This window comes from Esox lucius, chromosome 12, assembly GCF_011004845.1.
Source record: "Esox lucius isolate fEsoLuc1 chromosome 12, fEsoLuc1.pri, whole genome shotgun sequence".
Lineage (NCBI taxonomy): Eukaryota > Metazoa > Chordata > Actinopteri > Esociformes > Esocidae > Esox > Esox lucius.
The window spans coordinates 37,126,957-37,271,135 of NC_047580.1; the positions used below are offsets into that span (position 1 = coordinate 37,126,957).

Consider the following 144,179-nt stretch of genomic DNA (forward strand, 5'->3'; position numbering starts at 1 on the left):
AAACTACAGACTGACATTCAGCTGATGTCCAGGGCTCATGGACAGTTTTGGAACTTACTCACAGGGGAAAGGGTTAACCCTAACACTAACCCTAACCTCAACCCACCAACGTGCTCACCTTGCAACCAGACAGGGAAACAGAAAAGCGGTAAAAGTGGTAAAAAGAAAAAGTAGCCTACTGTAAATGTTTTCATAATTTATAATCGATTTGGAATTAGAAACATTTGCTTCACTTATTTTAATGTAAGTACTTTTTGAGTACCAACATGAGAAAATGTCAGACTTTCAAGGAATTCCGGTACTTACATTTCAGAGTGCCAAATTCAGGCACTTTAAGCACCTTGTATGAACCCTGGTGTGTGTGTGTTTTTATGTATGTGTGTGAAATGTATACCAAAAATAACTATCCACCTGAATGTACTAACTATAATAATTCTGTATTGGACCCCTTGCTTGATGACTAAAAATAAATGTTTGTCGTGTGAGTGTACAGTGCCTTCAGAAAGTAATCAGACACCAACGCCATCATTGCCAATACCATGCCTACGGTGAAGCATGCTGAAGCAGGGTGAAGCATTGAAGCGGGGTGAAGCATGGTGAAGCAGGGAGAAGCAAGGTTCACTGTAGGTATGGTACAAACACATGCACACGAACCCCCAAACACACTAAAACACAATTCCACACACGCACACACACTTACACTTCCAGCCTTACATACTGTGTGTGTGTTTGTGGTAAGATATTGGGAATCAGTGAGCTCAAAAGAGCCTGGAGACTTAGACCAGAGAACTACATCAATCTACTCTGCTCCAGAAAACACACAACTCAAGGCCGTGTCTGTGTATCTTTTAGATGGATGGAGGAGATTTGGAGTATTATGGCCTGTAAGGCTGGTCTAGTGCTCTAATTTCTCTAAGATGGAGAGAGACCGGGAGAGAAATGGAGAGTAAAAAGGGATGAGAGAAATGCCTAGGGACAGAAACAGAGTGAGAAAGGAGGATGAAGAAAGAAATTAATGGAAGAAAGAGGGAGATGAAAAATTAAGAGATGAAGATGAACAACATATTATAGGTAATAAGTCACAGTTTACAGCCTTGCATTAGAGTTACAGGAGGAATCATTTAGTAGAGAGATATGAAGACATCTGGTCAGGAGAGATGAGGACATCTGGTGAGGAGAAAGATGAAGACGTCTAGTGAGGAGAACAATGAGGACATCTGGTAAGGAGATATGAAGACATCTGGTGAGGAGAGATGAAGATATCTGGTGAAGAGGGAGATGAAGACATCTGGTGAGGAGTGATGAGGACATCTGGTGAGGAGAAAGATGAAGACGTCTAGTGAGGAGAACAATGAGAACATCTGGTAAGGAGATATGAAGACATCTGGTGAGGAGAGATGAAGACATCTGGTGAGGAGAGATGAAGACATGTGGTGAGGAGAGATGAAGACATCTGGTGAGGAGAGATGAAGACATCTGGTGAAGATGGAGATGAAGACATCTGGTGAGGAGAGATGAAGACATCTGGTGAAGAGGGAGATGAAGACATCTGGTGAGGAGTGATGAAGACATCTGGTGAAGAGGGAGATGAAGACATCTGGTGAGGAGTGATGAGGACATCTGGTGAGGAGAAAGATGAAGACGTCTAGTGAGGAGAACAATGAGGACATCTGGTAAGGAGATATGAAGACATCTGGTGAAGAGGGAGATGAAGACATCTGGTGAAGAGGGAGATGAAGACATCTGGTGAGGAGAGATGAAGACATCTGGTGAGGAGAAAGGTGAGGGAGGAGAAACGAGGTGGTACTGATTGTCTGTGTTTTTCTGTTCCTGTTGTGTGTGTGTGTTGTCTGTGTGTTCCTGTGGTTTGTGTCTGTGGTGTGTGTTTGTGATAACTCACCTGTATCTAAAGGGAGCCACACTGGCTCTAAGTGGGGCCTCTTGGTGGAAGTGTTCGAGGACAGGCGCAACCATAGTGAAGGATTGCGTTACAGTGGTAACTAAAGTCTGTGGTAAGAGATTCAGGTAGGAAGAGTCGGGACGAAGGTTCTCAGGTGTGCCCATCTCTTCATCTGATTGGCTGAAACCATTGTGATGTCTGGAGGTGGGGTAAAGAGTCATGCAGGGGAAATGTTGGAGGTTCTTGTGATTGTGCACCAGGCCTTGTACTGGAAGGGAGAAGTTAATCTCTCTCTTCCCCAGGAAAGGCCTCTCTCCTTGGAGAAAGCTGTTTGACTTGTGCCTGGTGTTCCACAGTTGGTTTATGTTTGCTTTATTGGTGCTGTTTCCATTGCAGTTCGGAGGGGGGGTGTCTGTAAATGTTTATGGGAATGTTATTTGTGTGGATATGTTTGTGTGAGTGTGTGTAGGAATGATTAGGTATGTTGGGGTGAGTGTGTGACTCTCTTCAAGTCCAGGAAATCTGTAGATTCAGGAGGCTGTCTGTGTTTGATGGCGGATTTGCCGAAGGTCAAGCTGGAGTCCTGGGGAACAGGTGGAGCTGTAACCTGCTGGGGCAGCTGCTTCCTCAGACAGCATCCCCAAAAAAGACCTGAGGTCCAACAAGGACAGAGACAGCTAAAGAGTGTGGGAGATGGCACTGATTTGTACTCACCACAAAGTGAGGTAGCATGTGATCTCACCTCAACACCATTGAGACCACTGCACTTTTTTTCCCCCTTTCCAACAAAGTCGAAAAGGAAGGTTTTGAGGTGAGAGCACACCTCAACAGGGGGATACAGGTAGAGAAAGAGGGGGAGAGAGAAAAGAGAGAGAGAGAGGGATGGGGAGAGAGAAAGGGAGGGAGAGTGAGAGAGAGAGAGGGAGGGAGGGAGAGAGAGAGGGATGGGGAGAGGGAAAGGGAGGGAGAGAGAGAGGAATGGGGAGAGAGGGATATAAATAAGGACTGGGAAGAAGACGGAGGGAGCGTGGAAGCTGTATATCAGTTCAACAACTCCAGATGAACCATATAGTGTTTCTTCCTGAATGACTGTTTCATCCCCTGTCCTGTCTTGTGATAGGTTCAGAGCTCCATTGACCTCAGCCAAACAGGAAACTCTGAAAAACTCTAACAATGACTTCGGAAAATCACAGATCTTTGTCTCAGCCAGTCACGTTCAAAGTCACATTCTGACTCAGACATCCTCAATTCCAACAGAAACCAACAAAACAGAAACCAACAGACACCACAGGAAATCAAAGGAAACTAACAGAAACCAAAAGGATTTAGCAGAAAACAACAGATACCAAAATGAAAAAATAGAAACCAAAATGTTTGCCTGATATCAGATAAAGAGGTCCTATGAATGAGCCAGAATATACTACAAGGGGCTCAAAAATGTATTACAAAAATATACTACAAGGGGCTGAACAATATACTACAAAAGTATACTACAAGGGGCTCAAAAACCATGAACCAATGCAAAGAGGAACAGTAGTCGCAATATGAAGCTAACCAACAGGGACAACAGACACTTAACAGGATAGTTTCTCAACTGCCCAAAAAGTACAGCCTAGGATTTACCACAGAATTGAATCAGCACCTCTTTGACCCAGTCTGGAAAAAAACTGTACATTCTGGTATGAGCAGCCATTTTGTGGGGGTCATTGGTTCCAATTATTTCTCTGAATGATTGTATAATGGCCAAGGAATATGAGGTCATTTAACAGGACCAGGTCATCCCTACGGTTCAAACCCTGTTCCCTCATGATGTTCCAGTATTCCAGGATGGTAAAGCCCCCCCCCATACACACTAATAAAAAGATTGAAAGGTGGTTATACATTATGAATGCCAGGATGATGTCAAAGACTTCCATGCCCCCCACTAATCATCTTTCATGGCTTTCCGAGTCACCTTCCAAGGCCCCCACAGTCACCTTCGTGGCCCCCCCAGTCATCTTCCATTGCCTTCCCCGTCACCTCCCATGGTCCCTTGGTCAACTTCCATGGCCCCCCAATCACCACATCTGAACAGCATTGAACCTTAATGGAGAGTTCAGGAGATTTCAACCCCATAAATTGAGGCTTTACTTTTTGAAGAATGGTGCAAAATCTCATTACACACAGTTCAGGACCTGAATGACAGTGGTACACGAAGCACTGGAGTTGTTCTGAAGGCAAAGGGAGGCCCTACTCCATATTAGGTCTTTGATATTAACATACTGTCAGGTGTTTATGTTATTTTACCCAATGTATTTGTCTGCTGTAATCAACGAGCCATACAGACTCTATTGACATATAGACACCAACAGTAAAACAGACTATATTGACATATAGACCAACAGGAAAACCAGAAAAAGAACCAGGGGAGCCTAGTTCAGCCGGCCCGCAATTAGAAGGGATGATTGTTGTTGCTCTCACAGGCTTTGAACCTGGATCGCCAATTTGAGAGCCTGTGTCTTCAACCACTACGACACAGAGCTATGTGTGTGCAGGTGTTGGTATAGCATCTCGGCATTAGATCATTTTATCATACATTAACATCACGCCAAGTTTGTGGATGCTCAGTCTCGCTATCAATTGAACATGCCAAGTTCAGTCTCAGTTCAGCAATTTCTAACGGGACTGAAGATAAACTTTACACTGCCAAAGTTTTTTCATTTCATGGCACAACAACATCATTTTTTTTCCTTTCATTCGTGAATCACATTGATACAATAACTATCAATATAGGTAACGATAACTGACTTTTTCATTGTGGAAACCCCAACTTTTTTAAACCCCGACTTTTCTACATTAGCCCAAAAAGCATACACAGATGCATACTTCGCAAAAGTGGCAAATCACTGGCCCTCACTGGATTCTAACCTTGTTCTCCCACATGGGAGGCTATATTTAACCACTGCACGACAGAACCTGACATTTATCAACCCCTGGAACATTCCTGAACTATTTTAGCTTTGTGGCAGGATGTGTTATCCTGCTGAAAGAGTCCAATGCCATCAGGGAATATCGTTGCCATGAAAAAGCGTGGACATGGTCTGCAACAACAGTTAGGTTGTCAAAGTAACATCCACATAAATGGAACCCAAGGTTTCACAGCAGAACATTGCCCAAAGCATCACACTGCCTCTGCTGGCTTGCCTTCTTCCCATAGTGCATCCTGGTATCATGTGTTCTCCAGGTCAGTGACACACACGCACCCGGCCATCCACGTGATTTAAAAGGAAATGTGATTCATCAGACCAGGCCACCTTCTTCCATTGCTCTGTGGTCCAGTTCTCATGCTCATGTGCCCATTGTACGCTTTCGGGAGTGGACAGGGGTCAGCATGGACACCCTGACTACTCTGTGGCTACGCAGCCCCATACGCAAAAAGCTGTGATGCACTGTGTGTTCTGACACCTTTCTGTCAGTACCAGCATTAACTTTTTCAACAATTTGAGCTACAGTAGCTCATCTGTTGGGTCGGACCACACAGGCCAGCCTTCGCTCCCCATGTGCATCAATGATCCTTGGCCGCCCAAGACCCTGTTGCCAGTTCACCACTTTTCCTTCCTTGGACCACTTTTGACAGGTAATGACCACTGCTGACGGGAACACCCCACAAGGGCTGCAGTTTTGGAGATGCTCTGACCCAGTCATCTAGCCATCACAATTTGGCCCTTCCCAAAGGTGCTCAGATCCTTACACTAGCCCATTTTTCCTTCATCTAAAACATCAACTTTGAGGACAGAATGTTCACTTGCTGCCTAATATATCCCACCCACTGACAGGTGCCATGATAACGAGATTATCAATGTTATTCACTTCACCTGTCAGTGGTCATAATGTTATGGCTGATGGGTGTATCAGTGTTATTAATTTCACCTGTCAGTGGTCATAATGTTATGGCTGATGGGTGTATCAGTGTTATTCACTTCACCTGTCAGTGGTCATAATGTTATGGCTGATGGGTGTATCAGTGTTATTCACTTTACCTGTCAGTGGTCAGAATGTTATGGCTGATGGGTGTTTCAGTGTTATTCACTTCACCTGTCAGTGGTCATAATGTTATGGCTGATCGGTGTATAAACCAACAGTAAAACTGTTGATTGTTCTTGAATTGCAGCCCCTATTTGGCCTTCTGTATTATTTGTATTTGTATGGATGTCAAAATGATTCTCTGTTATATCAAATACGTTTTCTCTTTCATTAAAACCATTTGAGTAACTTGGTAACCTAGTGCCAGAAAATCAATCAGGAAGATAAAACTGTTTTAACACTGCAGTTAATTCCATCTGCAAAATCAAAACAGAGATGATGACAACAATGCCAAGCTGGTTGGAGAAATCAACAGGAGAATATTACAGCCAATCACAACACTAAAGGGTATTACAGCCAATCAAAATACTATAGGGGTATTATAGCCAATCAACACCGAAGGGTATTACAGCCAATCACAACATTAGAGGGTCATTAATAATGTGACTCTAGCACCTTTTGATTGAGATCTGAAATGCTCAGCCTATATGACTAGAATGATATGAAATATTCATTTCTCAGAATGTATGCAGTATCTAAACTGGAAAAAATCTCATACAAAACACACCCTCTCACAGAAATTCACCCTCTCACAGAAATTCACCCTCTCGCAGAAATTCACCCTCTCACAGAAACTCACCCTCTCACAGAAACTCACCCTCTCACAGATACTCACCCTCTCACAGAAACTCACCCTCTCACAGATACTCACCCTCTCACAGAAACTCACCCTCTCACAGATACTCACCCTCTCACAGAAACTCACCCTCTCACAGAAACTCACCCTCTCCTGTCATCAGGACATGATCGACATTGTGTTTGTTTGGTTCGGTCTGGCTCCACAGTGTGTCTCTTTCAGGCACACTGGCAAGTGTGTGTGTTTGTGTGTGTGTGTGTTTGTGTGTGTGTGTTTGTGTGTGTTTGTGTGTGTGTGTTTGTGTTTGTCTATAACGTCATTCTGCTGCCGCAGTACGATTGCAGACCCTGCCTTCCCCTCTTCGTCCTCTCTCTACCCTTCTACTAAATGTCTCTCTTCACCCCTCCTCTTCCTCTCCATACCCTGTTTCAAATGGTCACTCTTCACCCCTCCTCTTCCTCTCTCTATCCTGTTAGTAATGGTCTCCCTTTCACCCCTCCTCTTCCTCTCTCTATCCTGTTAGTAATGGTCTCCCTTCACCCCTCCTCTTCCTCTCTCTATCCTGTTAGTAATGGTCTCCCTTCACCCCTCCTCTTCCTCTCTCTATCCTGTTAGTAATGGTCTCCCTTCACCCCTCCTCTTCCTCTCTCTATCCTGTTAGTAATGGTCTCTCTTCACTCCTCCTCTTCCTCTCTCTATCCTGTTAGTAATGGTCTCTCTTCACCCCTCCTCGTCCTCTTTCTATCTTGTTAGTAATGGTCTCTCTTCACCCCTTCTATCTTTCTCTTTTCCCTCAATCTTTCCAATGCACTGGTTGGCTGCTGTTTTCCTTCTTCCTCTCCCATTCTTTATCGCTTCATTGCTCTCCCTCCTTTCTCTCTCTCTTTCTCTCTCTCAGGGTGATATTTGAAGCCAATCAAATCATTGACATTGGGCCATTAGCCAGACAGAAAATAAATCTATCCAGGTGTTTTCTCCTCTGCAAGGCTGTTATCAATTAGTGTGATTACTAAATATTAGTTCCTTCATTGACAGACAAAATAATTGTCAAGTGTACATTGCTATGATTGTTGCCGAAACAAACACAGTTCAGCAGAGTTATTCAGGAAATGAGAACTCCTAGTATGACCTCATTGATCACATCCACTCATTACTGTGTCTGAGGCTCTACAGATCTCTTACCTTCATCAGAAAACCATGGTGTCATAACCCCAGGGATAGGATCCCTTATCCCCCATATCCATATATATATATATAAACCATGGTGTAATAGCCCCAGGGATAAGATCCCTTATCCCCTATATCCATATATATATATATAAACCATGGTGTCATAACCCCAGGGATAAGATCCCTTATCCCCTATATCCATATATATATATATATAAACCATGCTGTAATAGCCCCAGGGATAAGATCCCTTATCCCTTATATCTCTTTATACAGTGGGGAGAACAAGTATTTGATACACTGCCGATTTTGCAGGTTTTCCTACTTACATAGCATGTAAAGGTCTGTAATTTTTATCATAGGTACACTTCAACTGTGAGAAACAGAATCTAAAACAAAAATCCAGAAAATCACATTGTATGATATTTTAATTTAAGTATTTGATTACCTACCAACCAATAAGAATTCCAGCTCTCACAAAACTGTCAGTTTTTCTTTAAGAAGCCCTTCTGTTCTCCACTCATTACCTGTATTAACTGCACCTGTTTGAACTCGTTACCTGTATAAAAGACACCTGTCCACACACTCAATCAAACAGACTTCAACCTCTCCACAATGGCCAAGACCAGAGAGCTGTGTAAAGACATCAGGGATAAAATTATAGACCTACACAAGGCTGGGATGGGCTACAGGACAATAGGCAAGCAGCATGGTGAGAAGGCAACGACTGTTGGCACAATCATTAGAAAATGGAAGAAGTTCAAGATGACGGTCAATCTCCCTCAGTCTGGGGATCCATGCAAGATCTCACCTAGAGAATGGGAGAAGGTCATGTGGTCTGATGAGACAAAAATAGAGATTTTTAGTCTAAACTCCACTCCTGGAGTGGCCTAGACAGTCTCCAGACCTGAACCCAATAGAAAATCTTTGAGGGTGCTGAAAGTACGTATTGCCCAGCGACAGCCCCGAAACCTGAAAGATCTAGAGAAGGTCTGTATGGAGAATTGGGCCAAAATCTCTGCTGCAGTGTGTGCAAACCTGGTCAAGAACTACAGGAAAAGTATGATCTCTGTAATTGCAAACAAAAGGTTTCTGTACCAAATATTAAGTTCTGCTTTTCTGATGTATCAAATACTTATGTCATGCAATAAAATGCATAATAATTACTTAAAAATACAATGTGATTTTCTGGATTTTTTAATTTTATTCTGTCACTCACAGTTGAAGAGTACCTATGATAAAAATTACAGACTTCTACATGCATTGTAATTGAGAAAACCTGCAAAATCGGCAGTGTATCAAATACTTTTTCTACCCACTGTATATACATATATATTTATAAACCATGGTGTCATAACCCCAGGGATAAGATCCCTTATCCCCTATATCCCTAAATATATATATGTATATATAAACCATGGTGTTATAACCCCAGGAATAAGATCCCTTATCCCCTATATCCCTAAATATATATATGTATATATAAACCATGGTGTTATAACCCCAGGAATAAGATCCCTTATCCCCTATATCCCTATTCATACACATATATATATATTTAAACCATGGTGTCATAACCCCAGGGATAAGATCCCTCATCAGTAGTAAATGTAGGGTATATTGTGTCACTTTGGTGATTTTTGACCCTGGTGGGCAGGGTTTCCAGATTGATTTGACAGGTGGGCAGGACATCCAGTTTGCAGGGTGGGACTTTCAGTGTGACGTATGGACTTCAAGTATGACGTGTGTTAGTGCTGGACTTCTGGAATGACGTATGCATATCCGGTGACTTTGTAATTTATGATTACATTGATGTGTCCATGTTTGATGTTTTACAACGACTGATGACTGATGAGTGTTATGACAGGTGCGATATGTTTGATGTTTAACAAATGGGTCTTAGGGTTCCGGAATGTTAAATTCCCAGGCAATAAATAAGTGTTATATCAGCGGCAAGATGTTTGGTGTTTAACAAATGGGTGCCAGGGTTCAGCAATACTATAACCCCCCAGCATTTTATGTTCCAATAAGTGCTACAACAGATGTCCAAAAACCAGTGGGTGTTAACCTTCCATGTTTTACAAGGTACGTGTAGCATGGTGTTTTTCCACAAGCACAGAATTACATGTGGGAAACATGCTTTTTGTGTAAGATGTAAGAAGGGGGTCAGGACTTACCATTTTGGAGAGTTTCAGCCCATTTTTTATTTTAACAAGAGATGGGCCTTAAGATCAGATCTGCCCATAGTAAAGGTCCTTTTATAACCAATAATACAAACTGTAGTATACGCAGGTGGAAAAACATCACATGTTTAACACAAGTTTCGTTGTTGATCAGAACAATACAGAAAAAAAACTATGCTATTACTTTGAAGGAATATTCATGGCCTGGGTCGACCACACATTATGACTAGGTTGATTGTGTCGTGGTTGGGTTTAAAATATTATAAAAAATAAAAACAATGATTTTGGTAAATGTTTATGTATGAGCAACAGTGATTTTTGTAATAAAAATGGTCAGCATTTACTTTTAAGTTGCATTATATGGCAAAACGTTACAAAGTTACCCAGAAGGTAGCTTATAAATATGCATGAACTACGGCAAATCGTTGACAGGTCAAGATAAGTTATTTCAGTTAATCAAAACATTTGTAAAGGCGTCTTATGAAATTGTATAATGGGGATCAACGTGGGATTGTTTTCTTCACATTGGTAGAAATATTTAACAGGCAACGATGTTTACAAACTGTAGTATTTATTAAAATTAAATGATGTGATGTCATGGCTGAGCTGCGATAACTAACGATAACAGCATTTCTACAGGACAAGAACAATATATTTGTTTTTCAAACGTCAACAACCAACAATCAATCAATCAAATGCATTTATAAAGCCCTTTTTACATCAGCAGATGTCACACAGTGTTTTTACAAAACCCCAAGAAGCAAACAAGAGTAGTGTTGAATTTCAGTGGCTAGGAAAAACTTCCTAAGAATGCCAACATTTTGGAAGAAACCTAGAGAGGACCCAGGCTCAGAGGGGTGACCAGTCCCTCTTCTGGCTGTGCCAGATGAATATATTAAGATTACAATTGCAATTATTAATTAATGCATATGGGCTGAGTCTAGAGTATATTAAAACTTAGTCCAGGTTGGAAGCATGACCAGATGGACAAGAAAAGGGACAACACAGGGGAGGAGGAGGTGTCAGCACAGTAGCAGCTGAAATCGTCAGGCATCGTCTCGATCTGCAACACAACCAGGTGGACTCTGGACAGGGACAGCAACGGGTCCCCCAAGCCAGGGACTCCACAGGTGTGGGCCAAGACCTCATGCCCTACTAAGTTCAAAACGGGAGGGGACTGGGAAAATTCTGAAAATGCATTCCTCATATCAAGGAGAACTTAGTGGAGAAGGAGAACTGACCCTACTCCCCCAGCACAATAATACAGCAGCGTAAGACCTTGGGACTGAGACAGAGGGGGGGTCCGGTGACTCTGTGTCCCTATCTGGGGGAGGCCCCAGACAGGGCCCAACAGGCAGGAAATCAATCCACCCACATTGCCAAGCATCAACCAAAGGGACACCCACCAACCGCAACCACCCTGAATGAGGGCCGTGTATTGCCAGCAGAGTACAGCCCAATTGCACAAGTGCGCAACAGAGAGACAACAACAAGCCAGTGACTCTTCCCCCGATAGGCATTGGAGGGAGGACATCCCAGTGGCGATGAGAGCCCACCTGGCAAGACAGCAGGGGTGGACATTATCAAGCCTTTCTGGTCACCTTCATGCCCCTGGGCCAGGCTACACCTAATCATAGACCATGCAGTAGAGATGAATCTTTAGTAGACACTTGAAAGTTTGCATATTAATCAAAGGAGAGGTCAGGGTCAAGGGTAACACTGAGGTTTCTTACAGTTTTTTGGGATACGACCATGCAGCCGTCGAGGTTCACAGTGAGTTCTGCTAACAAAGCTCTTTGTTTCTTGGGTCCTAAAACAAGCATTTCTGTTTTTCTTGAGTTTAAAAGCAAGAAGTTCTCTGTGATCCACTTCCTAATATCTGAAACGTATGCTTCCAAAGTTGCTAATTTTGGAGCTGAAACCCTAATACATGCATTCATAACCTCCCATCTTAACTACTGCAACTCCCTACTCACTGGCATCAAATCTACATCCCTCAATAAGCTCCAAATGGTTCAAAACTCTGCAGCCAGACTACTGACTTGCACCAAGTCCTGGCAGCATATCACCCCTATCCTCTGTGAGTTACACTGGCTTCCAATCTCCCAACACATTGACTACAAGATCCTCCTACTGACATATAAAGCCTTAAACAATACCGCCCCTGCCTACCTCTCCGACCTTCTTCTTCCATATCAACCTACACACTCACTCCGTTCCAGTACTGCAGGCAACCTTATAATCCCCAAGTCCATGCTCAAAGGCTTTGGTGACAGGGCATTCTCAAAGGTTGCTCCTCATCTCTGGAACTCTCTCCCCAAAACCATCCTTGACTCTGAGACGATCCCCATCTTCCAGCAACGCCTCAAGACTCATCTGTTCAAAATCACCTACCCATAGCCATGCCAAATTCCACACTCTCAATCTTTATTGTTTTCTCATAGTATTTATTTTGTTTCTGTTTGTTTTCTGTTCCATGTCACTATTGTACAGCGTCTTTGGGTCCCTGAAAAGCGCTATATAAATATAATGTATTATAATTATTAACATTTAACATTTAAAAATTGCAATTGTGGGGTGCTTTATAGAAAATGTGGTGCATGCTATTTTGGAAGGTGGTGTCACCATCTGCTAGTTTACATAACAAAATAAACTAGAATTATTTTACATGCCTTCAAAAAACTTAATCAATCAATGAATCAATTCAATGTATTTATAAAGCCCTTTTTACATCTGCAGTTACAAAGTGCTTTTAAAAAACACCCAGCTTAAAACCCCAAGGAGCAAGCAACAACAATGTTGAAGCACAGTGGCAATGAAAAACACCCTAAAAGGGGCTGATATTTTTGAAGAAACCTATTGAAGAACAAGGATCAGAGGAGTGACCGGTCCTCTTCTGGCTGTGCCATAATGTAAATTAGCCAATAGACACCTCCCTCTGTCCAGTTGGAATAAGCTGTTCCAGAAGCACTCTAGACCCCCAGATAAAACTGTACCAGGCAATGTAACATTTGTTCCTTTTGCATGTAGTCACAATATTGCCTTATTTTGCTGAGTCAAAATTGAAGCCCAAGATATCAAAACCCATTTACAGGGGAGATTATTGCATTGGTGTGTGCTGCCACCTGCTGGCGTGACTCCACTCCTTCTAACTTGTATCTCTTCCACCCTCTTCTCTTTTCACTTTCACTGTCCCTTTTCATTCTGATGGGCTTGAATTATTAAAAGAATATATTTAAAGAAATAAACTATACATCCAGAAGTATGTGGACACCCCTACTAATTATTGAGTTCTGGTGTTTCAGCCACACCCTTTTCTCACAGGTGCATAAAATTCAGCACATAGCCACAAACTCTACATAGACAAACATTGGCAGTACAATGGATCCTACTGATGAGCTCAGTGACTTTAAATGTGGCTCTGTCATAGGATGCCATTATTGTCACAAGTCAGTTTGTGTACTTTCTGCCCTGCTAGATCTGCCCCGGTCAACTGGAAGTGCTAAAAATTGTGAAGTGGAAGCATATAGGACCAACAACAGTCCATTCAGTGGTAGACCACAAAAACTCATATATTGTCTGCCAAGTAAAAATCACTTATCATCTGTTGCTTCAAAAGAAATGTCATGCTGATAAATTATAGTACCTAATGGAGGCATATAGAGAGAAAACAGGATTGGCCCCAGGATGGAACCCTGCGGAATGGGTACAAATTCCCACAGATACACTCTAAAATCTTGTGGAAAGTGTTCCCAGAAGAGTGACAGCTGTTTTAGCTGCAAAGCGGGGCAAACTCCATAGTAATGGGCATGGTTTTGTAATGGGATGTCCAACAAGTTTGTATGGGTGTGAGGATCCGGTGTCCACATACTTTTGGCCATGTAGTGTATTTTTTTTATTTGTTAACATTTTCTAAAACCTGTTATTGGTTCAGTATAGAGTATTGTGTGTTGATTGATGAATAAAAAAAACTATTGAATGCATTTTCAAATAAGCCAGCACGTAACAGTGACGGGTCTGAATAGGTTCCGAATGTACTGCATCTGTGTGAAAGCATTTAAATCTAATCAATGAACACTTTCCTCCCAAGTATTTAGTCAAAAGACAATGAACCAATGACATCACATACACCCGCACACAAGGACTCAGGCTTCATACGTGGGTATTAATATCCAGGTTGGATCTAGGTTGTATGCAGGTTGTATGCAGGTTGTATGCTGTACAGCAGTTAGACAGTGAAATGTCTGTGTAGATCTAAACATAACCAGATCTCTGGGTGAATTACAACCATAAAGCACATCTAGGACACTAAAACAGTGTTGTGCATGAAGATTCTCTTTGTTCTTATTTTACAGCATTGACTCATCTCATCTCGCTTTTCTACTATCTGCTAGAATGAAAATGACACTCTAGCCTCTGTATACTTAAGATGTGTGTTAATGTAAATACTGAATGTTCCAGTGCAGGAGGAAAAGTGAAAGACTGATGAGTTACATAATCAAAACGAGCACATAAACACTCTGATCGTATATAGCTGATATGGCTGAGAGTAAAGTCCAGTATTCTTCTGTCTTCAACTGAAGGTGTGGTCTTAAAGAGAGCTGTAGAACAAATACAAGCACTCACATAGACACACACACACACACACCTGTAAAACAAACAGTGATTCAGTCCTGGTGAAAGAATAAAGTACTGTAGTATTGTTCAGTATTTTATACATCAAATACCTTCTTCGTATTAATCTGTAGGTTTGGCCTTTTCACCTAACATTACCCTGCACTAACCTTAATTTAACACTAACTTTAATTTAGCACTAACCTTAATTTAACACTAACCTTAATTTAACACTAACCTTAATTTAACTCTAACCTTAATTTAGCACTAACCTTAATTTAACACTAGCCTTAATTCAACACTAACCTTAATTTAGCACTAACCTTAATTTAACACTAACCGTAATTTAACCCTAACCTTAATTTCACACAAACCTTAATTTAGCACTAACCTTAATTTAACACTAACCTTAATTTAACACTAACCTTAATTTAACTCTAACCTTAATTTAGCACTAACCTTAATTTAACACTAGCCTTAATTCAACACTAACCTTAATTTAGCACTAACCTTAATTTAACACTAACCTTAATTTAACCCTAACCTTAATTTAACACTAACCTTAATTTAGCACTAACCTTAATTTAACCTTAACCTTAATTTAGCACTAACATTAATTTAGCACTAACCCTGAACTATAACTACATTGACATGCAGGAATCCTAGCAGATGGACTATAATGCAAACAATATGACTAGCTGACTAACTTTAGTCCTAGCAGTTAGACAAACAATAGGACTAGCTGACTAACTTCGGTCTTACCAGTTAGACAGTGAAATATATTGAACCTTGTTTATCAGACTACAGCAATAATACCAGATAAACCTTCATAGCAGACAAGGTAAATTAGACAGGATACAACCTCACCTCACCTCTCAAACTACAACTATGATACCTGATAGGCCTAATGACTATACATGGACAAGAAGATCTTTGCTGTCCTTTTCTCTATCTCTGTTCCTCCCCCTCGTTCTCAGTTCTCTTTCAGTCACTCCCTCCCTCTCTCCTGAGGTGGTTTGTTAGGTCATGTGATCTAGCAGAGTAAAGGTCCCAATGACTGATTCTGCTCTTACCGCCATTCAGCCAGTAGACTCAGAGACGATACTTGACACCACCACCCCGTCAGCCTCCACTGCCTGGACCCCCACGGCCACCATGTCCATCAGTCGGAAGAACTGGTCTGCTCTGTCTCGGTAGGAATCGTCTTTGTTACTGCTATCTGCTTTAACTCTGTCAGGGTTGTAATGATAACTGAGTCAACAAAAGCTGGGCTGTCTGAGCTGCACAGACACATTAATGCTGTGGACATAAATAAATAATAGTTCAAAGAGAACTTTGTTATATTTTATGTTTTTTTGAGGTTTGTGTCAATCGAACATAAAATAAAAGCTGAGAGAAGAAAGTAACCAACACAATGCCAATATTTATTTTAACCAAAAAAGTGGTTGAGTTAAGGTTGACCTGGTTGAGTCAGGTTTGATCTGGTTGAGTTAATGTTGATCTAGTTGAGTTAATGTTGACTTGATTGAGTGAAGGTTGACCCGGTTGAGTTAAGGATGACCTTGTTGAGTTAGGGTTGACCTTGTGAGTTAATGTTGATCTGGTTGAGTTAATGTTGACCCGGTTGAGTTGAGGTTAGGTTCAACCTGGTTGAGTTAATGTTGACCTAGTTGTGTTAAGGTTGACCTGGATGAGTTAGGGTTGACCTGGTTGAGTTAAGGTTGACCTCGTTGAATTAAGATTAGGGTCAACCTGGCTGATTTAGGGTTGACCTGGTTGAGTTAAGGTTAACCTGATTGAGGTAGAATTGAACGGGTTGAGGTAGAGTTGAACTGGTTGAGTTAGGGTTGACCTGGTTGAGTAAGATTGACCTGGTTGAGCTAAGGTTGACCTGGTTGAGTAAGGGTGGACCTGTTTGAGTTAGGGTTGACATGGTTGTGTTAGGGTTAACCTGTTTGAGTTAGGGTTGACATGGTTGTGTTAGGGTTGACCTGTTTGAGTTAGGGTTGCCCTGGTTGAGCTAAGGTTGACCTGGTTGTGTTAGGGTTGACCTGGTTGAGCTAAGATTGACCTGGTTGAGTTAAGGTTGACATGGTTGTGTTAGGGTTGAACTGGTTGAGTTAGGGTTGACCTGGTTGAGTAAGATTGACCTGGTTGAGTTAGGGTTGCCCTGGTTGAGTAAGATTGACCTGGTTGAGCTAAGGTTGACCTGGATGAGTAAGGGTGGACCTGTTTGAGTTAGGGTTGCCCTGGTTGAGCTAAGATTGACATGGTTGTGTTAGGATTGACCTGGTTGAGCTAAGATTGACCTGGTTGAGTTAGGGTTAGCGTCAGCCACCATTTGATATGTGGTGTGTGTTTTTACATGGTTTTGTGAGATACACAACTTTTTTTAATGTTGTGAGTATTCTGACACAGTTTTGGTGTGATGCACCAGATGTTTTCAAGTGGTGTGTATTGTGACATGGTTTGGTAAGATACACCAGTTGTTTTAATGTGATGTGTTTTTTTTATGGTTTTGGTGAGATGCGCAAATTGATTTTATGTGGTGTGTGTTTTGACATGGTTTTAGTTAGATGCACAAGTTCTGTTCATATGGGGTGTGTTTTGACATTGTTTTGGTAAGATGCACCAGTTGTTTTCATTCACTGTGTGTTTTAACTTGGTTTTATTAAGATGCATCACTTTTATCAGCCGTTATTCTGTCCTGGTTCTGACCTAATTTGGCTGTGACTAAGTTCTAGTAACATAATTAGTGTCAAGCCATTGTCCACTGCTATGGTGCCAGTGGATAGATGAGATTGGTTCAAAAAGTGATCAGCTGCTCACAACACCAATTAAACTCTATTTCTGTGATGCTCAGTTGATACTCATTACAGCTGATACCAGTTAAACTGTGTGTCTTTGTGATACTCAGTTGATACTCATTACAGTTGATACCAGTTAAACTGTGTGTCTGTGATGTGCAGTTGATACTCATTACAGTTGATACCAGTTAAACTGTGTGTCTTTGTGATGCTCAGTTGATACTCATTACAGTTGATACCATTTAAACTGTGTGTCTGTGATGAGCAGTTGATACTCATTACAGTTGATACCAGTTAAACTATGTGTCTGTGATGTGCAGTTGATACTCATTACAGTTGATACCAGTTAAACTGTGTGTCTGTGATGCTCAGTTGATGATCCTTACTGCTGATGACTGTTAAAGTCAAGTTTGTTGTTATGTCCAGTGGACATTTATTACTTAAACTCTATGTCTCTGTTTTATCCAGTTGATAATCATTACAGTTAAACTATATGACTCTGTTTTATCCAGCTGATAATCATTACAGTTAAACTATATGACTCTGTTTTATCCAGCTGATAATCATTACAGTTAAACTATATGTCTCTGTTTTATCCAGCTGATAATCATTACAGTTAAACTATATGTCTCTGTTTTATCCAGCTGATAATCATTACAGTTAAACTATATGACTCTGTTTTATCCAGCTGATAATCATTACAGTTAAACTATATGACTCTGTTTTATCCAGCTGATAATCATTACAGTTAAACTATATGTCTCTGTATTATCCAGCTGATAATCATTACAGTTAAACTATATGTCTCTGTTTTATCCAGCTGATAATCATTACAGTTAAACTATGTCTCTGTTTTAACCAGTTGATAATCATTACAGTTAAACTATGTCTCTGTTTTATCCAGTTAAAAATCATTACAGTTAAACTATGTCTCTGTTTTATCCAGCTGATAATCATTACAGTTAAACTATGTCTCTGTTTTATCCAGCTGATAATCATTACAGTTAAACTCTGTCTCTGTTTTATCCAGCTGATAATCATTACAGTTAAACTCTATGTCTCTGTGATGCCCAGTTGATGAATGTTACTGTTGATAACAATTAAATTCAATGGTACCGTTATATCCAGTTGATGGTCATTAATGTTTATACCTGTTGAACTCAGTGTCTCTGTTGATTACCCCTGACTACTTGTAACTACCGGAAACACTGTGATAAACCTGTAAGCAGCTGATATAACTCTGATTCAGATCAATTATAATATTGTAATCAGATGTTATCTGTGTGTATAAGATGTTTTAATCATGTAATAAGATGCTATCCCTAATTTTGTTAGCAGCTGTTATAATCCTGTAATAAGGTTTTAATACCATTATCAGTTTTTATAACTATGTAATCAGATTTCTTAAGCCAGTAATTCCACCCACTTTGAATGTTATCATTGGATTGAATGGGCGTTATCAGTGGTTATCAGCCTCATAGATATGGGTCAGAAGGGGCCTGCTACGCCTACTGGTAGGCTCAGAAGGCTGTTATCATCCATTCGCATGGTTAATCCCAGATAAATACACGAGAAGACTCCAGATCCAATCCCAGACGAATCCAGGTCGCCACTAACCAGAAGTCTACAGGTAAGACCATTAAAATGGGAGCCTTTAAACTGTGATAATTTTGTCAATACTAAATTATCTAAATAATTAACCATGCGAATGGATGATAACAGCCTTCTGAGCCTACCAGTAGGCGTAGCAGGCCCCTTCTGACCCATATCTATGAGGCTGATAACCACTGATAACGCCCATTCAATCCAATGATAACATTCGAACCGCCTGGTAATTCTGTAAACCCTTGTTATACCCAGTTATTCAGTGGTTATAATAATGTTTTCCTCTTTTATAAGGGGAGTCACCCAATAATCTGTGTGTGTGTGTGTGTGTATTTATGGTGAATGTGTGCATGTGTGTGTGTGTTTATGGTGAATGTGTGTGTGTGTGTGCATATGGTGAATGTGTGCATGTGTGTGTGTATGTGCATGCTTGTCTGTCTATGTGTGTGTGTGTGTGTGTGTGTCTGTGCATGCATGTCTGTTTATGTGTGTGTGTGTGTAATTATGGTGAATGTGTGTGTGTGTTTATGGTAAATGTGTGCATATGTGTGTGTGTGCATATGGTGAATGTGTGCGTGTGTGTGTATGTGCATGCTTGTCTGTTTATGTTTGTGTGTGTGTATGTGCATGCTTGTCTGTTTATATGTGTGTGTGCATGTGTGTGCATGTGTGTGTATGTGCATGCTTGTCTGTTTATGTTTGTGTGTGTGTATGTGCATGCTTGTCTGTTTATGTGTGTGTGTGCATGTGTGTGCATGTGTGTGTATGTGCATGCTTGTCTGTTTATGTGTGTGTGCGTGTGTGTGTATGTGCATGCTTGTCTGTTTATGTGTGTGTGTGTGTCTGTGTGTGTGCAGCCTGGCTCGCCAGTGGACAGTAGAAGATGAGGAGGAAATAGAGAGGGAGAGGAGGCGGAAGGAAAGGAGCTACAGCAGCTCTGATCCTGACAATGACCTTCCAGGTGGAAATGACCCCGGAAACCCACTCTCCAGTGACAGCACTCAAAGCATCACCAGGTGAAAAACCGTCACAGCCACAAATAGGCATATAGGGAGAAAAGATCATCAGAGTGTGCGTGTGCGTGTTCGTGCATGCGGTGTGTCCGTGCTTGTGTGTGTGTGTGTGTGTGTGTGTGTGTGTGTGTGTGTGTGTGTGTGTGTGTGTGTGCGTGTGCGTGTGCGTGCACGCTCAGAATCAGGATCTCATTTAGGAACATCAACCATCTGTACCCTTTTAGACCAGAGGATTCTGCTCCAGCATCGTTCAGGGAAAGTTCCCCTGATCTCTATAAAAGTAGCAAATTGATGAGCAACAGGTTGCTTTTATTCTGGTTTTTAAGGTACAGTAGGGAAGCAAGGAACATTTCATTTTGATCAAATATCTTGATGGTATTAATAAACTGAAATAATGTATGTTAAAAGAGAGTGGTCTGCACCTAGGCAGCAGATGGGGAGGCTAACCAAGTTAAATATAAAAAAATAATTTGATAATTTGATTAGCAGATCTTGTCGCCTAGTGATAAAACAAACCATCACTATCACAATTTAAACTACAACTATTTATGTTGTAGCTCTCAGTAGCTCACTTTACCAGGACGGTAACCTTGACAACAGCACAAAGCTTGGGAGGACTCATGTAGCTCATTTGGTACAGTAGGCTGGTTACTGAAGACCAAATCACAGTGGAAAGCAGCTGTTAAGGTAACACCTGCAGGAGGAGCTTTGGAACAGCGGGGACTGGTGTGGGAGGGGTCTGGGAGCCATGTGATACCTCAGTGGAGGGCTGGGGTCAGTGCGTCACACCCTACCCCTGCAGCGGGCAAACAAAGTCTAAAACTAGACAACATGGGAGGAACAAGAATAGTAGTGAGTTCGTATATAGACAGATATATATTTTTTAGAGTGCATCAATTCTTGACTAACGCCAAATCACAACTGTCAGGGAGGATTTCATTTATTTCTGTTGCAATGAGAGAACTGCTGGTGCCTTCCCTGTGATCGCTGTAATGCCCTCACACCTGTGATCGCTGTAATGCCCTCACACCTGTGATCGCTGTTATGCCCTCACACCTGTGATCGCTGTAATGCCCTCACACTTGTGATCGCTGTAATGCCCTCACACCTGTGATCGCTGTAATGCCCTCACACCTGTATTACTGTCAGACTAACATTTTAGTTGTCAATCTCATGGGCAGGTTAAGATCAACCATTACCTTCACAATTTTCTGTGTGTGTGAAGTGTTACGTGTGTCTGTTTGTTTTGCAGTGCAGAGCAGCTGGACTTTGTGGAGATGCTCCGTGTTCGAGACGAGAGGAGGAGGATCAGACACGTAGAGACTCTCCGACGACAGAAAAATGATGAAGAGGGGAGGGAGGAAGGAGAAGAGGGGGAAGAGGAGGGGAGAGTGGAATTACTGGGAGATCTGGAGGAAGGGAGAAAGACACTACCAACACACACTCCCATCCTAATCTCATCCTCCTTCTCGCCAACAGCAATGCTGACACCCCAAAACCCTGCAGACAGACAGGTGAGGGCGCTGACGACAAAATACACATTTACACAGCTCTGGAAAAATGAAGAGACCACTACACCTTTTTCTTTCCTTTCCAAAAAAGTTTTGAGTCAGGAAAAGAAGGCTTAAAATTAAGAGACCACTGCAAATTGAACACTGTTCCTCACTCAAAACTTTCCCTTTCAACTTTTTTGGAAAGGAAAGAAAAAGGTTCAGTGGTCTATTACTTTTGTCCAGAGCTAACAAACAAAGGTTTAGTTCTCGGCAATCCTAAAGTAATATCCCTCTCTGTGTAGTTCTACTATAATATCCCTCTCTGTGTTGTTCTACTATAATATCCATCTCTATGTAGTTCTACTATAATATCCATCTCTATGTAGTTCTACTATAATATCCCTCACTGTGTAATTCTACTATAATATCCCTCTCTATGTAGTTCTACTATAATATCCCTCTCTGTGTAGTTCTACTATAATATCCCTCTCTGTGTTGTTCTACTTTAATATCTCTTTCTGTGTAGTTCTACTATAATGTCTCTATGTAGTTCTACTGTAATGTCTCTGTGTAGTTCTACTATAATATCCCTCTCTGTGTAGTTCTACTATAATATCCCTCTCTGTGTTGATCTACTTTAATATCCCTTTCTGTCTAGTTCTACTATAATGTCTCTATGTAGTTCTACTATAATTTATCTGTGTAGTTCTACTATAATATCCCCATCTGTGTAGTTCTACTATAATGTCTCTGTGTAGTTCTACTATAATATCCATCTCTATGTAGTTCTACTATAATATCCTTCTCTGTGTAGTTATACTCTAATATCCCCATATGTGTAGTTCTACTATAATATCCTTCTCTGTGTAGTTCTACTATAATATTCATCTCGATGTAGTTCTACTATAATGTCTGTGTGTAGTTCTACTATAATATCCTTCTCTGTGTAGTTCTACTTTAATATCCCCAGCTGTGTAGTTCTACTATAATGTCTCTATGTAGTTCTACTATAATGTCTCTGTGTAGTTCTACTATAATGTCTATGTGTAGTTCTACTACAATGTCTCTGTGTGGTTCTACTATAATATCTCTGTGTAGTTCTACTATAATATCCATCTCTATGTAGTTCTACTATAATGTTTCTATGTAGTTCTACTACAGTGTCTCTGTGTAGTTCTACTACAATGTATCTGTGTAGTTCTACTACAATGTCTCTGTGTAGTTCTACTACAATGTCTCTGTGTAGTTCTACTATAATGTCTCTGTGTAGTTCTACTATAATATCCATCTCTATGTAGTTCTACTATAATGTCTCTATGTAGTTCTATTATAATGTCTGTGTGGTTCTACTATAATGTCTCTGTGTAGTTCTACTATAATGTCTGTGTAGTTCTACTATAATGTCTCTGTGTAGTTCTACTATAATGTCTGTGTAGTTCTACTATAATGTCTCTGTGTAGTTCTACTACAATGTCTTTGTGTAGTTCTAAAGTTCTACTATAATATCCCCATCTGTGTAGTTCTACTATAATGTCTCTGTGTAGTTCTACTATAATATCCATCTCTATGTAGTTCTACTATAATGTCTCTATGTAGTTCTATTATAATGTCTGTGTGGTTCTACTATAATGTCTCTGTGTAGTTCTACTATAATGTCTGTGTAGTTCTACTATAATGTCTCTGTGTAGTTCTACTATAATGTCTGTGTAGTTCTACTATAATGTCTCTGTAGTTCTACTATAATGTCTGTGTGTAGTTCTACTATAATATCTCTGTGTAGTTCTACTATAATGTCTCTGTGTAGTTCTACCATAATGTCTCTGTGTAGTTCTACTATAATGTCTCTGTGTAGTTCTACTATAATATCCTTCTCTGTGTAGTTCTACTTTAATATCCCCAGCTGTGTAGTTCTACTATAATGTCTCTATGTAGTTCTACTATAATGTCTCTGTGTAGTTCTACTATAATGTCTATGTGTAGTTCTACTACAATGTCTCTGTGTGGTTCTACTATAATATCTCTGTGTAGTTCTACTATAATATCCATCTCTATGTAGTTCTACTATAATGTTTCTATGTAGTTCTACTACAGTGTCTCTGTGTAGTTCTACTACAATGTATCTGTGTAGTTCTACTACAATGTCTCTGTGTAGTTCTACTACAATGTCTCTGTGTAGTTCTACTATAATGTCTCTGTGTAGTTCTACTATAATATCCATCTCTATGTAGTTCTACTATAATGTCTCTATGTAGTTCTACTACAATGTCTTTGTGTAGTTCTACTATAATATCTCTGTGTAGTTCTACTATAATGTCTGTCTATAGTTCTACTATAATGTCTGTGTGTAGTTCTACTATAATGTTTCTATGTAGTTCTACTATAATGTCTCTGTGTAGTTCTACTATAATATCCATCTCTATGTAGTTCTACTATAATGTTTCTATGTAGTTCTACTACAGTGTCTCTGTGTAGTTCTACTACAATGTATCTGTGTAGTTCTACTACAATGTCTCTGTGTAGTTCTACTACAATGTCTCTGTGTAGTTCTACTATAATGTCTCTGTGTAGTTCTACTATAATATCCATCTCTATGTAGTTCTACTATAATGTCTCTATGTAGTTCTATTATAATGTCTGTGTGGTTCTACTATAATGTCTCTGTGTAGTTCTACTATAATGTCTGTGTAGTTCTACTATAATGTCTCTGTGTAGTTCTACTATAATGTCTGTGTAGTTCTACTATAATGTCTCTGTGTAGTTCTACTACAATGTCTTTGTGTAGTTCTACTATAATATCTCTGTGTAGTTCTACTATAATGTCTGTCTGTAGTTCTACTATAATGTCTGTGTGTAGTTCTACTATAATGTTTCTATGTAGTTCTACTATAATGTCTCTGTGTAGTTCTACTATAATGTCTCTGTGTAGTTCTACTACAATGTCTTTGTGTAGTTCTACTATAATATCTCTGTGTCTTAAGTTCTACTATAATGTTTCTGTAGTTCTACTATAATGTCTGTGTGTAGTTCTACTATAATATCTCTGTGTAGTTCTACTATAATGTCTGTGTAGTTCTACTATAATGTCTCTGTGTAGTTCTACTATAATGTCTGTGTAGTTCTACTATAATGTCTCTGTGTAGTTCTACTATAATGTTTCTATGTAGTTCTACTATAATGTCTCTGTGTAGTTCTACTATAATGTCTCTGTGTAGTTCTACTACAATGTCTTTGTGTAGTTCTACTATAATATCTCTGTGTAGTTCTACTATAATATCCATCTCTATGTAGTTCTACTATAATGTTTCTATGTAGTTCTACTACAGTGTCTCTGTGTAGTTCTACTACAATGTATCTGTGTAGTTCTACTACAATGTCTCTGTGTAGTTCTACTACAATGTCTCTGTGTAGTTCTACTATAATGTCTCTGTGTAGTTCTACTATAATATCCATCTCTATGTAGTTCTACTATAATATCCATCTCTATGTAGTTCTACTATAATGTCTCTATGTAGTTCTATTATAATGTCTGTGTGGTTCTACTATAATGTATCTGTGTAGTTCTACTATAATGTCTGTGTAGTTCTACTATAATGTCTCTGTGTAGTTCTACTATAATGTCTGTGTAGTTCTACTATAATGTCTCTGTGTAGTTCTACTACAATGTCTTTGTGTAGTTCTACTATAATATCTCTGTGTAGTTCTACTATAATGTCTGTCTGTAGTTCTACTATAATGTCTGTGTGTAGTTCTACTATAATGTTTCTATGTAGTTCTACTATAATGTCTCTGTGTAGTTCTACTATAATGTCTCTGTGTAGTTCTACTACAATGTCTTTGTGTAGTTCTACTATAATATCTCTGTGTAGTTCTACTATAATGTCTGTCTTAAGTTCTACTATAATGTTTTGGTAGTTCTACTATAATGTCTGTGTGTAGTTCTACTATAATATCTCTGTGTAGTTCTACTATAATGTCTGTGTAGTTCTACTATAATGTCTCTGTGTAGTTCTACTATAATGTCTGTGTAGTTCTACTATAATGTCTCTGTGTAGTTCTACTATAATGTCTCTGTGTAGTTCTACTATAATATCCATCTCTATGTAGTTCTACTATAATATCCATCTCTATGTAGTTCTACTATAATGTCTCTATGTAGTTCTATTATAATGTCTGTGTGGTTCTACTATAATGTCTCTGTGTAGTTCTACTATAATGTCTGTGTAGTTCTACTATAATGTCTCTGTGTAGTTCTACTATAATGTCTGTGTAGTTCTACTATAATGTCTCTGTGTAGTTCTACTACAATGTCTTTGTGTAGTTCTACTATAATATCTCTGTGTAGTTCTACTATAATGTCTGTCTGTAGTTCTACTATAATGTCTCTGTGTAGTTCTACTATAATGTTTCTATGTAGTTCTACTATAATGTCTCTGTGTAGTTCTACTATAATGTCTCTGTGTAGTTCTACTACAATGTCTTTGTGTAGTTCTACTATAATATCTCTGTGTAGTTCTACTATAATGTCTGTCTTAAGTTCTACTATAATGTTTCGGTAGTTCTACTATAATGTCTGTGTGTAGTTCTACTATAATATCTCTGTGTAGTTCTACTATAATGTCTGTGTAGTTCTACTATAATGTCTCTGTGTAGTTCTACTATAATGTCTGTGTAGTTCTACTATAATGTCTCTGTGTAGTTCTACTACAATGTCTTTGTGTAGTTCTACTATAATGTCTCTGTGTAGTTCTACTATAATGTCTGTGTGTAGTTCTACTATAATGTTTCTATGTAGTTCTACTATAATGTCTCTGTGTAGTTCTACTATAATGTCTCTGTGTAGTTCTACTATAATGTCTCTGTGTAGTTCTACTATAATATCTCTGTGTAGTTCTACTATAATGTCTGTCTTAAGTTCTACTATAATGTTTCTGTAGTTCTACTATAATGTCTGTGTGTAGTTCTACTATAATATCTCTGTGTAGTTCTACTATAATGTCTCTGTGTAGTTCTACCATAATGTCTCTGTGTGGTTCTACTATAATGTTTCTATGTAGTTCTACTATAATGTCTCTGTGTAGTTCTACTATAATGTTTCTATGTAGTTCTACTATAATGTCTCTGTGTAGTTCTACTATAATGTATCTGTGTAGTTCTACTATGATGTCTTTGTGTAGTTCTACTATAATGTTTCTATGTAGTTCTACTATAATGTCTCTGTGTAGTTCTACTATAATGTCTCTGTGTATTTCTACTATAAAGTCTGTGTGTAGTTCTATTATAATGTCTGTGTGGTTCTACTATAATGTCTCTGTGTAGTTCTACTATAATGTCTGTGTAGTTCTACTATAATGTCTCTGTGTAGTTCTACTATAATGTCTGTGTAGTTCTACTATAATGTCTCTGTGTAGTTCTACTACAATGTCTTTGTGTAGTTCTACTATAATATCTCTGTGTAGTTCTACTACAATGTCTTTGTGTAGTTCTACTATAATATCTCTGTGTCTTAAGTTCTACTATAATGTTTCTGTAGTTCTACTATAATGTCTGTGTGTAGTTCTACTATAATATCTCTGTGTAGTTCTACTATAATGTCTGTGTAGTTCTACTATAATGTCTCTGTGTAGTTCTACTATAATGTCTGTGTAGTTCTACTATAATGTCTCTGTGTAGTTCTACTATAATGTTTCTATGTAGTTCTACTATAATGTCTCTGTGTAGTTCTACTATAATGTCTCTGTGTAGTTCTACTACAATGTCTTTGTGTAGTTCTACTATAATATCTCTGTGTAGTTCTACTATAATATCCATCTCTATGTAGTTCTACTATAATGTTTCTATGTAGTTCTACTACAGTGTCTCTGTGTAGTTCTACTACAATGTATCTGTGTAGTTCTACTACAATGTCTCTGTGTAGTTCTACTACAATGTCTCTGTGTAGTTCTACTATAATGTCTCTGTGTAGTTCTACTATAATATCCATCTCTATGTAGTTCTACTATAATATCCATCTCTATGTAGTTCTACTATAATGTCTCTATGTAGTTCTATTATAATGTCTGTGTGGTTCTACTATAATGTCTCTGTGTAGTTCTACTATAATGTCTGTGTAGTTCTACTATAATGTCTGTGTAGTTCTACTATAATGTCTCTGTGTAGTTCTACTATAATGTCTGTGTAGTTCTACTATAATGTCTCTGTGTAGTTCTACTACAATGTCTTTGTGTAGTTCTACTATAATATCTCTGTGTAGTTCTACTATAATGTCTGTGTGTAGTTCTACTATAATGTTTCTATGTAGTTCTACTATAATGTCTCTGTGTAGTTCTACTATAATGTCTCTGTGTAGTTCTACTACAATGTCTTTGTGTAGTTCTACTATAATATCTCTGTGTAGTTCTACTATAATGTCTGTCTTAAGTTCTACTATAATGTTTCGGTAGTTCTACTATAATGTCTGTGTGTAGTTCTACTATAATATCTCTGTGTAGTTCTACTATAATGTCTGTGTAGTTCTACTATAATGTCTCTGTGTAGTTCTACTATAATGTCTGTGTAGTTCTACTATAATGTCTCTGTGTAGTTCTACTACAATGTCTTTGTGTAGTTCTACTATAATATCTCTGTGTAGTTCTACTATAATGTCTCTGTGTAGTTCTACTATAATGTTTCTATGTAGTTCTACTATAATGTCTCTGTGTAGTTCTACTATAATGTCTCTGTGTAGTTCTACTATAATGTCTTTGTGTAGTTCTACTATAATATCTCTGTGTAGTTCTACTATAATGTCTGTCTTAAGTTCTACTATAATGTTTCTGTAGTTCTACTATAATGTCTGTGTGTAGTTCTACTATAATATCTCTGTGTAGTTCTACTATAATGTCTCTGTGTAGTTCTACCATAATGTCTCTGTGTGGTTCTACTATAATGTTTCTATGTAGTTCTACTATAATGTCTCTGTGTAGTTCTACTATAATGTTTCTATGTAGTTCTACTATAATGTCTCTGTGTAGTTCTACTATAATGTATCTGTGTAGTTCTACTATGATGTCTGTGTGTAGTTCTACTATAATGTTTCTATGTAGTTCTACTATAATGTCTCTGTGTAGTTCTACTATAATGTCTCTGTGTATTTCTACTATAAAGTCTGTGTGTAGTTCTATTATAATGTCTGTGTGGTTCTACTATAATGTCTCTGTGTAGTTCTACTATAATGTCTGTGTAGTTCTACTATAATGTCTCTGTGTAGTTCTACTATAATGTCTGTGTAGTTCTACTATAATGTCTCTGTGTAGTTCTACTACAATGTCTTTGTGTAGTTCTACTATAATATCTCTGTGTAGTTCTACTACAATGTCTTTGTGTAGTTCTACTATAATATCTCTGTGTCTTAAGTTCTACTATAATGTTTCTGTAGTTCTACTATAATGTCTGTGTGTAGTTCTACTATAATATCTCTGTGTAGTTCTACTATAATGTCTGTGTAGTTCTACTATAATGTCTCTGTGTAGTTCTACTATAATGTCTGTGTAGTTCTACTATAATGTCTCTGTGTAGTTCTACTATAATGTTTCTATGTAGTTCTACTATAATGTCTCTGTGTAGTTCTACTATAATGTCTCTGTGTAGTTCTACTACAATGTCTTTGTGTAGTTCTACTATAATATCTCTGTGTAGTTCTACTATAATATCCATCTCTATGTAGTTCTACTATAATGTTTCTATGTAGTTCTACTACAGTGTCTCTGTGTAGTTCTACTACAATGTATCTGTGTAGTTCTACTACAATGTCTCTGTGTAGTTCTACTACAATGTCTCTGTGTAGTTCTACTATAATGTCTCTGTGTAGTTCTACTATAATATCCATCTCTATGTAGTTCTACTATAATATCCATCTCTATGTAGTTCTACTATAATGTCTCTGTGTAGTTCTACTATAATGTCTGTGTAGTTCTACTATAATGTCTCTGTGTAGTTCTACTATAATGTCTGTGTAGTTCTACTATAATGTCTCTGTGTAGTTCTACTACAATGTCTTTGTGTAGTTCTACTATAATATCTCTGTGTAGTTCTACTATAATGTCTGTCTGTAGTTCTACTATAATGTCTGTGTGTAGTTCTACTATAATGTTTCTATGTAGTTCTACTATAATGTCTCTGTGTAGTTCTACTATAATGTCTCTGTGTAGTTCTACTACAATGTCTTTGTGTAGTTCTACTATAATATCTCTGTGTAGTTCTACTATAATGTCTGTCTTAAGTTCTACTATAATGTTTTGGTAGTTCTACTATAATGTCTGTGTGTAGTTCTACTATAATATCTCTGTGTAGTTCTACTATAATGTCTGTGTAGTTCTACTATAATGTCTCTGTGTAGTTCTACTATAATGTCTGTGTAGTTCTACTATAATGTCTCTGTGTAGTTCTACTATAATGTCTCTGTGTAGTTCTACTATAATATCCATCTCTATGTAGTTCTACTATAATATCCATCTCTATGTAGTTCTACTATAATGTCTCTATGTAGTTCTATTATAATGTCTGTGTGGTTCTACTATAATGTCTCTGTGTAGTTCTACTATAATGTCTGTGTAGTTCTACTATAATGTCTCTGTGTAGTTCTACTATAATGTCTGTGTAGTTCTACTATAATGTCTCTGTGTAGTTCTACTACAATGTCTTTGTGTAGTTCTACTATAATATCTCTGTGTAGTTCTACTATAATGTCTGTCTGTAGTTCTACTATAATGTCTGTGTGTAGTTCTACTATAATGTTTCTATGTAGTTCTACTATAATGTCTCTGTGTAGTTCTACTATAATGTCTCTGTGTAGTTCTACTACAATGTCTTTGTGTAGTTCTACTATAATATCTCTGTGTAGTTCTACTATAATGTCTGTCTTAAGTTCTACTATAATGTTTCGGTAGTTCTACTATAATGTCTGTGTGTAGTTCTACTATAATGTCTCTGTGTAGTTCTACTATAATGTCTGTGTAGTTCTACTATAATGTCTCTGTGTAGTTCTACTATAATGTCTGTGTAGTTCTACTATAATGTCTCTGTGTAGTTCTACTACAATGTCTTTGTGTAGTTCTACTATAATATCTCTGTGTAGTTCTACTATAATGTCTGTGTGTAGTTCTACTATAATGTCTCTGTGTAGTTCTACTATAATGTCTCTGTGTAGTTCTACTATAATGTCTCTGTGTAGTTCTACTACAATGTCTTTGTGTAGTTCTACTATAATATCTCTGTGTAGTTCTACTATAATGTCTGTCTTAAGTTCTACTATAATGTTTCGGTAGTTCTACTATAATGTCTGTGTGTAGTTCTACTATAATATCTCTGTGTAGTTCTACTATAATGTCTCTGTGTAGTTCTACCATAATGTCTCTGTGTGGTTCTACTATAATGTTTCTATGTAGTTCTACTATAATGTCTCTGTGTAGTTCTACTATAATGTTTCTATGTAGTTCTACTATAATGTCTCTGTGTAGTTCTACTATAATGTATCTGTGTAGTTCTACTATGATGTCTTTGTGTAGTTCTACTATAATGTTTCTATGTAGTTCTACTATAATGTCTCTGTGTAGTTCTACTATAATGTCTCTGTGTATTTCTACTATAAAGTCTGTGTGTAGTTCTATTATAATGTCTGTGTGGTTCTACTATAATGTCTCTGTGTAGTTCTACTATAATGTCTGTGTAGTTCTACTATAATGTCTCTGTGTAGTTCTACTATAATGTCTGTGTAGTTCTACTATAATGTCTCTGTGTAGTTCTACTACAATGTCTTTGTGTAGTTCTACTATAATATCTCTGTGTAGTTCTACTACAATGTCTTTGTGTAGTTCTACTATAATATCTCTGTGTCTTAAGTTCTACTATAATGTTTCTGTAGTTCTACTATAATGTCTGTGTGTAGTTCTACTATAATATCTCTGTGTAGTTCTACTATAATGTCTGTGTAGTTCTACTATAATGTCTCTGTGTAGTTCTACTATAATGTCTGTGTAGTTCTACTATAATGTCTCTGTGTAGTTCTACTATAATGTTTCTATGTAGTTCTACTATAATGTCTCTGTGTAGTTCTACTATAATGTCTCTGTGTAGTTCTACTACAATGTCTTTGTGTAGTTCTACTATAATATCTCTGTGTAGTTCTACTATAATATCCATCTCTATGTAGTTCTACTATAATGTTTCTATGTAGTTCTACTACAGTGTCTCTGTGTAGTTCTACTACAATGTATCTGTGTAGTTCTACTACAATGTCTCTGTGTAGTTCTACTACAATGTCTCTGTGTAGTTCTACTATAATGTCTCTGTGTAGTTCTACTATAATATCCATCTCTATGTAGTTCTACTATAATATCCATCTCTATGTAGTTCTACTATAATGTCTCTATGTAGTTCTATTATAATGTCTGTGTGGTTCTACTATAATGTCTCTGTGTAGTTCTACTATAATGTCTGTGTAGTTCTACTATAATGTCTGTGTAGTTCTACTATAATGTCTCTGTGTAGTTCTACTATAATGTCTGTGTAGTTCTACTATAATGTCTCTGTGTAGTTCTACTACAATGTCTTTGTGTAGTTCTACTATAATATCTCTGTGTAGTTCTACTATAATGTCTGTGTGTAGTTCTACTATAATGTTTCTATGTAGTTCTACTATAATGTCTCTGTGTAGTTCTACTATAATGTCTCTGTGTAGTTCTACTACAATGTCTTTGTGTAGTTCTACTATAATATCTCTGTGTAGTTCTACTATAATGTCTGTCTTAAGTTCTACTATAATGTTTCGGTAGTTCTACTATAATGTCTGTGTGTAGTTCTACTATAATATCTCTGTGTAGTTCTACTATAATGTCTGTGTAGTTCTACTATAATGTCTCTGTGTAGTTCTACTATAATGTCTGTGTAGTTCTACTATAATGTCTCTGTGTAGTTCTACTACAATGTCTTTGTGTAGTTCTACTATAATATCTCTGTGTAGTTCTACTATAATGTCTGTGTGTAGTTCTACTATAATGTTTCTATGTAGTTCTACTATAATGTCTCTGTGTAGTTCTACTATAATGTCTCTGTGTAGTTCTACTACAATGTCTTTGTGTAGTTCTACTATAATATCTCTGTGTAGTTCTACTATAATGTCTGTCTTAAGTTCTACTATAATGTTTCTGTAGTTCTACTATAATGTCTGTGTGTAGTTCTACTATAATATCTCTGTGTAGTTCTACTATAATGTCTCTGTGTAGTTCTACCATAATGTCTCTGTGTGGTTCTACTATAATGTTTCTATGTAGTTCTACTATAATGTCTCTGTGTAGTTCTACTATAATGTTTCTATGTAGTTCTACTATAATGTCTCTGTGTAGTTCTACTATAATGTATCTGTGTAGTTCTACTATGATGTCTGTGTGTAGTTCTACTATAATGTTTCTATGTAGTTCTACTATAATGTCTCTGTGTAGTTCTACTATAATGTCTCTGTGTATTTCTACTATAAAGTCTGTGTGTAGTTCTATTATAATGTCTGTGTGGTTCTACTATAATGTCTCTGTGTAGTTCTACTATAATGTCTGTGTAGTTCTACTATAATGTCTCTGTGTAGTTCTACTATAATGTCTGTGTAGTTCTACTATAATGTCTCTGTGTAGTTCTACTACAATGTCTTTGTGTAGTTCTACTATAATATCTCTGTGTAGTTCTACTACAATGTCTTTGTGTAGTTCTACTATAATATCTCTGTGTCTTAAGTTCTACTATAATGTTTCTGTAGTTCTACTATAATGTCTGTGTGTAGTTCTACTATAATATCTCTGTGTAGTTCTACTATAATGTCTGTGTAGTTCTACTATAATGTCTCTGTGTAGTTCTACTATAATGTCTGTGTAGTTCTACTATAATGTCTCTGTGTAGTTCTACTATAATGTTTCTATGTAGTTCTACTATAATGTCTCTGTGTAGTTCTACTATAATGTCTCTGTGTAGTTCTACTACAATGTCTTTGTGTAGTTCTACTATAATATCTCTGTGTAGTTCTACTATAATATCCATCTCTATGTAGTTCTACTATAATGTTTCTATGTAGTTCTACTACAGTGTCTCTGTGTAGTTCTACTACAATGTATCTGTGTAGTTCTACTACAATGTCTCTGTGTAGTTCTACTACAATGTCTCTGTGTAGTTCTACTATAATGTCTCTGTGTAGTTCTACTATAATATCCATCTCTATGTAGTTCTACTATAATATCCATCTCTATGTAGTTCTACTATAATGTCTCTGTGTAGTTCTACTATAATGTCTGTGTAGTTCTACTATAATGTCTCTGTGTAGTTCTACTATAATGTCTGTGTAGTTCTACTATAATGTCTCTGTGTAGTTCTACTACAATGTCTTTGTGTAGTTCTACTATAATATCTCTGTGTAGTTCTACTATAATGTCTGTCTGTAGTTCTACTATAATGTCTGTGTGTAGTTCTACTATAATGTTTCTATGTAGTTCTACTATAATGTCTCTGTGTAGTTCTACTATAATGTCTCTGTGTAGTTCTACTACAATGTCTTTGTGTAGTTCTACTATAATATCTCTGTGTAGTTCTACTATAATGTCTGTCTTAAGTTCTACTATAATGTTTTGGTAGTTCTACTATAATGTCTGTGTGTAGTTCTACTATAATATCTCTGTGTAGTTCTACTATAATGTCTGTGTAGTTCTACTATAATGTCTCTGTGTAGTTCTACTATAATGTCTGTGTAGTTCTACTATAATGTCTCTGTGTAGTTCTACTATAATGTCTCTGTGTAGTTCTACTATAATATCCATCTCTATGTAGTTCTACTATAATATCCATCTCTATGTAGTTCTACTATAATGTCTCTATGTAGTTCTATTATAATGTCTGTGTGGTTCTACTATAATGTCTCTGTGTAGTTCTACTATAATGTCTGTGTAGTTCTACTATAATGTCTCTGTGTAGTTCTACTATAATGTCTGTGTAGTTCTACTATAATGTCTCTGTGTAGTTCTACTACAATGTCTTTGTGTAGTTCTACTATAATATCTCTGTGTAGTTCTACTATAATGTCTGTCTGTAGTTCTACTATAATGTCTGTGTGTAGTTCTACTATAATGTTTCTATGTAGTTCTACTATAATGTCTCTGTGTAGTTCTACTATAATGTCTCTGTGTAGTTCTACTACAATGTCTTTGTGTAGTTCTACTATAATATCTCTGTGTAGTTCTACTATAATGTCTGTCTTAAGTTCTACTATAATGTTTCGGTAGTTCTACTATAATGTCTGTGTGTAGTTCTACTATAATATCTCTGTGTAGTTCTACTATAATGTCTGTGTAGTTCTACTATAATGTCTCTGTGTAGTTCTACTATAATGTCTGTGTAGTTCTACTATAATGTCTCTGTGTAGTTCTACTACAATGTCTTTGTGTAGTTCTACTATAATATCTCTGTGTAGTTCTACTATAATGTCTGTGTGTAGTTCTACTATAATGTTTCTATGTAGTTCTACTATAATGTCTCTGTGTAGTTCTACTATAATGTCTCTGTGTAGTTCTACTACAATGTCTTTGTGTAGTTCTACTATAATATCTCTGTGTAGTTCTACTATAATGTCTGTCTTAAGTTCTACTATAATGTTTCTGTAGTTCTACTATAATGTCTGTGTGTAGTTCTACTATAATATCTCTGTGTAGTTCTACTATAATGTCTCTGTGTAGTTCTACCATAATGTCTCTGTGTGGTTCTACTATAATGTTTCTATGTAGTTCTACTATAATGTCTCTGTGTAGTTCTACTATAATGTTTCTATGTAGTTCTACTATAATGTCTCTGTGTAGTTCTACTATAATGTATCTGTGTAGTTCTACTATGATGTCTGTGTGTAGTTCTACTATAATGTTTCTATGTAGTTCTACTATAATGTCTCTGTGTATTTCTACTATAATGTCTCTGTGTATTTCTACTATAAAGTCTGTGTGTAGTTCTACTATAATGTGTCTGTGTATTTCTACTATAATGTGTCTGTGTATTTCTACTATAAAGGCTCTGTGTATTTTTACTATAATGTCTGTGTGTAGTTCTCAACAGACTGTTCTTGGTGACATTCTGATCATGTCATGAACTGACATTCTTAGTCATCTGGGATAGAGTTACTCTTCTGTTTTTCCTCATATATCACCGCAAGGCACAAGCATCACAGTCATCAAATGTGGGCTTTAGACCACAATTTCAGACACTATTGATGTTGTTCCCATTGATCAACATACAGATCTCACTTTAGTCACTGTTCCTATTTGAACACCAGCCAGTTGAGCTTTTTATGTGACTGAAGCTCCTGCCATCTGTGCCTCAATAATGATCCTTCTTTTCAATGTCACTTAGATCCTCCTTTCACATCTGTATCCAAATCAAGGTTTTATATCTATCACAGAGCATGATGGGATGTCGGTTGTTGAATTGTATCATTCAGGACACCTGTATGGAAGCATCTGCATTTGTTATGTTTGTCAGCCATCTGTATGTACTTTAAACTGTCCCAAACCATAGCTCTGACCTTCACCAGTCAGGGTTAGTCCCTGAACTGAATGTACTATTAACTATCCCAAACCATAGCTCTAACCTTAACCAGTCAGGGTTAGTCCCTGAACTGAATGTACTATAAACTATCCCAAACCATAGCTCTAACCTTCACCAGTTAGAGTTAGTCCCTGAACTGAATGTACTATAAACTATCCCAAACCATAGCTCTAACCTTCACCAGTCAGGATTAGTCCCTGAACTGAATGTACTATAAACTATCCCAAACCATAGCTCTAACCTTCACCAGTCAGGGTTAGTCCCTGAGCTGTTAAACGTTGAAGTTTGTGTATTAACCATAAAGCAAAACCTTTAAGCATAGGGAAGAATTCTATCCAAAACAGGTAAGAATATAAACATTGGTCCAATAAGTTGACATATCCTTGTGAAACTATGAGATCAGGTTGGTGTGTCAGAGAGGTGAATGTTAATAATCTACTCGAGTAACAGACCTTTCTCCTCTCCCAGGGAACTGTATCACATTCACAAACGTCTACAGACTCACCCTCCCTACCACACACACACACACACTCTCTCACACACACACCCACACACACACACACACACACACAACAGTGAATGTACTGAATGCCCTTGTGTGGTCAGGGTTACTTAAGACATTGTGCTCTAAATAACCATATATTATCAAATGGCTCATTCCCAGGCAATTGCAGCACGCTTGATGTGTGAGAAAGGACTAGGCTTAATGGAATGTAGCATGATTATTGGTATGTAGTATGCTTATTACTTGCTCATTCTCTTTTGTTTAATTTCATTTTGATTCAGACAAGTAAAATAATTAATGTGTAACTGGTAAATAATTAAATTTCTGTCAGAATCAGGTAAAAAACAAGTTAACATTCATTAATAAAAACATTAGCACCTCACTTGCCCTATTGCAGCTGACAGGGAAGAGGAAAGTGAGAGACAGCGTGACAGTTACATAAGTACACTGCTTTAGTATTGTGGTAAGCTGTTCTCAGGTGTTCATGTTCCTGTATTTCTGTAAAGTTTGTTCTCAGGTGTTCATGTTCCTGTATTCCTGTAAAGTGCATTCCTTTAAGTGCTGTTCTCAGGTGTTCGTGTTCCTGTATTTCTGTAAAGTGCATTCCTTTAAGTTTTGTTCTCAGGTGTTCATGTTCCTGTATTCCTGTAAAGTTTGTTCTAAGGTGTTCATGTTCCTGTATTCCTGTATACATCTTGGCATACATTTTCACAAGATTCCCCATGCCTTTAGAGCTCAAACACCCCCAAAACATCAGTGAGCCACTACCATGCTTCACAGTGGGGATGGTATTCTGTTTTGCCACATTAACAAGGTTTGGCAATGCACTTGATTAACTCAAGTCTGCCTACGTTGGAATTGTTGGAATCTCTGACTGTTAATTAGTTAATATGGTGTAAAATGTCTAGATCTGTCTGCGTGTTGTGTTGTAACAGCAGGAGAAGGGTTCCTGTGGTGACCCTGGTCCAGACACAGACTCAGCTAAACCTGAAACTAATCCTTCATCCAACACCTCACATAAATTTAGCAGGTAAGAAAATGTCCCAAGTGCTACTGGAAATTCACTTCAACAATCTACTGGAGTATACAGCATTCTTATTGCGTATGTAGTATGCTTATTGGTATGTGGTATGCTTATTGGTATGTAGCATGCTTATTGGTATGTAACATGCTTATCGGCATGTAGCATGCTTATTGGTATGTAGCATGCTTATTGGTATACAGCATTATTATTGGTATGTAGCATGCTTATTGGTATTTAACATGCTTATTGGTATGTAGCATGCTTATTGGTATTTAACATGCTTATTGGTATGTAACATGCTTATCAGTATGTAACATGCTTATTGGTATGTAGTATGCTTACCGGTATGTAACATGCTTATCGGTATGTAGTATGCTTATCGGTATGTAGCATGCTTATCGGTATATAGCATGCTTATCGGCATGTAACACGCTTATCGGTATGTAACATGCTTATTGGTATGTAACATGCTTATTGGTATGTAACATGCTTATTGGTATGTAGTATGCTTATCAGTATGTAGCATGCTCATCGGTATGTAACATGCTTATTGGTATGTATCATTCTTATCGGTATGTAGCATGCTTATTGGTATGTATCATTCTTATCGGTATGTAGCATGCTTATTGGTATGTATCATTCTTATCGGTATGTAGCATGCTTATTGGTATGTAGCATGCTTATTGGTATGTATCATTCTTATCGGTATGTAGCATGCTTATTGGTATGTATCATTCTTATCGGTATGTAACATGCTTATTGGTCATGCCTTTAGAGCTCAAACACCCCCAAAACATCAGTGAGCCTCTACCATGGGATGGTATTCTGTTCACTATAGGCCTTGTTGACCCCACTCTAAACATAGCACTTATGGTTGTGACCATAAAGCTCTATTTTGGTCTTGTCACTACAAATTACAGTGTGCCAGAAGCTGTGAGGCGTATCAAGTGTTGTGGGGCATATTGTAAACAGGCGTCTTTATATCCAGAACAATTCTTCTGGCAGTTTTAGCTGAAATCTTTCTTGGTCTACTTGACCTTGGCTTGGTATCAAGAGAACCCAGAATTTTCCACTTCTTAATAAGTGATTGAACTATACTGACTGGCATTTGCAAGGCTTTGGATACCTTTTTATATCCTTTTCCATCTATATAAAGTTCTATTACCTTGTTACGCAGGTCTTTTGACAGTTATTTTCTGCTCCCCATGGCTCAGTATCTAGCCTGCTCAGTGCATCCACGTGAGAGCTAACAAACTCACTATTTATACACAGACACTAATTGCAAAGTCACAGGTGTTTGCAAAGTATTTTTATTATTTTACATTTTGCAAGCCCAAACCTAGCCCACCCGAATTACATTCTGTAGAACACAGACTGAGCCCAGTTGGGTTCCCACTGGGGCTGAAATTGACCACTAGTATGAATACACACACCAAATCCTAAATATACAGTACTGCTTGAAACTGTGAACACCTTGTGCAATTATAGATTTGTTTAGTGTTTAGAACCAATATTTTTATCTGACATAACAGGTTCATAGTTGTCAATTCCATATATTTGTTTAGTGGAAATCATCTGCATAGTTGTCACGTCCTGGCTATGTCCCTAGCTATCTCTGTGCTGGGCTGGGGGCATAGTCAGGACAGGACAGGAGGTGGCACCTCTAGCCACCTCTGACCCTTTTGGTCTCCCCAATTGGAGGCAGGTGTTGATCGTTGCCTCCAATTGGGGACCCTATTTATGTTCCTTGTTTAGCCACACCCATGTGGTTCATTTAGAACCACATGGGTGTGTAGTATAAATACAAAATGAACCTTGGATTCTAAAGTATACCAGGAGATTCCTGAAGTAAATGTCAGGCCATCAGTCAAGTAGATACAGCTGGGCCTAAAATGGGTCTTCTAACAGACAAGACAACAACTCAAATCATTAAAGCAAATCTTTCAAACAATGGCTTAGGAGAAAGATTTGTGTTTTGGATTGGCCAAGTAAGTCTTGACCTTAATTCAACAAAGATGCTGTGTCAGAACCTTAACCAGACAGCACATGCCAAAGATACCTCATACCTCTTTCAATTGACTGAGTTCTGTGAGGTGGCGTGGGAAAAAATACAGATTAGTAGCTACAGCAGAAGTTTACTCAAGACATTGCTGTTAATGGAGCCACATGCTATTGAATAAAGGGCTTCACATATTTTCCCCAACAGAGTATCACAGGATTTCATGACATCTACACAATTTCCCTATTGTGATATGCACACGTAAGCCTTTATTTCATGTACAGGACACAATTTTCTAGTGACCATAAAAGACTGTTTATTTCATGTGCAAGACACGATTTTCTTAACGATTCATGTCATATACAGATCTAGTTTTTTATATATATTACATGTGTTTCTTCATAATTTCTTTCAGCAACAGGTTCAGTTTTTCGTATGTATTACACAAACGTCTTTATAATGCATTTAATATAATACATCGGCTGTTGATCCTGCATTCACTAATTATTTCGCTCTGACTCCTGCAGAAAATGTGTGTAATGTACACAAATAGTGGTTGCCTACTGTTCGAGGTTCGCCATAAGATGAAAACCATGTTCTACACATGAAAAATATTCCCTTTACATGTCCATGTCACGATTTTCTAATACGGAATTTGTGTAGATCCCATGGTACTGTGCTGATTTTCTCACCCATGAAATCAGATTTCTTAAAACCAGTTTCTTAAAGGCTTCGGATTTGTGTAAATTTATTCTTATTTTATGAATTGGGGTTTAGATAAGGACTTCTGTGTTAATTTTTATATTTCATACTTTGAAGCAGCACCATATAAATATATATATATATATATATAAAAATAAAAATTATATATATATATATATATATATAAATAAAAATTATATATATATATAGGCCAATATACCCTGAACAAGCAGCCACCCAGCTGTAATGTCCCAGCAGTAATGTCAATCAAAACCTATCGCAGACCTCTATACATAATCATTAAATGTAAAATTAAATGTAAGTGCTAAAGTACATAAGTGCATGATGTTAGCAAATAAGTATTTTTGTTTTTTATAAACTCTCTTTTTTTTGTCAGACTTGAACATCATTAGTCAGAATCCTTAGACGTCTGTAGAAAACTGTCCAACTTGTGTTTGGAGTAAAGAGTTTTCTAACCTCTCTTCCTGTAGATGCCAAACCTCCTGTTATCTCTTCATGTAGTTCACTAACTTCCTGTTATCTCCATGTAGTTCACTAACTTCCTGTTATCTCTATGTAGTTCACTAACTTCCTGTTATCTCTTCATGTAGTTCACTAACTTCCTGTTATCTCTTCATGTAGTTCACTAACTTCCTGTTATCTCCATGTAGTTCACTAACTTCCTGTTATCTCTTCTTGTAGTTCACTAACTTCCTGTTATCACTTTCGTTAGTACTCTAACTTTCTGTTATCTCTTCCTTTAGTTCTTTGTCCATCTCCTTTGATAAGAGCCCAACCTACAGCGTGCCTACAAGTCCCATGAGCCCACACTCCCCAACCACACCACTATCCCCTGGACACACTGAGGTAAAATACAAACACACAAAGAACATAGAGAATACGCCAAAATAACCAGCTTGCTGTACATGAGAAGGGATATTGGCTGCAGACATGTTGGTACCAGTAAGGCTACAAGCAAGTCTTTGCCTTGTCTTTACATCCAAAATATTTCCACTCTGTAGAAATAGCAAATATTCTTAATATCACACTCTCTTGAGCTGGCCAAAAACTAACAATTTTTACAAACACACTGTATTGAGCTGGTTAAATATGAACTATTTTTTACAAACAAACAGAATTTAGCGGGCTAAAGTATAATTATTTTTACAAACACACTGTATTAAGATGGCTAAATATTAACTGTAGTCCTGGGGCAATAAAAAAAATTGCATACTTGTGATACATATAAATAATACAGTGATATATATGAACAATCCAGCCAAAACATTATGAGCACTCACAGGTGACACGAATAACGCTGATCATCTCCTATGAAGGGCACAAGTCAAGGTCTGGGTAGATCAGACGGTGATCAATCAGTTTTTGTAGTCAACTAATTGGATGCAGAAGAAATGAGCAGGAGTAGATCTGAATCGACTGAATGAAATACTGAATGAAAATGACTGCATTACATTGCTTTAGTAGTGAAAATGGGAACGCAAGAAAAGTTGAGTTCTCAGAAAAACTAGCATACATGACACATGCATCATACAGAAAATATGCCTGTAAGACAGACACAATTTATGGGCGACTTCATATATATAGAGGGTCACTGCAACTTTCAACATGATCTGGATTTGTAAAACAAAACAAAATGTCTACTTTTCATAAATCGCTTTATAATCAAAGTATTTATATATATTTTAGCCAACATTAGGGCCTGACGTCCTCTAGTGGGATCTGTGCTCACAGCCCAGCACCGTGCAGCTCAATTGGCATTCATCAGAGAACATTAGAATTGGCAGGTCTGCAATTGGTGCCCCATTCTCTTCACAGATGAGAGCAGGTTCACACTGAGCACATGTGACAGAGGTGAGAGATGCCATGGTGAACATTATGCTGCCTGTAACATCATCCAGCATGACTGGTTTTGTAACGAACACACAAACAGGGAATGTGGTTCCAAGCGCAGAAGCTCGTCTTTTAAAGAACAGAAGGAACAGGCACTGGCCAGTAACAGGCAGGCAGCTCAGGTGCAGAGGTGAAGGCACATGGGTAATCCAGAGGCAGAGCAGATTGGTCAGAACATGGAATAGCACTGGTCAAAGGTACAGGCACGGAAAAGTCTGGATCACGTCTGTATAAAGCAAGCAGAAGTTTGGTACACAGTGTTGAGTGTTTGACAGAGGTGCTGGTGAGGAGTGTAGAAGAGCTGGTGGGGAACTAAGAGCAGGAGTGGATCTTAGAGGTTTGATGGTGGGTCAGTGATGGTCTGGGGAGGCATATCACTATTAATTTTGGTGAAACTCACATATTGTAGGTTTTTATGGTTTAACCATTATTTGCTTGTATGTGCTTGAATATGTGTTTGTGTGTGTAGGACAGTGTGAATGGTTCACCTGTTAGCTTGGAGCAGACGGCCAGACCAGCCTTCGCCAGGCAGAGCTCTAGGACAGTCTCCTTCAGGGTAACACAACACTAGGACAGTCTCCTTCAGGGTAACACAACACTAGGACAGTCTCCTTCAGGGTAACACAACACTAAGACAGTCTCCTTCAGGGTAACACAACACTAGGACAGTCTCCTTCAGGGTAACACAACACTAGGACAGTCTCCTTCAGGGTAACACAACACTAAGACAGTCTCCTTCAGGGTAACACAACACTAAGACAATCTCCTTCAGGGTAACACAACACTAGGACAGTCTCCTTCAGGGTAACACAACACTAAGACAGTCTCCTTCAGGGTAACACAACACTAAGACAGTCTCCTTCAGGGTAACACAACACTAGGACAGTCTCCTTCAGGGTAACACAACACTAAGACAGTCTCCTTCAGGGTAACACAACACTAAGACAGTCTCCTTCAGGGTAACACAACACTAGGACAGTCTCCTTCAGGGTAACACAACACTAAGACAGTCTCCTTCAGGGTAACACAACACTAGGACAGTCTCCTTCAGGGTAACACAACACTAAGACAGTCTCCTTCAGGGTAACACAACTCTAGGACAGTCTCCTTCAGGGTAACACAACACTAAGACAGTCTCCTTCAGGGTAACACAACACTAAGACAGTCTCCTTCAGGGTAACACAACACTAGGACAGTCTCCTTTAGGGTAACACAACACTAGGACAGTCTCCTTCAGGGTAACACAACACTAAGACAGTCTCCTTCAGGGTAACACAACACTAAGACAGTCTCCTTCAGGGTAACACAACACTAGGACAGTCTCCTTCAGGGTAACACAACACTAGGACAGTCTCCTTCAGGGTAACACAACACTAAGACAGTCTCCTTCAGGGTAACACAACACTAAGACAGTCTCCTTCAGGGTAACACAACACTAGGACAGGCTCCTTTAGGGTAACACAACACTAGGACAGTCTCCTTCAGAGTAACACAAACACTAGGACAGTCTCCTTCAGGGTAACACAACATTAGGACAGTCTCCTTCAGAGTAACACAAACACTAGGACAGGCTCCTTCAGAGTAACGCAAACACTATGACAGTCTCCTTTAGGGTAACACAACACTAAGACAGTCTCCTTCAGGGTAACACAACACTAGGACAGTCTCCTTCAGAGTAACAAAAACACTAGGACAGTCTCCTTCAGGGTAACACAACACTAAGACAGTCTCCTTCAGGGTAACACAACACTAAGACAGTCTCCTTCAGGGTAACACAACACTAGGACAGTCTCCTTCAGGGTAACACAACACTAAGACAGTCTCCTTCAGGGTAACACAACACTAAGACAGTCTCCTTCAGGGTAACACAACACTAGGACAGTCTCCTTCAGGGTAACACAACACTAAGACAGTCTCCTTCAGGGTAACACAACACTAAGACAGTCTCCTTCAGGGTAACACAACACTAAGACAGTCTCCTTCAGGGTAACACAACACTAAGACAGTCTCCTTCAGGGTAACACAACACTAGGACAGTCTCCTTCAGGGTAACACAACACTAAGACAGTCTCCTTCAGGGTAACACAACACTAGGACAGTCTCCTTCAGGGTAACACAACACTAAGACAGTCTCCTTCAGGGTAACACAACACTAAGACAGTCTCCTTCAGGGTAACACAACACTAGGACAGTCTCCTTCAGGGTAACACAACACTAAGACAGTCTCCTTCAGGGTAACACAACACTAGGACAGTCTCCTTCAGGGTAACACAACACTAAGACAGTCTCCTTCAGGGTAACACAACACTAAGACAGTCTCCTTCAGGGTAACACAACACTAGGACAGTCTCCTTCAGGGTAACACAACACTAGGACAGTCTCCTTCAGGGTAACACAACACTAAGACAGTCTCCTTCAGGGTAACACAACACTAAGACAGTCTCCTTCAGGGTAACACAACACTAGGACAGTCTCCTTCAGGGTAACACAACACTAAGACAGTCTCCTTCAGGGTAACACAACACTAGGACAGGCTCCTTTAGGGTAACACAACACTAGGACAGTCTCCTTCAGAGTAACACAAACACTAGGACAGTCTCCTTCAGGGTAACACAACATTAGGACAGTCTCCTTCAGAGTAACACAAACACTAGGACAGGCTCCTTCAGAGTAACGCAAACACTATGACAGTCTCCTTCAGGGTAACACAAACACTATGACAGTCTCCTTCAGAGTAACAAAAACACTAGGACAGTCTCCTTCAGGGTAACACAACACTAAGACAGTCTCCTTCAGAGTAACAAAAACACTATGACAGTCTCCTTTAGGGTAACACAAACACTAGGACAGTCTCCCTCAGGGTAACACAACACTAAGACAGTCTTCTTCAGAGTAACAAAAACACTAGGACAGGCTCCTTCAGGGTAACACAACACTAAGACAGTCTCCTTCAGAGTAACACAAACACTAGGACAGGCTCCTTCAGAGTAACGCAAACACTAGGACAGTCTCCTTTAGGGTAACACAAACACTAGGACAGTCTCCTTCAGGGTAACACAAACACTAGGACAGTCTCCTTTAGGGTAATACAGGCTCCTTCAGGGTAATGCAAACACTAGGACAGTCTCCTACAGGGTAACACAAACACTAGGACAGTCTCCTTTAGGGTAATGCAAACACTAGGACAGTCTCCTTTAGGGTAATACAAACACTTGGACAGTCTCCTTCAGGGTAACACAAACACTAGGACAGTCTCCTTCAGGGTAACACAAACACTAGGACAGTCTCCTTTAGGGTAATGCAAACACTAGGACAGTCTCCTTTAGGGTAATACAAACACTTGGACAGTCTCCTTCAGGGTAACACCAACACTAGGACAGTCTCCTTCAGGGTAACACAAACACTAGGACAGTCTCCTTCAGGGTAACACAACACTAAGACAGGCTCCTTTAGGGTAACACAAACACTAGGACAGGCTCCTTCAGGGTAATACAAACACTTGGACAGGCTCCTTCAGGGTAACACAGGCTCCTTCAGGGTAATGCAAACACTAGGACAGTCTCCTATAGGGTAACACAAACACTAGGACAGTCTCCTTCAGTGTAACACAAACACTAGGACAGTCTCCTATAGGGTAACACAACACTAAGACAGTCTTCTTCAGAGTAACAAAAACACTAGGACAGGCTCCTTCAGGGTAACACAACACTAAGACAGTCTCCTTCAGAGTAACACAAACACTAGGACAGGCTCCTTCAGAGTAACGCAAACACTAGGACATCCCCCTTTAGGGTAACACAAACACTAGGACAGTCTCCTTCAGGGTAACACAAACACTAGGACAGTCTCCTTTAGGGTAATACAGGCTCCTTCAGGGTAATGCAAACACTAGGACAGTCTCCTATAGGGTAACACAAACACTAGGACAGTCTCCTTTAGGGTAATGCAAACACTAGGACAGTCTCCTTTAGGGTAATACAAACACTTGGACAGTCTCCTTCAGGGTAACACAAACACTAGGACAGTCTCCTTCAGGGTAACACAAACACTAGGACAGTCTCCTTCAGGGTAACACAACACTAAGACAGGCTCCTTTAGGGTAACACAAACACTAGGACAGGCTCCTTCAGGGTAATACAAACACTTGGACAGGCTCCTTCAGGGTAACACAGGCTCCTTCAGGGTAATGCAAACACTAGGACAGTCTCCTATAGGGTAACACAAACACTAGGACAGTCTCCTTCAGGGTAACACAAACACTAGGACAGTCTCCTATAGGGTAACACAAACACTAGGACAGTCTCCTATAGGGTAACACAAACACTAGGACAGTCTCCTTCAGGGTAACACAAACACTAGGACAGTCTCCTATAGGGTAACACAAACACTAGGACAGTCTCCTTCAGGGTAACACAAACACTAGGACAGTCTCCTATAGGGTAACACAAACACTAGGACAGGCTCCTTCAGGGTAACACAAACATACACTGTGGAAGTTCGGGCATGGTTTGAGTTTAGAACTACAGTTAGGTCCGGAAATATTTGGTTCTGTTATTTTGGTTGTTTTACAAAATATATACAATATACAATGACAAAGTGAATACAGGCTTGAAGTGCAGTCTCTCAGCTTTAATCTGAGGGTATTCACATCCAAATTGGAGGAAGGGTTTAGGAATTACAGCTCTTTAATATGTAGCCCCCTCTTTTTCAAGGTACCAAAAGTAATTGGACAAATTACTAAAAAGCTGTTTCATGGACAGGTGTGGGCTATTCCTTCATTATTATTATTTCATTATTTAAGCGGGTAAAAGGTCTGGAGTTGATTCCAGATGTGGCATTTGCATTTGGAAGCTGTTGCTGTGAACCCACAACATGCGGTCAAAGGAGCTATTAAGGCAAGTGAAACAGGCCATCCTTGTTTCACTTGCCTTAAAAAAATCCATCAGGGAACAAAAAGGCCTGGATGGCCTGGATGTCCACGGAACACAACAGTGGTGGATGATCCTTTCCATGGTAAAGAAAAACCACAACATCCAGCCAAGTGAAGAACACTCTCCAGAAGGTAAGCATATCATTATCCAAGTCTACCATAAAGAGAAGACTTCACAAGAGAAAATACAGAGGGTTCACCACAAAGTGCAAACCATTCATATATTATCTGCTCAGATGCAGCCAAAATCAGCAAAGTTGATTGGACGGTGCTTCTCTTTTCAGATGGACAATGAACCAAGTATTTTAAGACAGTTTTTTAAGACAAAGAAGTGGAATATTCTGCAATGGTCGAGTCAATCACCTAATCTCAACCTGATCGAGCATACATTTCACTTGCTGAAAACAAAACTTAAGAAAAACCAGAAAAACCCATGCACAAACAACAACTGAAGACAGCTGCAGTAAAGGCTTGGCAAAGCATCACAAAGGAGGAAACCCAGTGTTTGGTGATGTCCATGCATTCCAGACTTCAAGCCGTCATTGCCTGCAAAAGATTCTCCACAAAGTATACAAAATTAACATTTTATTTATGATTTGTCCAAATGTCCAATTATTTGAGCCCCAGAAATAAGGGGACTGTGTATGAAAATGGTTGCAATTGCTAAAAAATGCATACAATATTTCTACCCCTTGAATAGTTCTACCCCTTGAATTAAAGCTGAAAGTCTGCACTTCACTTGCATCTCGGTTGTATCATTTCAAATCTATTGTGGTGGCGTACAGAATAAAATAATAAAGATTGTGTCAGTGTCCAAATATTTCTGGACCAAACTGTATATATATAGAAATCAGAACTGTAGAGATAGATTTAGGAACTGTATACTTGAGCTCCATATCATCAGACAGACAGGCCCAGAGCTCCATATCATCAGACAGACAGGCCCAGAGCTCTTTATCATCAGACAGACAGGCCCAGAGCTCCATATCATCTGACAGACAGGCCCAGACAGACAGGCCCAGAGCTCTATATCATCAGACAGACAGGCCCAGAGCTCTTTATTCTAAGCCCTCAAGACAACCACATCCAAAACAACAAAATATTGTCATTACTAACACACTCCCTGTCACTACTAATACCCCTGTCATTACTAATACACTCCTTGTCATTAATAATATACCCTGTCTTTAATAACATACCCTGTCATTACTAACACACTCCCTGTCATTACTAACACACCCTGTAATTACTAACACACCCTGTCATTACTAATACAATCCCTGTAATTATAAATACACACACTGTCATTACTAATACACTCCCTGTCATTACTAATATACTCCCTGTCATTACAAATACATACCCTGTCATTACAAATACACACACTGTCATTACTAACACACCCTGTCATTACTAATACATGCCCTGTCATTACAAATACACTCCCTGTCATTACAAATACATACCCTGTCATTACAAATACACGCCCAGTAATTACTAACACACCCTGTAATTACTTACACACATTGTTTTTACTAATACACTCCCTGTCATTACTAATACAGACTCTCTGTCCACAGATGCTGAAGAAAAAAGAGGAGGAAAGCATGCCTTTACAAAGGAGGTACACACACACGGCGATCATTGTGTTACATTACCAACCCTACACCATAGTGTATTGATAACTCGAACTCTGTGTGTTATATAACCAACCCCACACCATAGTGTATTGATAACTCGAACTCTGTGTGTTATATAACCAACCCTACACCATAGTGTATTGGTAACTCTATGTGTTATATAACCAACCCTACACCATAGTGTATTGGTAACTCTATGTGTTATATAACCAACCCTACACCATAGTGTATTGGTAACTCTATGTGTTATATAACTGACCCTACACCAATATGTATTTCCAAATAAAAAATATTAAATATATAGAAATATTTCTAACTACAGTATTTGATGACCAATTCTTTTTTGTTTCTTCCCCTCTTACCCCCCCCCCTCTTCCTGAAATATCCCCTCTTCTACCCCTCGCTCCTCTCTTTCTCTCTCCTCATCCTATCTCTTTGACCTGATTCTCTCAGTGCCAGTGTCCGGGTTACCTCCAAGACTCCCAACAGCTCTGTGAGTTGATTCAGAGGTTGTAGTATGAGTTAGGTGATTACAGGTTAGGGTTCAGAGGTTGTAGTATGAGTTAGGTGATTACAGGTTAGGGTTCAGAGGTCGTAGTATGAGTTAGGTGATTACAGGTTAGGGTTCAGAGGTCGTAGTATGAGTTAGGTGATTACAGGTTAGGGTTCAGAGGTCGTAGTATGTGTTAGGTGATTACAGGTTAGGATTCAGAGGTCGTAGTATGAGTTAGGTGGTTACAGGTTAGGGTTCAGAGGTCGTAGTATGAGTTAGGTGATTACAGGTTAGGGTTCAGAGGTTGTAGTATGAGTTAGGTGATTACAGGTTAGGGTTCAGAGGTCGTAGTATGAGTTAGGTGATTACAGGTTAGGGTTCAGAGGTCGTAGTATGTGTTAGGTGATTACAGGTTAGGATTCAGAGGTCGTAGTATGAGTTAGGTGGTTACAGGTTAGGGTTCAGAGGTCGTAGTATGAGTTAGGTGATTACAGGTTAGGGTTCAGAGGTCGTAGTATGAGTTAGGTGGTTACAGGTTAGGGTTCAGAAATTGTAGAATGGGTTAAGTGCTTACAAGTTAGGGGTCAGAGGTTGTAGATTGGGTTTAGTGGATAGAGGTTAGGGGTCAGTGGTTGTATATTGGGTTTAGTGATAACAGGTTAGGAATCAGACATTGTGAAATGATGAATCAGCAATGTTTTCAGTTAGGAGTCAGGTCCTATGGTTGTAACAGGTTATACCAGGGTTTTATATTAAAATCTCTGTGGCCTATGGTTTTAATTGTTATTTACCAAGGTTAGAAATTTAAATGTCTGTGGCCTATGGTTTTAAATCATATTAACCATGGTTAGCTATTAAATTTTTTTCACAATTGCTTACACTTAAAACTGGTTCTATGAACAAAACAAAAACTAAGTTCCAGAAGGGAGATAATTTTCCCAATGCCATCATCACTATTCACCTGTTATACCTCAAATCATAACAATTCTGACTCAATCAAAAGTTGTAAACACTAACCTGCATGGCTAATCAAAAATCTATCATGATGTTAACATGAATAAAAAAGCCCACAGGAAAAGTCATCTGTGTTTCAGACAGTGGTGAACTGTGACTATTGGAGCTAGGCTGTCAGTAGCAGAAAAAGATCTGACGTCACACATACAGTTAGGTCCGGAAATAATTAGACACTAACACAAGTTTTGTTATTTTGGCTGTTTACCAAAATATATTCAAGTTACAGTTAAATAATGAATATGGGCTTAAAGTGCAGTCTCTCAGCTTTAATTTGAGGGTATTCACATGGAGGAAGGGTTTAAGAATTACAGCTCATTAATATGTAGCCCCCTCTTTTTCAAGGGACCAAAAGTAATCAGACAATTGACTCAAAAGCTGTTTCATGGAGAGGTGTGGGCTATTCCTTCATTATTTATTCATCAATTAAGCAGGTAAAAGGTCAGGAGTTAATTCCAGGTGTGGTGTTCACATTTGGAAGCTGTTGCTGTGGTCAAAGGAGCTCTCAATGCAAGTGAAACAGGCCATCCATAGACTGTAAAATAATCCATCAGAGAGATAGCAGGAACATTAGGAGTGGCCAAATCAACAGTTTGGTACATTCTGAGAAAAAAAAGAACACACTGGTGAGCTCTGCAACGCAAAAAGGCCTGGATGCCCACGGAAGACAACAGTGGTGGATCATCAATCAATCAAATGTATATATGAAGACATGTTAACATCAGCACAAAGTGCTTTTACAAAACACCCAGCCTAGATGATCGTAGTATCCTTTCCATGGTAAAGAAAAACCTCTTCACAACATCCAGCCGAGTGAAGATCACTCTCCAGGAGGTAGGCATATCATTATCCAAGTCCACCATAAAGAGAAGACTTCACGAGAGCAAATACTTGGTTCACCACAAGGTGCAAACCATTCATAAGCCTCAAGAACAGAAAGGCCAGATTAGACTTTGCCAAAAAACGTCTAAAAAAAGACAGCCCAGTTCTGGAACAGCATTCTTTGGATAGATGAAACTAAGAGCAACCTGTACCAGAATGATGGGAAGAAAAAATATGGAGAAGGCTTGGAACAGCTCATGATCCAAAACATACCACAATAGCTGAGTCAATCACCTGATCTCAACCCGATCAAGCATGTATTCACTTGCTGAAGACAAAACTTAAGGCATGTTGTTAGAGAGAAAATGCTGTATTCGATGTCCAGCAACAATAAAAACATGCACCACAAGAAGAAATGTCATTTACCAAGTACTTCCAATTGCAACATCATTACCTTTGTTTTTACCACACAACCAGTGATCAAAAGTAGAAATATTTTTTTAATATTATGAAAGATAGCAATAAAAATCAAGTTGTAGATGAAAGCAAAAAGTCCATTCACCATTATGATTATCATTTAAAAACAAAGTCCATTCTCCTGTCCTTCGAAATGGGCCGTGGCTGGTTCATGTAGTTCTTCTTTTGATTTTAAATCTGAAATAAGTAATTTTTCGATTGAGATCAAAGCCAGGGCTGACAGCAGGGCCATTGCCATCCTCACTTACAGCACACTCACTCCAAAAAGCTAGCTAGCTAGGCTCAAGTAGGCTCAAGCGGGCTCAAGCGTGAGAAAAAAGATAAGGCTCGCTATTGGCTCTGAATTAGTGATGTCATACAGTTGTCCCATCTATTACAACACAAATTGTGATTGGGTGATTCTACGATCTTTCCAAAATGCTGCTCTAATTGAAATAAATTCAAAACCTGAGAGCCAATGAGTGTTGAGCACAGCTAATTATTCTCGGACCATGTAAGCGAAGCCAGCCTAGAAGAGCAAATGTCTATTACTGACTGACCTGGTGAGTGAGTGACTGCCTACCCCTTGATAAATAGCATAGTGGTTAAAGATGCGGGCTGCAGATCCACAGGTCCCCTGTTCAACTCCTGTCATAGTCAAAACACATTATTCCTGAGGATTTGCTCAGGACAGACAAAAACTTAACTTGCTACGAACTTCAGTAGCTATGTAATAGGAAGCCTAAAATAATACACTTCTGGTGGGTATTATTATTATTTGTTCAGGATAGACAACCACTTCGCTGGCTACACGATCAATCAATCAAATGTATTTCTAAAGTCCTTTTTAAATCACCAGTTGTAACAAAGTGATTTTACAAAACACCTGGCCTTAAACCCCAAGGAGCAAATAACAGTAGTGTTTAATTTCAGTGGCTATGAAAAACTCCCTAAGAATGCCAACATTTTGGAAGAAACCTAGAGAGGACCCAGGCTCAGAGGGGTGACCAGTCCTCTTCTGGCTGTGCCGGGTGATCATATTATGATTCCAATTGTAATAATTAATAAATGCATGTGGGCTGAGTCTAGATTCTATTTGAACGTAGTCCAGAAGCATGACCAGATGGACAAGGACAGGGACAACACAGGGGAGGGAGGAGGTGTCAGCACAGTAGCAGCTGAAATCGTCAGGCATCGTCTTGATCTGCGATACAACCAGGAGGACTTTGGACAGGGACAGCAACTGGTCTTTCAAGCCAGGTACTCCGCAGGTGTGGGTCGGGACCATATGTCCTCCTAAGTTCAAAACGGGAGGGGACTGGGAAAATTCAGAAAATGCATTCCTCAAATCAAGGAGAACTTAGTAGAGAAGGAGAACTGACCCTACTCCCCCAGCACAATAATACAGCAGCGTAAGACCTTGGGACTGAGACAGGGGGGTCCGGCCACACTGTGGCCCTATCTGGGGGAGGCCCCGGACAGGGCCAACAGGCAGGAAATCAATCCACCCACATTGCCAAGCATCAACCAAAGGGACACCCACCAACCGCAACCACCCTGAATGAGGGCCGAGTATTGCCAGCAGAGTACAGCCCAATTGCACAAGTGCACAACAGAGAGACAACAACAAGCCAGTGACTCCGCCCCCGAGAGGCATTGGAGGGAGGGCATCCCAGTGGCGATGAGAGCCCACCTGGCAAGATAGCAAGGGTGGACAGTATCAAGTCTTTCTGGTCACCTTCATGCCCCCGGGCCAGGCTACACTTAATCATAGACCATGCCGTAGAGATGAGTCTTTAATAGACACTTGAAAGTTAGCACTGAGTTTGCATTTCTAACCATAATTGGCAAATCATTCCGCAGTAGTGGGGGTCTATGAGAAAAGGCCCTGCCTCCGGCTGTTTGTTTAGAAATTCTAGATACAGTTAAAAGGCCTGCATCTTGTGATCGTAGGTTATGTGTAGGTATGTATGGCTGGATCATTTCAGCGAGGTAAGTAGGAGCAAGTCCATGTATTGATTTATTGGTTAACAATAAAACCTTAAAATCAGCTCTAACCCTAACAAGCAGCCAGTGTAAAGAGGCTAGTACAGGAGTAATGTGTTCAAATAAATTGTTCTAGTTAGGATTCTAGCAGCCGTGTGCAGCACTAATTGAAGTGTATTTATTGATTTGTCAGGGTAACCAGAAAGAAGAGCATTGCAGTAATCTAGTCTAGAAGTAACAAAAGCATGGATCAGTTTTTCTGCATCAGTTTTTGATAAAAAGTTTCAGATTTTTGCATGTTTCAAAGATGAAATTAAGCAACTGAAATGTTACTCAGTTTAACGCAATGCTTAATGGCATCTAGCGACATTTTACTTCCTAATAAGCTTTTAAAACAGCCAGTGGCAAAAGTCATACAGTTCATAGATACTATTTGTGGTGGAGGTAAACTTAATAAGAAACGTTACTCAGTTTTGCACAATGGTTGTTGGTGTCTAATGAGATATTCATATATGCCGACACCCAGCAAATGCACAGCTCTGTGGTGTAGTGCTTAATGTCACAGCCTTTCATGTGGATGACTCAGGTTCCAATCTCAAGAGGGCAATCACGGCCAATGCTTTCTCTTGTAAATGGTTGAACTAGGCTTGCCTTGTTTCTATCAAGATACTACCAATGATAAATTCTGATTGCATATTAACCCTTCCTTTTCCAACACACACTGAAGAAATTCAATAGGAAGATCACTACAATTAAGAAAAAAAAAGATTAAATCAATGAAAACAAAATTGCTAATTATAATATCTAAAGATATATACAGATGTGTATCTATTCTTAGGCTTTCTCTGAGCATAGAGGAAGTAGAGGGCCCTGACTGTTCCCCACTGGTTTCAGTCAGCCCTATACCTTAATTAAAGTGCTTACTCTTGATTTATTGGACAGAATTTCAAGTATTTTTGAAATTATAAAGGGGAAAAAATTATAAAAACTCTTGGTGTGAACTTTGAAAAGTACATTTATAGTTTTGAGAAAATGCTTTAGAAATTCAAATGTAACTGTCCCTAGTTTTACCAGTGTTAGCCATTTTTTCCAGAAATGTTTTTGAGATTTTGCTTTTCAATTGTTTTTTTTCTTCAGGACCAAACTGAGGAGGACAAAGCATCACCTTTCCAAAGGAAGTAAGTCTGGTTGATATTTACCATGATTTATAATGAGTCCTGGAACTGTAACCGCTTACCCCATAAATCATTAATTCCCTAATCCCTGACCCCTAACACATTAACCCTTACCCTAACCAGCTCCAGGCAGAGGGTGTCATCACGTTCTATTCAGGAGAAGATGGAGAGACTCGCCCAAGCAGCACAGGTAGAACATTATATTACATCATATCTCATCAGTACCTAGCATTATACCCCTTTACATGAAATATCATCACATATACTCACATTATATTACACCATATCTCATCAGTACCTAGCATTATACCCCTTTACATGAAATATCATCACATATACTCACATTATATTACACCATATCTCATCACTACCTAGCATTATACCCCTTTACATAACATATCATCACATATACTCACATTATATTACACCACATCTCATCACTACCTAGCATCATACCCCTTTACATAACATATCATCATATATACTCACATTATATTACACCATATCTCATCACTACCTAGCATTATAACCCTTTACATAAAATATCATCATATATACTCACATTATTTTACACCACATCTCATCACTACCTAGTATTATACCCCTTTACATAACATATCATCACATATACTCACATTATATTACACCATATCTCATCACTACCTAGCATCATACCCCTTTACATAACATATCATCACATATACTCACATTATATTACACCATATCTCATCACTACTTAGCATCACGCCCCCTAACATAACATATCATTACATACTGACATTAATATTACACAGACATCCCAACTCTCGCAGATGTTCCAGGAGATTCCTGCATTTTATTATTGGCTCATTGTCGCCTGCAAATAATATACAGTAGCCTTGAAATAAAGAAAATGTTGAGCAAGTGTGCTAGAGAGAGTTAAGGGCTGAATCTCAAAATGCATACTGCATAGTAGGTACTACAAAAACATACACGGTTAATGGTGAAGCACATACTGTTCAGTATATAGTTAGCTAGTGTTAGAAATCGGCGGTTTTGTATAGTGGTGAAATAATGTAGAACCCATATCAAATCGAGGGAGAAGTTCACTCAGGTTTATTGGAAAATTGCAGCACAGATGTCATTCGGTGAACGTTCCATTATCTTCTCACTGTAAAGATAGTTGCCAGCTAACCTATACATTAAGGGCCTTTCTACCTAGCAAAGATCATGTTTCTAGAAGTCAACCCCCCATGCATGCATGCGCTGGGACGGTTTGCAGCCGAGTGTGAAGCGGTGGGGATGAAAATCAGTACCTCCAAATCCGAGGCCATGGTCCTCAGTCGGAAAAGGGTGGCTTGCCCACTTCAGGTTGGTGGAGAGTGCCTGCCTCAAGTGGAGGAGTTTAAGTATCTAGGGGTCTTGTTCACGAGTGAGGGAAGGATGGAACGGGAGATTGACAGACGGATCGGTGCAGCTTCTGTAGTAATGCGGTCGATGTATCGGTCTGTCGTGGTGAAGAAAGAGCTGAGCCGCAAGGCGAAGCTCTCGATTTACCAGTCAATCTACGTTCCTACTCTCACCTATGGTCATGAGCTTTGGGTCATGACCGAAAGGACAAGATCCCGGATACAGGCGGCCGAAATGAGCTTTCTCCGCAGGGTGGCTGGGCGATCCCTTAGAGATAGCTCAGAGTAGAGCCGCTGCTCCTCCACATCGAGAGGGGTCAGCTGAGGTGGCTTGGGCATCTTTTTCGGATGCCTCCGGAACGCCTTCCTGGGAAGGTGTTCCGGTCCCGTCCCACCGGGAGGAGACCCCGGGGAAGACCTAGGACACGCTGGAGGGACTATGTCTCCCGGCTGGCCTGGGAACGCCTCGGTGTCCCCCCGGAAGAGCTAGAGGAAGTGTCTGGGGAGAGGGAAGTCTGGGCATCCCTGCTTAGACTGCTGCCCCCGCGACCCGGCCCCGGATAAGCGGAAGAAGATGGTATGGTATGGTAACCCCCCATGCCAGATGGCCATTGTAAACATTCCTATGGTTATCAGAGCACAATCTACGGAGAAATAATCTAAACAGAGATGTTTCTGTTGTTCTCATTATCTAGGCACATTCACTTCCAATGAAGGTACATTCATGTTGTAATTGTTAATATTCAGATTCCACACTAGTATGCCAGTATTTGGGACAGATTGGGACATACTACATCAGCACCAAATTGCGTCTTGGAGGGGTGCGGTGGGATAGTAGCTGGTTATAAGTCAGACCAGTGTGTGCTGGTAATGACCAACACTGTTGGACCAGTGTGTGCTGATGATGACCAACACTGTTGGACCAGTGTGTGCTGTTGATGACCAACACTGTTGGACCAGTGTGTGCTGATGATGACCAACACTGTTGGACCAGTGTGTGCTGATGATGACCAACACTGTTGGACCAGTGTGTGCTGTTGATGACCAACACTGTTGGACCAGTGTGTGCTGTTGATGACCAACACTGTTGGACCAGTGTGTGCTGTTGATGACCAACACTGTTGGACCAGTGTGTGCTGATGATGACCAACACTGTTGGACCAGTGTGTGCTGTTGATGACCAACACTGTTGGACCAGTGTGTGCTGATGATGACCAACACTGTTGGACCAGTGTGTGCTCTTGATGACCAACACTGTTGGACCAGTGTTTGCTGGCATTGATCAACACGGTCCTTACCAGCAGGTTGACCTTACTGCAGAATTATCCCACATCAGCTAACATCACACTACAATACAGACATGCTCAAAGTTGTTGGTACCCTTACAGCTCATTGAAATGCTTAATTCCTCCTGAAAAGTGATGAAATTAAAAGCTATTTTATTATGTATAATTGCATGCCATTTTATATGTCATGAAGCCAAGAAGCTTTGAAAAGAGATTAGTTATTGCTTAATCTGCCAAAATATTCTAAAATGGCCTTAGAATAGATAATTACTGGATTTTGGTGATATTACAATAATTGGATTGTAGTGAGTATTGAGTTTCTTTAAGTAGTATCACACATCCTCATTCTTGTAATCAGTCATTCAGCCTATTTAAATGGAGAAAAGTAGTCCCTGTACTGTTTGGTATCATTGTGTGTGCCACATTGAACCTGAACCAGAGAAAGCAAATGTTGTCTGAGGAGATCAGAAAAAAAATAGTAGACAAGCATGACAAAGATAAAGGCTACAAGACCATCTCCAAGCAGCTTGATGTTCCTGTGACAAAAGTTTCAAATATTATTAAGAAGTTCAAGGTGGATGTGCAGCCAACCTCCCTTGCCACAGTCGTAAGTGGAAGATCCCCAGATTGAACAGGATAGTGAAAATGTCTGAAAAAGAACCAAAGAGAAATGCCTAAGAGAAAGAAGCTGAACTCCAAGGTGAAGTTAAGTCACTTTCTTATGGCACCAACCGTCGCTTTTTGAGCGACTGGGCTTTATGGAAGAAGACCCAGGAAAGTTCAAGTTCAAAAGTTCAAAAGGTTTATTTGTCATTTGCAATAACAAGTTACGGCAACTAAATGCTTGATTTTCCTACTCCCGACAGTGCAGTTAAAAGTTACAAAGTAACAGTAATTATAATTTAAAACCATAAGATAACAATAATAATAACTATACAACTATACAATCATAGCGCAATGTAAAAGTGACAGGTGTGCATGATATAAGTGACAGGTGTGCATGGACTATGGATGGAAGGGAATGTCCTTCGGACAGATGAGTCAGAACTGGAGCTTTTTGGCAAGTCACATCAGCTCTATGTTCACAGATGACAAAATTAAGCTTTCAAAGAAAAGAACACCATACCTACAGTGAAATATGAGGCTCAGTAATGTTTAGGGGCTGTTTTGCTGCATCTGGCACAGGGTGCCTTGAATATGTGCAGGGGACAATGAAATCTCAAGACTATCGAGGCATTCTGGAGTGAAATATATTGTCCAGTGTCAGAAAGCTCTGTGTCAGTCGCAGGGCATGGGTCTTCCCCTCCTGTACTCCCTGTTCACGCATGACTGCATGGTCACACACAGTTCCAACTTTATCCTCAAGTTCCCAGATGACACTACCATCCTGGGTCTCATCTCCAACAACGATGAGACTGCTTACAGAGAGGAGGTAAAGAACCTGGCTACATGGTGCCAGGACAACTACCTATCTCAACATCTGCAGGAATAAGGAGATGATTGTGGACCACAGGAAGAGGCGGAGGGATGTTGTCCTGGCACCATGTGTGATCAGTAAATTGTTGTCCTGGCAAATTCATGTGTGATCAGTAAATTGTTGTCCTGGCAAATTCATGTGTGATCAGTAAATTGTTGTCCTGGCAAATTCATGTGTGATCAGTAAATTGTTGTCCTGGCAAATTCGTGTGTGATCAGTAAGATCATGGATCAGTGTTGTTGGTTGAGGAGCTTTATGGCCTGAGGGGGAAAAAACAGTTTGTGAGTCTGAAAGTGCCCTGATGCTCCGGTCACATCTTCCAGACAGCAGTGGTGTGAACAGACCCTAGCCTGGGTGATTGTGATCTTTCATGATGTTCCATGCTTTCCTCAGACATTGTGTATGGTAGATGCCTTGTACGGAGCAGCCGAAGACGCGCTCTGCAGATTTCACCACCCTCTGGTGGGACTTGCAGTCTGCAGCGGAGCAGCTGCCATACCAGGCAGTAATGCAGCCTAAGAGGATGCTTTCAGTTGTGCACCTCTCACATTGGTGAGAGTTTTTACAAAAATGCCAAATTTCTTGAGTCTCAGGAAGTACAGTAATTTTTGGGCAGTTTTCACGGCTGAGTTTGCTTAGTTTGGCTGAGTTGTCTGGACAGTTTACACTGTTATTATATATATTACTGCCATACTTGCCATATGTATAATGTTCAATAATACTACCCAGATTTCTTTCCATTTTAAATTGCTGCTAGGGTACAGTGTTATTGCAACGCCCGCTGCCAGCTCACACCCTCACCAGCCACCCAGACCACACACCCTCACCAGCCACCCAGACCACACCCCCTCACCAGCCACCCAGACCACACCCCCATCACCAGCCACCCAGACCACTCCCCCTCACCAGCCACCCAGACCACACCCCCATCACCAGCCACCCAGACCACTCCCCCTCACCAGCCACCCAGACCACACACCCTCACTAGCCACCCAGACCACACCCCCATCACCAGCCACCCAGACCACACCCCAACACCAGAATTCTGAACACCTGTTGTTGATTGCTCTTATCCTTTTCACCTGTATATATAGCACTTTATTTTCATAGTTTCTTTGTCTTAGCTATTTCTACTCTACTGAGCCTTTATTTTTCCTTGGCATTCGGTACTCTGACAATTACATTTTTGATTCTTCTTGACTATGTTTCCTGGCCTATTCCTCTTGTGACTTTGCCTGTTTTATAGTTTACCTGGTTTTGGACTTCCACCAGTATTTTTGACTACAAAGCATGGATTCTGTGTTTGTACTGTTGCCTTCATTAAATCTGTGCTCTGCATTTGAATCCACTCCAGTCTCCCTGAGGTTCATTACAGTTATGAATATTGTAGCTTTATAAAATGTCTTTGTCTGGCTATATTTTTGCTTATATATTCTTCTTCTTAACTCTCACTACGTAGTTGTTGGGTGTCATGTCACAAGAATTTCATTGCGCAGGATGAAGCTATGTTGTTCAGTGCATTTGACAAATAAACCTTGAAACTTGAGGATTATGACCCTAGAGTGGAAAACAACCAAACATTGGCCTATTCTGAAGTGGCCTTCTATGAGTCCAGATCTGAATCCTATCAAACATCTATGGAAAGAGCTGAAACTTGCAGTCTGGAGAAGGCACCCTTTACACCTGAGACAGCTGGAGCAGTTTTCTCAGGAAGAGTGGGCCAAACTACCTGTTAACAGGCCCACAAGTCCCACTGAGAGCTACAGAAAACAGTTTGATTGCAGTGATTTCCACTAAAGGTTGTGTCAAAATATTACATTAAGGGTCACTTTTTTTTTTGTCCATGCCATTTTCATGTGTTATATTATTTATAATATTATGTTGAATCAAAAATAAAAGTCTGATTTCTATTAAATATGAAATAAACAATAGTGGATGCCAATTAAGTTATTTCAGAGAACAGTATGCATTCTTCATTTTTGGAGTGGTACCAACATATTTGTGCATGTCTGTACATCAAATACTTGCACAGAACATCTCACAAAATAATTTCAACATCAGATAATATCACCACTTCACAACTCTTTATCTTTGACCCTGTAGAGGTCTGATTCTCTGCGTTCTCCTGACGTGGCCCAAAGGACCCTGTTCCTGCTGGATGAAGTGTCCAGGAAGAGAGGTCTCTTTGAAAAGGATCAGGCAGCAGTTCATGGCAGCCCTGGGGTCCTCAGACAGGAACATCGAAGCTTCACATCTGGAATCTCTGACCGTATAAACCGCTGGGTCAGCAAGACCAACAGACCTGGAAGCTCGTCCCACAACCCTACAGTGAGTACACAGCCCCTCCCACAAGTCTATAGCTTCACTAAACCCTTCCTACACCACTGCTAGCTCCTCCTACAACCCAACTGTATCCACATTCAGACAACCATCCAATCACAAACCATCCAACATTGTACCATCCAATCACAAAGCGTCCAACATCGTACCATCCAATCACACACCATCCAACATCGTAGTCGTTCAGCAATTTATCATCCAGCATTGTACCCACAAGTCGGTCAGTTCAGGAAGTCAATCTCAGCTAAGCCAGTCAGAAAACAGTAGATTGAGTTTCCTTGTCAGGTTTGCGTCATCCTATTCATACAACCATTAAAAGCTTGAACTGGTGGTAAAAGTTGTTGTTAACAGGTCAAACCACCAGATTGCAGCATTACAGCTCTATTCTGGTTGTTATTGCCAAGTCTAACCACCAGATTGCAGCATTACAGCTCTATTCTGGTTGTTATTGCCAAGTCTAACCACCAGATGATAGCATTACTCACTCCCTCTAAAACACCATTTACCTCATTTAACGTATCCTCCATTTTCTCTTTTACTTTGTTACAGGTTTGTGTCTCTTTCAGAAGCCCACCAGATAAACCTGGGCTTTATGTGTATAAGAAATGTAAAGCAGTCTGTATAAAAAGGAAAGGGCATAATTACATCTTAATAATATTTACTGGGCCTGACATCACAGTGATGTACTGCACATAATAGGTGGACTTAAACAAGATAGTAAAGTACAATAGTTTATTCCAAACAGAACATCAGTTAAAATACTTCAAAACAAGTAAAGCAATTTTGTGACTTGAACAATTCAGTACTGCGTAGACAAGAGTACACAATACTCCATAGTGAATAGTACACAATACTGCAAAGACAAAAGTGCACAATGCTGCGCAGACAAAATTACACAATACTGCGTAAACAACAGTACACAATACTTTGTAGACAACAGTACACAATACTGTGTTGACAGCAGTACACAATACTGTGTTATAATAATATTAATGAATGATATTTATATAGCGCTTTTCAAGGACCCAAAGATGCTTTACAAAATTTACGTGAAAAGGGAAACAAACAACAGATACCATGAGAAAACAGAGAGAATGGAATTGGGCATGGCTAAGGGTAGGTGAACTTGAACAGATGAGTCTTGATGCGTTGCTGGAAGATGGGAATATTCTCAGGTTTTGGGGAGAGAGTTCCAGAACTTGGGAGCAAACCTAGAGAATGCCCTGTCACCAAAGCTTTTGAGCTTGGACTTGGTGATTATGAGGTGGCCTGCAGTACTGGAGCAGAGTGTGTGTTGGTTGATATGGAAGAAGAAGGTCAGAGAGGTAGGCAGGAGCAGTATTGTTTAAGGCTTTATATGTCAATAGGAGGATATTGTAGCTGATGCGTTGGGAGATAGGAAGCCAGTGTAACTCACAGAGGATAGGGGTGATATGCTGCGATGTGTAGACAACAGTATACAATACTGAGTTGACAAGAGTACACAATAGTGCATAGCTCAGTGGTTACAGCATGACAATTACAACTCCATGGTTGTTGCACTAATTCCTATGGGCTATATCCACTCACTAGATAAGAGTGTCTGCTAAAATATGTAACTACTGTGAGTCAGACCATGGCATAGTTTAGATATTCAACATATCAGCAGTCTATGTGAAAAATAACATTTCTCTTGGAGCACTTTATTATTGTGTTTCCCACAGGGATAGAACGACTAGTCACAGTCAGGTTCGGCTTAACTTTGAAAGCAGTTGATTCCTGCTATAGAGGAAACTGTCTTATTTCTCAACTTCAAAGCATGAATGAAAATGTTTTGGTGATTTAGAAAGAATAACCACTTAACTGGAATGTAATTAACCAACTTTCTATCAATTATAGCTGTGTACTGTATTACCACATAAAGACGTGATATGAGTTTATGCTAATATGTTAACTGATAAAACTTGACTAATAAGGCCACCAGATCAAATTAAACCTAAAAGGTCTGTCTTCTCTCGCCAACACTTTCTTGTTTTTATATATATATGTTATTTATGTCAAGTTCATCTCCAGTGTCCATTTTTCTCTGCCATTTGACAGCTGGTGGTGGTAACGGACATTACTTTTTCCCTCCACCTGTGTGAATGTGGTTCTGTTACATTTTGACTTTCTCTTTTGTTTATAGTCTAGCTCCTCCCTGTCTTTGTACTTGTCTCTCTTCAGGATCTGCGTCATGTTGATATCTCCAGTAAAAGGAGTGTCTTTGAGAGTCGAGGAGAGGACAGCTCCCCCAATACAGCCCCCCTCCACAAGATATACAAGTGAAAAACGACTCCATGTTTTATAATTCTACTGTTTAAAAATGCTTACAGTCTGAGTAAGGTTGAAACGGAAGAAGTGAGAAGGGAGATAGGAGAAGTGAGGTGCAGTGATATTTCTATCAGTAATTTGTAATGATTTTAACCGATCTGGTGATTGTTTTAGTGCTTTCAAAGGTAACAGACACTGTAGTGATTGTTATTGCACTACAATTCTGGGATTAGAGGACAGAAGTTTAGAGGACAGGTAATTCTGCAATTAGAGGACAAGGACATTCTGGGATTAATTATGGGATTAGAAAACAAGTAGTTCTGGGATTAAAGGAAAGTTATTTTTAAGATTAAAGGATGGATCAATCAGGGATTAGAAGATATTTTGCAACCATAATTGACATTGTGTGTATCATTATGTTGTGCCATAAAATGACACCCTTAACCATTATTCAAGTCTAAATTCTACCTAACTCCTAAACATCATTTTTAATACTGTGTAATGATGTGTGAACAATAAATAAAAGGTTTTTCATCCACAATTCTAATGGTCTCTTTACTGAACCAGAAAAGTTCATCTGAACACAATCCAAACTCATCAATGAACCAAACAATGATCACAGAGATCATATATAATTACACATTTACAAACACTAAGCCAAAAAACTGAGTTCACAATGTACAGTTCCGTGTAGAGCAATTTGGACTGAGAATAGGGGTGGTTGAATGTGTGAATGAAGAGTGTGTTGGCTAAATATTGTAATGTTGAGTGTGTGTAAGCATGTATGAATGTTGAGTGTGAGACAAGGTGATGCTCCCATGATAAACCCTGCATAGCTTGTCTTACTTGGCAACTGTCTGTAAACATCTGTGATGTGTTTGGATCCCTGCCCACATTCAACTGAAGCCTCACAGATTAACCATTTCTTTGGAAGAGAAACTGTGTGTGTGTGTGGGGGGGGGGGGGGGGGGTGTAGGTGTGAGAGAGAGAGAGAGACAGGTCTGCTTCCAGATGTTTCCTTTTAAGGGATGATGATAACAGACGACCCTCACCATGTCAGGTTTATCTTTAATAGCCCACCTTCTGAATGTCAAAGCGTTATCTGAACCTATTTATACACACTGTAGTCACATATTCTACTCCCCCCTTTATCTCAGTCCCTCTTGCCTCTCTCTCTCTCTCTCAGTCCCCCCCCCTTTCTCTCTCTCTCTCAGTCCCCCCCCCCTCTCTCACCCTCTAACTATCACCTACTGTCACATTCCTGTTGGTCAGTGGGGAAAAGTTTTTACCAGTCACTCCTCCAGTGTCTCCAGGTGAGTTTGACCTCTGCTACACTCTTGATCAAACAGATATATAAGTCTTACATTGTTGTATTTTTATAATTTGATATTGACTGTTATGGCTCCTATAAATGTGTATGAAAATACCATAACCTAATTTGACGGGCCTGTAGTTACTGGAATGTTAGGAGGTACAAACCTGTATTCATGTCTAAAAAGGTTTCTAACATTTCCACTTAAACTGTCAGACTTGATTTGTCGTAAGGAAAGACATTTCATGTTGCTACATGATTGTTTTTTTCTGCTGCATGAAACGGGCTGGAATTCCCCATATGCGAGTAATATATATGAATATGGCTGTATTGAATATGAACTTGTGTTTATACATTTGTGTATAGTGCAATGTTTCCTTTTTTGGACGTTTACTTGGTCACCTATGACTTATAGTCATTAAAAATATATCTCCCTACATGGCTGTATTTACATGGAGGACCAGAATGTGAATGCCCTTGAGTGGATTAATCAGAACCCTGATCAAAATCCAGTAGACAATATGTGGAATGACTTGAAGAGTGCAGTCCTTAAGCAATCACCAAGCAATATGATTGAAATTGTACAGACTAGGTGTATTTAAAGAGGCTCATGGCTGTAATTAAAGCAAAAGTTGGTTCCACCAAGTATTAACCCAGGAGGGTATTCACTTACTCAAATACTATATTTTACTGTTTAATTTTTTTTTAACATTTTCAGGGATTCTTTAGAAGTTTTATTTCACTGATAATATTTTTGGTTTATTGTGTGTGAATAAAGACGGAAATAGTCTGAATATATGTGTTTTCTTCACAGGCTGTAAAGTAACAAAATTTGAACATTTTGACTTTCTACTCCAACTGCATGTTTACAGCTCTGGAAAGAATTAAGAGACCACTGCACCTTGTTCTTTCCTTTCCAAAAAAGTTGAAAAGGAACATTTTGAGTGAGAAACAGAAGCAGTGATCTCTTAATTTTAACCCTTCTGTTCCTCTCTCAAAACCTTCCCTTTTGACTTTTTTGGAAAGGAAAGTAAAAGGTGCAGTAGTCTCTTAATTTTTTCTGGAGCTGTGTGTATATATATATATATATATATATGTGTGTGTGTGTGTGTGTGTGTGTGTTTGAGTGTGTGTCTATAGTACGTGCTGATTACAGAATAATATATTGGATACATGTGTGCAGGTTTTGTGTAGACCAGACACAATGTCAGACAACGAGGAGTTTGAGCAGTTTGAGTAAGTAAGGTCTCTTCACAACCAGAAATAAGAGGAGAGTATTTTGAATATGTGAATCTAACATAAGTTATCTAAACAAGCTAGCTAGCCCCCTCTCAGTAGAAGTAGTTGTGGAATAATTTTGTCTTACTTAACAATGTTGGTCATTGTGGTGAAATAAAGGGGAAAATATCATTAGTGAGAGATTTGAAACCATTTCCGTAAAGTAACCCATATGTACCCATATTAACCCTAACCCTAGATTTATATGTAGTCTCACATTTGGTACATTTATTAAAGGGAGTCTGCTGTTTGACTATAATTGGACTGTTTCCAATTCTACTCTTTCTTTAATGTATTTTATTGTGATTCAACTGTCTGTTTCATCTACAGGGTGCAGAAAGGTAAGACGTGGTAGAAATGTAAGATGTGTGTGTGTGTGTGTGTGTGTGTCTGTGTGTGAGAGAGAGAGAGAGTGACAAGGAGAAAAAGCCTGCTGTACTGTGTGTGTGTGTGTGTAAGGTTGGTTAGATGTGTGTGTAATGTTGGTTTTATGTGTGTGTGTCGGTGTGTAATGTTGGTTTTATGTGTGTGTGTCAGTGTGTAATGTTGGTTAGATGTGTGTGTGTTATGTTGGTTTATGTGTGTGTGTGTGTGTGTGTGTGTGTGTGTAATGTTGGTTTTATGTGTGTGTGTCAGTGTGTAATGTTGGTTTTATGTGTGTGTGTCGGTGTGTAATGTTGGTTTTATGTGTGTGTGTCGGTGTGTAATGTTGGTTAGATGTGTGTGTAATGTTGGTTTTATGTGTGTGTGTCGGTGTGTAATGTTGGTTTTATGTGTGTGTGTCGGTGTGTAATGTTGGTTAGATGTGTGTGTAATGTTGGTTTTATGTGTGTGTGTCGGTGTGTAATGTTGGTTTTATGTGTGTGTGTCGGTGTGTAATGTTGGTTAGATGTGTGTGTATAATGTTGGTTTTATGTGTGTGTGTAATGTTGGTTAGATGTGTTTGTATAATGTTGGTTTTATGTGTGTGTGTGTGTAATGTTGGTTAGATGTGTGTATAATGTTGGTTTTATGTGTGTGTGTAATGTTGGCTAGATGTGTGTGTAATGTTGGTTAGATGTGTGTGTAATGTTGGTTTTATGTGTGTGTGTAATGTTGGTTTTATGTGTGTGTGTAATGTTGGTTTTATGTGTGTGTATAATGTTGGTTTTATGTGTGTGTGTAATGTTGGTTAGATGTGTTTGTATAATGTTGGTTTTATGTGTGTGTGTGTGTAATGTTGGTTAGATGTGTGTATAATGTTGGTTTTATGTGTGTGTGTAATGTTGGCTAGATGTGTGTGTAATGTTGGTTAGATGTGTGTGTAATGTTGGTTTTATGTGTGTGTGTAATGTTGGTTTTATGTGTGTGTATGTGTGTAATGTTGGTTAGATGTGTGTGTAATGTTGGTTAGATGTGTGTGTAATGTTGGTTTTATGTGTGTGTGTAATGTTGGTTTTATGTGTGTGTGTAATGTTGGTTTTATGTGTGTGTATAATGTTGGTTTTAAGTTTGTGTATGTGTGTAATGTTGGTTAGATGTGTGTGTGTACTATTGGTTAAATGTTATCTCACATTATCAGGGTTGACTCTAGAAGTGCCGAGCCATTCACACCTACTAGAAGCGCCGTCAGGAGTATTTTTGACCCATGCGTGTTTTGAATGGGAAGGTGTTGCTGACACACAATGATCGGTAGATTGTCACCGTTTGGGAAGGCAGGACACAGGGGGGCAGAGCAAGTACAGGGAAACATCCTTCTTCCAACAACAAGAAAAAATACAGTAGCCGGAAACTGCAAACTGAGGCAGAACACAAATGGCACAAACAATGATCCACAACTGAAAGCAAAACAAGGGCAACTCAAATAGGGTCCCCAATCAGAGGCAACGTGGAGCAGCTGCCTCAAAATGGGGCCAACCAAAACAGCAGGGCAGAGATGCCTAGAGGCACCTCTGCAGTCAGGCCCTGACTGTGGCCCCCAGGCGTATAGAGTTGCCTAGAAGCCCCCAGCCAGGGTCTGACATAGGTGGCTCATCTTGCACATGTATGCCAATGACACTATCAGCGTTGGAAGAAGGACATGCACCACTTAGTGAAAGAGAAGGAGAATTACTGCTTTCAAAAATAAAAATGTTGGATAGCCCATCTGGCAGAAATGTGGGCAAAATAGCTTCAAATTTGCTTTTCTAGTGGTTATTTTAACATATAAAATACTGGAGGATAAAGCATGCCAATACAGGTGAATTCATAAAAGGAGCTTTCTGTAAGTTTATGTTTTAAGTACCTCTGGGTCAAATTGACCCCTTCCGGCGCTTCTAGTGCTAACCCGACTTCCTCATACTTCATATTATCAGGATTAACCCTAACCCAACTTCCTCAGACTTCATATTATCAGGATTAACCCTAACCCAACTTCCTCAGACTTCATATTATCAGGATTAACACTAACCCAACTGCCGCAGACTTCATATTATCAGGATTAACCCTAACCCAACTTCCTCAGACTTCATATTATCAGGATTAACCCTAACCCAACTGCCTCAGACTTCATATTATCAGGATTAACCCTAACCCAACTGCCTCAGACTTCTTATTATCAGGATTAACCCTAAGCCAACTGCCTCAGACTTCATATTATCAGGATTAACCCTAACCCAACTGCCTCAGACTTCATATTATCAGGATTAACCCTAACCCAACTGCCTCAGACTTCATATTATCAGGATTAACCCTAACCCAACTGCCTCATACTTCATATTATCTGGATTAACCCTAACCCAACTGCCTCAGACTTCATACTATCAGGGTTTGAGTGCCAAAATGAGTGTGCTGTTGGTTTGCAAACACTAAGAAAGCTCTTGGTTTGTACAGCTGAGAATGACGAGGAACAGGGGGAGGAGCCAGAAGAAGGTACTGCTGTTCTATGTAGCTGCTTTGAAAACACATTTGGTTTTCTATCCTTGTAGGGACCTAACCCTACCCTAACACTGAAACAAACCCTGTCATTTCCCTTAATCTGACAGAGTTGATTTGCCGTAAGGAACAATCAACACTTACATAATATTTTTTCTTCCTGCTGTGTTAAATGGGCCGAAATTCACTGTATCTGAGTAATATACATGGATGTACTGAATATGAACATGTGTTTATACATTTTGTGTATAGTGTAATATTTCCTTTTAGGATGTCTACTTTGTCACTTGTGACTTATAGTGATCATTCTGTCATTTTCTGTCTGCCAGAGGCTGCAGAGGAAGAGACAGTCATAGAGGAGCAAGAGTCCACTGAAGTACCAGGTGAGAGAAAATCAAGACATTTAAGGTAATCAACAGGGCTACAAAACACATACTTTATCAGTATAAATTATCAGTATAACATAACTATAGTAGATTACCTCAGCTGATCACTATAGAATTACCTCAGTTGATCACTATAGAACTACTACAGAACTACCTCAGCTGATCACTATAGAACTACTATAGAACTACCTCAGCTGTTCAATGACTGAAAACCCTCAACATTTATGGTGATTCTGCTTTCTCTGCCTCAACATCCACACACAGTCGTATACGAAACACACAAACATACACATATGCGCTCACACACAGAAATATACACCCTCAATGTTATTTACATTTCTTCTTATGTTCTAGATGTAGAAGAGGAGTCAGTAGAAAAGGAGGAAGAGCCTGTTGAGGAGGAGGAAGAGCCAGAGGAGGGAGAAGGTAAACAACGGCAGGCTTTGAGTGTCCATAACCCTCAGCTCATACCTGGTATGTTGAGTGTCCATAACCCTCAGCTCATACCTGGTATGTTGAGTGTCCATATCCTTCTGCTCATACCTGGTGAAGTTGAGTGACCACATCCCTCAGCTCATACCAGGTGAAGTTGAGTATCCATATCCTTCAGCTCAAACCAGATAAAATTGAGTGTCCACATCCCTCAGCTCATACCAGGTGAAGTTGAGTGTCCATATACCTCAACTCATACCAGGTAAAGTTGAGTGTCCATATCACTCAGCTCATATCAGTTGAAGTTGAGTGTCCATATCCCTCAGCTCTTACCAGGTGAAGTTGAGTGTCCATATCCCTCAGCTCATACCAGGTGAAGTTGCCATCTCTGAGCCTGGTGGTAAAAATGTAGCTGTGCTCAAAAGTTTGTATACCCTTGGAGAATTGATAATATATGTACCATTTGTAAAGAAAACATGAGTGAGCAGGTAAAACACATATTTTATGGGATTTACATTCAACTGTAGCAGAATGGCACAATCATAAAACAAAACATGAAAACAAAGAAAAAAATTAACTGACCCCAATTCAAAAGTCTGCAAAAGTCCTTAGTTCTTAATACTGTGTATTGCCCCCTTTGGCATCAGTGACAGCGTGCAGTCTTTTGTAATAGTTTTCTTTGAGCCCCCGAATTCTTGCAGGTGGTATAGCTGCCCATTCATCTTGGCAAAATGTCTCCAGGTCAGGCAATGTCTTTGGTCATCTTGCATGAACCGCACGTTTGAGATCTCCCCAGAGTGGCTTGATGATATTATGGTCAGGAGACTGTGATGGCCACTCCAGAACCTTCACATATTTCTGTTCTAACCACTGGATGGTCAACATGGCCTTGTGCTTAGTGTCATTGTCATGCTGAGAAGTCCAAGAGTGTCCCATGCGTAGATTTTCTTAGGGAGTTTTTCCTAGCCACTGAAATTCAACACTACTGTTGTTTGCTCCTTGGGGTTTAAGGCCGGGTGTCTCTGTAAAGCACTTTGTGACAACTGCTGTTGTAAAAAGCGCTTTATAAATACATTTTGATTGATTGATTGATTGATTGAGATTTTGTGCAGAAGAATGCAAATTGTGTGCCAGTATTTTCTGATAACATACTGCATTCCCCATGCCCTCAATCTTCACAAGATTCCCCATGCCTTTAGAGCTCACACACTCCCAAAACATCAGTGAGCCACCACCATGCTTCACAGTGGGGATGGTATTCTGTTCACTATAGGCCTTGTTGACCCCTCTCCAAAAACAGCGCTTATGGTTGTGACCATGAAGCTCTATTTTTGTCTCGTTACTCCAAATTACAGTGTGTCAGAAGCTGTGAAGCGTGTCAAGATGTTGTCAAGCATATTGTAACCGGGAGATCTTTTTGTCCTTTTCCATCTTTATAAAGTTCCATTACGTTGTTACACAGGTCTTTTGACAGTTCTTTTCTGCACTCCATGTCTCAGTATCTAGCCTGCTCAGTGCATCCATTTGAGAGCTAACAAACACATTGGCTATTTATACACAGACACTAATTGCAATTTAAAAAGCCACAGGTGTGGGGAATTCCCCTTTAATTGTAAAGTGTCAGCTTGTGTGTCTGTAACAAGGTCAAACATTCAAGGGTATGTAAACTTTTGTGATTTCTGTTATCATTATGATTTAAAAAGGAGCCAAACAACTATGTGATAATAAATAGGTTAATATGATCACTATGCTTAAATAAAAGACAGTTTTGTATGTTTTGCATGATCAGTAATATTTTCTAAATCAATTCCAGAATTTCACAATTTCTGCCAGGGTATGCAGACTTATGAGCACAACTGTAATTGGATCAGAACCAATAGTGGTGTCAGCAGGTTGAGTCAATTACACACCAAGGAACCGCATAAGATTTAGGAAACATCTATTCTGATAAATACATGACAATATCTGTCCAATATCAACATTTCTAATTTCTCTCTCATCATTCCTCTCTTTCCCACTTTTTCTAATTTCAACCACAGAGGAGGCCAAACCTAAATTCAAGTAAGTCCTCCAAGGTGTTAATATGGGATTAGTAACATGATAAATGAATAGTAAGAGGGTAGTAACAACATATTAAATTGATGGTATGGGGTAGTTATATGATAAGGAATGTATGGTATGGGGGTAGTAACATGATAAGGAATGTATGGTATGGGGGTAGTAACATGATAAGGAATGGATGGCATGTAAATATTAACATGACAATGAATGTATGGTATGGGGGTAGTTACATGATAAGGAATAGATGGCATGTAAATATTAACATGACAATTAATGTATGGTATGAGGGTAGTAACAAAACAATAAATGGATGGTATGGTGGTATTACTTCCCATCCACTGTAACCCTGCTGAACTCTGTGACCCCTCACTTACCATGCCCCCCCCCCCGCCTCTGAGGTCTGTGTTGCACTACTCCCTTGCATTACTCTGACACTGCCTTGCAAGCCTGATAATGAAAGTTTTTCAGTTGTTACAGTTGTTACACACATATCTACCTCGAGGACTTTAGTGTTGCCATCTCTGCATCCCGCTTGCTCATGCTACCCTACTACCTGACTCCTTTATTTGCCTCGTTTGCACATCTAGAATGCCATTTAGAAATTGCCATTTATACCCCCACCACTATTATCCCACTTGTAACATCCACTACACCAAATACTTGTAAACTTTCTTCCCTCCTCTATTTGCCTTAAATGCACATTTCGTATTGCCATTTGCACTGCATTGCCTTCACTGCACATCTATACATTCCACTTGTAATATACATATACTTAATACTTGTACATTTTCTGCCCTCTGTTTGCACTTCTGGTTAGATGCTAAATGCATTTCGTTGTACAGTTCAATGACGGTAAAGTTGTATCTAATCTAACTAACATAATAATGGATGAGTGGTATGGGGTTAGTAACATGGTAATGAATAAGTGGTATGGTGGGTTAGTAACATGTAATTAATCTCTATTTTTCTCTCTCAGGCCATTCATGATGCCCAACCTGATCCCACCTAAGATCCCAGATGGAGAGAAAGTGGATTTTGATGTGAGTTCTGTTATTAAATATTTAGGCAGCAGGCAATAACTCTGCCTAGCATCCTGAAGAACTCTGCCTAGAATGCCAGAATGCTGAAGAACTCTGCCTAGAAGGCCAGCACGCTGAAGAACTCTGCCTAGAAGGCCAGTATGCTGAAGAACTCTGCCTAGAAGGCCAGCATGCTGAAGAACTCTGCCTAGAAGGCCAGTATGCTGAAGAATTCTGCCTAGAAGGCCAGAATTCTGAAGAACTCTACCTAAAAGGCCAGAATCCTGAAGGACTCTGCCTAGAAGGCCAGCATGCTGAAGAACTCTGCCTAGAAGGCCAGAATCCTGAAGAACTCTACCTAAGGACAGTTTTGCATTTTGCCTCAGACCATCTAAAAGGAGACTGGGCTCAGAGAATGCAGCAGCGTTTCTGGATCTTGTTTATATGTGGTTTCTTCTTTGCATGCATCCACAACTTGCATTTGCAGATGCAGAGATGCACTTTGTTCAGACAATTCTTTCGGAAGTGTTGCTGAGCTCATTCAGTGATGTCCACTACAGAATCATGTCTGATTTTAATGTAGTGCCACCTGAGGGTCCAAAGATCACGGAGATCCATTATTGGTTTTCAAACCAATTTTGTCCCTTGCATACAGAGATTTCTCCTGATTCTCTGAATCATTTAATGATATTCAAACCATATAGGCTTACATAATGTGCAAATCATTCTGTTTTAATTTACATTTTACGCAGTGTCCCAACTTTTTTGGAAATGTGGTTGTATGTAAAACTGTGTGATTTAGATATTTATAAAGTGTGACATTATATGTTAAAGCAGTATCATACTATATGTTTAGGCAATGTGATATCACATATTTGAGCAGTGTGATATTAGATATTTGAACTGTGATAGTAGCTATTTGAAGTTGAACTGTGTAGAATTCTTCCGCTAACATTTACAAGGCGGAATTTTAAACTACACTGCTCAAAAATATTAAGGTAATACGTAATCATCACAGTATAACACAAAGTCAATTACATTTCAGGGATATCAATCTGTCCAGTTAGGAAGCATAAGCAATTGTGAATCAAGGTCTCCTGTTTTGGTGCAAATGAAAGTGACAACAGTTGCACTGGAGAAGCAACAGGAAGACAACCCCCAAAAAGGGAATGGTTTTGCAGGTGGTGGGCACAGACAATTGCTCTCTCCTTATCTTTCCTGACTGATTCTCCTGTAGTTTTGCTAGTGTCCTTGTCACTACTGGTAGCATGAGGCGGTACCTACAGTCCATTCAGGTTGCACAGGTAGTCCAGCTCCTCCAGGATGGCACATCCATATGTGCCGTCGCAAGAAGGTTTGCTGTGTCTCCCAGTACCGTCTCAAGAGCATGGAGGAGATACCATTGGTGCTCCCGTTCATGTGGCCAGAGTGTGTAGGCAGTTCCTGGATGAAGAAGGCATTGATGCCATTGATTGGCCCTCACATTCCCCAGACCTAAATCCAATTGAACCTCTGGGACGTTAATCGGTTGGTGATTTTGGTTTCCATTGACCGCTGATACATAATTTTGTTCTCAACAAAATACACAATGCACAGTAAAGATTTTGATCTTTAATATATTTTGTAACCAATCCAACTCCCCTTTCCCTACCAAATGAGATGGGAATAGTATTAGCTAGTCCACTGTGGTTTAGGTTGGGTGATAGTACTGCAATTGTCTGTAAGAAGTAAGAGGAAACAAGTCAATGCAAACTGATGTCATTCTAATTATTGATGTTATGTAGTTATTGTGTTTATGGATGTTGTTGTTGTAGTGTTTTCTATTGATGCTGTTGTTAGTGTTTTTTATGGAAGTTGTTGTAGTAGTGTTTTATATTGATGCTGTTGTTGGTGTTTTTTATGGATGTTGTTGTTGTAGTGTTTTATATTGATGCTGTTGTAGGTGTTTTTTTATGGATGTTGTTGTTGTAGTGTTTTATATTGATGCTGTTGTTGGTGTTTTTTATGGATGTTGTTGTTGTAATATTTTATATTGATGCTGTTGTTGGTGTTTTTTTACGGATGTTGTTGTTGTAGTGTTTTATATTGATGCTGTTGCTGTGGTGTTTTTTATGGCTGTTGTTGTGTTTGTATGTATGTTGTAGCTGTAGTATTTTTTTATGTTGTAGTGTTTTTTAATGGATGTTGTGATTGTAGTGGTTTTTTATGGACATTGTTTTTATGGTGTTTTTTTATATATGTTGTTTTTATGGTGTTTTTTATGGATGTTGTTGATGTGGTGTTTTTTATGGATGTTATGGTTGTGGTGTTTTTTATAGATATTGTGGTTGTAGTGTTTTTTATAGATGTTGTGTTTTTTATGGATGTTGTATTTGTAGTTTTTTTATGGATGTTGTTTTTGTGATTGTTCATGGATGTTGTGGTTGTAATTGTTTATAGATGCTGTTGTTGTTATCAGGACATCCACAGGAAGCGTATGGAAAAGGACCTAAATGAGCTTCAGACGCTGATTGAAGCTCACTTTGAGAGCAGAAAGAAGGAGGAGGAAGAGCTTATTAACCTCACTGACAGGATTGTAAGTGGCCTAGACCCATGCCATTCAAATTGGACCTACCCCAGATCCCTGCCATACAAACTAGACCCAACTCAGATCCCTGCCATTCAAACTAGACCCAACTCAGATCCCTGCCATACAAACTAGACCCAACTCAGATCCCTGCCATTCAAACTAGACCCAACTCAGATCCCTGCCATTCAAACTAGACCCACCTCAGATCCCTGCCATTCAAACTAGACCCACCTCAGATCCCTGCCATACAAACTAGACCCACCTCAGATCCCTGCCATACAAACTAGACCCACCTCAGATCCCTGCCATTCAAACTAGACCCAACTCAGATCCCTGCCATTCAAACTAGACCCACCTCAGATCCCTGCCATTCAAACTAGACCCACCTCAGATCCCTGCCATTCAAACTAGACCCAACTCAGATCCCTGCCATTCAAACTAGACCCACCTCAGATCCCTGCCATTCAAGCTTGACCCAACTCAAATCCCTGCCATTCAAGCTTGACCCAACTCAAATCCCTGCCATTCAAACTAGACACCCCTCAGATCCCTGCCATTCAAACATCATGCATACTCTCCTCAGGAGAAGCGACGTTCCGAACGAGCGGAGCAACACAGGATCCGCAGTGAACGAGAGAAAGAACGACAGAAAAGGTTGGAGGTGAGAGAAAAATAAGACAGTTTTTCCAACTCAATACCTTTTTGACCAATTGACCTTAAGCCTGCAAAATCTGGGTCTCTGAATGGATACACTTAATTCCAGAACAGCATCTTCAAAGGTCCTTCTCTCTACTTCTCCCATTCTGTCTTTTCTGTTTGTCTTGCTCTTTCTGTTTTTCATTTTCCAGGATGAGAGGACTCGTAAGGAGGAGGAGGAGGCAAAAAGGAGAGCAGAGGATGATGCTAAGAAGAAAAAGACCTTGACCAGTCTGCACTTTGGTGGCTACATGCAGAAGGTTTTATTATATTATTCCATAATTTAAAAGGAAGATTGCATTTTAATAGAGTAAATAAAATATTATTTTGTAATGTATTTTTTTATTTCATTGTTAGATGGAGGTGAGAGGGAAGAGACAGACAGAAAGAGAGAAGAAGAAGAAAATTCTACATGACCGACGAAAGTCTCTGGACATCGAGAACATGAGTCAGGACAAACTCAAGTACAGTACTACTACAATATTAGATTAAATCTGCTAGTAAAACTAGAATAATATGCTACCATTGCAATTACTTGAAAATGCATCCCTCAGATTTTCAGGCAGGCTTTCTAAAGCAACATAGTGGGTGAAAGTTCTGGTTCTGACCTGGAATCTGAGGGAACGATCTCAGACATCTATTTAACTTAAGGCCATGTAGTGTTTTAAAAAAACAAAGAAAGCAATTAATATTAGTTTTTAAATTAAAATGATATGTCATGGCCTTTGTGTGTTTAAGGATAACGCAGAGGTCATGATGTGGTGGTAACAGCCTGTGTTTGTTTAGGGATAATGCACAAGTCATGATTAGGTGGTAACAGCCTGTGTGTGTTTAGGGATAATGCACAAGTCATGATTAGGTGGCAACAGCCCCTGTGTGTGTTTAGGGATAATGCACAAGTCATGATTAGGTGGTAACAGCTTGTGTGTGTTTAGGGATAATGCACAAGTCATGTGTGTGTTTAGGGATAAGGCACAGGAATTGTGGTCGTGGCTGCAGCAGCTGGAGGCTGAGAAGTTTGATCTGCAGGATCTGATCAGCAGACAGAAGTATGACATCAACGTCCTTCGTAACAGAGTCTCAGATCATCAGAAAACGTATGGACAACTCCTCCAAAATACACACACACATGCACATACACACACGCATACATTCACACACACTGTGTAACTAAGTATCCTTGTCTACAGCTCCAAGAGAACAAAAAGAGGCCTGAGGAAGTGATACTGAAGGAGAAGGGAGAAGACTGACCTATCTGTCTTTCTGAAAAGACTGACCATATGCTGTCACACCCTACACCTCTCTGCCCCACTACACTTCTCTCCTGTCCTATATCTGTCTGTCACTATATCTCTCTCCCCCACCCTATCTCTGTCTCACCTTGCAACTCTATCTCACCCTATATCTCTGTCTCTCCCTAAATATCTCACCCTACATCTGTCTCTCCCTAAATATCTCACCCTACATCTCTGTCTCTCCCTAAATATCTCACCCTACATCTCTGTCTCTCCCTAAATATCTCACCCTACATCTCTGGCTCTCCCTAAATATCTCACCCTACATCTTTGTCTCTCCCTAAATATCTCACCCTACATCTCTGTTTCAGCCTAAATCTCTCTCACCCTACATCTCTATCTCTCCCTAAATATCTCACCCTACATCTCTGTTTCAGCCTAAATCTCTCTCACCCGACATCTCTGTCTCTCCCTAAATATCTCACCTTACATCTCTGTCTCTCCCTAAATATCTCACCCTACATATCTGTCTCTCCCTAAATATCTCACCCTACATCTCTGTTTCAGCCTAAATCTCTCTCACCCTACATCTCTGTCTCTCCCTAAATATCTCACCCTACATCTCTGTCTCTCCCTATATATCTCACCCTACATCTCTGTTTCAGCCTAAATCTCTCTCACCCTACATCTCTGTCTCTCCCTAAATCCCACTCACTTCCCTCACTATTGTGTCAGTGTGAAAATAAAATATTTCAACTCTATTTTTGTTTGATCCTGTGTGTTTAATGGTGTGTCTGTAAGATCTATTTAGGCTGCCATTAATTGAAATTCAGGCTTCCTTTTATTTTGTATGCAGGTTCATTCAAATATTTATTCTGTTTCTACAAATAAATCCTTTAAAAAAAGAAAGCATTACTGTTACGGGTTCTTGATATTTGTTTTAGGTTTGTAATGCATTACACCCAAGACCAACTTGTTCTAGTACAACCCTGTTTCCAAACAAGTTGGGATGCTGTATAAAATGCAAAAAACAGAATGCATTGATATATTTTCAATGCGTGACAGGCAGGCCAGTTTAGCACCCAGACTCTTTTACTATGGAGCCATGCTGTAATACTTGCAGAATGTGGTTTGGTATTGTCCTGCTGAAATATGCAAGACCTTCCCTGAAAAAGACAATCTGGATGGCAGCATATGTTGCTCCAAAACCTGTATATATTGTTCAGCATTAATGGTGCCTTCACAGATGTGCAAGTTACCCATGCCATGTGCACTAATGCACCCCCATACCATCACGGATGCTGGCTTTTGAACTGTGGGTTGATGACAAGCTGAATGGTCTCTCTCCTCTTTAGCCTGGAGGACATAGCGCCCACGATTCCCCAAAATAATCTCAAATTGTGATTCGTCAAACCACAGGATAGTTTTCCACTTCACCTCAGTCCATCTTAAATTAGCTTGGGCCCAGTGAAGGCACTGGTGTTTTTCTGGATGTTTATACAGCTCCAGAAAAAATTAAGAGGCTACAGTTTCTTTCCTTTCCAAAAAAGTCGAAAAGGAAGGTTTTGAGTGAGGAACCACTACATACTGAACGCTTCTGTTCCTCACTCCAAACTTTACTTTTCAACTTTTTTAGAAAGGAAAGAAAAAGGTGCAGTGGTCTCTTAATTTTTTTACGGAGCGGTATATGGTTTCTTCTTCACATGGTAGAGTTTGTACTTGCATTTGTGGATGCAGCATTGTACTTTCACAGACAGTGATTTTCAGAAGTGTTCCTGAGTCAATGCAGTGATTTCCACTAAAGAAGTGCCACCTGAGTGCCCGAAGAACACACCCACCCAATTTTGGTTTTCGGCCATGTCCCTTGTGTACAGAGATTCTTTTAATGATATTATGTACCGTAAATGATGAGATACCCAAACTTTCCCCCTGAGAGTCCCCTGCGTTGAGATAAAGTCCAACAATTACTTCAAGCAATTTGTGAACTTTGGCAAATCTTAGATATATTTTGGTATTCCCCTTAAAACTGTAATCAGCATGCAAAGAAGGTAGGGGCATGGCAATCCTTCTATCTATGTAGGCGGGGCGCAGTCCCAGGGTGGAGCAGTTCAGGCTGTGAACTGAGCGACTACCTGCCAGACAACAACATCCTCTGAAGTGGTTCTCTATTCACTCCAGGGCTGGAAACCAAACCTGCATTTAACAAGCAGCTACAAAATATATTACTGACACGGTCAAATGACAGTCGACCCACTGTACTCGGCCATGGCCATCCGTAACGTGGAGGAAACGTCTCTCGCTCTGCCCACCGACAATAAACTGAGCATGGGACAACAGCGTGTGCTGGATCAGGTCCGCACCTTAAACAGAAGCCATTCGAAGAAAAACGGATCTTTCTCTCCAACAAGTAAGACTTGTCTTTCTCACAGATTACTTTATATTTGTCTCTCTTTCTCTCCTGCTCGCTGTTATTTGATATCACCACCCCTTTGCCCCTGGGCAGTTTACACCACGGTACACAGATGCAAAACTAGTTGAGATGTGTATGGGTGTGTTCTGTTTTATGGGCGATTGTGTGCCAGTGAAATATTTCCCAGAGAGATCAGAGGTGTGTTCTACCCAGCTGCTAAATGTTGGTCCGCAGAAAGGTATGAAATGATTTTCGTTTGTGAGAATGTTCCCTGGACATTTCATGAATTTCCAAAAAATTTCAAGTAGGGCATTTCACCTAAAATGAATGTTTTTTCAGGAGATTAGTTAAGCATTCTCAAAATAATGTGATTCTACATCAAAACATAATCAAAACATCTAATAAATGTTGTAATTTCGTTCATATAAAAATCACTTCCCAGAAAGTTTTTTTTCTAAGAACTACTCTGTAGCACATGACAAAGAGGTTGTCACTCATCAGGATCATATTTATGTTAGGAGATTAGTTACTTTTAACAGTTTTTGCCACTCTTTAGCAAGTTATTTGCTGATTCAGTAGGCTATGGTGTAAAATGGGCAGGGACTTCCTTCTTGTATTAACTGTGGTTAATATAATCTTTGATGTGCTTTGGTTTAGCCTACAATTACTTATATTTATTTCTATCCAACAAATAATTTAATTTACATACATAATTTCTGTGTGCTAACTTTGCAATGTGTCATCACTATATTATTACTATTTAAACACACATGCAAACATTTCTATGGTGCCAATGATCATGCAATATCTGCGAGAGGGAGGAAATCTTCAACACAATGGGTATTTAAGGAAAGTTGGCTGTGAGTTAAGCTGCCCCGGAGCAGAGTAGTTATAGAGAATATGTTGCATAATAAATGTAGCTCGCTAAAGGGTGAGTCATTCATGGAAGTATTTAGTATGGCTAAAGTTAGTCCAAAATGGTTAAAACATCCCTAATGTTTTCAAAGTCTGTGAGGAAAACCTTTTTTTCGGCGGATGTTTCAGGAGTTTCTTTTTGTGAGAACTGGTTTTATTAACATCAATTAACTTGTTTTTAAAACATCTAGGAGACCACTTTTGGGCCTGGTAATAAAACCATCCATGCTAAGGAAGGATTTAAGCTAATCTAAAACATTATTTTGAACTTAAATAAAATTGGGATGAGCTAAACGTGTTGGCTCAAAGTAAAGCTATACTGTTGAGATAACCTACGTTTTTCTCTGAAATTTCTAAAGTTTTCAACTAAAAATAGCACCATTGAAATTGAATACAATTGATTTGGCTGGAGAAACTAATAGAATTGGGGGGGGCTCATTTGTTGCCAGCTTAGATTATTTAGATCCAATTATCAGTTTGATGAACGTATATGTTCTATTAATGTGATTGGCATAACATAATCTGAAAAAGTATGAATGAAAAAGTATGAATATATAGTAACTTTAAAACTAACTAAAAACGTGGACGCGCCTTAATCTTATAAAATGAGTCAAGATAAGCAAAGCTGAGCACAGCAAGCACTTGGAATACATAGTCCTATGTTTTATAGATCTTGAAACACATCCTAATTATTAAACTAAAATACACACACACACACACACACACACCCCTTTTAAACATATGCTCAAAACACACTCCTGAAACACTGGGTCCCCTTCAACCATCCATCCTTGCCTTACCACACTTTCCTGAGAAATCTATTATCTCCAGAAAGTCAACATGCACACACAAGCCTTTTCAAATACATACCCAGGACGTTTTCATTTCACGGACAACATAAGACATCTTTTACACTTGGGCATGGATATATCAGTCAGTATCAAAGACATTATTGTTCTTTTTCTTATGTGTTCACTATTCACTCACTTTAAAAACTCTATGTTTTATACAGATTGAAACAAGTCACAGATCTAACCCTAAGAGAGATTAATAAAAAAAAATATTACAACTAAATCCGCCCTGAAGGACAATATCCAGGGTGAGAAAGGAAGGGGGTTGATCCTTGATTGTGACATACATTATTTGAAGGAGTCTTGCCTTTGGCCAACCAATCCTGGTTTCCTAACTCCCACCTTCCAAGGAAGCATTGATCTCAAGAATTCCCTAAGTCAATGTGCACACGCACAGGCACACACCATTCAGGTTTATACAGAGTCACCACAGAAAACTGTATGACTCACTATACATACCACACATCACCACAGAAAACAGTATGACTCACTATACATACCACACATCACCACAGAAAACAGTATGACTCACTATACATACCACACATCACCACAGAAAACAGTATGACTCATTATACGTACCACACATCACCACAGAAAACAGTATGACTCACTATACGTACCACACATCACCACAAAAAACAGTATGACTCACTATACATACCACACATCACCACAGAAAACAGTATGACTCACTATACATACCACACATCACCACAGAAAACAGTATGACTCACTATACATACCACACATCACCACAGAAAACAGTATGACTCACTATACATACCACACATCACCACAGAAAACAGTATGACTCACTATACATACCACACATCACCACAGAAAACAGTATGACTCACTATACATACCACACATCACCACAGAAAACAGTATGACTCACTATACATACCACACATCACCACAGAAAACAGTATGACTCACTATACATACCACACATCACCACAGAAAACAGTATGACTCACTATACATACCACACATCACCACAGAAAACAGTATGACTCACTATACATACCACACATCACCACAGAAAACAGTATGACTCACTATACATACCACACATCACCACAGAAAACAGTATGACTCACTATACATACCACACATCACCACAGAAAACAGTATGACTCACTATACATACCACACATCACCACAGAAAACAGTATGACTCATTATACATACCACACATCACCACAGAAAACAGTATGACTCACTATACATACCACACATCACCACAGAAAACAGTATGACTCACTATACATACCACACATCACCACAGAAAACAGTATGACTCACTATACATACCACACATCACCACAGAAAACAGTATGACTCACTATACATACCACACATCACCACAGAAAACAGTATGACTCACTATACATACCACACATCACCACAGAAAACAGTATGACTCACTATACATACCACACATCACCACAGAAAACAGTATGACTCACTATACATACCACACATCACCACAGAAAACAGTATGACTCACTATACATACCACACATCACCACAGAAAACAGTATGACTCACTATACATACCACACATCACCACAGAAAACAGTATGACTCACTATACATACCACACATCACCACAGAAAACAGTATGACTCACTATACATACCACACATCACCACAGAAAACAGTATGACTCACTATACATACCACACATCACCACAGAAAACAGTATGACTCACTATACATACCACACATCACCACAGAAAACAGTATGACTCACTATACATACCACACATCACCACAGAAAACAGTATGACTCACTATACATACCACACATCACCACAGAAAACAATATGACTCACTATACATACCACACATCACCACAGAAAAAAGTATGACTCACTATACATACCACACATCACCACAGAAAACAGTATGACTCACTATACATACCACACATCACCACATAAAATAGTATGACTCACTATACATACCACACATCACCACAGAAAACAGTATGACTCACTATACATACCACACATCACCACAGAAAACAGTATGACTCACTATACATACCACACATCACCAGAGAAAACAGTATGACTCACTATACATACCACACATCACCACAGAAAACAGTATGACTCACTATACATACCACACATCACCACAGAAAACAGTATGACTCACTATACATACCACACATCACCACAGAAAACAGTATGACTCACTATACATACCACACATCACCACAGAAAACAGTATGACTCACTATACATACCACACATCACCACAGAAAACAGTATGACTCACTATACATACCACACATCACCACAGAAAACAGTATGACTCACTATACATACCACACATCACCACAGAAAACAAGTATGACTCACTATACATACCACACATCACCACAGAAAAAAGTATGACTCACTATACATACCACACATCACCACAGAAAACAGTATGACTCACTATACATACCACACATCACCACAGAAAACAGTATGACTCACTATACATACCACACATCACCACAGAAAACAGTATGACTCACTATACATACCACACATCACCACAGAAAACAGTATGACTCACTATACATACCACACATCACCAGAGAAAACAGTATGACTCACTATACATACCACACATCACCACAGAAAACAGTATGACTCACTATACATACCACACATCACCAGAGAAAACAGTATGACTCACTATACATACCACACATCACCACAGAAAACAGTATGACTCACTATACATACCACACATCAGCCACAGAAAACAGTATGGCTCACTATACATACCACACATCGCCACAGAAAACAGTATGACTCACTATACATACCACACATCACCACAGAAAACAGTATGACTCACTATACATACCACACATCACCACAGAAAACAGTATGACTCACTATACATACCACACATCACCACAGAAAACAGTATGACTCACTATACATACCACACATCACCACAGAAAACAGTATGGACTCACTATACATACCACACATCACCACAGAAAACAGTATGACTCACTATACATACCACACATCACCACAGAAAACAGTATGACTCACTATACATACCACACATCACCACAGAAAACAGTATGACTCACTATACATACCACACATCACCACAGAAAACAGTATGACTCACTTATACATACCACACATCACCACAGAAAACAGTATGACTCACTATACATACCACACATCACCACAGAAAACAGTATGACTCACTATACATACCACACATCACCACAGAAAACAGTATGACTCACTATACATACCACACATCGCCACAGAAAACAGTATGGCTCACTATACATACCACACATCGCCACAGAAAACAGTATGACTCACTATACATACCACACATCACCACAGAAAACAGTATGACTCACTATACATACCACACATCACCACAGAAAACAGTATGACTCACTATACATACCACACATCACCACAGAAAACAGTATGACTCACTATACATACCACACATCACCAGAGAAAACAGTATGACTCACTATACATACCACACATCACCACAGAAAACAGTATGACTCACTATACATACCACACATCACCAGAGAAAACAGTATGACTCACTATACATACCACACATCACCACAGAAAACAGTATGACTCACTATACATACCACACATCGCCACAGAAAACAGTATGGCTCACTATACATACCACACATCGCCACAGAAAACAGTATGACTCACTATACATACCACACATCGCCACAGAAAACAGTATGACTCACTATACATACCACACATCACCACAGAAAACAGTATGACTCACTATACATACCACACATCACCACAGAAAACAGTATGACTCACTATACATACCACACATCACCACAGAAAACAGTATGGCTCACTATACATACCACACATCACCACAGAAAACAGTATGACTCACTATACATACCACACATCACCACAGAAAACAGTATGACTCACTATACATACCACACATCACCACAGAAAACAGTATGACTCACTATACATACCACACATCACCACAGAAAACAGTATGACTCATTATACATACCACACATCACCACAGAAAACAGTATGACTCACTATACATACCACACATCACCACAGAAAACAGTATGACTCACTATACATACCACACATCACCACAGAAAACAGTATGACTCACTATACATACCACACATCGCCACAGAAAACAGTATGGCTCACTATACATACCACACATCGCCACAGAAAACAGTATGACTCACTATACATACCACACATCACCACAGAAAACAGTATGACTCACTATACATACCACACATCACCACAGAAAACAGTATGACTCACTATACATACCACACATCACCACAGAAAACAGTATGACTCACTATACATACCACACATCACCACAGAAAACAGTATGGCTCACTATACATACCACACATCACCACAGAAAACAGTATGACTCACTATACATACCACACATCACCACAGAAAACAGTATGACTCACTATACATACCACACATCACCACAGAAAACAGTATGACTCACTATACATACCACACATCACCACAGAAAACAGTATGACTCACTATACATACCACACATCACCACAGAAAACAGTATGACTCACTATACATACCACACATCACCACAGAAAACAGTATGACTCATTATACATACCACACATCACCACAGAAAACAGTATGACTCACAACCTGTGGAACCATCCATGGTCAGCACCCCTTCCGGGGAAAGACGTACAGGGCAACTCATGACCCTTACCCGTAGTCAATGACCTTATGCACAATAAGACCATTTAATGCCCAGACACCTTATGCACAATAAGACCATTTAATGCCCAGACACTTTATGCACAATAAGACCATTTAATGCCCAGACACCTTATGCACAATAAGACCATTTAATGCCCAGACACCTTATACACAATGGCCCTCATTTATCAAAAGTGTGTACACCAAATTTCCAGCGTACACCTGGCGTACACCCAAAACCACGGTGACTTTGAGATTTATCAATATGGACGTTGGCGTAAGGCACTCTCAAATCCTACGCCAGCTCAGGAGGTGGTGTACGCTTTGTTATGAGTTAGTGCGGAAATGCGCATGTTGAGTTATATGTTCTCATCATTTATGTTATATTATGTTGTTTAATTATGATACTGACTGTTGTATACCCAAAATTGTGCAAGAGTTAATTGTGCGCATATGTGAGACGGGACTTTTATTTTGACCTGTCTCAAGTAAAAAATGTGTAGCCGTATACTCAGCCCCTGCTGCAGTTCCCTCGTGCACTGATGTTATGCCAGTGCAGAGATGTAAACTGAAAATAAAACAGTATTAATAGTTATATTTGGAGTGATCTTTGGTGGATGGATGACAACAAAATATTGCACATGGACATGGCGGAGAGTTTCTACGCAAGAATGATAAATGAGGGCCAATAAGACCATTTAATGCCCAGACACCTTATAAACAAGGGCCCTCATTTATCATTCTTGCGTAGAAACGGGTGTATATGTTGGCGTAAGATTTTGCTTACACTCCTCTCATCGCCTGATTTATGAAACTGTGCGTACCTTTAAAATCCAGGTGTACGCAATACCTTCCCTTGATAAATGCCGCGGATGAAAACGATTGTCATTAGAATAACACACCCCTATATATTCAAGTCTCCGCTTCCCCCACGCCCTCATTTTACGCCATGGACACACGGAAGACGGCAAAAAAGAGAAACTTCTCTGACGTGGAGATTGAGACGATCACCAGGGAGGTAGAAAGAATTGTTTCATTTGGCAGTTTAAAAAGCGGAATAAAAGATGATGATGTGATGTGGAGTACCATTCATTCACATTAATAACTGCATGACAATTTGTAATATTCGTCTTATTATTTCATGATATTTATCAATGACGTTTATTGTTATTTAGAAGAAGAATGTCGTTATTATTATTATTTCTATTATTGTCTAAAAGAAGAAGAATGTATTATATTTTAAGAAGAATGAATTATATTTTGGTAATTCAAAGCCTTTTATTACTGAACCCAGTCCATGCGCAACTGCCGGGCCTAACCCTGAAACGTCATGTAAAGCGCACAGACTCGCATCTGAAGGAATACATATAAGTCAAATGCTTTGGTAAAGTCACACAAATGAAACCTTGAAGTCCATGTTGCACAAAAATAAACACTGAAGTTTGTAATTATGTTGTTGTTTTTTTTACAGTAGGTCATAATATATCACATCTTTTAGTTTGTCAGTGCGTTAGGATTTTCTTTTCTGCGCTGTTAAGGTTTCATTTCTCTCCGCCATGTCCATGTGCAATATTTTGTTGTCATCCATCCACCAAAGATCACTCCAAATATAACTATTAATACTGTTTTATTTTCAGTTTACATCTCTGCACTGGCATAACATCAGTGCACGCAGCAGGGGCTGAGTATACGGCTACACATTTTTTACTTGAGACAGGTCAAAATAAAAGTCCCGTCTCACACATGCGCACAATTAACTCTTGCACAATTTTGGGTATACAACAGTCAGTATCATAATTAAACAACATAATATAACATAAATGATGAGAACATATAACTCAACATGCGCATTTCCGCACTAACTCAAAACGTGCGTACACCACCTCCTGAGCTGGCGTAGGATTTGAGAGTGCCTTGCGCCAACGTCCATATTGATAAATCTCAAAGTCACCGTGGTTTTGGGTGTACGCCAGGTTTACGCTGGAAATTTGGTGTACGCACTTTTGATAAATGAGGGCCAATAAGACCATTTAATGCCCAGACACCTTATACACAATAAGACCATTTAATGCCCAGACTCCTTATACACAATAAGACCATTTAATGCCCAGACACCTTATACACAATAAGACCATTTAATGCCCAGACACCTTATACACAATAAGACCATTTAATGCCCAGACACCTTATGCACAATAAGACCATTTAATTCCCAGACACCTTATACACAATAAGACCATTTAATGCCCAGACACCTTATGCACAATAAGACCATTTAATTCCCAGACACCTAATACACAATAAGACCATTTAATGCCCAGACACCTTATGCACAATAAGACCATTTCATTTTCATACACAATTCCCTTAGGCATCTTGAGAGGGTTATAAAGACATAAAAACCTAAATCTGTCCGTAGGTCTCTTCCTAATGTGAGAGGAAGCTCGATTCTTCGCAGCTATCCATGGTCAACCCCCTTCCTGGGAAAGAACTGAGCATTTTATGATCCCTTAGTCAATGTGCACCTTTCTAATCATATGCACTATAAAGTTGTCTTTGGAACTATCGGGCTGCTTGCCACTCTGATCGGGATTTCTGGTTCATATTCTCCCCACTTTTCTATCCACCATTCTGCAACCTGTTTCATAAGTCAGGGCTTCCACAGGTGTTTCACTCAACACCCAAGCCATTGTTGCTCTCACTATTCACTCACATTAAAATCCTGTGCTTTATTCAGATCTTGAAACAAGTCACCATTGATTCAGAACACACTATGACTCTGTGGAACCATCCATGGTAAACCCCCTTCCAGGGAATGAAGGACAGGGCAACTCATGATCCCTTAGTCAATGTACACCTTATGAACAATAAGACCATTTTAATACATAATTCCCCCTTATCCATATTGAGAAGGTCGTAAATCTCTGAATGAATTGTTCTAAATATAACTGGACGTAAAAATTATCTACATTTGAATTATGCCGTAGGGCTCTAAGGACACATTCATATCTATATTTAACCCTGCCCAAGGGTCATCAGGAACGTTGTAGGGAGTTCATACAGGCATGTGGAGGCCATACACACTACTAAGTCACATTATGGTTTATCTTATTTTTTTTTATTATAATTACTGTTACTTTTTGACTTTTAACTGCACTGTCTGGAGTAGGAAAACCAAGCATTTTATTGCCGTAACTTGTTATTGCAAATGACAAATAAAACTTTTGAACTCTTTTTTTTACTTTGACCTTATGAGTTGATGAAAATTTATGAAATTCACAAAATTGTGAAAAGTCTTGACCATTGTTACATAATTTTGTTCTCAAAGAATTACACAATATACAGTAAAGATTTTGATATTTGATATATTTTGTTCATTGAGACAGATGTGTGATTTAAGTGTTCCCTTCATTTGTTTGAGCAGTGTGTATTATCTTAGACAACTTTATCTGGCATGAGGTCTTCTCTGAGCCTCACAGGAATTTCTCAGCAACAATGCCCTGTATTCATACCATGTAATTTATGTGGATGTTATATTCTTCTAATTGTACTGCTGCTTTATCTATGGAAATAGCTACAATGAGGCTTGGAGATTTAAAATGAATGAATTATCGGATGTTATCAAATTACTGATATTATTTAATTCCTTGCAAGGCAACATTATATGTATAATTATGTGAATATTCATTAACAATGGGTAGTCACTCACTCACTCGATAAGAGACATTCGCTCTTCTTACACGGTCCGGCAAAAAGTTTAATCAACTGCATTCATTTAAAACTTCTGCTTCCTCCATTGTCACTATGAACAGTGTTTACTGAACACGTCTGAGGGGAGCTCTTAAGGCTATCTGAAACCTACACTTGAACAAATTCAGATGCAAATTAGAAAAAAAATTATAGGAAAATAAAACATTCAATTCACAACAGGGTTGAAAAAACAACTAAAAGTAATTTTAGGAAATAAATTGTCAATTAAAAATACAATTATTTTTAGTAACAAGTAACATAGTTTTTTTGTGGTTCAGTTTCAAAAATAAGTCTCAACCAAAAATATCACAGATCAGACATTTTAAGATGCCTCGATACTGTAAGATGTTGGATGATACGTCTTTGGTTACACTAAATGTCCTCTTCCCTCTCCACCCCTTTCTCTCTGGTCTCTTTCTGTGTCTCTCTCTTTCTGTCTCTCTGTGCTGGTCTCACTCTCTCTGACTGTCTTACTGCCTGTCTATCTCTGCGTCTGTTTCTGCGTGTCTCTCTCTTGCTGTCTCTCTCTCTCTTGCTCTCTCTCACTAGATCTTCAGGATCCAACTGAGTCTACTTCATTCCAGTTCTTCCCGTCCAATAGAATGTCCAGACACAGTAACTCCACCAGCAGCTATGGAACAACGGTGTGTGTATGTTTGAGTGTTTATGTGTGTGACTTTGTATTTGTATGTGGGTATATCTAATAGCTGGTATGACACACCAGATTATTTATTGAACCAATATTGTTACGGTGTCAGATGGTCTCACACACCTCTCACACCTCATCTGAACCCCTAACACCTGAACCTGACCCTCATCTGAATCCCTAACACCTGAACCTGACCCTCATCTGAATCCCTAACACTTGAACCTGACCCTCATCTGAACCCCTAACACCTGAACTTAACCCTAATCTGAACCCCCTAACACCTGAACCTGACCCTCATCTGAATCCCTAACACTTGAACCTAACCCTCACCTGAACCCCTAACACTTGAACCTAACCCTCATCTTAAAATCTAATGCCTGAATCTAAAAGTAACACTAGTTCTGATCCTCACACCTCCTTTCTCCCTCCATCTACAGTGTCTCTCGGTGGGGTAACCAGTCCTCTTCTGGCTGTGCCGGATGAACATTTTAATTGTAATAATTAATAAATGCATGTGGGCTGAGTCCAGAGTCTATAAAACCTAAACCGGGTCAGAAGCATGACCAGGGACAACCGGGTGGAGGGGGGCTGGGGGGGGGGGTTAACAGACAGGCAACTGGAATGGTCAGGTATCGTCTTGATCTGCAACACAGCCAGGAGGACTTTGGACAGTGGCAGTAACGAGTCTTTAGAGGCCTGGTACTTGGGTGATGTGGGCCAAAACCTCATGTCATCCTAAATTTAAACAGAGCAGGAGACAAGAAAATGTAGAGAGTGCATTCCTTGGATTTACAAGGTTTTATAGTGGAAAAGGAGAACTGACCCTATTCCCCCCGGAACATTAATATAGCAGCGTAAAACTGAGACAGGGGGGTCCAGTGACACAATGGCCCTATCTGGGGGAGGCCCTAGACAGGGCCCCACAGACAGGAAATCAATCCACCCACATTGCCAAGCATCAACCAAAGGGACACCAACCATCTGCAACCACTCTGAAATGAGGGCCAGCAGAGTACACCCCAGTGACTAAACCTAATGTTACTTATGTGGGTGTTAGGGACTAAACCAAATTTTACTGATGAGTGTGTTAGGGACTAAACCTAATGTTACTTATGTGGGTGTTAGGGACTAAACCTAATTTTACTGATGAGTGTGTTAGGGACTAAACCTAATGTTACTTATGTGGGTGTTAGGGACTAAACCTAATTTTACGAAGGTGTGTGTTAGGGACTAAACCTAATGTTACGAAGGTGTGTGTTAGGGACTAAATCTAATGTTACGAAGGTGTGTGTTAGGGACTAAACCTAATGATACTGAGGTGGGTGTTAGGGACTAAACCTAATGATACTGAGGTGGGTGTTAGGGACTAAACCTAATTTCACTGATGTGTGTGTTAGGGACTAAACCTAATTTCACTGATGTGTGTGTTAGGGACTAAACCTAATGTTACTGAGGTGTGTGTTGGGTACTAAACCTAATGATACTGAGGTGGGTGTTAGGGACTAAACCTAATTTCACTGATGTGTGTGTTAGGTACTAAACCTAATTTCACTGATGTGTGTGTTAGGGAATAAACCTAATGTTACTGAGGTGTGTGTTAAGGACTAAACCTATTGTTACTGAAGTGTGTGTTAAGGACTATGCCTAATGTTACTGATTTGTGTTTGTGTGTGTGTGTGTCTGTGTTAGGGACTATTTGATTGGTAGGGACTAAACCTTAAGTAAACCCTGTTACTCTTTCTATTGATGGGGAATAAATATTAATATTTCCACAATCCTCAGACCCTCTTGACAAGGACCAATAGAAACAGCTCCTTTACGAAAGGCACAACACTCCAGACAAGGACCAATAGAAACAGTTCCTTTACCAAAGGCCCCACCCTGTTTGTCAGCAGTCAATCGAATATGAGCCGGCCACCCTCTGTTCAATCACAAAAGTCAGGGTGAGTGTGTGTTTTTCTATAGAGCTGTGTGTGTGTGCTTGTCTGTCTATAGAGCTGTGTGTGTGTGTGTGTGTGTGTGTTTGTCTGTCTGTCTATAGAGCTGTGTGTGTGTGTGTGTGTGTGTTTGTCTGTCTATAGAGCTGCGTGTGTGTGCGTTTGTCTGTCTATAGAGCTGTGTGTGTGTGTGTGTGTGTGTTTGTCTGTCTATAGAGCTGTGGGTGTGTTTAACTGTCTATAGAGCTGTGTGTGTGTGTGTTTGTCTATAGAGCTGTGTGTGTGTGTTTGTCTGTCCATAGAGCTGTGTGTGTATGTGGGTGTGTGTTTGTCTGTTTATTGGGCTGTGTGTGTGTGTGTTTGTCTATAGAGATGTGTGTGTGTGTTTGTGTTTGTCTGTCTATTGGGCTGTGTGTGTGTGTGTATTTGTCTGTCTATAGAGCTGTGTGTGTGTTTGTCTGTCTATAGAGCTGTGTGTGTGTTTTTGTATATCTATAGAGCTGTGTGTGTATGTGGGTGTGTGTGTTTGTCTATAGAGCTGTGTGTGTGTGTGTGTGTTTGTCTGTCTAAAGAGCTGTGTGTGTGTGTGTGTAACCATCCCTTTCTCTCTGATGTCTCTGTTTAGCTTGCATGATGTGCTCAGTATGGCTGATCTGACCTTAAAAGAGGCAGTAGAGTTTCTGTCCAATCCAGACGAGAAATATCAACAGTTTGGTGCTTCCTTCATCCAACAAACCACCTTTAATGACGAGCAATCCAAGCAGGAGGTTGGAACACACATTCTACATGTTTTATTTGAGCCCATAAATGTTTGTAAAAATGAGGTTTATTTTGGCCCTCAAAGACCACAGTTAACTTTCCCTGCCTTAGATAGGTTAGATGGACCAATTAGTCCTTGCTTAGGTTGTCTTGGCCTTGGTGTAACAGTACACTAGTGGGAGCCAACACAGACACAAACTACGCAGAGTAAACATTCTGCCAGGTAGGGCTGGATGATTCATTGAAATTAAAATAAAATTGTACATGTGCAATTTCTAAACTGTAGAAAGCTGCAATTTTGGGGTTATATTTTACAACACTGTTTCCAAAAATGTTGGGACCCGGTGTAAAAAATAAATAAAAACAGAATGCAGTAATGTGCAAATAATTCATCCCTATATAAAATTTAAAATAGTACAAAGACAACATGTAAAATGTTGAAACTGAGAAATTTTATTGTTTTAGGAAAAATGTCATGCCCATTTTTTTATTTGATGCCAACAACACATTTAAAAAATGTTTTGGACACAGGAATATTTATCAGCGTCTTGTGAGCAACATTTAAAAAAACACTTCACGTTTTGTCACGAAAATCTGGAATCTTTCAAAATAAAAGAGACCAATGAATTACTTAAAAACTGAGATAAATTGAGTTAATTAATTGTTTGAGAACATGTACCACTCAAAACATTGACAACAATTCAAATATGATCATATTTAAGTGTAATTTCGATAAAAAGTGGGTGTTAAAACACGTTCCAAGGGTAAAATTCAGACAATGCCAATGACAGAATATGGAATTCATATTGCCTCATAGCTCATAAACTATTGAATATTCCACAGAGAAAGCAATGTAGGAAATGTCCAGGAGAATGTGTAGAGTAAGACAAACCTGTCTAATCATGGGGAACGGTGTGCTACATCTAGCAACACAATATTTTCACACCCTCTTTTTCCACAATACAACTTAATGGATATTAAATAAATATTCACTCATACAGAAAAAACTATTCTATACGCCGCAGTGAATGTATTGTTGGAAATGTTTAATAGTCTGTTTATGTGCAAAAAAATCAAGGGGCACTGTGTATTTGCAATTTTTGCTGGTGTTTTACTCTGCCCACCCCATTGGCCACAATGTAACTCAATGGATATGAAATATATGAATGTATTGTAGGAAATATTCAGGAGAGTGGATAGAGTAATTATATGCCAAAAAATCAAGGGGCACTGTGTATTTGCAAATGTTGCTGGCGTTTTACTCCACCCATACCTTTGGTCACATTCCAAATTGCTGAATAGCCTTTAGATCCATTATTCCTTTTGTTAATGGAGGTGATTATCACCACTGGGTGATAACTTAACAATTCAGCCAATGATCTAATGTAGTTGTCAATTACTTATATTAACTGGCCATTAGCCTGCTGTATCACCTTTAGAGATGTAGATGTAGGATTTTATCTGTAAAAATACAAAATTAATGTTTAATGTGTGAATGTGATACTGAAAAGAAAGGGTATGTTTGCATACTTTCTCTGTAAGAAATGTTGTTGTTGTTCCAGTTTTTAGCCCCATCAGAACAGTACCAAATGTCTTTACTACTGAAAACACCAACATGTAATTACAGTGGGGCAAAAAAGTATTTAGTCAGCCACCAATTGTGCAAGTTCTCCCACTTAGAGAGAGGCCTGTAGTTTTCATAATAGGTACACTTCAACTATGAGAGACAGAATTAGAAAAATAAATCCAGATAATCACATTGCAGAATTTGTAATGAATTCATTGGTAAATTCCTCTGTAAAATAAGTATTTGGTCACCTACAAACAAGCAAGATTTCTGGCTCTCACAGACCTGTAACTTCTTTTTTAAGAGACTCCTCTGTCCTGTATTAATGGCACATGTTCGAACTTGTTATCAGTATAAAAGACACCTGTCCACAACCTCAAACAGTCACACTCCAAACTCCACTATGGCCAAGACCATAGAGCTGTCATAGGACACCAGAAACAAAATTGTAGACCTGCACCAGGCTGGGAAGACTGAATCTGCAATAGGTAAGCAGCTTGGTGTGAAGAAATCAACTGTGGGAGCAATTATAAGAAAATGGAAGACATACAAGACCACTGATAATCTCCCTCGATCTGGGACTCCATGCAAGATCTCACCCTGTGGGGTCAAAATGATCACAAGATCGGTGAGCAAAAATCCCAGAACCACACGGGAGGACCTTGTGAATGACCTGCAGAGAGCTGGGATCAAAGTAACAAAGGCTACCATCAGTAACACACTACGCCGCCAGGGACTCAAATCCTGCAGTGCCAGACGTGTCCCCCTGAATGGGGCCATGTATCGTGAGATTTCGAGTGAAAACTTCCTTCCATCAGCAAGGGCATTGAAGATGAAACATGGCTGGGTCTTTCAGCATGACAATGATCCCAAACACACCGCCCGGGCAACGAAGGAGTGGTTTCGTGAGAGGCATTTCAAGGTCCTGGAGTGGCCTAGCCAGTCACCAGATCTCAAAATCTTTGGAGGGAGTTGAAAGTCTGTGTTGCCCAGTGACTATAAAATGAACTTGTGCTATAGTTATCCCTTTCAGTTGCCAGGTAGCATCTCGTTCACAAATCTCTCATTTGATAGGCCTGTAATATATAACCAGGTTAGTAGGACCAACCCCATTTGCAGACAGTCCTTGTTTGGACTCTGCTTGGATCAGCTTACATTTGTACTGAATCACTGTTAAATCTATTTAAGAGGCTTCATTTCTTCATCAGGTTGGCAATTTCTTCTCAATTTGTTGGTTTTGCTGTTTCATTCATGTTGTTATGCATATGTTGTTAATTTCATTTGCCTGAGCATAATTCTGATTGATTGAATGATTTTTATAGCCAAATGTAGAGGCAGAAAATCAATACACACAGCTTCTCCATATTAGCTTATTTAGATTATTTACAATAAAACTCTTAAAAAGTATTCATAGCAATATTCCCAGAGAGGTCTTTAAAGCACCATGGACATCTCTATGTAAACAAATTTATAGCATATGTCTGCCCTGAATGTTGGTAGCGTAGGGCCAAAACCCAGGTCTTCATTCTCACATTACTGACTTATTTTGACAGGGGATACCATCTGAGCACAGTTGAGTTGGTCTGAGTGCTAACTTCCTCTAAGAAACAAAACAAAACAATGTATATATATATATATATATATATAAAAAAATCTCTAACTTTCTTTCCTTATAGTTTGTTCTGGTCATTGGTAATGCTTATCTCCGTGCCTTAGTGGATAACATTGTCCCCATGCTAAATCAGGCAGATTCCACTGGTCGATCTACCATGGCTTTTGGCTTCATGTCCACTCCTGGAGCAAGAGTTTCACATCTGATGGCAGATGTTCGTGGGGAGGTGTTACCCAGAGGCCTCGTCCCAGTCATAGTATGTCTGACCATTCCTGGTAACAACCTTGAAGCCAGCCCATCCATCTCCCAGGCAATTACCAAGTACTAATGGCCCCGTCCATCGTCCCTTTGATGCGGTGAAGTTGTCCTATCCCCTTAGCAGAAAAACACCCCCAAAACATAATGTTTCCACCTCCATGTTTGACGGTGGGGATGGTGTTCTTGGGATCATAGGCAACATTTCTCCTCCTCCAAACACGGCAAGTTGAGTTGATGCCAAAGAGCTACATTTTGGTCTCATCTGACCACAACACTTTAACCCAGTTCTCCTCTGAATCATTCAGATGTTCACTGGAAAACTTCAGACGGGCCTGTACATCTGCTTTCTTGAGCAGGGGGACCTTGCGGGAGCTACAGGATTTCAGTCCTTCACGGTGTAATGTGTTACCAATTGTTTTCTTGGTGACTATGTTCCCAGCTGCCTTGAGATCATTGACAAGATCCTCTCGTCTAGTTCTGGGCTGATTTCTCATCGTTCTCATGATCATTGTAACTCCACGAGGTGAGATCTTGCAAGGAGAAAGATTTGGAAAGAATTGCAAATACAGTGCCCCTTGATTTTTTTGCATATGATTACACTATCCACTCTCCTGAACATTTCCTACAATACATTCACTGCGGCATATAGAACTGTTTTTTTTGTATAGCCCAATATATATTTCATATCCATTGAGTTACATTGTGGCCAATGGGGTGGGCAGAGTAAAACACCAGCAACAATTGCAAATACACAGTGCCCCTAGATTTTTTTGCATATAATCAATCTATAGAGTCTCCTGAACTTTCCCTAAAATACATTCACTGCAGTATATAGAATAGTTTTTTTTTTATCGCCCCAAAATATATTTCATATGCATTGAGTTACATTGTGGCCAATAGGATCTAGAATGGGTGGAGTAAAATGGAAGCAAATATATACCACATTTATATATTTTAAAAAATCTGATGCATTTTAAGCATATGTTAATGTTATATAGTTTCAGTTTAACTTACCTCAATTGTAAGCTGGTAACGTTATGGTGACTGGCTACCAACCATCGCTAGCACCGCAGAGTAACATACTGGTAGCATTCAGCCTAGCTTATTAGCTTGTGCTAACTTGTAATGTTGCGCAAGGTGGGTATTGTTTTAGCAACCAGGCACCTCAGCTGCACCCACGCCCACCTCTTTTCCCATTTGGTTATCTGGGAATTAGTCTGAGTGACGCGCTGCCAAGATGGCAATGGCCATCTCCACCAAAAATGTGCTTCAAAATGGGTTTTCAGACACCTATGGGTGATGTCACATATACTACGTCCATATTTGTTTTTTTATAGTCTATGGCTTGAACTAACCCTCTTGAAATATTATCTAACATTACATGTAGTTCCCAACAACAGCAGCTGCATTTGACATTTCAACCTTATTTGGATATTATATATCAACATTGCCGTCAGGTTCGGCAGGCGTCAATGTGGATCAAGCTGTTCATGTCATATTCTGTACTGAATTTTAGCAGGTTCAGATGGTGACTGTGAGAAGGTCCTTGTCATAGCAGGATCAGACAGCCAGCGAGGAAAGGACAATGGTGGAGCTGAGGTGAAATGTTGCAGCATAGCAATAGTCTTTAATAGTGTATAACTTAAACAAAACTATGTATGTTACAGTGTGTAGGCCATATCTTGAATGTTCATATAAACCAAACCAGAAGGATGTTGAGTCGACCAGTGTAGTCATGCTTGGTTGTGGTGGCGCTTGGGAGGTGAAGTTGTGAAATTCAAGTACAATACTGGCAAAATGTACTCACATTACAGTAGAGTACAGGCAAAATGTACTAACAATAATGTAGCTCCTCAGAGTGGGATGCAGACAGTTTTATGCTTACTTCGGAGAGCAGTAACACGGGAGAGCTGAAGCATTTTTGAAGTGTTTTGAAGGAGTGCATCAGCTGTTATTCTTCTAACGTCGTTCCCCTTTAGGGAGTTCAAGTCCATTTACACTCCCTGTTCAGTTGCAGGAATAGTCAGAGCTGCAGGAATAGTCAGAGCTGCAGGAATAGTCAGTGCTCTTCGCATCCAGTCAGTTACAGAATAGATTTTAAAGTGGTGCTTTTAGTTTATAAATCTCTGAATGGTTTAGGACCCAAATACATTTCTGATACAGTGGGAAGAACAAGTATTTTATACACTGCCGATTTTGCAGGTTTCCCTACTTACAAAGCATGTAGAGGTCCAGAAAATCACATTGTATGATTTTCAAATAATTAATTTGCATTTTATTGCATGACATAAGTATTTGATCATCTACCAACCAGTAAGAATTCTGGCTCTCACAGACTTGTTCGTTTTTCTTTAAGAAGCCCTCCTGTTCTCCACTCATTACCTGTATTAACTGCTTCTGTTTGAACTCGTTACCTGTATAAAAGGCAACTGTCCACACCCTCAATCAAACAGACTCCAACCTCTCCACAATGGCCAAGACCAGAGAGCTGTGTAAGGACATCAGGGATAAAATTGTAGACCTGCACAAGGCTGGGATGGGCTACAGGACAATAGTCAAGCGGCTTGGTGAGAAGGCAACAACTGTTGGCGCAATTATTAGAAAATGGAAGAAGTTCAAGATGACGGTCAATCTCCCTCGGTCTGGGGCTCCATGCAAGATCTCACCTCGTGGGGCATCAATGATCATGAGGAAGGTGAGGGATCAGCTCAGAACTACACGGCAGGACCTGGTCAATGACCTGAAGAGAGCTGGGACCACAGTCTCAAAGAAAACCATTAGTAACACTTCGCCGTCATGAATTAAAATCCTGCAGTGCACGCAAGGTCCCCCTGCTCAAGCCAGCACATGTCCAGGCCCATCTGAAGTTTGCTAATGACCATCTGGATGATCCAGAGGAGGAATGGGAGAAGGTCATGTGGTCTGATGAGACAAAAATAGAGCTTTTTGATCTAAACTCCACTCGCCGTGTTTGGAGGAAGAAGAAGGATGAGTACAAGCCCAAGAACACCATCCCATCCGTGAAGCATGGAGGTGGAAACACCATTCTTTGGGGATGCTGTTCTGCAAAGGGGACAGGACGAAGTTCAAGTATGGAGGGGAGGATGGATGGGACCATGTATCGCAAGATCTTGGCCAACAACCTCCTTCCCTCAGTAAGAGCATTGAAGATGGGTCGTGGCTGGGTCTTCCAGCATGACAACGACCCGAAACACACAGCCAGGGCAACTAAGGAGTGGCTCCGTAAGAAGCATCTCAAGGTCCTGGAGTGGCCTAGACAGTCTCCAGACCTGAACCAAATAGAAAATCTTTGGAGGGAGCTGAAAGTCTGTATTGCCCAGTGACAGCCCCGAAACCTGAAAGATCTGGAGAAGGTCTGTATGGAGGAGTGGGCCAAAATCCCTGTTGCAGTGTGTGCAAACCTGGTCAAGAACTACAGGAAAAGTATGATCTCTGTAATTGCAAACAAAAGGTTTCTGTACCAAATATTAAGTTCTGCTTTTCTGATGTATCAAATATTTATGTCATGCAATAAATTGCTTGACATACATTGGGATTTTCTGGATTTTTGTTTTAGATTCTGTCTCTCACAGTTGAAGTGTACCTATGATAAAAATTATAGACTTCTACATGTTTTTTAAGTGGGAAAGCCTGCAAAATCGGCAGTGTATCAAATACTTGTTCTCCCCACTGTATGTTTGAAGAATATAAACCAAGCAGGGCTCTTAGATCCATGAACACAGGTCAGATAGTAGAGCCCAGAGTCCAAACTAAACATGGCCAAACTTCGTTTAGCAGTTATTCTGTTCACAAGTGGAATAAACTACCAGAAGATCTTAGACTCTTAGATGTCCCAAACGTATACATTTTTTAATCCAGGTTAAAAACACTTCTCTTCTCACATGCCTGTGACTGAGCACTTAAACTTAACCGCACTGTTTACTCTTACAGCGTCCTATGTTTTTATCACATTTTATTTTGTTTTAATCTATTTCAATTTTTTTATTATTATGCTGTATTTTTTATTTCTCTTCTTGATTTTTTTGTTATTAAATGTGTATTTTGCTATCTTTTACTGGTGCTATCAGAGGAACTACTGTTTTAGTTCCATTGCATTTTGTATTTTTATTTTCACTGTAAAGCACATTGAATTGCTTCTATATATATATATAACTTGCTCGCTTGCTTTACTTACTTATTCAGTTCTGACTTTTGTTTACAGGGTCCAGGACAAGAAGATTCTGTCATTTCTTTTTTTCACACATCACCTGTTAAGTTAAATTTTTTCTGTGATACTCCTTAAATTTAAAGAACCCCCTTCAATAATTGTTAAATAAATAACTTCACTACATGTCTCTGGTCTCTTCATTTTAGCTGTCTTGTTATGTTAGAATTTGCTCTGGAGGAACGTCCAATCCGTTACAATACATAATGTGTTCTAGTAAGCCCTTACCCTTCAGCCCTAACTCTACCTCCCTCACTCCAGGTCCTGCTTCTAGGTGGTATCTGTCCTCTAGTCGCCCTCCTTAGTAGTTCTACTTCGGCCGTCACCCAGTCAGCCTCTGCTGCTCTTAGGAACCTGGTGTTTAGAGACCATCAGAACAAACTGGAGGTCCAACAGGCTGGAGGATTACAACAGGCCCTGCACTTCCTGACAACCACAGACTGCACAATGACACAAAGACATCTGGCAGGTAACTACAGACTCCACCGAGACAACTGACAGGTAACACACTGGCAATATCACAACACACTGGTATTAACACAACTCACTGGCGGTAACAGACTGCTGGAAAAAAACAAAACACTAGCAGTAACACACACTGGCGGTAACACAACACACTGGTATTAACACAATTCACTGGCGGTAACAGACTGCTGGAAAAAAACAAAACACTAGCAGTAACACACACTGGCGGTAACACAACACACTGGCGGTAACACAACACACTGGCGGAAACACAACACACTGGCGGTAACACAACACACTGGCGGTAACACAACACACTGGCGGAAACACAACACACTGGCGGTAACACAACACACTGGCGGTAACACAACACACTGGCAGATAAGACAACACACTGGCAGTAACACATTAGATACTAACCTAAAAACAGACCTAGGACCAGTTATAACATAAACCATTACATACTAATATAACCACAGATCTAGGTCCAGTCCTTACCCAAAAAATTAAGGTACCAGAACAAGTTACAGTATGAATCTTTTGAACCATTGCCTAGATAATTGCTGATTACATAAAAACTGACAGATAACTGAACTCCCCAGGGCTGTTGTGGAATATGTCAAGTGCAGATGAGTTAAAGGAGGAGATACTGGCTGAAGCTCTGCCTGTCCTGACAGAGAGCATCATAGTTCCCTTCTCCAGCTGGTCAGAGAGCACCAACAACCACAACATACACCCTGATGTCTTCTACAGCGCTACTGGCTGTCTACGGTACACACACACACACACACACACCCTGATGTCTTCTACACCGCTACTGGCTGTCTACGGTACACACACACCTACACACACACACACACACCCTGAGGTCTTCTACAGCGCTACTGGCTGTCTACGGTACACACACACCTACACACACACACACACACACACACCCCCTGATGTCTTCTACAGCGCTACTGGCTGTCTACGGTACACACACACCTACACACACACACACACCCTGATGTCTTCTACAGCGCTACTGGCTGTCTACGGTACACACACACCTACACACACACACACACACACCCTGATGTCTTCTACAGCGCTACTGGCTGTCTACGGTACACACACACCTACACACACACACACACCCTGATGTCTTCTACAGCGCTACTGGCTGTCTACGGTACACACACACCTACACACACACACACACCCTGATGTCTTCTACAGCGCTACTGGCTGTCTACGGTACACACACACCTACACACACACACACACACACCCTGATGTCTTCTACAGCGCTACTGGCTGTCTACGGTACACACACACCTACACACACACACACACCCTGATGTCTTCTACAGCGCTACTGGCTGTCTACGGTACACACACACCTACACACACACACACACCCTGATGTCTTCTACAGCGCTACTGGCTGTCTACGGTACACACACACCTACACACACACACACACCCTGATGTCTTCTACAGCGCTACTGGCTGTCTACGGTACACACACACCTACACACACACACACCCTGATGTCTTCTACAGCGCTACTGGCTGTCTACGGTACACACACACCTACACACACACACACACCCTGATGTTTTCTACAGCGCTACTGGCTGTCTACGGTACACACACACCTACACACACACACACACCCTGTTGTTTTCTATAGCGCAACTGGCTGTCTACGGTACACATGTGATGGTCTATCTGTATGTGTGGGTACCCGCGTGACGGTCTATCTGTGTGGGTACCCACGTGACGGTCTATTTGTGTGGGTGTGTGTCTGTGTGTCCTTCTACATGTGCAGGAACCTGAGTTGTGCCCAGCAGGAGCAGAGAAAGAGGATGAGGGAGTGTAACGGTCTTATTGATTCTCTAATGATGTATGTCCGGTCATGTGTTGCAGAGGACAAGCCTGATGACAAGGTCAGACCACAATCATTTAAAAATAATACATTATTCTAGTACTCTTATAGAAGCATTTAAGTTCATCTGTTTTGTTTGAGAGAACAACAGATGTTCACCAAGCAGGCTCTGTGAATCTGGCCTGCTGATATTTCTATGATCTAACTTATTCAGTGGATTATGACACATTAGTTTTGTCATGAGGTGTATATTTTGTCACCAGGTATATATTTTGTCACCAGGTATATATTTTGTCATCAGGTGTAGATTTTGTCACCAGGTATATATTTTGTCTTTAGGTATGTAATGGTTCATGTACCAGTGCTGATCCACAGACCTGAATTTGAGAAAAAAAAATGTAATCCCTGTTTTCTCTCCCTCTCCTCTTCCTCTCCTCTCCTAGTCAGTGGAGAATTGTGTGTGCATTCTCCATAACCTGACCTACCAGCTGGAGGAAGAGGCCCCTCAGTGCTTCTCTCGGTTCCATCCAACAACAGACGCTTCTTCTGTTAAGAATGGGGGAAAAAACACGGTGGGCCGACAGCCTTACCTTTACACCCTGACTCCTAACCCCCTAGAGCCTGACCCTGAATCATCTACACCCTGACCCTTAATCCCCTGCACAACCATACCCCAAATCCCCTGCACAACCATACCCCAAATCCCCTGCACAACCCTACCCCAAATCCCCTGCACCCTGACCTCTAACCCCTTAGAACCTGACCCCTAAACCCCTACACCCTGACCCTTAACCACCTAGAGCCTGAACCCTAACCCCTTAGACCCTGACCCCAAATCCCCTACACCCTGACCCCTATAGCCTGACCTCTAAACCCCTATGCCCTGACCCCAAATCCTCCACAGCCTGACCCCTAAACCCCTACACCCTGACCACTACACACTAATCACTACACCATCACCCCTACACGCTAATCACTACACCCTGACCCCTACACCCTAATCACTACACCATCACCCCTACACCCTAATCACTAAATCCTGACCACTACACCCTAATCACTACACCATGACCAATACACCCTAATCACTACACCATGACCCTTTTGCCCTAATCACTACAACCTGACCCCTTCATGTAAATAACTAAACCCTGACCTTTACACCCTAATCATTACACCATCACCCCTTCAAGCTAATCACTAAACCCTGACCTTTACACCCTAATCATTACACCATCACCCCTTCAAGCTAATCACTAAACCCTGACACCTACACCCTAATCACTAAACCCTGATCCCTACACCCTATTCACTACACCATCACCCCTTCAAGCTAATCACTAAACCCTGAAACTTACACCCTAATCACTACATCAGGACTGCTTCATCCTAATCCTGACCCCTAAAAGCCTACCTTTTTGTCAAGGTGCGTTATGTTGATTGTGTCTGTGTTTGTTTAGGACGTGTTTTGTTGTTCTTTATGGGAGGAGGACTATAACCCAGTGGGCGTGGCCTGGCTGACACATTCTAAGGGTGTGCAGATCTACCTAAACCTGCTCAGTTCTGCCCAGAAAGACTCCACCTTGGAGGCCTGCTGTGGGGCCCTCCAGAACCTTACTGCCAACAGAGGACTGGTGAGGCAGTGAGTGTGTGTGTGGAGATGGGTCTAGGCGGTATTTATTTCCCTCTGCCAGGATTCTGACCCAGGCTGTGTGTGTAGGTGTCCATTATGATGAGTCATACCATAGTCCAGAAGTTGGGTGGTCTGCAGTACATCGCCCCACTCCTCCAGTCCCCCAACCCCGGCCTGCAGAAGACAGCCATGTCATTAGTAGGCAACCTATCACGCACCATCAGCATGCAAAGCATCATGGGTAAGACTTGTAACAATGCAATGCATCATGGGTAAGATTGGTAACACCGCAGTGCATTATGGGAAACATTATTAACACTGCAATGCTCTTTTTGCTGTTTTCCAGCATTGCACATCCTGCCAGATCTCTCTGTCCTACTGTCCTCAGGAACTAAAGGAATGGCCAACTGTGATCAAACCATGGCGACCGCCTGTCATGTACTACGGAGCCTGATATTAGCTGACACTGTGACCGGCAGAAAGTTCATCACCAAACACCTGGTGACATCACTGGCTGACCTCAGTGAGAACAGGTGATCTCACACCCGTCGGATGGTTGAGGCATCCAAACTGTTGCCTATGTTGCACATGTACTGCTGTAGTATGGGTGCAAATCCAGCCCAATGTTCTTTCAGCTAATAACCGTCTCACTGTCCTGAATGAAGCATAATGCCAGAAAAACATGATTTAACTAGAAAATGAACCAGGCAGACTTAGTTTGGCAAGCCCACAATTAGAAGGGATGAATGTTGTTGCCCTCGCTGGATTTGACCCGGGGTCTCCTATGCGACAGGCCATGTCTTCAACCACTATGCCACTAAGCTATGTGTGTGCACAGTGTTAGTAAACTTCTACAATGTTAAACCAATTAGTCGAAACTGGAAACCACAATTCTTAAAACTAGTTCCCTACATTAGCTAACATCCAAACTAACAACAGGTATAACAAGGTCACTACACTACATTCAACCCATTAAATTAGAAGGAGATTACTGTAGATGGTTAGCCAATAGCTGTATTGTAATGAAAACAATCACTCCAAGGCTGGTTGCATTACGCTGTGTAAACTACACTATGCAAATCCAAATCGAGAGGAATGTGTTCGTTGCTGCTGCAGTAGTTTTAGTCTGGCTGTACAATACCTATAATGAAAACAATAAACTCCAATCACTCCAGGGCGGGTTTGATTCTTTAGAATCATTCCAGGCCTGATTAGTTTCTTTAGAATCACTCCAGGCCTGGTTCGTTTCTTTAGAATCACTCCATGGCTGGTTCGTTTCTTTAGAATCACTCCATGGCTGGTTCGTTTCTTTAGAATCACTCCATGGCTGGTTCGTTTCTTTAGAATCACTCCATGGCTGGTTCGTTTCTTTAGAATCACTCCATGGCTGGTTCGTTTCTTTAGAATCACTCCATGGCTGGTTCGTTTCTTTAGAATCACTCCATGGCTGGTTCGTTTCTTTAGAATCACTCCATGGCTGGTTCGTTTCATTAAAATGTCTTTAAAAACAATGACAGCTGAATAGCCAACCACTACGCTGTGTGAAATACTATGTAAATTCGAAAGCATTGGCTGAATCTCAAATCGCATATTACATACTACGTACCATAAGCACATACTTCGCAGATTATGGTGAATTATGTATTGTTTTTTATATAGTAAGCTAGTCTGCCAGTAATTGGGAGCGATTGGGACATACTACCTTGTCATAAAATTGCGTCTCGACATTAGATAATTTTGTCACACATTAACATCATGCCAAATTTTTATATTTAGCTAGACACCATAAAGCATTGTGTAAAATGAACTAATGTTTCTTATTTAGTTTACTTTCAACACAAATAGCATATATGAAATGTATGGCTTTTGCCACTGGCCGTTTTAACAGCTTATTAGCCAGTAATAGGCTTACTAGTATCTACAGCACTAACTTACTACTTGGAATATTCATAAGAATTGAACAATTTCTCGCAAGACTGAAAATGAAGTTTACACTGCCAAAGCTATTTAATTTCATGGCACAACAACCGTCATTTTTCTTTCATTTGTGAATGGCATTGATATAATAACTATCAATAAAGGGTGAAGATAACTGACTTTTTCATCAAGTGAAAAGACGAGAGAATCATGGAAACCCCTCCTCTTTTACTGAGCAAGGGTTTGTGGTTTATATTACCCCAAAAAGCTTGCACGGATGTGTGCTTCGAAAATCCATCAGAAATAGTCGCAATATAACTGTAAACAGTCTTATTTTAGGCTTACTATAACGTAGCCACTGAAATTTGTGGCCAGCGAAGTTTTTGTCTATCCTGAACAAATCTAAATGCATAGTTCTGTATGTGGCGATATTCGAACAGCAGTCGCCTATATGGAAGTCCACATTTCCAACCACTACACTATTTAGCAAAGGATTAGTCAGTTACTCACTCAATCACCCCTCAGTAAGAGACATTCACGTTCCTGGCCGGCTCCATTTATGCAGTCTGGCAAAATGAACCATTGTTATTTTTGTCCTATTCCCCTAAACCTCAGAGAAGGATGTTATGGAGTGACCATTTCCATGGCAGTAGGGGCAAATTAGATGCTCTGGTAGAACCTAGAAGCAGTCACATTTCATTGAAGGGAGAGAATGAGAATTAGGGTTAAATATCTTCTGGAGAAACTACCGGTTGTGCTTCCTGAGAGAATTGCTAGAAATGAAAAGCATAATACCGAAAAATAGTGGTTCTATAAAGCTAGTAAGACAGCCTCTCTCGCTCAGGTTGTTCTATAAGGCTAGTAAGACAGCCTCTCTCTCTCTCTCAGGTTGTTCTACAAGGCTAGTAAGACATCCTCTCTCTCCCAGGATGTTCTATAAGGCTAGTAAGACAGCCTCTCTCTCTCTCTCTCTCTCTCTCTCTCTCTCTCTCTCAGGTTGTTCTATAAGGCTAGTAAGACAGCCTCTCTCTCTCTCTCAGATTGTTCTATAAGGCTAGTAAGACAGCCTCTCTCTCTCTCTCTCAGGTTGTTCTATAAGGCTAGTAAGACAGCCTCTCTCTCTCTCTCTCTCTCAGGTTGTTCTATAAGGCTAGTAAGACAGCCTCTCTCTCTCTCTCTCTCTCAGGTTGTTCTATAAGGCTAGTAAGACAGCCTCTCTCTCTCTCAGGTTGTTCTACAAGGCTAGTAAGACATCCTCTCTCTCCCAGGATGTTCTATAAGGCTAGTAAGACAGCCTCTCTCTCTCTCTCTCTCTCTCTCTCTCTCTCAGGTTGTTCTATAAGGCTAGTAAGACAGCCTCTCTCTCTCAGATTGTTCTATAAGGCTAGTAAGACAGCCTCTCTCTCTCTCAGGTTGTTCTATAAGGCTAGTAAGACAGTAAGCTAGTAAGCCTCTCTCTCTCTCTCTCTCTCTCTCTCTCTCTCTCAGATTGTTCTATAAGGCTAGTAAGACAGCCTCTCTCTCTCTCTCAGGTGGTTCTATAAGGCTAGTAAGACAGCCTCTCTCTCTCAGGTTGTTCTATAAGGCTAGTAAGACAACCTCTCTCTCTTACTCTGACCCCCCCGTCTCAGTTCCAAGGTGTTACGCTGCTATATTATTGTGCTGGGGGATATGAGGAATGCACTACTAACTTTTCTCAGTCTCCTCCAGTTTTACATTTTAGGAGGAGATGAGGTCCTGGTCCACATCTGCGGATTACCTGGTTTGGGGGGCCCGTTGCTGTCCCTGTCCACCTGGTCATACTTCTGACCTAGTCTAAAATCAAATAGACTCTGGATTTAGCCCGGAGAAATGTATTTATTATTCCAATTGGACTCTTAATATCTCACCCGGCACAGCCAGAAGAGGACTGGTCACCCCTCTGAGCCTGGGTCCTCTCTAGGTTTCTTCCTAAAATTCGACCTTCTTAGGGAGTTTTTCCTAGCCACTGAAATTCAACACTACTGTTGTTTGCTCCTTGGGGTTTAAGGCCGGGTGTCTCTGTAAAGCACTTTGTGACAATTGCTGTTGTAAAAAGGGCTTTATAAATACATTTGATTGATTGATTGATTGATACATTGCCAAAGCAAGCATCAATATATATAAAAATTAATGGCAAAACAAACAAACAAAATAAACAGTGAACAGTGAAAAACAACAATCATAGTTACGGCCGATAGTAGAACCTCGGATTCAGGAGGAACAGTGTGGTTTTCGTCCGGGCCGTGGAACACTGGACCAGCTCTATACCCTCTACGGGGTGTTGGAGGGTTCATGGGAGTTTGCCCAACCAATCCACATGTGTTTTGTGGATTTGGAGAAGGCATTTGACTGTGTCCCTCGCGGCATCTTGTGGAGGGTGCTTGGGGAATATGAGGTCCTGGGTCCTTTGCTAAGGGCTGTCATGTCCCTGTACAACCGAAGCAGGAGCTTGGTCCGCATTGCCGGCAGTAAGTCAGACTTGTTCCCAGTGCATGTTGGACTCCGGCAGGGCTGCCCTTTGTCACCGGTTCTGTTCGTAATTTTTATGGACAGAATTTCTAGGCGCAGCCAGGGGCCGGAGGGTGTCAGGTTTGGGGACCACACAATTTCGTCTCTGCTCTTTGCAGATGATGTTGTCGTGTTGGCCCCTTCTAACCAGGACCTTCAGCATGCGCTGGGACGGTTTGCAGCCGAGTGTGAAGCGGTGGGGATGAAAATCAGTACCTCCAAATCCGAGGCCATGGTCCTCAGTCGGAAAAGGGTGGCTTGCCCACTTCAGGTTGGTGGAGAGTGCCTGCCTCAAGTGGAGGAGTTTAAGTATCTAGGGGTCTTGTTCACGAGTGAGGGAAGGATGGAACGGGAGATTGACAGACGGATCGGTGCAGCTTCTGCAGTAATGCGGTCGATGTATCGGTCTGTCGTGGTGAAGAAAGAGCTGAGCCGCAAGGCGAAGCTCTCGATTTACCAGTCAATCTACGTTCCTACTCTCACCTATGGTCATGAGCTTTGGGTCATGACCGAAAGGACAAGATCCCGGATACAGGCGGCCGAAATGAGCTTTCTCCGCAGGGTGGCCGGGCAATCCCTTAGAGATAGGGTGAGAAGCTCGGTCACCCGGGAGGAGCTCAGAGTAGAGCCGCTGCTCCTCCAGATCGAGAGGGGTCAGCTGAGGTGGCTTGGGCATCTTTTTCGGATGCCTCCGGAATGCCTTCCTGGGAAGGTGTTCCGGTCCCGCCCACCGGGAGGAGACCCCAGGGAAGACCTAGGACATGCTGGAGGGACTATGGCCAAGACCAAAGAGCTATCAAAGGACACCAGAAACAAAATTGTAGACCTGCATCAGGCTGGGAAGACTGAATCTGCAATAGGTAAGCAGCTTGGTGTGAAGAAATCAAGCAATTATAAGAAAATGGAAGACATGCAAGACCACTGATAATCTCCCTCGATCTGAGGCTCCACGCAAGATCTCACCCCATGGGGTCAAAATGATCACAAGAACGGTGAGCAAAAATCCCAGAACCACACGGGGGGACCTATTGAATGACCTGCAGAGAGCTGGGACCAAAGTAACAAAGGCTACCATCAGTAACACACTACGCCGCCAGGGACTCAAATCCTGCAGTGCCAGACGTGTCCCCCTGCTTAGCCCAGACCAGTCTGAGGTTTGCTAGAGAGCATTTGGATGATCCAGAAGAGGATTGGGAGAATTCATATGGTCAGATGTAGAACCGAAATAAAACTTTTTGGTAAAAACTCAACTTGTTGTGTTTGGAGGAGAAAGAATGCTGAGTTGCATCCAAAGAACACCATACCTACTGTGAAGCATGGGGGTGGAAACATCATGCTTTGGGGCTGTTTTTCTGTAAAGGGACCAGGACGACTGATCCATGTAAAGGAAAGAACGAATGGGGCTATGTTTCGTGAGATTTTGAGTGAAAATCTCCTTCCATCTGCAAGGGCATTGAAGATGAAACGTGGCTGGGTCTTTCAGCATGACAATGATACCAAACACACCATCTGGGCAACAAAGGAGTGGCTTCGTAAGAAACATTTCAAGGTCCTGGAGTGGCCTAGCCAATTACCAGATCTCAATCCCATAGAAAATCTTTGGAGGGAGTTGAAAGTCTGTGTTGCCCAGCAACAGCCCCAAAACATCACTGCTCTAGAGGAGATCTGCATGGAGGAATGGGCCAAAATACCAGCAACAGTATGTGAAAACCTTGCGAAGACTTACAGAAAATGTTTGACCTCTGTAATTGCCAATAAAGGGTATATAACAAAGTACTGAAATTAACCAAAATTATTATAATATTAATTATTACTTATTTTACACCATAATTTACCAATAAATTCATAAGAAATCCTACAATGTGATTTTCTGGATTTCTTTTCCTCATTCCTCAGATTTTTCCCATAATACACTTATATACATTTCAGTTTAATAAGCGGTTCGTAATGGTAAAGACATACTTTGTTTTATTGCAAACTATGGACAGTGCTTGACTTGGAATTAAATAAATGCAAGTTGTCACAGCCCTTAATTTTGTTTAATATACATGCAATGTCAGTCCATAACTTACCACAATAACTGGCCGCATTTAAATGTAGCCCATGTAAATGTAAACCGAATCTTTCCATCTCATATTGCTTTCTTGATTAACGCAATCTGCCACGTTAGGCTACTGTATAAAACACATCTCACCCACTCGTATCTGGACAGCAACATGGTGTGCAGGCATTTAACCCATTGAATCACACCTAAACTGGTCAAGGTATTGTCCTTCGATGTTTAGGCTGAAATGTAGTTAGAATGGAGTTCAGGTGAATGCCTGTAAACATTAGATTTCCTGAAAGATGAAGTATCTCTATGTAGTTTTTCCCAAATTCAACAAAATGCATGAGGTAGGCTACTTGAACAGGCAATGGCATAAGGTAGTCATGGTGGCAAGAGTTGTTATATACAAACATCAAATCAGGGTACATCTGTAATTCATGCAGAGCACAGTTGTTTGCTAATTTCACTATGAGAATATGCTTTGGAGGAAACATTAATGCTTAGCTCAGATTAGCATAAACATTAATTAATGACAACTTACCATGCTACAAGCAAAGTATTAGCAGGTGGATTCATGCAACAGAGCTAGGGGAGCCATGGCTAGCATTCAAGTTTGATGGGTTTTTGTAGTGAGACTGGGGTGCGGGACGCAAGTAGAGATATTTCCATTTCCTCACATCAATTGCACAAATGTATGTGCAGCCTACTAACGCATTCTTAGGCTGTTGTTATTAAACTAGTGCAGAGTAAACACGATTCACAACATGAATGCAAACTCTCCAATGATATACTGAAAAGAACATCTGTAAAATGCTCTGGTCAAGTCAACCGCCAATACAGTTACTGGTAAACAATAAATGCCTGATAGCAGCGCAATCCTATCAGCTCCCAGTAGAGTCAAGCTCTTACTGGATGGCGGTGTGGCTCCAAAAAAATGTATTGTTAACAGTGACAAAAATCTTAACGGCGTTAAGTATTTTAAATTAATTTAACTTTGAAACCCCTAATATACGTATATACATACATACATACATACATACATACACACACACACACACACACACACACACACACCAAAAAAATTAAATAGAATAATAATAAATAAAGAAAAAATAAAGCATATAGTCTTCAGCTGGCTGTCCCTAAGGTTATGGCAGGTTGTCGCAAATCTGGCTGTGAAAAGTGAGCAGTTGGGTTTTTCTCCTATTAAGTATAGCATTTTTTCTTTATCTGATAGGCTCTCAAATTCTTCATATTTCTTATGCATTTTGGGGAATATACAGCTCCAGAAAAAATTAAGAGACCACTTTCTTTCCTTTCCTCAGTACTAGAAGAAGTTCAGTGTGTGTTCAGTGTGTAACATTTCTAATGTTTATCCCATTTCTCAAAGTCTCGATCGAAAAGGGGACCACACACCCCACTGCCATACAGCGCAATTGGTTATATGATTGACTTGAATATTTTTAACCATGTTTTAGGTGGTATGGCGATTTGGACAGATCTTTTCATGGCATAAAAAGCCATCCTAGCCTTGTCTCTCAGCTCATTCACAGCCATATTGAAATTACCTGTGGAACTTATTTTGAGACCAAGATATGTGCATGTTCGATATTAGTGTGGCCCAAGGTAAAGGTGTATATGTTTTCCTGACATCTAGACCTTTTCTGAAAAATCATAATTCTTGTCTTTTTTATATTAACTCTCTATCACAAAGCTAGTAAAGCAGCCTCTCTCTCTCTTTCTCTCTCAGGTTGTTCCAAAAGGCCAGTAAGGCAGCCTCTCTTGTCCTCTACAACCTCTGGCAACAGAAAAGTCTGCAAAGCACTGTGAAAAAGGTCAGAATTCACAGACACAGGGCCCACACGTGGCTGAATTAGGGCCCACACGTGGATGAATTAGGGCCCACACGTGGCTGAATTAGGGCCCACACGTGGCTGAATTAGGGCCCACACGTGGCTGAATTAGGGCCCACACGTGGCTGAATTAGGGCCCACACAGGGCTGAATTAGGTGACAGAGCAGTAGCAGCACACTGGGAGGGGCCTGGCAGGATGACATCTACCCCGCCTTGCTCCTGGACCCTGCTCCTCATATACGCTTTACTCCTCAACCCCACCTTGCTACTCATATACGCCTTACTCCTCAACCCCGCCTTGCTCCTCATATACGCCTTACTCCTCAACCCCGCCTTGCTACTCATATACGCCTTACACCTCAACCCTGCCTTGCTCCTCATATACGCCTTACTCCTCAACTCTTCCTTGCTCCTCATATACGCCTTGCTCCTGGACCCTACCTTGCTCCTCATATACGCCTTACTCCTCAACTCTTCCTTGCTCCTCATATACGCCTTGCTCCTGGACCCTACCTTGCTCCTCATATACGCCTTACTCCTCAACCCTGCCTTGGTCCTGGACCCTGCCTTGCTCCTCATATACGCCTTACTCCCCAACCCTGCCTTGCTCCTCATATACGCCTTGCTCCTGGACCCTGCCTTGCTCCTCATATACGCCTTACTCCCCAACCCTGCCTTGCTCCTCATATACGCCTTGCTCCTGGACCCTGCCTTGCTCCTCATATACACCTTGCTCCTGCACCCTGCTTTGCTGCTCATATACGCCTTGCTCCTGGACCCTGCCTTGTTCCTCATATAAGCCTTGCTCCTGGACCCTGCCTTGTTCCTCATATAAGCCTTGCTCCTGCACCCTACCTTGCTCCTCATATACGCCTTGCTCCTGGACACTGCTTTGCTCCTCATATACACCTTGCTCCTGCACCCTGCTTTGCTCCTCATATACGCCTTGCTCCTGGACTCTGCCTTGCTCCTTAACCCCGCCTTGCTCCTCATATATGCCTTGCTCCTGGACCCCGCCTTGCTCCTCATATATGCCTTGCTCCTCATATACGCCTTGCTCCTGGACCCAGCCTTGCTCCTCATATACGCCATGCTCCTGGACCCAGCCTTGCTCCTCATATACGCCTTGCTCCTGGACGCAGCCTTGCTCCTGGACCCTGCCTTGCTCCTCATATACGCCTTGCTCCTGGATCCCACCTTGCTCCTCATATAAGCCTTGATCCTGCACCCTGCCTTGCTCCTCATATACGCCTTGCTCCTGGACCCCGCCTTGCTCCTCATATAAGCCTTGATCCTGCACCCTGCCTTGCTCCTCATATACGCCTTGCTCCTGCACCCTGCTTTGCTGCTCATATACGCCTTGCTCCTGGACCCTGCCTTGTTTCTCATATAAGCCTTGCTCCTGGACCCTGCCTTGTTCCTCATATACGCCTTGCTCCTGGACACTGCTTTGCTCCTCATATACGCCTTGCTCCTGCACCCTACCTTGCTCCTCATATACGCCTTGCTCCTGGACACTGCTTTGCTCCTCATATACACCTTGCTCCTGCACCCTGCTTTGCTCCTCATATACGCCTTGCTCCTGGACTCTGCCTTGCTCCTTAACCCCGCCTTGCTCCTCATATATGCCTTGCTCCTGGACCCCGCCTTGCTCCTCATATATGCCTTGCTCCTGGACCCAGCCTTGCTCCTCATATACACCTTGCTCCTGGACCCAGCCTTGCTCCTCATATACGCCTTGCTCCTGGACCCAGCCTTGCTCCTCATATACGCCATGCTCCTGGACCCAGCCTTGCTCCTCATATACGCCTTGCTCCTGGACGCAGCCTTGCTCCTGGACCCTGCCTTGCTCCTCATATACACCTTGCTCCTGGACCCCACCTTGCTCCTCATATAAGCCTTGATCCTGCACCCTGCCTTGCTCCTCATATACGCCTTGCTCCTGGACCCCGCCTTGCTCCTCATATAAGCCTTGATCCTGCACCCTGCCTTGCTCCTCATATACGCCTTGCTCCTGGACCCCGCCTTGCTCCTCATATATGCCTTGCTCCTGGACCTTGCCTTGCTCCTCATATAAGCCTTGGTCCCGGACCCCGCCTTGCTCCTCATATACGCATATTTTGCAATGCAAAACCTATTTTTCTGTACCAATTTAAATTGAAAATTGTAATTGAGACGACAAGTACATTAGTTCTCATAGTCCTGTAGCCAGATTTTGTTTTACTCAATCAATCCATCAAATGTATTTACAAATGCCATTTTACATCAGCAGTTGTCAAAAAGTGATTCAACTGCTGACAGAGGACCGATGGTGTGTGTGTGGCCAGCAGTATGACCCTAAATGAATAGCTTGATACACAATATATGTCATAGTAAACAATTTATGTACACACAGTATAATCAGCTAGCAGACTACTCACATACAGCCAGCTATCTGACTAACAGTCAATAAATAGTTGATATTCCATGAGTATTTATTGTATATGAAATGTATTGTAAGACATTGATTCTAGTATATTCAAGATTATATATATATATATGAATGTATTGCAATGGAGGTGATTTATAGATCTAATATGTGTGCCTTCAGCTGGGGATGGCCAAGTCTCTGTTTGTCAACGAAACAACCAGGAAGGACCACATGTCACTTCAGGTCTAGAGCATTATAACAGAGAGAACAGGTGAGATCAATGTATCCACTAATATGGCATTACAACATGGAGAGAACAGGTGATATCAATGTATCCCAGAATCTGGCATTATAACATGGAGAGAACAGGTGAGATCCATCTATCCACCAATAAAAAATGTTTAAACAATATGACTTCACTTTCTCAATAACCTGGGATTAGGGTTAGGTACTTCTCAAAGTGAGCAATTTCAGTATAATTACACTATAACCACCAACACACACTTTCAATTGTGTCTCTGTCTTGACTGTGGAGCAGACACTAACCTAATCAACCAGCTAACCAGATTCTTCCCTCTTTCAGAGACATTCCTGTACATCTCAGCTGGGTCGAGAACTGACAACCCTTGTCACTGCTTTCATCTGCGGCTGTGACCAATATATAGTGAAGGTCATCTGTCAACATATCCATCCAAAAAGATCAGATGACACTATGTAGAAAATGAACCTAATTCTTACAAAGAGGTTGAGGAAAGGGGTCAGATTTAGATGAACAGTTTTTTGATGCTTCGATGGACATGATATAGAAATAGTTTCTCATGTATGGCAGAGTATAAGTTGTGCTTCCTCTTTTACAAGTCATTTTGCTTTTGAGATCACAAAGGGATTTGACATTAAACCATTTCTGCTTGGCCTTTAGGTGGATTGACTGAATCCCTCTCTCCCTCTGCATCTGCACAGAATCAGCTCATTAAGCCCCTGTACTGAAACCTGCCATTTTAGCTTTGCTCGACATACTGTGATTTTTTTATACAATCAGAAGGAAACATAACTACTCGTTTGCATTGTGCCAGACTACAAGATAATAGATCAGGGGTGGGCAATATTTTTCACTGGGGGGCCACACTGAAAATGCTAGAAAGCATTGTGGGCCAGATTACTTTTTTAACCAACATGCCTAAAAAACACACAACATAGCTAACGCTGTTAACTTGCATATTATATTTATGCACATTTATTTTTCATGCAACACCGTTTTCATAATTGAACTTAATTTACTTTAACAATGTTCTTTATTAAATTATTTTCTGTTAACAACTGTTATTATGGCAGGCAAAGGCCAAACAAATCCCTTTTTAGGGTTATTACTCAACAGAAATATTGCAACACATATTTGCCTTAAAACTTAACTTTCAATTCAACTGGTTAAGCTACATTACATAAGGTATAGTGTATAACAGTTATATAAGTATAATAGTTATTAGGGCAGACATAAGTCTATGAAATCACTTCTGAAGATTTTCACTCAAAGCAAATGTTGGTATAATTGCCATCATCTAACTTCATACAGTATATTATTTGTACTACGTGCTTTTCACGACAGCGATTCCAGCCGCCCAGACCCAAGAAATCCACTTTTAGGGCTACTCACTCAATATGAACAGAAGAGCCTCGTATGGGCGTTGACAAGTGTGGTGAAGTCAAGAGTCATTTCTGTTGAAGCAGTGTGCGGTACTGCTGCAAGATGTTCATCATTGAGGCTGCATCTGCGCTTGGACTAGTTGAATTTTAGCATCGGGTGACAGTTTTTGTATTTCGCTGCATGCTTGCTCTGTAAGTGCCTCTGCAAATTGTACTCTTTAAAAACTTTGACGTTAGCTTAACATATTAAGCAAGTTGCTTTACCTGCATCATCTGAAAAATAAATATTTTCCTGTCAATAGTTTTTTTAATACCCTGCTTTCGTTATCAACTTTTCTTAAGCTTATTTCCAGAGATCGCTAGCCATCAATTGCGTATAGTACGTACAAATGATAACTTCCGCGCGTGGATTGTGGTGCTGGTCCCTACGTATCATAGCAACGCAAAAACCTTGTTTCAACTTAAGGGTATTTTAAACAGACAGTATGATACTGCTGTACTTATTACTGGGAGTGCCACGGGACTTTTAATTTGAAAATAAATAAATATGCAACAGTAAATAAAGTAACGTAATCTGCGGACCTCGTTAGGGATTTTTTATTTTGTATTATTTTTAAAGTTTTGGATCGCGGGCCGGATAGAATGACTCAACGGGCCGGATTCGGCCCGGGGGCCTTATCTTGCCCAGGTCTGTAATAGATGATAGAATGTTATAAGACAAATCTTGACTTGGACCACTTAGATCCTACAGAGATCATATTAAATTAATAAGAATTCTCCTCAGCTAAATTCAATGATTAGACCCATTACAAAGAAGTATAGGAGCACTGGGCAATAACGTGTAGGTATATTTATCCACAGTGGCGTCGTTAGCCCTGGGCGTCCAGGGATATAGTCCCGGATCTCAAATGCAACAAAAATAATAATAATAAAAAAATTGCCCGATATATTCATCTATAATTCCGATCGCGCATTATGACAATGTAGACGTGTAGGCCACTAGCGTGTACATAGATATGTTCGCCGTGTATTCAAAACCCAATACTTTCTGTCCCGGTCAGGGATCCTAGCGACGACTGTTTATCCACTTTATTAACATGTCACTGATATCATTGGTTCCAAATCAGGGGCACTAGGACCCCTGGAAGTACTTGGCCTATCCTCCCAGTGAGAAGTCTTATTAGTAAAATACACAGGAGTGGGAATTTCAGAGGTACTCTACATGTCTAAAGTCAAAATAATTTTGGACCTGTATCAAATTTATGTTGTACTCATTAGCACAGGTGATTGTGATGTAAAAGGACACCTCCCGGTTTACTTTTGGGTAATTAAGGTAATGTTATGCCTCTGGCTAGCTAGCCTTAACGTTACTTAACTGTCAATACCGTAGCCAGTTTGTGGTTGTCATGTGAACACTCCCAACTAAAACTTCTGAAATGAAACAGATTCCAGAATCTATAAAACATTTTAGGGGGAGTAAATGTAATTTCAAGGATTAAAACATGACAATTTAACTTTTTATGTGGAAAAAACATCATTTATAGTAAGTTATTATTCAACATACATGTTTTTATGCCATGCATGTTTTTTTCAAATTGTTTATTTGTTAGCTACAAAACGTCTTATTTCACTGAATGGCCTTTGTGCCCTAAACATTTTTGTAAAACCGAAAGCCAAATGGCCTTGCCCCTAAAATGACGAAATTCCAAGCCTGGTAGTAACCCTAACCCGTCTGTGCTTAGAAACACTGACTTTGTGTTACCATCGTGCCCTTGGTGTTTGTAGTTTGAATATAGTAAATTAACCTTTCATCTGCTTACAACAGGATTTAACTGCATATAAACACTTCGCTGATCGCCAAGCCCCCACATTCAGTGACAAAGCACCACCTATGTAAACTGTATGGAGCATCCCTGTAAAGATGTGTTAAACTATGACCCATATGATATATTCATGATCCAATACGTTAATTTAATTCAACAGCATTTTAAAATTTTTCTTTAGGAATGCAGATTTTAAAAATAGCCAAATTAAATCTTACAAAATTATGTGAAATACTTATTTTGACAGCTTTTAATTAATATAAGCAAATTTTGTGTTTACATTCATTTTGAAGTAGAATATCCCTATAAAAGGGAAACATATTTTTGCCTCTCGGTCCTACTGAAAAATATATTTCCCCTAGGAACCCCTGACCCCATAAACAAGGGGACTGGACTGACCCTGTAAACAAGTGTAATCACCCCCACAACATCCTAATGGGGCTGTGGGAAGTTTCAGTCAAGGGCATTCCTTGCTTTAACCACTGACCTTGTCTGTTTGGTTCTGGGAACGGGGTTCTTTTCTTTGAAGGCGCCATTTTGTTTTTGTAAAGATAGAGTTGTGCACTCCAATTTGGTCCCTTGAATTACCCTTGAATTTGGTCACACCTGTCCACAGGAGATTGTCTCAGAAGAATTATGGGATGTTCAGGTGTGTTTTGGCAAACTACAGTCAGGTTTTCTTATATCGCTCTCCGCAGTTTATCATACAACCCCATTCACTGACTTGGCAACAGAAGATTGTAAGAGTTTCAACTATTGGTACCTTGTGTCTGAAGAACACTTTGAAGCTCTGTGGCAATGAGGTGCTTTCTCCATCATTAGAAAGGAGACGTACCTGCTTGAAATCACATTATTTCAAACTAATTCAATGGCAGTAGTAGTATATTTATAATGAACTAATCTACACTCCACATTTTAAATAAAAGGTCAAATAAATAAGTGAATGCACAAACTAAGTTGCACTGAATAAGACCATCTGCTAAACCACTTTAAAGTAAATAAAAAATGTCAAAAACATTTACAAAGGCTCAACACTATTATATAACATATAATACAAATACAGCAGTTTAAACATTCAGAGATCATGTCCATGTCACATTCCTACAGCATATCTGACTAAATTCAGTGATCATGCATGTCCCATTCCTACAGCATAACTGACTACATTCATTGGTCATGTTCATGTCACATTCCTACAGCATATCTGAGTACATTCACAGAGATCATGTTCATGTCACATTCCTACAGCATATCCCTGACTTCTGTATACTCAGATGTGTGTCTAAATTACAGGCCAGAGCGACAGCTAGTGGTACTGTTGAGAACAGCAATTCAAATCCACTCGTGGATTAACCCATCTAACACAAGACATGGACCTGACTGATTGGTCTGTTAACACTCATGATAGAACCGATTTTGAAATTCTCAGGTTATGAACTTCCTATGACATCCCCCATGAATGGACAATACACATGAAATGTAAAAGCTATAGAGCTGACAATAAGAGCTGTTTATAGAGAACAGGGCACCAGTCTAGTACCAGGGAGGCTCTGGTCTGTACTAATAGTTTTGTTCCTGGACTAATGATTAGAAATGTACTGACGTGTGTACAGTGATTAGACAGTTCATATCCGCTGCTTGTGACGGTTTTGAGTTGGTGACACAAACCCAGTGTTAACTTGGTGCTTTTGGCTTTTCAAACAGCTCTCGTCGTTTTACTTGTTTCATTTACGAATTTTCAACAGAACAGAGGACTCAGAGTCAGTAAGCAGGTGTATGTTTTTATAAACTTTACAAAACCAGGTCTGACCAGTCAATACCATCTTTCTCAAAGAAGATGTCTTGGGTTTTAGGATCACTGTCATTCCATCAATTGTCTGCTAAATTACAAAGTAAATGTCAATTTAGCACTACATCAGGTTGCACGGCGCTTTAAGAGTGTTACAACCCCACTGAAGGGGTTCATTTTTACTTATAATGGTGTGTATATATATACATATATACCATTATAAGTAAAAATATAATATACACACACAGCTACAGAAGGGTTAAAATTAAGAGACCACTGCAAATTCAACAATTCTGTTCCTCACTCAAAAGTGGAAAGGAAAGAAAAAGGTGCAGTGGTCTCTTAATTTTTTCTGGAGCTGTATGTTGTTGGCCATAGCCTCTTTTATTGAGTAAAATATCCAACTTTTAGGAAGCAGATCATTGCATTGCACTCGTCAAACAATGTTAGACTACAAAGGCTTCATACTTGTGATTTTGTGAAATACTTATTTTGACAAGTGTCATTTTTGTTTGGCTATTTTGAAATACATTACAAAGCATGAACTTATGACAAAGTTTTGTTTCATTATTTTGTGGGTTATGTATAGTTGTGAATAAAGAAATTATAGTGGGCTAACATAAAGGCCCAGTGAATGCATTTTTCTTTCTATTTGAAGTGGAACAATTGAATTTAGCTGTCAGGATTTTGTGATGTTTAGTGTCAAGCTCTATGGTCTTAATTTCTGAGCCTGAAAAGTTTATATTTTTGGTCTCATAGTGCCAAATATAGTAGCTTACTAGTAATCCCTTAACAATTACAATTATTTTCTAAAAGTATGTAACTGTGCAATGTTGCCTAGCAAAATCACCTGGAATATTTTTTATTTCATGAACATGGATTGCTCACACTGGACTTCGGTTGGAATGGGTGTTATTTTAGTCTTGTGCAACAGGTGTAAATTCTAATCACAAAATTGGTTGTAACAGCATCCAAACAAGCATTTCATACCAGCTTTTTCGCAACAAGCATTTGCAAACGACCAGAGTGGTTTTCCTATACTAACATTTTAGAATGCTAAAATCATAACACTGTTGTTTTGAAATAGTAACATCACAACAGCTTTCCTGTAGTGTTTCGTTTTAAGAATGCATACATAAAGGTTTTGATAGCGTGGATTTTAAACTTTTAGCACAATGATAGTGATGTTTTAGAATGCAAGTCACAATAGTGTTGTTTTTGAATGCAGAGATCACAAATGTTCAGGCCGTTTTTTGTAAGAACAATTCTTGACATAAGTGTTCCAGGTATTCCGATGCTTAGAGCAGAAAAAAATAAGAGGATGAACACCAGACATAAATGACTGGAATAGGGGCACAGAATGCAGAATTCATGTAGAATTGTCTCTGTCTTGGTTAGCACCTAGAATAACATTTAAACTCAGGTTGCTCAGTTGAGCTCTCTGAGAGAGGACTAATCTTTAACCAGACGGTAGACATGGTACTGAGCTCCATGCTCGCTAGTGGACACTTCAAACACAAAGGCGATGCAGAGCAGAGTCTCCTGTGTCTCTCTGTTAGATACAACCTGTAGGGACGACATGAACACAGATCAAAGAGTTCAGAGAGAAACAAACCACAGGCAACACAAATATCACAGGCTGTGCTGGTTTAAAAAGATATGGCTTTCAAGTCGGTAGGCTTCTAAGGACGCTGTCATTGGTCTGTAGGCTTCTAAGAACATTGTCATTAGTTTGTAGGTTACTGAGGACATTGTCATTAGTTTGTAGGTTACTGAGGACATTGTCATTAGTTTGTAGGTTACTGAGGACATTGTCATTAGTTTGTAGGTTACTGAGGACATTGTCATTAGTTTGTAGGTTACTGAGGACATTGTCATTGGTCTGTAGGCTACTAAACACAATGCAAATATAACTATACATGTGGCAGATGAAAACAGTCAAAACAGAAAATATTGTAAGATAATACTGCATTAACAATCTATAAAAATACAGTCTAAATTTATCAAATTAAGTATATTTTTGCAATTTCACAACAATAACCATTTTTCTTATTTCTATCCACATGGTGAAACATGTGAAACCAAGGAGGGTGTGAATTCTCTTTCAAACACCATGATTCATAATATTAGGATCATCGTATGTAAAACAACTGAAAATAGCCAGCTCTATACGGTGTTGAACTTAAACAATAGCAGAAAATGAGAAGAGTCCACCTTACACACATCCATTGTTGAAGAGACATACAGTGGGGCAAAAAAGTATTTAGTCCGCCACCAATTGTGCAAGTTCTCCCACTTAAAAAGATGAGAGAGGCCTGTAATTTTCATCATAGGTATACTTCAACTATGACAGACAAAATTAGATTTTTTTTCTCCAGAAAATCAAATTGTAGGACTTTTAATGAATTTATTGGTAAATTATGGTGTAAAATAAGTATTTGGTCAATAACAAAAGTTCATCTCAATACTTTGTTATATACCCTTTGTTGGCAATGACAGAGGTCAAACGTTTTCTGTAAGTCTTCACAAGGTTTTCACACACTGTTGCTGGTATTTTGGCCCATTCCTCCATGCAGATCTCATCTAGAGCAGTGATGTTTTGGGGCTGTTGCTGGCCAACACAGACTTTCAACTCCCTCCAAAGATTTTCTATGGGGTTTAGATCTGGTGACTGGTTAGGCCACTCCAGGACCTTGAAAAGCTTCTTACGATGCCACTCCTTTGTTGCCCGGGCAGTGTGTTTGGGATCATTGCCATGCTGAATGACCCAGCCATGTTTCATCTTCAATGCCCTTGCTGATGGAAGGAGGTTTTCATTTAAAATCTCACGATACATGGCCCAATTCATTCTTTCCTTTACATGGTCGTCGTGGTCCCTTTGCAGAAAAACAGCCCCAAAGCATGATGTTTCCACCCCCATGCTTCATAGTAGGTATGGTGTTCTTTGGATGCAACTCAGCATTCTTTCTCCTCCAAACACGACGAGTTGAGTTTTTACCAAAAAGTTACCAAAAAAAACGCTGTCATCAGGTGTGGATTGGAGGTTGGTGTACACTAGGTACGCTGCCATCTTCCTGATGACCGCATTGCAGCACTTGTAATGTGACGCAGTTATTAATTGTTAATGAACTTATAAGCTAAATATTCAGCCTTGTGTTTAAGCATGTTAGTATGGAACCACTGGTGAATGTATTTTGTATTTTTCTGGCCTATCGTCCTGTAATCGTCCCAAAGTCTGTGTTGAACAGTCCCAGACCTATTTTTTATCGTCCCCGGGATGACGGGACACCTTCGGGATTACTTTCGAGCCCGGGTTAGAATGTGAAATCAAATGTAAACTAATGCAGGAATGAGGACAGGATCTTGGTCAGCAGGCCAATGGTAACTAGATGTTGTTGATGATACATTCAAATTGAATACATAGATTTTCTAAATGGTTGATGTCCTAACCCTAACCCATTGTAATCACACAAAGACTACTATCATCATGACATTGATTGTACGTGTTGAAGGGGTGAACACTATAAGCACTATAAAACAACTATAAGACAACCAGGTTCAAAGGGTTGTAGACGTACTATAAGCACAGTAGTGTAGCAATATAGTGTGTTAGAACGTCGTAGTAATAGCACTATAGTAATGTGGTGCTGTATAGTGGTTGAATAGCCAGCTATTCCAGTATGGTAGTAGAATAGTAGTCTTGTGATAGCATTACAGTGTGTTATAATAGGGTAACAGTCAGGCTTGGAATCTCATCATTTTAGGGGCTATGCCATTTGGCCTTGGGTTTCACAAAAATATTTAGGGCACAAAAGCCATTGAGTGAAATTAGAGGATTTGGAGCTTACAAATAAACAACTTGAATTGTTGATAAGAAAAAAACATGCATGGCATAAAAACAAACATTATTCACTTTTTTTAATATCATATTTTGAATAATAACTCATTAGATCTGATATGTTCTTTTCACAAAAAAAGTTAAATTGTCATGTTTTAATCCTTTAATATCTACATCTTCTCCTCCATCAACATTTTTATAGATTCTGGAATCTGTTTTATTTCAGAGGTTTTAGTTGGGAGCGTTCATATGACAACAACCAACAGGCTACGATATCGACAGTTAAATAACGTTAAGGCTAGCTAGATAGAAGGCTAACATTACCTCAGTTACCCAAAAGTAAACCGCAAAGTATCCTTTAACATCAAAATCACCTGCGCTAATGAGTATGACCTAAATAAATATACAGACTTTTTTTGAGAGCGGAGGAAGTAGTTATTGTTCTGTGATCTTTCACCACAAACGCTCCCATGCTGAGTGATGCCAAACCTAACGTTACTTCTCTGAGCTTTCAAAAAGCATTCAGGTTTATTCTCCCACTCTGAGGTCGGATCTGTCCCACCTCCCAATTGCGCATGAACAGAAGTTTGATTCAGGTACTCACTAAATAAGTCAGCTATCTATCGATAAATAGCTAACTTGCTTACCTGCACGTAGTCCGTTCTTGTGGTTGTTCTCAACTGCGAACTACAAAGAAACTTTCGAACAAATTGCTGACCGCAGGTTTTTCACAGTGGCAGGGACACAAAGGCCATGGTGGCTATAGGGCATACAATGATTTTCGGGGCATCATGGCCATGGGCATCGTGGCCGCCGTGAAATTCCTATGCTGGTAACAGTACAATTCTGCACTGTAGCACAACAGTAGCAGTACATCAGTGTATTGCAGTCTTATTGCAGTAGTAAAGCACAGAAGATATTTGTGAACTAGTAGCATATTAGTATAGTAGTAGTACCACAGTGTGGTAGTAGTACTATAGTGTAGTTGTAGTACCATAATGTGGTAGTAGTACTATAGTGCGGTGGTAGTACTATAGTGCGGTGGTAGTACTATAGTGTAGTTGTAGTACTATAGTGTAGTTGTAGTACTATAGTGTAGTTGTAGTACTATAGTGCGGTAGTAGTACTATAGTGCGGTAGTAGTACCATAATGTGGTAGTAGTACTATTGTGTAGTTGTAGTACTATAGTGTGGTAGTAGTACCATAGTATGGTAGTAGTACTATAGAGTAGTTGTAGTATGTTATGGAATTTCTTGAACTAATGTACATGCTTTTCTATTACCTGGTATGTAACTCTGGTCTTTGTTTGTGACATGTCTGAATGATATCAGTGGCTCATTGGGTTCTCTGACCATCTGTTAATCTGCCTAAACCAATGCGGGTATCTGTCCTTTGTTTTCAGCAATGTGGTGACTGTCTTTTACGAAGTTCCCCCTGGCCCTACTTGTGTAAATATTCATGATAGGATGGAGGAGGACACAAGTGGGGGCAGAAAGGATAAGGAACAAATCTTGTCTTTAGAGAATGAAAAAGCAGTATCTTGCCATACCCCTTTTAACTGTGATAAATACTGACTGTTCTATGTTTTCAAAAGAGATTCCTCACAGGATTCTTTAAGCTTTTGACACATCTCTCCTTGCCAGTAATAAACTGCTAATTGAGCCAAGATTATTTTGTCTCTGTACTTTCATTAAAAGTTCTTATTGATGGAATTACCATAACAAGTAGTGGAACAGAATACCTGTAGTATAGTGAAGTTCTCCAGTACACTGTTCATCATGTATTTCTCAGGGAGGTGCTTCAGTTTATGGATGAAGTTGATCATGTATTCACACATGGGAGACCTCTGGATGTGATACACACACTTCCCTCCCTCCATATGGGCATACTCTGTCTGAAAGACACACAGTAGCAGACAAATATATATATTATGTACTTCATGGTTTCATTACCAGGATCTAATAGCATGGCTAAAATGTTCATGAAAATGTAGTTGCTTTTTCTGTTGAATATTACCCTGATAATAATACAAGACTGCCTACCACATTATGATAATGTAGTATACAGTCTGTGTCAGTGTTCGGTAATTCCATCATAATCATTTGGAATAAACTATTTCAGTAAGCAAGCAAGCATTGTCCTTTGTTTTCCATTAGTAGTTGTCTTTCTTGCTGCAATGTTACAATTTGTTTTACTAAATAAATGAATTAGATACCTTATGCGATTTGATAGAACTTTATGAAATCATTGGCTAAGAGAAAAAATGTGTATGTTCTGTCACAACGAAAATACAAAATTGGTGAACCACAGTCAATTGTGGTATATACCGTAAACATATACAAATAGGGGAACCACAGCCGATTGTGGTATAAACCATAACCTATACAAATAGGGGAACCACAGTTGATTGTGGTATATATCATAACATATACAAATAGGGGAACCACAGTTGATTGTGGTATATATCATAATATATACAAATAGGGGAACCACAGTTGATTGTGGTATATATCATAACATATACAAATAGGGGAACCACAGTCGACTGTGGTATATACCGTAAACATATACAAATAGGGGAACCACAGTCGACTATGGTATATACCGTAAACATATACAAATAGGGGAACCAGAGTCGACTGTGGTATATACCGTAAACATATACAAATAGGGGAACCACAGTCGACTCTGGTATATACCGTAAACATTTACAAATAGGGGAACCACAGTCGATTGTGGTATATACCATAACATACTGTATACAAGCAGGGGAACCACAGTCGATTGTGGTATATTTTAATAGTCTTTCCTATTTCTACACCAGTCTCACACCACCATGATCATTTACTAGCCAGTCTCATTACTATGACAATGTAGAAATCAGTTACTGGTCCAGTGCCAAAAGACCTAGGCTATGCACTCATATAGGAAAATACAATTTGATTTAGTAGCAAATACACATTTGTGAATATATATATAGCTTTAAAAATGTGCTCACCTCCACCTTCTCCACTACTTGTTTTCCAAAGGAGCAGACCTTGGTGGAGACCGAAAGAGTGACATTCTCTGTTCCAATGTAGTGACTGGTGACGCCATAGAACCCTATGGAACCCTCCTCTACACTGCAACTGAGGTCCGCCTGGAACACACAAATGTTACAGAACATATCATTTGTAAAGGTTGCACATACTACTACTGTATAAAAGGGCAATATAAAATATATTTAATGAATTAGATTGTCACATTTGTCATTTCATGTGTCATGTGTCTCGGCTGTAGCGCTGTTAAATCAAGGCTGTAGATCTATTTAATGTTAGCTGTAGAGCAGCTCAAAAGCACATGTATCATGCAACATACACTCACCTAAAGGATTATTAGGAACACCATACTAATACTGTGTTTGACCCCCTTTCGCCTTCAGAACTGCTTTAATTCTACGTGGCATTGATTCAACAAGGTGCTGAAAGCATTCTTTAGAAATGTTGGCCCATATTGATAGGATAGCATCTTGCAGTTGATGGAGATTTGTTGGATGCACATCCAGGGCACGAAGCTCCCGTTCCACCACATCCCAAAGATGCTCTATTGGGTTGAGATCTGGTGACTGTGGGGGCCATTTCAGTACAGTGAACTCATTGTCATGTGACATGGTGCATTATCCTGCTGGAAGTAACCATCAGAGGATGGGTACATGGTGGTCATAAAGAGATGGACATGGTCAGAAACAATGCTCAGGTAGGCCGTGGCATTTAAACGATGCCCAATTGGCACTAAGGGGCCTAAAGTGTGCCAAGAAAACATCCCCCACACCATTACACCACCACCACCAGCCTGCACAGTGGTAACAAGGCATGATGGATCCATGTTCTCATTCTGTTTACGCCAAATTCTGACTCTACCATCTGAATGTCTCAACAGAAATCATGACTCATCAGACCAGGCAACATTCTTCCAGTCTTCAACTGTCCAATTTTGGTGAGCTCGTGCAAATTGTATCCTCTTTTTCCTATTTGTAGTGGAGATGAGTGGTACCCGGTGGGGTCTTCTGCTGTTGTAGCCCATCCGCCTCAAGGTTGTGCGTGTAGTGGCTTCACAAATGCTTTGCTGCATACCTCGGTTGTAACGAGTGGTTATTTCAGTCAAAGTTGCTCTTCTATCAGCTTGAATCAGTCGGCCCATTCTCCTCTGACCTCTAGCATCAACAAGGCATTTTCGCCCACAGGACTGCCGCATACTGGATGTTTTTCCCTTTTCACACCATTCTTTGTAAACCCTAGAAATGGTTGTGCGTGAAAATCCCAGTAACTGAGCAGATTGTGAAATACTCAGACCGGCCCGTCTGGCACCAAAAACCATGCCACGCTCAAAATTGCTTAAATCACCTTTCTTTCCCATTCTGACATTCAGTTTGGAGTTCAGGAGATTGTCTTGACCAGAACCACACCCCTAAATGCATTGAAGCAACTGCCATGTGATTGGTTGATTAGATTATTGCATTAATGAGAAATTGAACAGGTGTTCCTAATAATCCTTTAGGTGAGTGTATATCTTTGCTATCGTGATAGCAACTATCATTCTAGGAAACTTCAGAGCTAATTGGCCTTCTCTCTAGAAACCTTGTCTCTTGGCACGGTCATATAACTACAAGGGGAGGAATAGCATTGATGCACCTCCTGTTGCCTTGCTCCCTGACAAGCTCAACACCTTCTTTCTCCGAAAAAAACTTTACTTCCTGAGGAGACTCAAGAAGTTTGGTATGTCTGTAAAAACTCTCACCAACTTCTACAGGTGCACCATTGAAAGCATCCTCTCAGGCAGCATTACTGCCTGGTACGGCAACTGCTCTCCTGTGAACCACAAGTTCCTCCAGAGAGGGGTGAAGTCTGTGGAGCGCGTCATCGGCTGCCATCTACCCTCCATGCAAGGCATCTACAAATCACAATGTCAGAGGAAAGGTACATCCTCAAGTCCACAGCTACCTAGGATCTGGTCTGTTCACACTGCCGCCGTCTGGTAGAAGCTACCGGAGCATTGGGGCACGCACTTCCAGAATCACAAACAGTTTTTTCCACTCAGGCCATAAGGCTCCTCAACCAGCAACACTGATTCATGACCATACTGATCACACATGAGCATTCCAGATGCTCTGATGTCTTTTCAGGTACTTTCAATTTACATATACCATTCCTTTGCATATTACACTCATATGTATCTATAATATTCAATACTTCTACCCATTTCCATTTTTCCCAATACTACTCCTCCTAAATTGCTGCTAGATTACTTTGTTATTTATAGAATTGCCATACTTGCCGTATCTATTATATTCAATACTACAACCCATTTGCAGCTAGTTTGCAGTACTCTTTAAATTGGTAGTTTTACAGTGTTATGTATACACCCATCAGCCATCATGACCACTGACAGGTGAAGTGAATAACACTGATTATCTCGTTATCATGGCACCTGTCACCTGTGGGTGGGTATATTAGGCAGCAAGTGAACATTCTTTCCTCAAAGTTGATGTGTTAGAAGCATGAAAAATGGGCAAGCATAAGGATCTGAGCGACTTTGACAAGGGCCAAATTGTGATGGCTAGACGACTGGGTCAGAACATCTCACATCAGTGTTCCTGATCTGCAGTGGTCAGCACCTAACAAAAGTGGTAGAAGGAAGGAAAAGCGGTGAACTGGAGACAGGGTCATGGGCGGCCAAATCTCATTGATGCACGTGTGGAGTGAAGCCTGGCCCGTATGGTCCTATCCAACAGACCAGTCAGGGTGCCCATGCTGACCCCTGTGACCACTGCCGAAAGCGCTTAGAATGGGCATGTGAACATCAGAACTGGACCACAGAACAATTGAAGAAGGTGGCCCGGTCTGATGAATCATGTGGATGGCCAGGTGCATGTGTGTTGCTTACCTGGAGAACATATGGCACCAGGTTGCACTAGGTGTAGAAGCCAAGCTTGCAGGGGCAGTGTGATGCTTTGTGTAATGTTCTGCTGGGAAACCTTGGGTCCTGGCATTCATGTGGATGTTGCTTTGACACATACCACCTACTTAAAGCATTATTGCAGACCATGTGCACCCTATCATGGCAATGGTATTCCCTGATGGCATTGGCCTCTTTCAGCAGGATAATGCGCCCTGCAACAAAGCAAAAATGGTCCAGGAATGGTTTGAGGAACACAACAACAAGTTCAAGGAGTTGACTTGGCCTCCAAATTTCCCAAATCTCAATCCAATCGAGCATATGTGGGATGCGCTGGACAAACAGGTCCAATTCATGGGGCCCCACCTCATATCTTACAGGACTTAAAGGATCTGCTGCTAACAGCTTGGTGCCAGATACCACAACACACCTTCAGAAGTCTAGTGGAGTTCATCCCTCGACAAGTCAGTGCCGTTTTAGCGCAAAATGGGGACCTACAGAATATTAGGCAGGTGGTCATAATCGTATGGCTGATCGGTGTATTATCACTTTTGTTTTTGCTATATATTTGGCTTTATATATTTTGTTTTATTCTTACAACATAGATGTCGGGTACCAGGAAACAATAATTTAATTGTGCAGGATGACGCTATGTTATTTGGTACCTCACATGGTATTTCCTATTACTATTATGTTGATGACAGACAGCTTTTTTTCCCCTTCTTCCCCCCCTTCTGACACCCAGATGACAAAAAAAGTCTGTGTGTGCCAGATGTCGATCCACCACCACAAGCTTAACCTTGAAAAGAGTGAGCTGCTCTTCTTTTGCAGGAAGTCCTATCCAGGATATGTCCATGTCCATCATGGATGACAACTGCAGTTTCTTCTTCCCAGATCGCAAAAAACATTGGCATGACCCTCGGCATGACACGCTTCTGGAGGTTCATTCTCTACAACATTTGTAGAGAACGACCTTCCCTCACACAGGAAGTACGACCTTCCCTCACACAGGAAGCAGCACAGGAAGTTGTCCAGGCACTTGGAATCTGACAATTGTATTTGTGCAACTCACTCTTGGTGAAGCTCCCAAATCCCTGCAACTCATTCAGAATGCAGTGGCCCACCTGTTGTTCAACCTTCCTAAGCATGTCACCCTGCTTCCTCGTACTCCAATACTGGCTTCCAGTTGTAGCTCGAACACGCTTCAAAGCTATGGTCCTTACCTACGAAGCAACAAGAGGAGCTTCTTCTCCCTACCTTCTGGCAATGCTCAAACCCTACATCCCTACCCAGGCTTTTCATTAAGCCACCTCTGAGGGGAAGTGCCCAATCCACGCAGTCAAAACTCTTCTCTGTTCCAGCACATTAATGGTGGAACCAGTTTCGCTTGGAGGCTATGACAGCAGAGTCTCTACCCATTTAGAAAAAAAACTGATAACTCACATTTTCATTAAGTACAATAGTTCCATTGCCATCAAATCAGTCTGTTTTGTGTTAACTATTTATGTATTATGTTTATTAATTGTATGGTCTTCTTTCCAGCACTGACCATTACCAATAACATTAATTGTTGCACTTACTACAAAACTGTGTGGTTGTTTCACCTGGCCCTTTAAAATGTATGTATTTACTGCATGTTGCCCTAAATAAGAGGGTCTGCTAAATGTAAAATGTAATCTGAAAATGTGTAGCTAACATAACTAGAACAGGAGAAATGAAAAACGTGTGCGTGTGCTCACCCAGACTTTGATCAAGTAGAAGGCATTGCGGGGTCCTCTGTCATACAGATCTTTCAATCCCCCAGTCTTCTCTGGAAACTTGTCATAGATCTGCCTCACATCCACTGGCTCTATGGCTGCCCCTAACCCCCCCCCCAACCCTGTACTAGACCCCACCCTTAACCCTAGATGGACAAACTGGTGAATACTGACCTGGACAAGAGAGGAAGGGAGGGGGACAGAAATAAGAATTAATACACACACTACAGCAGACATTATAATATACACACCATATACACACCACAGCAGACATTATAATATACACACCATATACACACTACAGCAGACATTATAACATACACACCATATACACACTACAGCAGACATTATAACATACACACTATATACACACTACAGCAGACATTATAACATACACACCATATACACACCACAGCAGACATTATAACATACACACCATATACACACCACAGCAGACATTATAATATACACACTATATACACACTACAGCAGACATTATAACATACACACCATATACACACCACAGCAGACATTATAATGGACACACTATATACACACCACAGCAGGCATTATAATATACACACCATATAAACAATACAGCAGCACTTTAATGTACATGCCATACAATGCCTTTAGAAAGTATTCTGACCCAATTACGTTTTCCATATGTTGTCGTTACAGACATAATTGATCTAGCCACTACACCTCATAATGAGGAAAACATAAAAGTAAATGTTTTTTATATAAATGTGTGCCAGTGCATGAAAAACTGAAATACCTCACGTACTTCAGTATTCAGACCATTTTCCATGACACTTTAAATGAATCTCAGATACATCCTGTGTACTTTGAGACATCTCAAGGATGATCAAAGTAAAGAGCTGGATTCTTGGGCACTAAAAACCAGAGACCAAATGTGTAATCTTAGTGATCTGAAGATTATAAACAGAGCAGCCCTCTTAGATCCATGAACTCAGATCAGCTAGTACAGCCCAGAGTCCAAACTAAACATGGCGACACGCTACACACAACTGCAATAAACTACCAAAAGATCTTTGAGACGTGCCCCAAACGCATCCATTTTCAAATCCAGGTTAGGGGCACGTCCCAACTGGAGTGGCTTCGGGACAATGTCAATGTCTTTGAATGTCCCAGCCAAAGCTTGGACTTGAACCCCATTAAAAATCTGTGGGGAGACTTGAAGACCACAGTTCACCAATGCTCCCCATTCAATCAGACAGAGTTTGAGACTAACTACAAATATCAAAATGCCCAAATCTAGGGATGACAAGCTAGTAGAGGCACCCCCAATAGGATTTGAAACTGTTAAAACTGCCAAAAACATATCCACAAAGTAGTGAACAAAGGGTCTGCACACATTGCCTTCTAATTGTACCCAGAATTTCTAAACAAACAGCTGGAGGCAAGGCTTTCTCTCATAGAGCTCCATGTCTGTCGAATGATCTGCCAATTAAGGTTAGAAATGAATCTCTTTAGTACGGTTTGTGATTATGTGCTGTCTGGCCCAGGGGTGTGAAGGTAAATAGAAAGGCTTGATAGTGTGATGGGCTCTCATTGCCACTGGGATGCCCTCTCTCCAATGCCATTCGGGGGCAGAGTCACTGGCCTATTGTTGTTTCACCGTTGCACCCCTTGAGCAGTTGGAGCGAAATCTGCTGGCAATACTCTGTCCCCATACAGGTCACAGTTGGTTGGTGTCCCTTTGGTTGATTGGTTGATGCTTGGCAATGTGGGAGGATTGACTGTTGGGGCCTGTCTCAGGGCACTGGAAACCACCCCCTGGGTTTCAGTCTGGGTGTTTTGTAAAAGCTGATGTAAAAAGGGCTTCATAAATACATTTGATTGGTTGAAAAGAGGTTTTTAGTCTATAATGCAAACAAATAGCAAAGAAACTTATTAAAACACAACTGTGTACAGATCTGTTATGGTTATGGAAGTACCGTCTCTGGGTCACTGTGTGTCTCCATAAAAGCAGAATACTCCAGCAGACAAAGTTTGTCTGACGAAATTGTCCGATCCGGGCACAATGTGGATGCTACAGGCGTCACCATTTCCTTTTCCTGAGTGGTAGGAGAAGGGTCGTAACCTAGGGAACCGTTGAAACAGAACATCACTATGATGCCACACTGACTGGGCTAGGCCTTACAGAGAAGTGTGTGACTTACCTGTAGACAAAGGGACCAGGTATGCAGACTGTGCAAACAGCTTGATGCTGAAACAGAACAGTGAACAAACGAGTCGATGATGAAATAGCACAGCAAACAAATGGGTCAATGCTGAAACAAAACAGTACAACAACTGACGAGGAAACATCCTTCAGGTTAGTACATGTAGTTCAAGCACACAACCACAACAATATCCTCTCCAGCACCCCCTCCTACAAGCGTCGCCTCCTACAAGCGTCCCCTCCTACAAGCGTCGCCTCCTACAAGCGTCGCCTCCTACAAGCGTCGCCTCCTACAAGCGTCGCCTCCTACAAGCGTCGCCTCCTACAAGCGTCGCCTCCTACAAGCGTCGCCTCCTACAAGCGTCCCCTCCTACAAGCGTCGCCTCCTACAAGCGTCGCCTCCTACAAGCGTCGCCTCCTACAAGCGTCGCCTCCTACAAGCGTCGCCTCCTACAAGCGTCGCCTCCTACAAGCGTCCCCTCCTACAAGCGTCCCCTCCTACAAGCGTCCCCTCCTACAAGCGTCCCCTCCTACAAGCGTCGCCTCCTACAAGCGTCGCCTCCTACAAGCATCCCCTCCAACATCCTCGTCTTCGCCACATTTTGAAAAGTTCCATGGTCATGTATAGCGATGAGAACAACAGAAGAGCGCATGTATGAAATGACACGGCTATCCACTCATGTCTTTTAGGGATGTATCCCAAAATGTGTAATATGATTAAAACATACAGATGTGTGGAACATTTTATCTTAAATTATTTTTAAAGTGTGCATAAGTTCTCCTCTAGCATGAGGTCATTTCATGAGGTAAAATGATACTCACTCCCGAGAAGACTCATGTTGTCCAGCGAGAGAACCTGGCCAGGACTAGAGACAAGAGAACAGAGTTAGATTGTTGTAATATTTAAGCAATAAGGCACAAAGGGGTGTGGTATCCATCCAACAGGCATGATGCATAGCAGGGTATGGCCAATAGGGCACACAGGGGTGTGGTCTCCATCCAACAGGTATGAAGCATAGCAGGGTATGGCCAATAGGGCACACGGGGGTGTGGTCTCCATCCAACAGGCATGAAGCATAGCAGGGTATACCACAAACCAGAGATGCCTTATTGCGATTATGAACTCGTTACCAACATTCTAAATAAAGGGAAAAAACTAAAAAACTCACTCAACATGTGAAAGAGCGTACACACATTCTAGATCTGGTTCTCTAAAAGTATCGATATTTTCAATGTCATGGTTAAAGACTTGCCCTGTCTGATAATTTCTGTGTCTTTTTTTAATCACTCAACACCCCGGGTGTTAAAGAAAACTCTGTTTCTGTTAAGAAAAGGTACATTAATGAGAGTACCAATGCTCAGTTTATCAAAGCCATAGCTATCTCTCCAACAGTAAGTGCTGAGTCAGTTGATGTACTCCTGGATCATTTTAATTCCAAAATATTGAATATCATGGATCGTGTTGCATCGGTAAAGAAAACAATGCGCACACAGAAAACACCTAACAGAACCACTATGATGGTAAGCCCCCTGAAAAGAGAATGTAGAAAACCAGAACATAAGTGGAGGAAACCTAAACTTCAAATTCACTGTGACATCTATAAACAAAGCCTTGGTAGCTTCAACAATGAGTTACGCAGGTCCAAACAGCAACATTTATCGGGAATGATCAACAAGAATATCAAAAATACCCAAACTCTATTTGCCATGGTCGACAAGCTTAAAAACCCAATAAAGCAGATAGCATCAGAACTCATGTTCACTGTTAAATGTAATGTTTCTTCAGTGAAAACAATGAAAGTATTAAATGGACCATCAGAACTACACAGTCTAACAAGGACTCTGTACCATCACAACGACCACCAAGACATAACTAGGTTGTTATGTCGCAATTTAATACAACTGATCAAAAATCCCTTCAAGAAATAGTTTGACATCTTAAAGCTTCCACATGTTGTCTCAACACACTGCCAGACTTTTTAATAATTTTTAACTCTATAACAATGGATCTAAGGCAAATAGTTAATCAGGCATTTTCCCAAAGGCTCTAAAAACTGGTGCCATTAAGCCCCTATTAAAAAGAGAACACTGGATGCATTTATATTGAACAAATATAGACCTGTATCAAATCTCCCTTTTACAGCCAAGATCATTGAGAAGGTTGTCTTCAATCAACTCAGCAATTCTATGTATTCAAGCGGTCTCTAATAAAAATTTCAGTCAGGCTTCCGACCTCACCACAGTACTGAAACGGCCCTCTGATTTATTTTTTTTGTTACACATCTGAATACTGATTTGGATAAAATAACTGTTCTGGTTCTATTAGTTCCCAGTGCAGCATTTGACAAAGTAGATCATAAAACACTTCTAGATAGGCTGGAAAATTGGGTAGGACTCTCTGGGACAGTCCTTAATTGGTTCAGATCTTATCTAGATGGCCGAAGTTACTTTGTCACTATTGGTAATCATGAATCTGATAGGGTGGCTATGACATGCGGAGTTCCCCAGGGATCAGATCTCGGACCGCTTCTGTTCAATCTCTATATCCTACCTCTGGGCCACATTCTACAGAACAAAAACATTAACTACCATAGCTATGCCGATGATACTCAAACCGTATGACAACAGCTCAATAGACTCACTGCATATAAATACCTGGATGTACCATATTGTCTCAAATTAAACCAAGATAAAGCAGAGAGTATTGTGTTTGGCAACAAAAATAAAAGAACTAGTATTAATAAAGAACTGGATTATCTGTCCCTAAAAACCAGGGACCAAGAGCGTAATCTTGGGTGTTCTGATAGACTCAGACCTCACATTTAATATCAAAGCGGTCACCAAAATGGCCTATCCACCTAAAAGCATATCCAGAATCAAGGGTTTGGTGTCCCAAAAAGACCAAGAGAAGCTCAACCATGCTTTTATATCTAGAATGGTTGACTACTGTAATGGCTTCTTAACTGGACTCCCCAAAAAGACTGTAAAACAACTGCAGCTCATTCAGAATGGTGCTGCTAGAATGTTAACCAGGACCAAGAGAACAGAGCACATCACTCCGGTTCTTAAATCTTTGCATTGGCTTCCAGTCACTTACAGAACAGACAGAATTGGTGCTTTTAGTATATAAATCACTGAATGGTTTAGGCCCCAAATACATTTCTGATATGTTTGAAGAATATAAACCGAGCAAGACTCTTAGATCCATGAACACAGGTCAGCTAGTAGAGGCCACAATCCAAATTAAACATGGCCAAAATTGCGTTTAGCAGTTATGCTGCACACAACTGGAATAAACTACTAGAAGATCTTGAACGTGGCCCAAATGTATACATTTTTAAATTCAGGTTAAAAACACTTCTCTTTTCACGTACCTGAGCGCTTCAACTTAACCGCACTGTTTAGCCTTACAGCTTTTATAGCTTCCTATGTTATTATCCCGTTTATTCTATTTCTATGTTTTATTATTATGTTGTTTTGATGTTTTCATTTGAGCATTTGTTTTTATGCTGTTGTATTTTCATATTTTTTATTTTTCTTTGTAAAGCACAATAGAATTGCTTCTATGTATGAATTGTGCTATATAAATAAACTTGCTTGCTTTCCCTTGAGACATTCTTTGGTAGATTTCTTTGAAGGCATTGGTATAATATTTTTGTTTGGAGACATTTTCAGCCCAGGTTAGATGCTTGACTGATGTTTAGATGTTCTGTCAGGAATCTACTGGATGCGCAGTCGACAAGGAGCCCCAGATATTGACAACCCCACCTCAAAGCTTGACTTTTGGGAACGTTCTTCTGGTTACAGGCAGTACTGGGTTTTGCCAAACATAGTGGTTTTGATTATGACCAAAAAGGCACATGTTGGACTTATCTGTCCAGAGAATGGACTTCCAGAAACCTTCAGGTTTATTGTGATGGTCGGTCTATAGCAGTGGCTCCCAACCTTTTTCAGTTACTGTACCCCCAAAATGTTTTTGCACTGCTTGGAGTACCCCTGAAGTACCCACTCATGTTTATTTCACTAGTAAGCCTATGGTGTCATGAGTGTTTTCAACTACCCCCTGTGGAGAGGCGAAGTACCCCCAGGGGTCCTGGTACCCCTGGTTGGAAACCACAGGCAGTTAAGTTCATTTTGATAGCACAGGCTTCTTCCTAGCAACCCTAACAACATAGTTCCCTTGGACGATTATGTTTGTAAGCGTTTGACGCGTATCTCTTATTTGCAAATAATATTAAAATGGTTAACTTGTGCTTAGAGAATTTCATCTCTGTAGTTCCTTATTTAAGAGTGTCGATCGATAGAATTACCATCACAGCATGAACAGTAACCTGAGATGAGGCAAGGGATGTCAGCAAATCTCCAGAAATTATATTTGGGTTGGCATTTGCCCGATTTATTATATTACTTGTGGCAATTTGGGAAATTTTGGAAGGATGTCCACTTCTAGGCCAAGTTGCTGTTAGGTTAAATACTCTCCATTTTTATATGACTTGCCTCACAGTGGACTGATGGAGCTCAAATCTTTGTGAGATGGTCATATTGCCTTCCCCAGACTGATGTGCTTGCACTACGGTCTTCCAGATGTCCTCTGAGATCTCCTCAGAGGATATCACCTACATAGGTAAAGCCAAACTTTGGCTGGTTCACTTTGGCACATGCACTAATTCAATTTTTTATATATACACTGCTCAAAAAAAGTCATCACAGTATAAAACCAACCAATGACATTTCAGGGATAGCAATCTGTCGAGTTAGGAAGCATAAGCTATTGTGAAAATAAATTCACCTTTTTTGGAGCAAATGAAAGTGACAACAGGTGCACTGGAGAGGAAACAGCAAGACGACCCCCAAAAATGGAACAGTATTACTGGTGGTGGCTATAGACAATTGCTCTCCTTATCCTTCCTAACTGATTCTACTTTAGTTTTGTGTTTTGCTAGTGTCCTTGTCACTACTGGTAGCATGAGGCAGTACCTACAGCCCATTCAGGTTGTCCAGCTCCTCCAGGATCCATGTGTCGTCACAAGAAGGTTTGTTGTGTCTCCCAGTACAGTCTCAATAGCATGGACATACCAGGAGACGAGCCATCACACCAGAACTAGACAGGGCCGTATAAGGGCATCAACCCAGAAGCAGGATTGGTTTCTGCTCCTTTGTGTGAGGAGAAACAGGAGGATCACTGCCATAGCCCTACAAGATCTCCAGCGGGCTACTGGCATGCATGTTTCTGAATTAACTGTCAGAATCAGACACCATGAAGGCCCAATGTAGTGGGTCCTGTGCTCACAGCCCAGCATTGTGCAGCTCGATTGGCATTTGCCAGAGACCACCAGAATTGGCAGGTCCGCCATTGGTGCCCTGTTTGGAAATCCGACCCATCAACAGACCATACGCTGGTGCAGTGGGCCCTGGATTCCACCTGATGCAGGACATTGCCCGGCATCATGTGGCCAGAGTGTGTAGGCAGTTCCTTGATCACAAAGGCATTGATGTCATTGACTGGCCCTCACGTTCCCCAGACCTGAATCCAATTGAGAGCCTCTGGGACGTTATGTATCGGTGTATCCGGCACCGCCAAGTAAGGCCACAGACTGTCCAGGAGCTCATGGATGCCCTGATCCAGGTCTGGGAGGAGATCCCCCAGGACACCATCCACTGTGTAATCAGGAACATGCCTAGACGTTGTCATCAGGAGTGCATACAGGCACGTGGTCACATACACACTATCGAGTCACATTCTGAGTTGCTGTGATGAAATTCACACAAGTTGGAACAGACTGTGATTTCAATTGTTCACTTAGATTTTCAGTGTGAGTTTGAATCCAGCCCTCAATCAGTTGGTGATTTAAAATTCCACTGACTGTTGTTACATCATTTTTTTCTCAATGAGGTACACAATATACAGTAAAGATTTTGATTGCAGAGAGAGAGAGAGAGAGCGAGAGAGAGAGCACAAGAGGCATATCCTGGAAGCTGGCCTTCTAGGTAGAGTTCTTCCTTTGTCCAGTTTGTTTGCCCATCTTAATCCTTTCTTTCTGAGATATGCCTCTCTCTTCGCATCTCTGCCTAGAAGGCCAGTAACCCAGAGTAGCCTCTTCACATGTAGAATTGTATGAATGTATGTTTAGATTACAATAGGACATCCATTAATCCTTAGCCAATGGGCTTACAGTACTGTGTTTGGTATTCTGGCCAGCGATATCTATGAAGTAGAGGTATGACCAGTTTCTTTGAGATCAAGTTCATAAGGCCGAGTTTGTAAGATCGAGTCTGTAACATCATGAACAATAGACCATCAAATGCTGCAATAAATAATTGAATTACTGTCTCCCTTGACAACCGGGTACGCAATCAATATTTCACCACTATACAAACGGCTGATTTCTTAGAACTGTTGACAATGAGACTGGGTTTTACAGGGCACTATCTAATGAAACTGCCAGTTGTGGACATGTGAGGCATCTGTTACTTAAACTAGATCTTCAAATGTATTTGACCTCTTGCTCAGTTGTGCACCAGGGCCTCCCACTCCTCTTTCTATTCTGGTTAGAGCCATTTTACACTGATCTGTGAAGAGAGTACTAGACATCGTGGTTTAGAAAATCAGCTGTTTTCTGCTACAACAGCCATTTACAACTTTACAACAATGTCCACACTGTACTGATCAATTTGATCTTATGTTAATGGACAAAAATGTGCGTTTCTTTCAGAAGACAAAACATTTGAACAGTATATATATATAAATGCTGGGCGTGCTATATAAAGCGGGGTGGGTGTGTGCCATGTATATACACCAAATATTTTAAAAAGTGTCTCACCTTAATAGGTTGAGGGTAGGGTGGCTGGGATTTCATCATACTAGCAGACACAATCTGAGCGGAGGAGAGGTTAGCTACATTCTGTAATGCCTTGTCTTTTGATACTTGATCCTAGAAGAGGAGGGAAGAAAGAGAGACCATTAGATTCAGCCATTATTCGACACAGTTGAAAATCTGTTAACTGCTATATAATGAAACAGAAAACTGCAAGGAAGGACAGACAGACAGCCAGGCAGAGAGGTGGGCGGGCAAAACAGTTGTGTGAGAAACAGGAGAGATATCTCTCGGGACCAGGGACTCAGTGGATATTAAAAGTCTACACACCCCTGTTAAAATGCCAGGTTCTTGTGATGTAAAAGAATGCGACAAAGATAAATCATGTCAGAACTTTTTCCACCTTTAATGTGACTTATAACGTGAACAATTCAATTGAAAAAAAAAAACTTACATCTTTGAGGGGGAACATTTTTAAACCCACAATAACCTGGTTGCATAAGTGTGCACACCCTTAAACTAATACCTTGTTGAAGCACCTTTTGATTTTATTACAGCACTCAGTCATCTAGCATGGCACATCTTGACGTGGCAATATTTGCCCACTCATCTTTGCAAAAACGCTCCAAATCTGTCAGATTTTAAGGACATTTCCTGTGCACAGCCCTCTTCAGAGCATCCCACAGATGTTCAATTGGATTCAGGTCTGGGCTCTGTCTGGGCCATTCCAAAATAGTAATCTTCTTCTGGTGAAGCCATGCTTTTCTGGATTTGGATGTGTGCAATGGGTCGTTGTCATGCTGAAAGGTGCACTTCCTCTTCATCTTCAGCTTTCTAATGGATTTTCTTCTCTTGATGATGACTGTCTTCACTGTGTTCCATGGTATATCTAAAGCTTTGGAAATTCTTTTGTACCCTTCTCCTGACTGATATCTTTCAACAATGAGATCCCTCTGATGCTTGGGAAGCTCTCTGTGGACCATGACTTTTGCTCTGAGATGCAACTGAGAAAATGTCCGGAACATCCAACTAGAACAGCTGAACTTTATTTGTGATTAATCAGTCACTTTAAATGATGTCAGGTTTGTAATGACTTCTATTTAACATGAGTTTGAATGTGATTGGTTAATTCTGAACACAGCCACATCCCCAGTTAACCCTAACCCTGATGCTATCCCCTTACCCTAACCTGGGACAAACATTATTATTATTTATTTCACAAGGTCTTGTCTCCAGAACATTTAGTGTCTCGGTCTTGTCTCAGTTACATTTGTGCTCGGTTTTGCTGTTAAGATTTGCAAGCTCAGTTTCTGAGATCACAGCAGACCACCAGATTTCGCTCAGCTTTGAGCGTGAAATACTCATAAACGTAGGTAATGTTTTGCAGTTTGTAACAGGACATGCTCAACAATCCCTAGCTTCACCACCACAATTAATAGAACCCTTGAGGCTCCTGGTCTTTCAAAACATTATTAATTATAAAATTTGCATAAAATAACCTAACCAAAACATGCACATCCTTTGAGTCTTTCAAGACTCCAAGTGGTTTAGGGGTCACTTAGAAATGTCCTTGTTTTCCATGAAAACAATTCATGAAATAAGTTTGAGTAAGAAATATAGTCATTGACAAGGTTAGACAATGATTTCTTTTTTGAAATAATTGTTTCAGTCAAACTTTGCTTTCTTCAAAGAATCCTCAATTTGCAGCAATTACAGCTTTGCGGACCTTTGACATTCTAGTTGTCAGTTTGTTAAGGTAATCTGAAGAGATTACGCCCCATGCTTCCTGAAGCACCTCCCACAATTTGGAATGGCTTGATGGGCACTACTTACAGATCATACGGTCAAGCTGCTCCCAACAGATCAATAGAGTTGAGATATTGTGACTGTGTCGGACACTTCATTATAGACAGACTGCTTCTTCTGAAATAGTTCTTGCATAGTTTGGAGCTGTGCTTTGGGTCACTTTCATGTTGTCGGAGGAAACTGGCTTCAATCAAGCACCACCCATAGGGTATGGCATGGCAACACAAAACAGAGTGATAGCCTTCCTTCTACAAGGTCCCTTTGACTCTGTACAAATCTCCCACGTTACCACCATCAAAACACCACCAGACCATCACAATGCTTCCACCATGCTTCCACCATGCTTGCCAGGTGGTGTCAAGCACTCCTCCAGCATCTTTAAATTTGGTCTGCATCTCGCCAATGTTCTTCTTTGAGATCTGAACACTTCAAACTTAGATTTGTCTGTCCATAACACTTTCCAATCTTCCTCTGTCCATTGTGTGTTCTTTTGCCCATCCTAATCTTTTCTTTTGATTGGCCAGCCTGAGACACGGCTTTTTCTATGCAACTCTGCCTAGTCGGCCAGTATCCCGGAGTGGCCTCTTCACTGGTGACACTGGTGTTTTGCGGATACTACTGGTGCTCTAAAGTTTGCAAACCCCGGCAGAAATTGTGAAAATTTGGCAATGATTTTGAAAAAATAACTGATCACGTCTTTTATTTAAGGATAGTGATCATATGAAGCCATTTATTATCACATTGTTGTTTGG

The 144,179-nt window shown here is 40.3% G+C and overlaps 4 protein-coding genes across 8 annotated transcripts in view; 3 read left to right on the forward strand and 1 right to left on the reverse strand.

The window, feature by feature from the left end:
* The first annotated feature begins 15,575 nt into the window (after positions 1-15,575).
* Positions 15,576-64,074, forward strand: lad1 (ladinin). Its single transcript, XM_029124271.2, has 12 exons — positions 15,576-15,759; positions 19,836-19,994; positions 21,244-21,505; positions 37,526-37,620; positions 41,080-41,182; positions 42,696-42,782; positions 48,737-48,780; positions 49,250-49,289; positions 54,702-54,742; positions 54,863-54,929; positions 60,994-61,218; positions 63,433-64,074. The coding sequence occupies exons 1-12, from the start codon at positions 15,620-15,622 to the stop codon at positions 63,532-63,534; spliced, it is 1,365 nt and encodes a 454-aa protein (XP_028980104.1). The 5' UTR covers positions 15,576-15,619; the 3' UTR covers positions 63,535-64,074.
* A 654-nt stretch (positions 64,075-64,728) lies between these two features.
* Positions 64,729-78,160, forward strand: tnnt2a (troponin T type 2a (cardiac)). Of its 3 annotated transcripts, XM_013136225.4 has the most exons (14): positions 64,732-64,832; positions 66,015-66,067; positions 66,440-66,450; positions 68,960-68,998; positions 69,331-69,384; positions 69,742-69,813; positions 71,859-71,880; positions 72,857-72,920; positions 75,358-75,474; positions 76,052-76,129; positions 76,317-76,424; positions 76,522-76,628; positions 77,130-77,261; positions 77,355-78,160. In XM_013136225.4, exons 2-14 carry the CDS (start codon positions 66,036-66,038, stop codon positions 77,386-77,388), a joined length of 870 nt encoding a protein of 289 aa, XP_012991679.1. In that variant the 5' UTR covers positions 64,732-64,832; positions 66,015-66,035; the 3' UTR covers positions 77,389-78,160. The 3 variants fall into 3 exon arrangements, with proteins under 3 accessions (XP_010867168.1, XP_010867167.1, XP_012991679.1); XM_010868866.4 differs by lacking the exons at positions 77,130-77,261; positions 77,355-78,160 and adding an exon at positions 76,951-77,106 and having other exon boundaries at positions 64,729-64,832; XM_010868865.5 differs by lacking the exon at positions 68,960-68,998 and having other exon boundaries at positions 64,731-64,832.
* A 958-nt stretch (positions 78,161-79,118) lies between these two features.
* On the forward strand, positions 79,119-117,000 carry LOC105007718 (plakophilin-1). 3 transcript variants are annotated; one of them, XM_013136182.3, is made up of 14 exons: positions 79,119-79,806; positions 90,653-90,747; positions 92,535-92,695; positions 93,315-93,456; positions 101,372-101,579; positions 102,178-102,346; positions 103,389-103,506; positions 103,889-104,017; positions 104,906-105,079; positions 105,166-105,319; positions 105,425-105,611; positions 113,322-113,406; positions 116,016-116,106; positions 116,419-117,000. In XM_013136182.3, exons 1-13 carry the CDS (start codon positions 79,638-79,640, stop codon positions 116,082-116,084), a joined length of 1,860 nt encoding a protein of 619 aa, XP_012991636.1. In that variant the 5' UTR covers positions 79,119-79,637; the 3' UTR covers positions 116,085-116,106; positions 116,419-117,000. The 3 variants fall into 3 exon arrangements, with proteins under 3 accessions (XP_012991636.1, XP_012991638.1, XP_012991637.2); XM_013136183.3 differs by lacking the exon at positions 79,119-79,806 and adding an exon at positions 79,829-80,047; XM_013136184.4 differs by lacking the exons at positions 92,535-92,695; positions 93,315-93,456.
* A 5,169-nt stretch (positions 117,001-122,169) lies between these two features.
* LOC105007719 (transcriptional enhancer factor TEF-5) overlaps positions 122,170-144,179 on the reverse strand; it is a 44,461-nt gene continuing 22,451 nt past the window's right edge. Inside the window, exons 6-13 of the mRNA XM_034295852.1 lie at positions 141,628-141,738; positions 135,629-135,672; positions 134,805-134,851; positions 134,580-134,725; positions 132,601-132,792; positions 127,926-128,066; positions 126,669-126,821; positions 122,170-122,654 (exon numbers count right to left, since the gene is read on the reverse strand). Coding sequence (XP_034151743.1) covers positions 122,541-122,654; positions 126,669-126,821; positions 127,926-128,066; positions 132,601-132,792; positions 134,580-134,725; positions 134,805-134,851; positions 135,629-135,672; positions 141,628-141,738 — 948 coding nt within the window. The 3' untranslated portion in view covers positions 122,170-122,540. The remainder of the gene's footprint in view (positions 122,655-126,668; positions 126,822-127,925; positions 128,067-132,600; positions 132,793-134,579; positions 134,726-134,804; positions 134,852-135,628; positions 135,673-141,627; positions 141,739-144,179) is intronic.

What these genes read in the sequence shown, in the direction of transcription:
- lad1 (XM_029124271.2), top strand. Translation starts at nt 15,620, where the DNA reads ATGACTGATTCTGCTCTTACCGCCATTCAGCCAGTAGACTCAGAGACG. An exon ending in AACTGGTCTGCTCTGTCTCG is followed by an intron (nt 15,760 to 19,835) that starts GTAGGAATCGTC and finishes GTGTGTGTGCAG; the next exon opens with CCTGGCTCGCCAGTGGACAG. An exon ending in GCTCGTCCCACAACCCTACA is followed by an intron (nt 61,219 to 63,432) that starts GTGAGTACACAG and finishes GTCTCTCTTCAG; the next exon opens with GATCTGCGTCATGTTGATAT.
- tnnt2a (XM_013136225.4), top strand. Translation starts at nt 66,036, where the DNA reads ATGTCAGACAACGAGGAGTTTGAGCAGTTTGA. An exon ending in TTAACCTCACTGACAGGATT is followed by an intron (nt 75,475 to 76,051) that starts GTAAGTGGCCTA and finishes TACTCTCCTCAG; the next exon opens with GAGAAGCGACGTTCCGAACG. An exon ending in GTCTCAGATCATCAGAAAAC is followed by an intron (nt 77,262 to 77,354) that starts GTATGGACAACT and finishes CCTTGTCTACAG; the next exon opens with CTCCAAGAGAACAAAAAGAG.
- LOC105007718 (XM_013136182.3), top strand. Translation starts at nt 79,638, where the DNA reads ATGACAGTCGACCCACTGTACTCGGCCATGGCCATCCGTAACGTGGAG. An exon ending in CGGATCTTTCTCTCCAACAA is followed by an intron (nt 79,807 to 90,652) that starts GTAAGACTTGTC and finishes CTCTCTCACTAG; the next exon opens with ATCTTCAGGATCCAACTGAG. An exon ending in AGGACAAGCCTGATGACAAG is followed by an intron (nt 103,507 to 103,888) that starts GTCAGACCACAA and finishes CTCCTCTCCTAG; the next exon opens with TCAGTGGAGAATTGTGTGTG.